Source organism: Tinamus guttatus, unplaced genomic scaffold (genome assembly GCF_059628265.1).
Source record: "Tinamus guttatus ecotype Peru unplaced genomic scaffold, ASM5962826v1 Tinamus_guttatus_pri_ptg000668l, whole genome shotgun sequence".
In the NCBI taxonomy this organism is placed as follows: domain Eukaryota; kingdom Metazoa; phylum Chordata; class Aves; order Tinamiformes; family Tinamidae; genus Tinamus; species Tinamus guttatus.
This window is the reverse complement of record NW_028289202.1, coordinates 37,219-181,397: the sequence shown is the minus strand read 5'-3', so window position 1 is coordinate 181,397 and position 144,179 is coordinate 37,219.

Here is a 144,179-nt window from a genome sequence, read left to right as displayed (position 1 = left end):
TTTTTGAAATTTGGAATTTGGAATGATTCAATAGATTAAATTATTCTTCTTTTTAAATAGTTTATTTTAAAGTCCAAATCCGAGTCTGCATGATTTAAGTCTTTGTTACAGGTACTAGAGTTTTTTGATTCTATATGCACTTTATTTTCCAAACATATAATAAATTCACTGTAATAATTTCCTGACATTTTTCAGTTTTCTTTTACGAAAAAAATGGGAATTCATTCCCTTGCTGGCAAGCTGCTTCCTGACTCTTCTTAGAACCAAGTACAGAAAAAAATATAAAGAAGAATGTGGGCATCTACAGAGTGAGATATAAAAATGAATTTGTGTAGTCACAATAAGAAAAGTATACTGGTGGAACTGAAAATATAAGGTGGTTCCTCATCATGTATTTAATTAAGATATTCAGCCACTCGAGAATATCATGTGATGGGCTCTCGCAGGACTAGGGAAGTGGCCAAAGTCTCCCTTCAAAACAGGATTAATACCAGAAAAAGGAGTCATTTGAAAAAAACATGCAAAACTTTTTCATTTTCCATTCTTATCTACTACAGATATTCATAGCTTTTTTATTATCACTGCCATGCTTAGGCACTTTGCATGAGTCAAGGGAATGGTTGTTCTGTGTCTTTCTCCCCGGAAGCATGCATGATTTGATTTTAAAAATATATGGAAACCTTCAAAGCATTAAAATGCCTGTTAGATTAATTGTCATTGTTGTGGAAGACAATTCACTATCCATGAGTAATTACCTGAGAAAGTTAATCTTTCTTATCAATTGGTCCTTTGGTTGTTTCTGGAGATCATGGTTACATACAAAAATATAAAACATGAAAGGTGTCTACATTAACTTAATGATAAAGAGAAAAATGGGCTTTCTTTTTTTTTCTTAATAAACAAAAGATACATCAGAGATCCTCACCAGTATTCTCATTACAGAAAGCAGCTTATAGTAACACTGTATATATTTCCCAAAGGCAAATTTTGTGCAGTATCAGATATTTTCTCATTAACTCAGAACTTGATTACATTTCTGAGATCTGTGTCTGAGAAAACACTCAGATTTCTCTCTCTGTGTAAGAGCAAATTTTATTTTATTTTATTTTATTTTACTTTTATTACAGGAAACAATCTCCAAACATCTAAGAATTTATAGAAAGAACTGGTAGAACTGAAACAGCTAGTCTCAAAGATATTGCTTTGAAATCATTCGGAAGATAGGACAAAGCCATGGTGCAGATCTGCAACCTCTTCATTAATAATGAACTACTCTCAGGAGATCCATAATGTTTTTGGATGGGAGAAAGATCTTCCTAGCCTTCCTAGTTTAAAAAAAATGCAGAAAGACTGACCTTACTTCTCAAGAAAAAAGTATTGCAAAAAAAAATTACTCGGAATATCACAGAAGAATGTTTCACCTTTATTTTCTTTATCTAAAAAGAAAGAGTCTTTGACTAAAGCTATTAAAATTTTCTTTTTCCTTCTTTGTACAAACATTCAGATATATCTTACTATCATTTATTTTCTTCTTTTTGGAAATCTGCTTATATGATGAAGCAATTATTTTTGTCAGTAACAGATGAGGAGGAGTATGCAGTGCAATAAATCATTATCAGATAACTTGGTGTACATATATATATATGGAGGGGGCAGATGAAAAGGAGGGAAATGTCATTAAAGACATATCTTGTCCTCAACTTTTTCCAATTCCCTTCAAAATATTAGCTTGGTTTTCTGACAGTTATTGAGACTAGAACTGTTTCTGCAGCAGCAAGAATTGTCATGAACTGATGAATTCTCATATTAGCAAGAGTTCATTTAATCATTTAAACATTAGGGATTTGGAATATGTCAAGGACAGCAAATATAGAATGTCTGTTCTTTTTTTCTTTCTTGTTTCTTTTTCTTTTTTTTTCCCCCTATGTCTTGCTACTGTAAAGGTCAATCAATCTCCTTCATCTTCCAATCTATGTTGGGACTTTGGCACAGTTTTATGAGCATTAGAAGTGATCTGAATTTGTTGTTCATCTTTGTGCTAGGAGCCCCTGAATTCATCAATCAGAGAGGAACATTTGTGCCTTTATTTATGAAGAGAGTATTCAAAATGATTTTCAATAGTTTCTGCTATTCTATATTCCTTTTGTTGTTCCAAAGGCAGTGTCTCCTGACATTTAAGCAACTTTCCAGAGCCAAGTCAAAAGTGCAGTCCTGGTGAAAGGTCTTTACAATGACAGCAGGAGATGCAGGACAGATTGATCCATACAGCAGAAGGCTTCTGTGGTCTGAATTTATTATTATTATTATATTTTTATTTATTTATTTATTTTGCATGACTTGTCTACAGAGTTTGGATGAGTAAGCAATCTCCTCCTTTAGAAATTTAGAAGTTCAGGTCAACTATGAAGAAAAAAAATAGGTTAACCAAAAAAAAGAAAAAAAAAAGAAAAAAAAGCACATTGTAGTCATTAAAATAATCCTTTAACAGTCCATGTGACTGTAATCTAACCATTTTCAGGGTCACAAGTTACAGCTGTGTTAGTATAACCACTCAACCCTCTTCAAAGATAATAATATACTCTAGGTCCTACTAATTATATGACGAAAGTATTGGTATTTCCTTCTGACCTCAGATTTCCTCCTTATTATGTAACTTCTGTACTATTCTATATCATACATTAATGTGGTTACCTGTTTCCACCTTTACTTCTTTAATAATTTTCAAATGCTTTGGCAGTATTTTTAGTATCATCAGCATTGGATTCAATACTTCCAATTCACAGATCATTTTGAAGGGGCAAGGTAACATTCTGATATCTGCTTTGGAGATCAGAGTGTGAGAAATACATTCTGAAATGAACACAATAAAACCCAGGAGATCTCACTGCACTTCTCTATTTTACGATTATCTCTGGACATAGCATTAACTTCTTGGTCACCTCATCTCTAAAAGAGATCTCCTCTTTGATATTTGCTGAACTTCTCCTCAAGCCATTATCTTAAGTAAACCTTCTGTTGCTAGCTTCATCTACAGTATCTGATAACTTTTTTTCCAAAAAGTTTCTTCCAAATTCAAAAAATCCCCTATCGTTTCTTGTCCTCCTCCTCTTCCTTTCTGTGTCCTAACACTGGTGTCCCAGTCACACATTTCCATGACTGTCTTCTGCAATGTTGGTTTCTGCTGTTTTTCTCTAAAGCAAACATCATTAGCAAAGCCCATAAGTGGAATTTTTCTATTCTATAAAGATACATATATAGAGTCATTTTTTTTAGTTCTTTTTGGGTCATGCCCTCCTGCTTTAACTTTTAAGGTAAGTGTAACTTTTGGAAATTCGTGTGCCTTTTCAAGGTCACAAATCCTGAAATTCAGTAACTCAGTAACCTGATAAATATAAAAGATTAAAATAAACATATTTTTAATAAACTTTGTGATTTTTCAATATATTATCAATATATATAATTATCTGAAGGGAAGGTGTAAAGAGGATGGAGCCAGGCCCTAGTCAGTGGGGCCCAGTGACAGGACAAGAAGCCACAGGGACAAACTGCAACACAAGAAGTTCCATCTGAACATGGGGAAAAACTGTGAGGCAACAGAGCACTGGAACATGTTGCCCAGAGAGGAGGTGGTGGAGTCTCCTCCATGGAGATGTTCAAAAGCTGTCTGGACAGAATCCTGTGAAATACACTATAGCTGACCCTTATTGAGAAGAGATCTCAAAGAGGCCCCTTCCAATTTCACCTATAAAGAAAAAAATCCAAAAGCAAAGCCTAGAAGGAAAGATGTAATGAATTGGGCTTTTTTAGACTAAAGAAGAAAATACTGAGAAAGAAACAAGCTAATTCTTAAAATTTTCCGTTACAAGCAGATGGATCCGGGCTGTTGTGGAGGAAACAGGAACAGAAGCTGCAGCACTAAGTAAAGCAGCTTCTAGGTAGGGCCTTTCATATGCACCATTTTTCAGTTAAATCTCAAATCTCTACACACAAAGTATGTCAAATGTGCAAGTGAAATAACAGAACAAAAAAAGAGATTAATTCATGTTATGCCACCCAGTGGGCTCCTGCACTTCACAGCTGTAGCCAAGGCCTCTCCAATATTCCATGAGTGCTTGCGACAGATGACTGACAGCTCATGCCAACCAACTTCATTTGCCCAGTGGGGTCATTAGTGGGGCAGAGAAGTTTTGGAGAGGCATGAGGAGTCTAATGTGGGTTTTATGGCCACTACATGAGACTTGACTTTGCTGGCTAATTACCTGTAAAAATCACCACCTTAACATTCTAATGTGAGTTAACTGTCTGTATTTTATTTCAGAAACAAATAACAGCATGTTAAATTACTCTGCACTGGTGATGCTGATGATGCAATTGATAATACACAACTATCAAGTCTAACTGCATCATCTTTATGTAATTAATGAGGATAAAAGGGAGCTTACAGAATTTATTTCTTTCCTTATTTATTTCAGCAGAAGTAGGACTGTTTAGTTCACCCCTGTATATCCTTTGTGTACCAAAAAATATTAGGAGCTTTAACACTGCCGAGTTTAATGAATGAACAGTTTGTAATAACATCATATGTTATGTTTACAACACCTCACATTTCACTCTCTTATACACCAAATCTTTTGACATTGTGAAAGAAGTTCTTTTTTTTTTTTTTTTTTTTTTTTAACGCACAGATAACACACATGTTAATATGTCCCATTTAACAAACAAGTTGAAATTAGCTGTGATGACAAATCAACCCGGCAACAGGAAATTATTCACAATATTATGCTGCTGCTTTCCCCTTTCAGAAGCTCTAAAAAGATACTACTGTATCATGAGTAGTACTGAGGCATGAGTTCACCAATCTGTGTGTATATATGTATAGATATTTCGCTTGTTTTATTTATTTATTTTTTCTTCTTTTTTTGCATTAGGTAGTGTCATCACTACTGCTCTTTATGGGAATCCAGTAGCCAGATATACACCGTAAAAGTCATCACATACTGATTTTAGTAAAGCTATATTCAGTGATCTACAGAAGGAAAAGAGTATGGATGGGTATTTTAATGTTTGATGGGAATTTTCTTAAAGTGTTAGCTTGTTGTTTTAGAAGTCAAGGCCTTCTTCCCTTTAAGGAAAATGGAAGTCATTAACAAAAAGTAAAAGGTGCAAGCATATACGTGTACAATATACATATACATTCTTATACACATTAATAGGACTGTAAAAAACAGAAATCAAAAATTAAGTGATACACTCAAAATTCAAGTGATACACTTAAGATCAATATAGTTTTACCCTAGAATTGAGTTCAGGATATTAGGTTAGATCTGTCCTTGCTTGGTATCTCCTTTATAAACATTTGTTAAATTCTACAGCAATAAGCCATAGCCATAAATACCAACACAGATAAGTTTTTCAAGAGCTATATCACTGGTGTTTCTTTCACCATCCAAAGCTCAATGATATCGTGTTCCAGGATCTCCCTTTGGATATAAAGGAAAGGAAAATTATCCTCACTAGTAATGATGCTCATGATACATCTTTTTAGCTCTAGCTCTTTGATAGTGTGGCTTCAGAAGAACTTCCATTAAATGTTATGATAGGAAGTATCTTTAAAAGAAAAATGGAGGCATCTTAACTCCCGATTTTTTTGTTTGTCAGTTTGTTTTGGAGGTGGGGTAGAGTTTATTTTTCCTCTTTTTTTTTTTTTTTTTTCGTAGGTTGGAAGGAATAATATATGCCTCACACTCTTTCATCTATTAGGACAGCTCCCCATAGAGTGGTGAACTGCATGGTAGCTAATCTGGTCTAAGTCACACATTTTCATTTTGTTAGATATTAGAATTCTGACTTAGAGCTTGTTCTCTGTAATCTTTGTGTTTCTGGCTTTGGTGTGTTTCAACAGCTACCAGTCTTTGTGTATATTTGTAGATTGTTGCTAAGCTGTCTATGCTTAGCCAACAAAATATCCAATAAGACTATAATATCATACATGAAATATAGGAGATATTTATAACTCAGAATAGTCAGTGACGGTGCTTGATAATGACAAGAAACAAAGCCCAAGATGAACAGAAATAGTAGAAGGGACAAAACTCTAGAGCGGAATATTCCCTGGAGCTTTGTCAAATTAAAATTTTAGGTGAATATACACTGCAGAAGTTATCATCCCCTTAAAAATCTCCAAGAGTAATAAACTCACTTTTCTGAAAGACTTGTGAAGAACTGTGCTTGTCTAAGAGAAGGCCTTCAGGGAATCACCTTGACAGTGGGTTCAAGGGCATCACTTTCTGAAGAGCTCTACTAATATTAGAGTAAAAAATGATCTCCATACACTATACTAAAAACAGACCTGTAGGGCATCCATCTAGTTCAAGTCCAAGGACGTGCCATTGTACAGCTCCCCAGGGTGCCAGATGAAAGAGTATCTCTGCACTTCATTGCAGATTCCTCATAATTACTGTAGGGATATTACCAGGAGAACTGCTGCAGGGAACAAAAAGCCTTCAGGTCACATAGCCTATATTATTCACCTGATTACATCAGTGCTATGCACTGCTGTACTGACCATCTTGGTGAAGGTTGTCCGCAGAAAAAAAAATGAAGTGCTATGAAAATGAACATTTGATTTTCAAATGTACTGCAATACAGATCTGAGGGTACAGTTTAGATGATAGCCTCAAAAGTCTCAGAAACCAAGATTCCCATTACTCTCTATCCACAGGGATTTGCAGGGCACACTTTAGGACATCTTGTTGAAAACCAAATATCCATACATGCAAGTATAATACAAAAAATACATATTTGAGCAACAAAAGGGAGCTTGCGGCTGGTCAGACTTCCAGTAGCGATGCTGCAATGTTCCTGATTATTCACAGGGAAATTACTGCCCTCTGTGACCCACCAGTAACTCCTATCAATGAAGAAGGCTTTTGTGTATAAAGACCTTCAAAAACATTCTTTAGAGCAACTCCTCTATAAAAGCTGATAAAATGGTCATATCTATATTAGAAAACTTCATACAGCAGAGTGTTCTGATGCCTGATTTTCATCTACTTGTGCTTATCTATGGTTTACACACAAAAAAAGTTTTGACTGAGCTTTCCAAAGATGCAAGTGAATTAAATTTCAATAGTGTTGAACATACCTTGTTTAATTTAAATTCTGAAAATCAGGACTTATGTACATATGATAGAAGATGCATTTGGATGTAAATCTGAAGATCCTAACTTGTTTTCTTTTTTTTTTTCTTTTTCTGCTTTTTTTGAGGAGACAGGAGGAATCGTGGAGGAGCAGCGTCCCTGTGTACCAATCATCCTGGAAGTGGCAAGTGTGTATCACCCCAAGCAAGGTTCTGTAATGCCAAAACTTCTGTTAAGTCCTAGTTTCTAAGTTATCTCTTTTCAAGCAATTCTTCCACACCTTACCAAATTACATATCATAAAGAAAGTGCATTTTTAAAAAGTGTCAAATAAATAAAATGAAAAAAATCAGTACCAAATGGTTAATGGTTGTCATCCTGGCTCCTATCTTACTGTTTTGTTTTGTTTTGATTTTATTTTCTGAAAAGCATTATTGCATCAGCAATGAAATTTAAAGGAGAATAAAAACAAATGTAATTACGTATACTATAATTAATGCTATACCTTGTAACAAGTTCATTTTTGATTGCAACAAAAATACATTTACATAAAAATATCAGGGAATATTGACAGGCTCTTTTAAAATAACAGATAAAAACAAGTAAGTGAACATCTGAATGCCCAGTGAAATGGAACAATGCTTTTACATTAAAAAAATACAAGATAAATGTTAGCCAAACTTCTTAGAGGAGAATTCATTAGACAATTATAAAACAAACTGGCTTAGGTCTTTTCTCCTTGCGTGTTGATTGTTGTGCATCAGAGGTCTGATACCAGAACAACACACTTTGATTAAACCACAGGAGTATTATTGACTATTTTTACTCTTTACTGTGAGGTTGTATTAAGACAATATGTCAGCATGACACTGAGAATCAGCAAGAGTCTCCATTCGGAGCAGGATTTGGCCAGGAGACTTCACTACAACAAGTATCCACCTGCCCCCTAGATAATGGATGTCTTCAGAGTTAGGAACTAATTGTAAAATAAAAGTCCGAGGTAAAAATGTGTTGTGACTTCTCTTTTTAGCTGTCAATTCTTCCAGACAGACAGAGTGTTATTTTGTCTTGCACCACTATAAACATTTCAAATATTCAATTTGTATAGTAAAGATGAGGCCCTTTCCTAATGTGGGAAAGAGCTATTTCTCTCTTTTCGCAAGTGTTCTGAATAGCAGTAAATTCATTGGAAAGACTTTAAAAGATTACAGAATAAAGTGTCTTCATTGAATTGCAGACAGATAATCGGTAATTTGAATCTTGAAGTTTTAAAACCAAGAGAAAGGAAAACAACCTGTTTCAATGATGATAGGAGCTCAACTAAAAACTTTAAACAAGCAAGCAAACAAACAGCAACCTGTGAAATATAATGAAAGCTGATGAATCTCAGGCCTTTGCTTCTTCAAAGTGAAAGGAGTTATATCTGAAAATAGCATTTCAGTTTCCAGATGATGTCAAAGAATTTGTATACTTAGTTCCTCTGGTGAAATTCGTATACTTAGTTCCTCTGGTGAAGTTTTCTATATTGGATCAGTACATCTTAGGTTTAAGGAAAACTCTTCTTGGTTTGTTTGGCATTTGGTTTTGTTATCATTAGATAAATGCAGACAATCAAGTTCTTCGTAGGTTGTGAACTATGCTAAAGTGATATGACAGGAGAAGTATCACGTGCAAAACAGAATATTGTGAGCAAAGAAGTCACTTCTATCTGTGAGAACCTATTGATTGTGTGATGAAAAGTATTAACAGTATAACCAAAATGCAGCGGTTATTATCACTACTTCAGTTACAATAATTCTAATACTCACAATCTAAATTGTCTAGTTAACACGAACAGATCTCATTTCCATATTATATTTAAAGTTTTTTTCTAAAATAAAAAAAAAAAGAAAAGAAAAAAGCCCTTTAAGTATCTACTCCTTTTCTCTGCTGCTATGTTCACTTTTTGGTGCTATGTTCATCCTTCCAGTGCCACCCTGATCTGAAAGTCACTGTCACTAGCCTTCTCCAAGATGAGGGATGCAGCAAGTCATCAGTGTCCAGCGTCTTTCATTGGGAAGTGTATGATGTTGTTGACAAATATTTCTTCCTCTTCTAAGGTCCCTTTGAGACCATTTTATAGATAGAGAGTGAGAGAAAGGGAGAGAAAGAAAGAGAGAGATTATACGCACACACACACACATATATATTATACATAGATATTTATACATTTATTATACATTTTCTAACATGCTTCACCCCTTCCTGTTTCTTCACTGGCCTTCAACTCCATATTGCATTCAACCTCACTGTATTTTATATACTTGTGTTAGATTCTTGATTTTGTCATTCTTGTTACACTTAAAACCATTTTTGCCCATGCTTCCTCAGTCGGCATTACTGTCAGTAACAAATCACTGCTGAGTTGCTGAAATGGTGCCTTTGGTATCATCTTATGCCCAAACTTTCAAGGCCCCTACTGCTATGCTAGGCCTACTTCATCGCTATTCTAGGTTCAAAGAAAGCCAATTTTGCACAACTGAACTGCTTGATCTTACTATCTCTACCTAAATAATCAAAAATAAAAAAGAAAAAAAAAGGCATTGCATCACTCAATTACACAATGCTATATAAAACTAAACCAAAACAGATAGTAGGCATTTTACCATTTGATATTTCCTGTCTCAATTCCAAAAGTCAAAACAAAGCTACAAACATTTCCATGTCAGGCTGTTTCTTTTCTACAACAAAGTCATTATTTTTTACGACCTAATTTCTCTAGATGATTTTTTTTTTCTTCAAATATAGCTTCAATAATTTTAGCCTTTTCAGAAGACTTAACATCACGTTTAAAGTCTAGATGTAGTCTTATTGTTCAAACAATCTCTGCTCAGCTATGGTGTTTATAAAGATTATGTAACACATGCATAACTATCAGCACTTCACTCAAAGCTTAAACTACAGAGATATGTAAATATGTTAAATGTAATTATCTCAATTTTGGGACATGGTTAACATATCTGACGCAGCTAAGCCAGCATTAGGAATGAAACATAACCTGAGCAAGGTACTACTCCAAAACATCTACTTCCACACACATTCTGCATAATCTCCTTAACTATTGTCCTCTGAGCAGCTATAGGGAGGGTAAAAAATGTTCAGTGAATGACAGTAATGTAAAAGCATATCTCAGCCATGGCACATTGTAGGAAAACACCGAGTCACATACTGAGGTTCTTCTTGCCCTGAAGGGAGGTTATATGTAGTTGTGCCAATACCAAATATTGGGAAATACTGTGGTGATAACTATTTCCTTGGTAGAAGTGACGTAAGAAGAAGGAATTTGTTCTCATTCTTTTCCTGATTCCCACAACTGGTGTGACAAATAATCTCTTTTTCTATGAGAAGATAGGAACTCATTGTTCCTTAGCCCATAGAGGGCTCAGGCTGGAGTCCTTATTCTGTCTACACGGAGGAGGCCAGAATAACTTAGTATACTAGGACTCATTATTTTCCTCTGAGATTCAGACTCTTAAAAACATAAATCACTCATAAATTGTAATGCTAAGTTATGTTCTGGGTCTCTAAAATAAGAAAGGTAAGCTACACAAAAAAAAAAAAAAAAAAAAAAAAGTATTTTGAAAAATCAGTTTTAACCACATAAATAAACCCCAGGAAGCAGCACAATGATGTTTTGTGATTCAGAAGCAATTAAATATCAGTGCTTACAGCACTGACTTAGATATTAGCTTTATAATATAACCACAAAGGATTGTCTGGAAGTATTTCCTGTCTGGGAGAATTTCCTGGGAACAAAAAGCTCTCTAGTCATGCTTTACATCATTATCATATATATTACATTCTGTAATGATATGTTGACATAAAAAAGCTAGTTAGGGAGCTTTATCAGTCCAATTATGAATACTGTCTGAGGGAAAAAAAAAAAAAAAAAAGAAAGATCCCACACTCTTCAAGAGTAAGATTAGAAGATTTTGTAGCATATTGAAGGATAAAATATCAAATACATCAGTTTCCTGAGTTTTTTGGATATTTTTTGTTTGATTTGTTTTTTTTTTTTTTTTTGGTTTGATTGTTTTTTCTTAAGAAGATAAATTGAACTAGTGAGAATGTGTGTGCTCCGAAAAGGAACTGCAAGCACAGCAACCAAATATTTGATTTGCTCAAGGATTCAGACTGACAAAAGATGGAAAGATACTTAATTCACTCCTGACATAGTGCCTCCTCATTAAAGGGTATGCAACTATTGTAGTTTTACATTATCCTCTTCAGGGCCAAAATATGGTAGATATGAGACTAGAAACCTTTAAATTGCAATTCTTTTCACAGGCTGTTCCTAAGTATAGGCCTGCTCTTAGTCTGAATTTACTCTCCAAGCAAAGCTTCAGTGTAATCCAGAAATTATTCTGGATAATGTTGTATTCTAGGTTTTAGCTATGTTTTTACTACACTACTCATATTTAACTCAAAACAAATGTTTAAATAGAGTCAAAACTTTCCCTAAAAAAAATTTCTCTGTGCTCATTAGGAACATGAACTAGTATGTTCATTCTTACAAAGAAAAGGAAAATGAACTCAGGTTATCTAGATCGCCAGGGATTCACTGTTCTTGTGCTAAGTTTGCTTCAAATAATGTGTCTTCATAAATTCAAAGTGTATGGAGGTGTGCATCTCTCCTGTGAGATCATCTTTCTCCTCCCTGGAAACCAAAGCCGTGGAAACCATACATGGAGCAGAGGAACACTTGGCTGTGACCCAGAGCTGAGGCATAAGCAGCTTCCACAGAGCAAAGAGAGCTCAGGAACTCTCCTGAACCTGTTACCACATATAGAATTCTGCGTAGGCTTCCACCAGCCACTTCTGATGAATGTGTTTCACGTAACTTAGGAATCTCCAGGGAGCCTGCTGTTCCTCCTCTGCCCCCTGCTGTGAATGCAAAAGAAAAAACTGATGAGAAAGAAGTGATAGTCTCACTAGTTGGACAGTATTTTAGAGCTGCCTATGCAATGTTTAAAATAGTTTCATTTGTTTGCCATCTTCTGACAGAGATGAGACATGGGTTCGTATTGGCGACTTTCCTTGCAAAGCAGGGACACTCACACACACACTAGAAAGGATGGCTAGAATACCTTATTTTCTGGGTGCTCTAGTGAATGTACAGACTGCCACTTCTGGATGCAGCACACCAATTTCCATTAAAAAAAGAGAGAAACTTTTCTCCTAACTTAAACTTTTAAGTTGTGACCAAAGCTAACTCAGATGAGACGGTGACCTAAATATGTTGGTATTTTATTTTTCTCATCTATGTCATGAAATTAATATATTTATTTATAACATACTTTTTTGCATTGAAAAAGTGAAAAAAATACTTCTAGTTATCCATGAATTAACTGCATTCCAATATAGCTACTAAAAAAGATACATAATATTCTGAAATTATGACTTTACATGCATACACCAAGTTTGCTCCTTACATACAAAAAGAGGATGGAGGCTAAGAGATAGCTAGCATTAATCATGAGCATTATTTTAGTTTCCCAGGCAGCAGAATGCTGTAAGAATACTGAGTATTTATTTTATTTATCCTCATGGATATTTTTTGCCCTCAGTCATTTTATGTATGCACCAGACTTTAAATATATTTAGGTACAAAATGTTTTTAGTATTAGCAAAAATGTTTGTCATTGTTTTTGTGAATAATCATCTCACCATTCATTACATATGTAAGCATCATTTTAAATTGCATGCTCGCTTTCAATAGGACTTGAAAATGGAATGTCTTTGTAAATTAATTTTTCATTTAGTGTTACATGTTTTTGTTCTTTTGTTCAGAACGTTCAGATGAAAAAGGGAGTAGAGCATCTCTGGATTTTTTGTTTGCTTGTCTATTGTCTATATAGATTTAGAGCCAATTTATTAGGGGAAGTCTGAAACTCCTTAGTGAATCTCAAGGTAATCTCATCTCTAATGGTTTTATACAGTAGCTATTTAATCTTCTCCATGGAGAGGACAAAATGACCTTATTCTTTATTTTTCCTAATAAAACTTCCTATGGTTAAGAATTTCAATGAGGTGAAAGTTGAAGTTCACCGTACTGAAAAATAAACAAAAAAAAAAAGTGGTAATGTCTTGGAAGTTTCAAAGTAGTGCAAGATAATGAATTAGTGTGTAAAATATATTTCTTATTAATAAATTATGACTATTAATGTGAAGTAATGGATCTTCCAGAACATCAGTTCTTTATTAATTGTGTGCATATTTTAATTCTTCATCCTGCTCTACTAAATACACTATAGTTTTTATGATTATTAATGTCTTCCAAAAAATCAGATTTTTGAAATCTCTTTCTCTTCTCCCTCATCCAATCTCAAGGTTTTTTATTAAGTGCTTTCTCATTCTTTCCAACATTTCCCCTGTACTTAGAATATACAAGAAATTCAGATATGGAGGATTAGGACAGAATCACAGGGGCAAATTTCTGAAAGCTTAAAAATATACAAATTAACCTAAGAAGTCAAGGATATATAGTCAGGTCTATAGCTAGTCTAACCCAGACTAACTGACTGGATTGTAATATAAAATATTAAACATGATAAGCAGAGAGGAGGACAAAGGGGATAACAGTTCAACTCACCTGTTGTGGACAACTCTCTTAATTTGGGTTAAGTAATTACCTATCTGAAGTCTTTCCTCTTTTATTATATCTGCTTAAGATTTATGATTAAGTTTTAGAAAGCTAATATTAAAATGAATAAACCTGACCCAAATTTCATATTTCTAAGAATAAATGAAAACAAAAACCATAGACAAGTGAAGAAAGACAAACTGATTGAATCAGATGATCTGATGAAAAAGATAATGGTGAAAATGTGTTTTTGCTATTTGCACGCACCTAAAAAATAACAGAATGATTAATCTCAACTTTTGGATTACCTTATCCTTGTACTGATAATCACAAACCAAGTTTCAAGTATTATTTCTAGTAAAACCATTTTAATAAGACATTTTTAGAGAATGAGTTTTTCTATTTGAAGAACTCTGAGACAGAAATATACTTTCTCTCCTCTCCTGGAATATACCCCAGCCTAAAGTAACGTTATAAAAATCTTCTGCTTTATTTTTTCACATAGCTCTTTTCTACTCCCAGTTCTTAAAAATAAAACATTAGATGTCTAACTATTAAATTTTTCAGCTGTTTACTGCCACTCTTACCAAAAGCTCTACGTGTGGCTAAACAAAGACAGATATAATAAACTAGTTAGGTGAAATATACTTTTATTAACTATATACTTCTTTAAAAGCAACAGCAATGTTGTCCTTGCTACAACAGACCTTGTCTGTATCCTACTGAAACTTGATAAAAAAGTAGGTAAAACCTTCCACTGTCAAAACATCTCTTTTAGTGATTTGTAGATGGAGCTTTAGCTGAAAAGTTTGTGTTAGTGTTATAGAGTCTGCTGTCGTAATATAATAAAACAGCAGAGGTAAATTTCAGGTGTACCCTAGCAAGTAAGACCTTTTATAGACACCCAAACATAGAAATTTCTAATGGAAATGAGTAGATTTTATTGTTCACAAGTTAATTTCAGTTTGGAGAGAAATAAGTGCTTAACAAGGACCTCATATTCATACCATTTATTCTTGTAGACACTAACAATTTATTTTCTGTCATGTAGCTACCAAATTGTATTCTTATCTCAAGTTCCTTATCTTGTCATTAGCATTGGAGAAGACTAATGTGTTGGTCTAACAGCATCCTTTTGCTTATTTCCACTATATTTTGATTGGATCGTAATCTAAACAAGTCTGTGCCTGTTCTGAAAAATGAAAAATGCATCAAACTCCTCTAAGTATATAATCCATGTGCAGTAGTATGCTAGTAGTGTCCACTAGGACACTAGTCCGCTAGTGTCTAAAGAGCACAGTGTACTTGCATTTGCCATGTCTTTAAAGCTGCAGTAAGTTCATGGTTTACCCTAAAGTATAGGCAAGATTTTTTTTCTTAAATAATTGTTATATTTAGTTACATATGTAAGTGGTCCAAATGAGATTGCTCTGATCAAGAAGATCACCTTACATAAAAACTGTTATTGTGCCTTCCCAATTAACCATCTTTCAAGATACCCCTTTTCTTCTCATGACATTTTTTTCCCAACTCATTTGAAGCAATCTTCAGATTTCTTTCATGATATCTTAAGTCTTCCTATTTCAAAGGCCATCCTTGGGCTCTGCATAGCTGTAATAATTCATAACTTTATATATTATGATATTAATATTCACTATTTACTTTCTTTTCAATTTAAATGCTTTGCATACATTGTAATATTATTCTCACTGATTGAACTATTGAAATTTGAATAGAAGTATTTCAAGAAAATATATGCTTGATCTTGAGCAATAATACAAATATGAGATCAAATTAACCTGCTCTACAATAAATTCTGTTGGGAAACAAAGATCAGCCTTTTTCTGTCCTGTATTATGGTAGACATCCATTTGGTAATTATTCTGTTATTTTGAATTCATGAGAAAAAGCTAATTATAGATAGTTTGTTTCATGGAGAAATAATAAAGCAAAAAGTTTATACTTAAACAGATTTTGTACTGGTAAAAGCATGTCAAATAAACAGCATTCTTCATGTGGAAAGTGTGAGCTCAGTTTTCTTAGTGCTTGTCAGATTTCTGCCAGCATCAAGATCAGCAACAGTGTCATCATTTTGCATGCTGGATAGGAGTTCTTTATTCTTACTATTCTCAGTGTGCAAATACTTCACAGTGCTGAGATCTGGGGACTTTTCTCAGCAAGCACTCCAAGTCTAGAAAACATTGTTTCTTTAGGCTGATGGTATATTCATCACCTTTCCAGTGAGATAAGTTTTCCTCTACCTGGTTATGCTGAATGCTTTAATATATACTGTGCTCCTGGTGAACAATGAAGAAAACACTAATGCTCCTTTAGTGGGACACAGAGAGAGAGAATATGAAATTTTAAAGGAGATGATAATCTTTTTTGTGTGTGTGTGAAGTCATGGAGGAACACATTTCAATGACAGTGATAGCAGACAGTTGAACAGAGGAAAATAAGAGAGATTTTATTGTTCCCCTTTAAAAAGCAAGCTGAAAACGCCTAACTCAGATATTTCATATTCATCTTCTACAAATCCTGATTCAGGCTTTTTCATTAATACTGTCAACAGGGATAAACAGTGACAAAGCTGTGGGACTGTGGAGAAGATAGAACTCAAGTCAAGAATTTCTAGTTCACTTGAATCCTAGGTATCTTTGTGTACAAGGAATACAGAGCCACTAATGCAAACTCCCTCCTTCTACATCAGTACAGAGAAGGATATATTAAAGAATAGCAGTACGATGTCTGTAAATCTAGCTTTTTTTTTTTTTTTTTTTCTGTAGAAAGCCTATGGATCTATATTATGGTGCTTTAAACCCTGAAGCATAGGTCTGCTTTATGTGCAGTAAATTGTTTTGTACATGAGAATGAGCAAAACTCAGACATAAGGCAACTGGGATTTGAGAACAAATTCCAAGCATGAAATGCAAATTTCTTTGAGAGATTGCAGCAGAAGAACCACTAACATGCTCTTCTGAGTTTTGTTCATTATCTCCCATCTTCTCTGCTCTTATCACTCCAGGTACAGAATTATGGACTTCTAAGACCAAAAAACTGCTCCTTTCCCTATTTGGACTTACTGGGTAAGTGTCTGTGTGCATGAGAGTACTTATTTGCACTCATTTTATGGAGATGTTGGCATGATATTTGGTTACCTGACTTGAATTTTTCTCTCAATTACATTAAAAAACAACAACATCAAGAAAATCTTTTCTGCCTTACCTGCGATGGAATGGATTTTGATATTCTCATTATTATTGCATGGTAGTGTAATCATGTACATCACTTAAAGAAATTCCAGGGTTTATTTTAAACCAAAATGGACTAAAATAGCACATGGCACATATGCCAGTAAGAACTGGATATTTTTTTTTTCTGTTTCTTAAGTGATTTCTCATTTCAACTCATTCTCATTCAATTTGAATTTAAGGCGTCGATCTGCTTTAAGTTATCCTTAAAACACTCATGCTGCTACAAAACATAAGATTCAAGATTCTATTTTAATGTGGGATCTTTCTAACCCATAGTCACTGCTACTACACGGCTTCCCACTCCTTTCAAACACATTAATTATTTTGGAATATATACTGCTTTTGTAATGTAATACTTAGTCCTTGAGATTAGAACTGACTTCTGACATATGAGTCATCTACTACCAGAGCTGGCACCTCATATCTCAGAAAAAGCATGTGGTGCCCGCAACTCCTATACTTTCATTTAGGAATTGCACTGGACACCACCAAATTTCATATAGACCATTTCTCTGTGAACCTGGCAAGTTATATATCATCTAGACAATTTCAATCTTTCCAGTCAATATCTTGTTAATTATAATCCTTTCATACATGGAAATCTATGATTCGGAGATTTTTCATAGGACTGAATCTGTGCTCTGGTATTCTACAGAATGTCCATTGAAAGGCCAAATTTATGTCAGCATATAACCCACATTTTAACTGTGTGTGTGTGCTTTAATCAGATAAATTAATATTGCATATTAATAGAAGCACATGTATAAAATACATTACATAAAGTTATTATGCATTACAATAAAGTTATAATGAAAATGATATATACAGTTATTATTCATATTTTATTATCTCTTATAGATTAATGTCTCCTTAAAAACAAACAATCAAAACAAACAAATAAAAAACAATGAATCTGTATGGACTGGATCATAAATAGTTTTTATGTATCCATGAATAACAGTTCTACAAAAGAAACAATATGTTTTATACAAAATAGATTGGATAAAGGGGATAAAGAAAGATAGAAAATGGGTAGAGAAAGCCACTGAGAAATACCTTGCTCAAAACTATTAAATATTTATTTTCAGAAAATTTTGAATTATTTTAGTTTAACATAATTGATATTCTGCAAGGTGTCATGAAGGAAATGGATACATATTCTTCACTATTAACCTGCATACAAGCTTCAGCCTGAACTACAATCTCCTCTATTCCTGCTACTCCTTAGCCTACAGTATAGGCACAAATGTGTCTTTGGATCTTTCTACCCAGTATTCCTGAGGTGTGGATCAATTTTTGCCTAATATTATCTCCTCATCTTACTTTTAATGGTCATATGACAGATCTTTCCTTAGGATTCAAAGGATGTGGAAATCCTCTGCACGCCTTTGCTTCAGTCTGCATATGGTTAACAAAGCCTTGGCTTGTGGCTGACTTGGTGCAGTGGTCCCTGCAGGTTCACTACTAAAAGATTTAAACTTCTGCTCTTAGGTGCAGGCATCATCTCAGATTTCACTGCAATGGGCTCCATTTGTCTCTTTGTCAGGCACTTCGAGTCTTGGCCTTTAAGTCATTGCTTCAGTCTTGCCCATAATTGCTCCATAACGCTCTCTGCAGTATCTTTCTTCTGCTTCTCGCAGAGATGGGATGTACCATGCTACCTGTATCTGTCACACAGCAGACATTTACTGCAGGGCAGATCGCAGTTTCTTTGGCTTTAAGGACATGAAATATTTTTAGTTCCACAGCCAGCTGTAGCTACATTTATTCTAGCTACTCTCCCTAATGGGTTTGGTAGCATGTCAGCAGCTGGCATAAAAAAAGCTTGCTAGCATATATCATTGACTGTAAACTCTAATTTGTTTTTATGTGCTCAATTGTCTCATTCTTTTTATGTGCTCTCAGTTAATTGTAGTCACAGTCCTCACACCCAACAAAGAAATACACAGGACCATTATGCCTGCAAGTTGCTACACTGAAATCAGTGGTGCCCAGTGTAGTGAAGAAATAACTTGTGTATCGACAAGAGCAGCATTTTAGCCTTCAGTTTCAGAAACTCTCAATCACATTTAATATTACTTCCTATCTTTGCATTCAATTTATTTCTGAAACATCTAGAGACACCAAATTTTCTGTGGTTTGCATATGACTTACCAAATTTGAGAAAAATGTCTTCAAGCTACAGAAAAGACTTTCCATATTGTGAATGCAAGTATATATTTGGCTCTGAGAATTGCTAAGTAATCTTCATTAATGTTGAAATTGGAAGGGCTGAGCACTTCAGGAAATGCTTTTCTGAGCTCTACCATCCTCATCTCTCTCAGGACATTTAAGTTTTATCTGCAAGGCTCACTGAAAAAAAACAAGTTTACTTGCAGTGAAATGGATCGTGGAGCAGTAGTACATTTATTGCACCTTTATATGTATGTACAATTAGTGCTAAATGACACATATGTAGTTATTCTCATTTTTTGATTTACTCTCAGTTATGGTTTTACCTGCAATATCAACAGTACTACACTGCTTCTGTACCTTATGTACACTGTACCTAAGTTTTCCACGTATGGCTGAGATGGAAGGTAAAAGCTTTTAAAGTTCTCCAATTCTTACCTGTGCCTTCCCCCATCCCACATGATCTCAGCCATATTTCATAATCAGGATAATAATAATAATGCATTAATTTTTTTGTCATTGGCTACTTTGTTTCTCTCTCTCTCTCTTTTTTTTTTTTTTTCCCACCAGCTTCTTCTTATCAGAAGTAAGAATAAAATGCCCATCTCAAATACAAAATCCTGCTTTCAGGTGACCTAAGATCAATCTCTGGCAGTGTAAAGATTACCATCTCTTACAAAATTATCAACCCTAAACAATATATCTCCCTAGACCCCACAAAATCTGGTTTATATTTAACCTAGATTTATTTGGAAAGTTTGCAAAGTCCCTTTAGACGTTGTTATGTCCATCGATTATATATGTTATTTTAGACTGTAACCACAAATTTTTGAAGTACTTTTATTATAGCTTATGTTGTTTTGCATGCTTGTTTCTTGCCATTGTTATAATTCTTCAGTTTGAAAATGTATTGTTGACTTGTGCCTGGGTAAATGACTCCGCAGGGATTTCATTTCTACTGTACTTATATCCTTCAAGTTTATTCATGGTTTGCAAAGGAAGCACTTAAAGACTTCTCTGTTTTCAATGCATGATGATCACTTTGCTTAGGTTTTGCCCTTGTCTCTCTTTTCTACCTAAAAGGTTTTACAATGTAAGAGCAGCATGATCCTGCTCTGGGAGTGAATTTTACTCATCTGCATAATGAGGTCTAGCAGCTGTGGTGTTATATAGCAAATCCAAAACATAGGAAACTTTGAAATTATTCAAAAAATGATTTTTCTTCTCTCATCTGTACCTTATTGTCACAGATACTTTGGTTCTGTGTCTAGATATTTAGAAAGAAGTGCTTCTACATTTGTTGCAAGTATTTACTACTTTCAAAGATTGATATTAATTGCATCTATTAAAACACAGTTTATCATATTTTTGTTATTTATCAGAGTATATTGTTTAATTAGTATTAATCTTAAGGAATTCAACATAAAAGCTATGTATTGAACCAATGTTATTCAATTACAAAAAAAAATATTCAACATTCTATAGAAACATAGCTTAGTTAGGACAGTATAATTAACGAATGAAATTTGTTTATCTTTTGATTGTTTCTGAAAGAAGATTTTAGGTATTATTTATTAACTTTTTTCTTTTAGAATACTCTTCAGAAGAGTTTTCATGTATCCATGTTGTTGATTTTTTTCCCTACATAGTAGCACCTGCTGTTTGAAGTGATAGCTGCTGCTTCTAACTCTACCTCTAACTCTAACTTCTAAGCTGCTACTTTTATCTCAATTTGAAGAAAAAAATATTCAACTGAAAATGGATCCACAAAATGCTCTATAAGACATTTTTGCACTTTCATGAATATAAGAGAACACTTTTTTTTTTTTTTTTTTATGGCAAAACATCGTAAGATAATCTTGGGGAGACAATGAAAGAATTTTTATACTCCTATTAACCGGAAGTCTGGGAAAGCAGTTTGTGAATTTCAGGAAAAATCCAGAAATTTTGTTCCCAGATATATGAGGATTTATGTTATGTGTTACAATAAATTAGTAACATTTTGTTGTAGTCTATCCTCTCTCTTATGTTATCTTCCAACAAGGAAATTGAATTGATCTGACTATTTCTGTTCTGATTATTTCTAATAGTGAATATAGTGAATATACCAGGAATGTTGGTAGGCTAACAAGTGTTTTGTTTTGAGAGTGTGTGGCATAGCTTTTTCTTCTCTTTTCTCTCTATCTTTAAAAACATTGAAATTGTTGTGTTTTTTTTCAATTCAAAAAAAAAAAAAGATTCTTAAAATAATCTGAGTGCTTGTTTTTCTCTATTCTTAAAATGTGATCTTACCACAAATCCTGTAAATATAAGGATGATGAGAATACATACATTTTTTATCTCTCTCTCTTTTTTTTTTTAATTGCCTTGGCCCAATACCAATTAGAAAATCATTCTTTGCAAATGAGAAAAGAAAAAAAAAAGAAAATCAAATTATGAATGTTAATATGAGGAACATTATGATTATTTCACTATGGGAGCCAGTGAAAAAGTTATCACTATAACAGAAGCTACATTTACAAAAACTGATGAAGACAGTAAGGATTCTGAAATGAAGACTGAAAGCTCTTACATCACAAAATGTGTATATTAAGATATTTTTAAACAACATATTTTCTTGCAATGAAACTCTATGCAAACAAATAAATCCACAACAGTAAACACATAACCAGAAAGTTGAGGCATGTTAGAGAAATGACAAATTAACACTTTGCATATTTATGAGTCATAAATCAACAGTGCTTTGAAGTAATGCAAAACAGTTTAACAGAAATAAGTGTTCCAGAGACATCAAAGAAATGCTCTATTAAATCAATATTAATCCAAAATCATCTGTTATTTAAAAAAAAAAAAATATGGTAATGCAGTGTTAATCTAAGCACTCAGAAGTCACAACATTAAAAATGTTAACTTTTCTTTGCTATAAACACACGAAGGAAGATTTATTGCAACATATATAGGATAGTTATGTTTTGGTGTATTATTTTAGTGAAAGTGTTTACATAAAAGTATAATACAGTTACAATACAGTAAACTGTGTTGTAGCATTAGGCAAAAGAAAGCCAAAATAAAATACTTACTAGCAAATATTTTGAATATTTTTAATAAGTTGGAGAAACTTTTGGAAATTACATAGGCCTGAGACCTCAGGACTGAGACCTCAGTCTAACTGAGGTTTTTAACTGTTATAACTAACTGAGATGTCAGTTAAAAACAAGACTTCAAATATACTGCTTAAAGTCTTTTCCCATTTCTTAAATATTATGCAAGAAACAAATAAAAATCTTCAGAATTATTTATCTTTTAGAAATGAGCCTGAAAATATATTATATGCAAACTCTAACTCCCCAAATGATGATGCAGTTGGCATTTTTTTACTGTTTAAGTGGTTAAAAAACCATTTATCTACTCAGCCAAATGCATATCTAACATGTGCAATTTAATCCATGTAGCTGAATACGAATTCACTAGAATTTCTAATCTTCTAAGACAGAAATAAAAATTGCTAAATTTTGTTCAAGACTAACTGAAAGAAATTATTTTGTGTTTTCACCATTTCCCTTTTGCAACAATTTTTTTTTTCTTTCTGAATATTGTCTGTCACTAAGGAGTAGCATAACAACAGTAAAGTCGTCTGCTAGAATTTAAGAATCTCTAGAAAGTATAGAAACTGAGAAGACTGAAAATGAGAAATAAAAATAAAGCAAATACTGACAGTGCTATAATACTCAAATGACAAATTCAAATGAAAGTGAAAGATGAGAAATATTTGAACTAAAACAAAGTAAAAAAAAAAAAAAGAACATTGAGCTTAATAATATTTTGATACCAAAATTAATATTTTATACCAAAATTTCCCCCCACTTTTTAGCAATATAAACTGTGTATAAAACCACCATGGTGAGCTGCAGCTTCTGCGAATATGGATGGGAAAAAAAAAAAAAAATTAGACCTTTTCATGGACATGAAAATGAGGTGGCATTATGGCATAAAAAACTTACTGTCATCGCTATACCATCAACTTACTATCTGAACAGCTTATATGAATGCATACTGTTGTTTCTTTTTCTGGGAAAGCATCAGCAGTTATTCGCCAAAAAAAAAAAAATCTGAGTAACCTCAATGAACACTGCAACCTTCAGAAATGAGGAAGTATGAAGTTCTTCACTGTTCATTCTGTTGACAACAAAAATGGAAAAGCTATGTCAGTGCTTTATCAGATGGTACTGTTACTATGCAAGGATTTTTTTTTTCTTTAAAGTATTCTTTTTTTTCCCCTATCATAAAATCATAAAATCATAAAATCAACTCTCCATGGACAGTTATCCTAGGACAACTGCAGTCCTAGGACAGGACGATACTTTTGTCAAGACAGATAAAGTCCAGAAAAGAAATAAGGTGTAGTGAAGGAAAAAATAAAAACTGTAAGTGAGGATTTAATATTTAGAATTTTTAAATAATTCCTTCAGATCTGTTCACCTTGATGTTTCTTCAGTAAAGAGAATTAAGCTTTACTGATTTCCTGGAATAATATTCTTAAGAAATTATTGGAAAATGAAGTAGGCTGAGGTTTAGTAGACAAGGTTAAGAAGAGATTACTGAGAATAAAACAGACTGGAGATGAAAGTGGATGAAAGGCATAAAGGCAGAAGTTGGTTATGCATTCCGCGTAGAGTAAAGGAAATGAATGAAGACTCTGAAGAAAATGGACAAGGTATCAACCCCCCAAAAAATCCTTTGTCTATTGAACTACAAAGCTGTGAGCACTGGAGACATACTGTCATAAACAAAACATAAAGCCATGAGCTACTTGGAGAAACCGCTATTTTTCATGATCCCTTAGTGAAGGAAATACATTAGGATCTTTTTGCTGAGCTAGCAGTCTTTGAGAGCATATTAGACAGACTGGTGAGTTTGCTTTGCAAGCAGGTTTTCCAAAGTTCATCCATTTCTAAGATTATTATAGCCCTTTTTTGTAGCCTTTACAATACATTAAGAAGTTGTACTTACATTCAGGTATTACCTCCTTAGTTTGGTATTCAAATATTAAAATAATCAGTTATGTTAAAGACTTTAACTTCAGTCCCAGCTCTGATGCATATTCATGGTTTACTGATCTGTAGAGGATATTTCTATAGCAAAAATAACAATTTACAATTCAGCAGTTTATTGGCTGAAATCTTATTCTGCATGAAAATAAATAAATAAAAAAAAGGTTTTGTATTATGACTGATCACATTTAAAACCAGAATGACATTCTATTCTCATTGTATTTATTTTTCTTCCTTTTTAGAGAAAATTTAACCTGTAATAAGATATTTCAGTAATAACCGATGCAATCAACAATAACTTCTCAGTAGATGTTGTATTTCAGCAAAGTCCTGCACCGAGGGAAGAAAAATGCCCATGTACCAACACAGACTGGGGGCTGACCAGCTGAAGAACCCCTTGGCAGAGGAGGTCCTAGTGTTTCTGGTGCACAAGAAGTTGAACGTGGCCCTCGGAGCCAAAAGAGGCTTCCTGGACTCTATAGGCAAGGATGTAGCCAGCAGGCTGAAGAAAGTGTTTCTTCCCCTCTTCAGCATATTCAGGACTCTCTTCATATATACTCCAGACTGCATCTGGAGCATTGTATCCCATTCTGTGTTTCCCAGCATAAGAAGGGCATTAAAATACTACAGTGAATCTAGTGGAGGGGCAGCAAGATCAGGGGGCTGGAGTACATGCTTTATGAGAAGAAGCCTAGAGAACTAGGTTTGCTCTGCCTTAGGAAGAGAAGTTTTAGGCGGGGGGGGGGGGGGGGGGGGCGGCTTGTTGTTGCATAGAGAATGTGTTTTCACAACGAGGGGGATCAGATCAAACATTGGAACATTGCCAGAAGAGGTTCTACAACTTCCCATAGTACCTCATCTCTGTGCGTAACTACTGTTTCCTTATTTTTTTATTTTTCTATGAATATAGTTGGAATTTCTCTTGAGGCAACTTGTGACTCATATATCTTGTTATCCTGTTCTGAGAAAACTCTGGCTCCACTGTTGGGGCCTTAGTAAGAACATATAGGAAAGTGGAGTTTGTGGGGAACTGGACCGACGCCTAGCAACCGAACACCTGGAGGAGAACCAATCAGCTGGGAGCCTGTAGCCAATGAGTGCTGCTCCTCAGCGCATGCCCACCTGCATGGGTATAAAGCCCTGCTACAGACAACAGCAGAGCGAAGTTGACCTTACTTTGTGTGGAGGTGTTGTTTGCTCTGGCTTGTGGGGAGGGCCCTGGCACTTGGCGCGAGAGTGACCCTCGACACTCCACCATCTCCAAACTACTTTCACTGGTGATTTAGACGTATATGGCAGTTTCCTCTGTATTCTCCTCTCGTCTCCCCCACATAGAATCATAGAATCATGGAATCATAGCACGTTCAGGTTGGAAAGGACCTCTAGAGATCATCTAGTCCAACCCTCCTGCACATTGCAGGGTCACCTAGAGCACGTGGCACAGAATTGCATCCAAGTGGGTTTGAAAGATCTCCAGAGAAGGAGATTCCACAACCTTTCTTGGTAACAGCTCTTGGCAACATCTACATCTACAAACAATTTGGTAACCCTCCAATAGATTTTCTTCAGTCTGATATCTTTCTTGCGCTTAGGGACCCAAAACTTAGCACAATGCTTTAGGTGTATCCCTGAAGAGAGGGGAATATCCCTCCACCTGATCTGCTGGGTATGCCCTTGCTAATGCAGACCAGGATGTTGTTACCTACACCAGTACCCTGTAGTGGTGCACTGCTCATTCACGCTCAACTTGATCTCCAGGACCGCCCAAATCCTTTACTGCTTTCCTTGTTTTTCGGACACTACCCTGCCTTAACTGGTGTATTTTGCCCCAGTTGCAGATTTATGCACTTTGTCCTTGAATTCAGCAAGGTTTCTGTTGGCTCATTGTTGCGATCTACTGTCGGGGGGAAATGTCGATACGATCCCAAGAGTGAGATTAAGACACAAATGGGGTCAAATGTCATACAACCTTATAAGCTCTATTGTCATAATTGCGATAGGACAGACAGAAGACACAGGGTTAAAAATGATAAGCAAGCAAGCAGGAGAGATGCAGCAAGATTAGTTATCACCATCACCAGTCCAGCTAGGTTTCTTTGGCTCCACCTTGGTGCAGATGACGATCTCTTGAAGGAGAGTTCAGGAAAAGAAGTCACCGCAAGGGAGGAATATGCAGTCCTTTTATTGTCCCAGTTCTTGAAGAGTCTGCCCACTTTCTTGAAGTTTTTTGGTGTTGTCCATGTCGTATGTGCCATGTGCTCTGGTGCTCTTCTTCACTTGAGTACAAGCGCGGCTTGGTGGGCACTGCTGAGAATGTCATTTTTTCAGGTCTGGAGCTGATACCACAGTCCCCTCAGGGACAGGATGCCAAGGTCAAGATATGTAAATGGTGAGGCAACAATGTTGAGATAAGCATAATCTACCAAGAATGTAATTGTTCGGGTCTCAAACTGGTATCATGATCTTCCCAGGGACAGGATGCTGTGGCATCATGGTGTGGCAACAATGTTGAGACAAACACAGTCCAAAACAGTCTCTTACACCCATTCCTTCCACTTACTGGGTTCCCTCTTGACTGGTGTCTTTATGTATCAGTTTGGAGTCACTTGCAAAATTGCTTGGAGCGCCGTTCATCCAATTGTTCAGGTTCTGATGGACACTTAGGCGCTATCATCCCTGGTTGTTCCACTTGAAAAATGCTTGTTATGAATACTCTGCATTTAGACACTGAACCATTTCATGATATCTCTTAAATCCGACAGTCCAGCAAATTTCTACCTACTTTTTAGTGCAAATATACAGATATTGGAGACATTCAATGAAGAAAGAAAAGGCTATTTTTTTTCTACTAAAAAAAACTTTTTTCTTGTTGCCTTATTAATTAATTAATTAATTAGTTTTTATTGCTTAACAGGTAAAGAGAATGATCATTATTTAAGGACATGGAAAGGTTCCTCCTGCCATAGACCCATTACTTTCTCCCATTATATTCTCTCATGGCTTTGTTTCTGCAGATACTAGTGCTTTTTTGACTTTCTGGAGATCTGCATCAGAACTGATCCACCCTCAAGATTTTTCTACAATGGCAAATTTTCATCCAGATGAATTTCTATACTGACTGTTAAACCACAGGTCAGATTCCAGGCTCACTTTCCCAGTGGCAACCTCCAGTATATAAGTGGTGGTGAATCTGTATAACTGTGAACAGTACTAGGCCTTAAACAGATGGAAACTGTCTAAAAAACAGCAGTTATGATCTCCAACTCTATGATTCTGGTTGAGAATATGAAGATATATTGAGTGTGAGGCTGATGTATTAGTGCCTCAAACTACAGTTGAAATAATCGTGTAGTTTTTCACTATATTAAATTCATTTGTTTTGATCTTTTGGGACGGAATTTTGAAAAATCTTTGGGTATCTTTCCCAGCCACCAGTTTCTGCTCCAGGAGAGTATATCATACCTGACAGACTTATGCTGAAGTCTTGGATTCCCTCTGAGGTTTTAAAAGGCACAAGATAATGTTTAAATGCCTAAATCCGACCACAAATCACAGAATCACAGCATGGTTGAGATAAAAAGGGCCCTCTAGAAATCATGTAGTTCAAGCCTCCTAGCTCAAGCAAGGTCATCTAGAGCACATTGCACACAGGTCATCTAGAAAAATCTAGATGACTTTTGAATATGTCCAAAGAAGGAGGTACAAGGCAACTTGTTCCAGAGCCCTGTCACCCTCACAGTAAGGATTTTTTTCTTCAAGGTCACAAGAAATTTCCCAGTTTCAGGACAAGAAGGGTCTGGCCCTAGCCTTTTTCTGTTTTCACTTAAGATATCTATACTCACTCTTAAGATCTCCTCTCAGTCTTCTCCAGGCTGAACAAACCCAACTCTCTCAGTCCTTCCTCACAGGAGAGATCCTCCAGTCCCTTCATCATCTTAGTTGTCCTTTTCCATATTTGCTCCTGTAGCTTCATGTCTCTTTTGTACTGGGTAGCCCAGAACTGGACACAGCACTACAGATGTGGACTCAACAGGGTTTAGCAGAGAGAGAGGATCCCTTGGTCTGTTGTCAACACACCTGCTAATGCACCTCAGGATCCCTTTGGCCTTCTTGTCCATGAGGACATACTTGCTGGCTCATGGTTAACTTGTTATCCACCAGGACTCCCAGGTCCTTCTCCACAGTGTGGCTCTCCTGCAGGTTAGCCTCTGACCTGTGCTAGTGCATAGGGTTATTCCTCCCTAGATGCCCTGCCCTTGCATTTGCTGAACTTCATGAGGTTCCTCTCTGCCCAACTCTGCAGTCTATTCAGGTTCCTCTGGATGGCAGAACAGCCCTCTGGTGCATCAGTCACTCCTCCCAGTTTTGTATCATCTGCAAACATACTGAAGGTGCACTCTGTCCCTTCATCCAGGTCACTGATGAAGTTGACCAAGCGTATACCAAGTATGGATCCCTGGGCAATACTACCCGCAAGAGGCCTCCAACTTGTCTTTGCACCATTGATCACAATACAAATCTTAAATAAAAAAATACAGACATCCATCTTTAGATATAAAATACAAATTAATTATTTACCAAATCTTTAATTGCTTATGACAGAATCTGCACCTGAGTTGTATTGCACGATAGTTTAGATAAATCACTTGGTAATTAATTATAGAAAGCTTCAGCTCTGTGATATGTCAAGTATGTGAAGACTAATAAAAACAATATATTAGATCTTTCATGTAGTTCAAAGTACAGTAGCTATCACATTTAAGCCAAAATCCTTTAAAAAAATTGTTTACGTATTTGTTGAAGCTTCAGAAAATGGGACGATTAATGAGATAAGAGATTTTGTTTGTTTTGTTCGTTTATTTTGGAATGCACACTGTTTTCCACACTGTTTATTAGTTAGCAAATAATAGAAAAAAAGAACACTCCCTAGTGTTGATTTACATATTACTAAGATTTTGCAGAATCCTATAAACAATATAAAAGCAAATCCAAATTATTATCTTTTAGTGTATTTATTTTGTTATATTGTACTTATGTACTTATTGTACAGTTCCTCCTATGAAGTGTTTTCAAATAAAAGAGTTCCAAATCAATGTAAAAAGTCTTACATCGTTCAAACTTCTATGCTTTTTTTCACGGGGGAGGGGGATTTGAAGAGGCAGAGGGTGAGGATAATTTCCTTTTCTCATTTATAACAAAAGGAATAGGTCTTACTGGTGCTTTTTTTCAGTCTCATATTTTTGTCATTTTGTCAATAGTTAATACTGAGTTGTCCATGTATACACTCTGCTTTAATTTATTCAAAATTTATTGCCAAAAAAACCCTCAAATTACTTGTGATAGGCTTTTTTTTGTACATACTTATTTGCAACTCAAGGTGTTATTGAAATAATCATTCACAATGCTTTTACACTGTAGTTTTGTCATTTTAATAGTCAATTTTGAATATTTTCAATGCTAACAATTCATTTTTCCAGTTTGAATTATTCTGCTAATATCTTGTGATACTTAATATGCTTGGACCTTGACGCCAGTAAACTAATTCACTGGAACATTAGCAGAGAACAAGTATAACTTGCACAGCTACTAAAGCAAATAGAAGTTAAAATTAGATCGAATGGGTATTTTTAGCAGTATTTGTCATTTATATTTTTGAACTTCCTTTTGAACTTGCCTACTTAAGGAATATAAATGCACCGCTACCTCAAGTGAGAAGTTGTAAATTAATCCCATATAATTTCTTCCCTATGACTTCATTTCTTATCTCCAAGATAAGAGATCAATCAAACAACACTGAAATCAGTACCAGCTGGCCCCTTTCCCCAATTACCTGGCAAGTCCATTTTAGTCTGCTATTTCTTTTACTCTAAATGATGGCATTCCAGAATAATTTTATCTTTTATTCTTCAGTATCCTATGTACGATGTTCTGTTTTGCAAAGAGACTTCCAGAAGATTTTGCTGACATTTTTTTTATTCAACATGTGAAGGGTGTGGGACTGAATGAATATTCGATGATAGTTTTTCTTAACACTCTCCTAAAATTATGATAAGAATGGATGATTTAATAAAATCAGATATGAGGTTTTTAAGTTGAAGAGATAGTGGTTTAAATTTAGTTGCCTAACTATAGGGATCTAATACCAATTCAGGAGCTGTGGATAAGCTCTGTGGCCTAACAGTCCTAAGATACAGACTTCTTACAGATTTTAAGATCTGTCAGCCCTGAAAGGATCCCTTATACGCAGCTGGATGTCTCAAATGGCAGCAATTTCCCTCTGTTAAATCAAATATAATGTATTTGAATATATATTTTCTTTTGTTTCTGTCACCAAGAATTTAATATTTGAATAGTGGAACAGCAGTCCAGTCCTGGAACAAACCTTTTATGCAGGCAACTTTCATAACCAAGCATTCTTTGCATACAGATAGGACTTCTTCAGCTTTTGTCCTTCATTTTTTGTCCTATAGCTAGATCTCAAGACTTCTTCAGTCTTGAAACAAAGACTGACATAATGTGTGTCTTTATGGTCTTTAGGCTACTGCAGGAAATGCCATCATTCAGCAATTACCTGTTCTTAGCAACGTCTACCATAAACCATCGTTACCAAAGCTTTTTACCAAAGATTGATTTATTGGGGTGAACTTTACAATTTTAGTGTACAAGAACTGTACTTTAGTGTACAGTTAGTTGTGATTTTGTTGAAGATTAGCAACCATCAAAAAAAAAAAAAAGCCCCAATTAAAAGTGTCAGTGGGATCAAACAAAGAGTAAGTCCTTTTTTTTTTTTTTTAAATCATACTGCCAGTTTCTTTTTTTTAATAATTGATTTGCTTTTGAAATATTTGGAGACCATTAAGGATGAGCCAACTGTCTTGCTGGCAAGAAGTTCCAACTACATTTTTTGCTAGCATCAGCCTCTAAGGCTATCAAGCTTTCTTCTGTGCATGGGATGTAAAAAAAAAAAAAAAATGACAGGAATTTCCTAGAGGAACATTTTTGGTGAATAGTTCCAACTCACCTGCAAGCATGCCACTTCCTTTTGGGGCATCATCTTTTGGGACAGACACACCTGACTTCTAAAGTAGGCTAAACCAAAAGATTTATTTGACTAAAAGCAGTCACCTGCATCTAAGTCTGAGCTAATAGTCAGGGGAAAGAAAGAGACCAATTGAGGGAGTGATTTATGTCATTTTAAATTAGATTCCTAAAATACATCAGATACATGGCACATTATAATTACACTAAAGGGTGTACTTTTTACTCTTTCCATTGCTTATTGTTATTTCTCTTCCCTGACTGTAAAAGAAGCTAAAGCCCAGTCTTATCAGACCATTGGTCATTTAAGCATCAACACAAATAAGTTTTCTTTTGTGTCAGTGTTTTTGACAGTCTTGTTTTATTGTGCCAGATATTTTGAAATTATATGGAACATTCCATGATGACTTATCTGAAAAAAAAATCAGTCTTCTGTGAATTCAGCATACAAGTGGATCTTTAGACTAATTAGATTTTAAACCATGATCACTTTGGCCTTTTGGCAAACATAGACAAAAGAACACTTCCTTTCTTTTCTTTTTTTTTTCTTATAACTGTTTCATATAGTTTCTATTAATGAAAATGAGTCAAAACTAGAGAGTCTGAAGGTCTGCACTGAGCAAGTTAGAAATCCCATGCAGAACTCTGTCTATTTCTGCATGGTTTATGTGATTGAAGACTCGTGTCTAAATAGAAGACGTTGCAGGATAAAGGAGCATGTTCTGATGCTTCATAGAAAAACAGGCACGTTAAAAGTGTGTAAATGTGTTGAAGTGCAACTTCTGAGTTCATTTGGATGTCTGTATATGGTACAGACATTTACACCTGATTTAATAATCCGTTTAAAAAAAGATATTGACGAAATAGACATTTTTGGAGGGATGATTCACAGTATCATAACATTGACATACATAAAAAATAGTTAGAGCTTAAAAATTCGGCTTTCTCTTCATTAAACATAAAATGAGCTAAAGACAAGATGTTGATATCTGTCAAAACCTTCTACCTCCTCGTATCTATCTCAAAAGATGATAGAACTTCTATACCTTAACTCAGTTTTGATAATTACGCCAGCACTTAGTTCATTTCTTAGCTTACCTACAAAATAAGAATATGTCTTGCAAGTCAGTAGATATTTTGGAAATGGGTTTAATGTAGACATACAGATTCCCCTGCATAAAATGCAAGCTCAAGCTATGGAAAGATTTTATTTGCCTTGTATAATAGCATACTAACTACAAAACTTTCAAAACACAGATCCAGTTTCCTCTGTTCCTCACTCTTTTCAATGAATCTTACTTCTTTTTTTTTTTTTTAATTCTCTTTTGCACACTGAAGTAGCATAAACTCAGGGTAGAGATCCAAGAGGTATTAGAAGTTATGATTAAGACAATTGAATCCTGGCTTGCCTAATGCTTTAAAAATATGGCTCAGGCTCTCACCATACTTCTTGTTACTACTTGTCCTGAGAGAGTGTTTTCAGTCTTCTCATTCTATTAGCTAAAGAATAGTTCAAGCAATGAGAAAGAAAGATTAATATATATATATGTATATGTATAAAAGATGCTTGATTTTGATAAAGAAGGTGAACATATCCACAAAATGTCGTTAGGATTTCTTTTTTTATATTACATTGACTTTATAACATCCACAATGGTCTGACTATGACTTTTTCCCAAAGCTTTTTCCTGAAAGGAAATGTCACAGATATCAGCAAAACATTCAGGTTGTCATATCTTTTGTAATTATGAACTCATCAGCCTAAACAAAAGCCATTGGTAGACTATCTGTTAGCTTAACCCATGATGATCAATATTTCATATATTGCTATCAAATTTTCTGATAGCAACTTATGTTGGTTTGTTGATATTACACCAATAGTGCTTCTGGATTCCTACCTAGAGGCTCATCATAGGCTTGGAAAGAGACACATTCTTTTTTCAAGCTATTACAGAAAGCTAGTTAAAAGCAGACCTATTTTTAATCCAAAGGAGAAGAAATTTAAACTGCCAAATAAACTCAAGTTCACAGAAATAAACTCTCTTATGAAAAACAAATTATTTGCTATTAATCCTTCTTTAGTTAAGAGGTATTTTAACTAGGTTTTCCAGAAGGATAAAATGAGTCATTAGTTATATAACTTGTTTATTGCTTCAGTGGAAATGTTAGAGAATTCATGAATTCTTTCCAGTTCTATAATGGAATTATTAATAAAATTGCTATACTTTCTCCAAAATTGTGAACTTGTAGTGAAATATTTTTCACCCAATGAAGTGAATTATAAATTAAAGTTCTGCACATGAAACATAATATCTGTCCTTTTTTCTAAACAGTAATTAACTAGATAATTAGGATTACTTTTATACAATTTGAGTTCTACAATTACCAGTGTACAATAGGAACCAACATAAGGAGAGACGTAAGTCTTCAATAAAGATGGCTATCTATAAAGATAGCTATACCTTAAACCTCTAAAATAATTATTCAATATCAGAAGTTCAGGATCTCCCTCTAGTGGCTTTCAAAGGTACACAGACTTTTAGGGCCCAGATCTTTTGTCTCCACATAGAGACCACATAGAATTTGTGGGAAACCTGTGATTTTTTGGAGAAATACTCAAAGTGAGATACTGTTGAGAAGCTAAAGTGAAACTGTACAGCTAATATACACAATCCCAATATGTAAAAATGAATTTTAAAAATCTGCAGAAGTGCTCTGGAAAATCACGGGAGATACTACAATGTATATTTTAGCAATAAATAAGATTTTTTTTTTAATCTAGGTACATATCTTTAAACTATAAAGAGAACAATTATTCAATGTCAGACAACACTGCAATATTATGGAAAATTCATCCTCTTTTACTGTCTCTAAAATCAAAATATTTATCATTATAAAAAAGAAAAATCTAGAATCTGAATTGTGAACTGTCTTGTGAATTGGAATAATTGTGATGTAAAACTCTTTTTGGTAACTTATGCATAGGTTTAAGCCTAGCAGGGGAGAATCAAAGTTAGTATTTTCTACCCAAATGGATACAGATTTAGTCATTAACAAGTTTAAACATTCAGTTTATTCCCTGTTGTGGAAGAAAGCAGGAACTGAGAGGAAAACTAGGGCCTAACAGAAGTTTGGGCATTACAGAAGCTTGCTTGGGGCGACACACAGTTGCCGCTTCCAGGATGGCTGGTAGGCATGGATTCAGCTCCTCCATGGTTCCCTGGGCAGCACAATCTGCCCTCACTGCAGCTGCAAAGAGGAGTAACGGAAGGTGGAGTAGAGTGACGACACTGCGGCCAAACTCTGTTGTACTCCCTGTGCTGTACTCCACAGTAGCTGCCCAGTAAGCTGCCCAGTAGGAGACAGACAATAAGATGCCCAGTGCTGAGCCAACAGGGGTGGCAAATCACTCCATTTGGATGAACTTTGCTTGAACTTTGCTCATTATAATGCCAAAACACTCCTTCATCCCAAAAGTTACTTGCCTCTGAGGTACAACCACCCCTCACTGAGCATGTGCTCTAGATTTTCGATTGACTGTACCTTTAAATGAAAGCGAGAAACTTTTTCACCAATCAATAACAATATTAAGTATGATTACAGTCACTCAAGCTCCACCTGAATGAAAAGAAAAGTATAAAAGGTGAACTAAGGATGAAAAGGAGGAGGGAAGAATCCATCACAACTCTTGGGTCAGTCGATGGGCTGATTCCCCTTTCCCCACTTCGGACTGGAATGCCACCTGAGCAGAATAAGAAGTGATAGGGAATATTCCATCGTAAATTCTGGATCAGTCGATGCGTTGATCCCTCTTTCCTCCCCTTGGGTTGGCACGCCGCCTGAGGAGACTCGAGGCTGGGAGCCCTCTCCAATCTTCTGGGGTGAGTGATGATTGCACATTTGTACATCAGAGCTAGCTAAAAACCCCACACTCTAGTAGAGAATTTCCTGTACTGACATCCAAAACCTGCTTTGTAAATGTTGCATTTGAATAAATCATACTGTTTGTGAACTCGACTACTTGTATGGGGAGAGGCAATCAGACCTACAGCTGATGGACTGTTCGTGAATCCGATACTGCCAGAGTCGAGCTTATGGTTGATCACACTACTTGGGAACTCAATTCGCTCCTAGGAAGGCAATCGGACCTACAGTCCACAGACTGTTTGTGAATCCGATACTGACTTGATAACTCTTTCCCCCCTCACCACCACCACTACGGCTTTCAAACTGCAACATTTCACACATGTAAACATAAAGAAAAAAGTTGATAAAACAATCGATGGAAAATACTTTTTCACCTAACCATTGAAAATGCTTTTTTCCCTTTGGGATATATCATCCTAAATAAAATATAAAGAGGTCTTAATAGGAAAGCTTTGTTTTTCAGAGGACCATAAAGAAGAGACTGTTAGCCACTGCCAGGATTAATTAGAAGATTTGAGCCTGACTCATAGCAGACCTTCTAAAAAGGTCACTTCTTGTCTAGTGATTAATTTGAGGTAGTCTGTTCTCAAGGTTCCTTGAAATGTCCAACACCTTTTGCATAATGGTTGTATCTTAAAATAACCTGGGTTGACTTTAAAGTCCCTGAAACTTTTATATAGACATACATACACACAGAGAGTTCCTGAAAGCACTTTATACAAAAATTTAAATTAGATCTAAAGCATATCCTGAAGCAAATGAATCAAAACAAGGAATCATCTTATTAAATAATATTTTGGTTTAACTAAATCAAAAGTTAAATGAAGTTATTACTAATGTCAGTTCCTGTTCTGCTGGCTTTCATATTTATATCTCAAAATATAGAATAAAATATGAATACACTTAGGGAATAGAATATTATTAAGAAATTAGTCTGTACCACATTATATCATAATGAAACTAGAAATAACTTTTACTTTGCTTTTTTATGAGACTACATGAGGTGACCAAACTCCAACTGACCAAACTCAAAACCCAGTCTAGACTCAAAATGGGTTTTGGTGTTGTTTTGCTTTTGATTATTCCTCTTTTTAACTCTTATCAAAAGAGTGTTATAGAAGTTTTCTGATATTTAAAAATACTCTCCTAACTGATATCTAAATTCAGTAGTAGCTATGGCTTGTTTTGTGTTTGTTTTTTCCTTGCAGAAAAGTTGTCCCTCGCATAGCTATTTCTTCCATTTTCATGGAATTTTCCGTATTGATGTAGTTGCACAAAGTAGCTGCCACTTTGTCCAGCCACTTGTGTCATGTTACTTGAGGATTCATATAATTTGACTTCAAAGATTCCAGACTAGAAAATATTTCAGACAGCCTGGTGTTAGTGATTAGCAATGTGACCAGAAATATATCTGAGCTACTTAGTGGTGTGAAGTTTGAATAATATCTGAAAGATCAATGACATTCTCGCATTCTTATCTTTATATTCTGCATTGGAGAGAAAATGGAAAACAAACAAAAACTAGAAAAAGGTCTCCACTCTTTTGGGAGGTATAATCTAATAATTATACTGCTTCACCAAATTCTTGTTTGCTAGATTTTCTTTCCCCCATCAGGAAACAAATTCTTAAGGAATTTTTCCTCATGAATAATTAAATGAACAAATGATAAAATCATACATCCATTTCACCTACACCCTGATCAGTTTGATGTAGCCGGTTCTCCTCACTGAGTCCAAGCGTCTACTACATCCTGCATCTCAACTAGCTCATGTGACATGGAAGGTTCTTAAATTTCTTTATCCAGAATATAGGAAACTTTAATGCTTATAATAGGTAATTATACCACTGAACTACTTATCTTCAGGTGTGTAGTGTGTTCCACAGCATTAAAGTCCATTTTGGATTTGCTTTACATTAAATTCCTCCTAAAGTCTATCACCTTGTTTTTATTTTCAGCGTACCATATAACGATTCAAAGAAAAGAATAATTACACTAGACACTTTTTCAACTTGCTTGTGTCATCATTTCATATTCATTCACATGCCCCTATTATCATTGGGAGGTAAGCTTTGCATACTTATTTATTTATGACACAACATTCTGAGATCATATTCAAAGAATAATTACTCATTCAGACATTTACCCAATGTCACTGTGATGACTGAATTAAAATCCCTGAAGCATTAAAAGTTGGTATTGCAAATCTCTGATAATTGGGTGCAACATAAGCAGAAAATCATCTGTCATCTGTTGAGCACTAACAAAATGCAGCACAACCTTAATGTTCTTAAGCTGGTCTGGAAACAAGGGAGAAAAAAAGCAGCTTTGCCAGCTTTGCCTGTTCTAAATGTGTTTGTTCTAAAGCAAAGGGGCTACATTAATTTGTATCTCCTGTGAGTAAGGGATATGTCTATGTGAAGACACTATGGTAAAAGTAAGCAAATCTACAAATTCCATTCTGTAGCAAGGGCATTTAAAACATTTTGGTACAAATAGTATATGAAGGAGTAGTTACGATTAGGTCTAGTGAGAATGAGAAGGATATGGTTAAAGTCATTCTTTGTTACAGATTTCTTGTGTGATTTGGGAAGAGCCCATAATCTTTGTACGCTTCTGTGTCTCCTGGCCTGTGGTTGTCCTTCCTACACAGCTATATGTTCCTGTAGAAACATAGAAACATTTTTATCTCTTTTTCTTAGTGGTGTCAAAGAAGTGATGTTAGTCTTTTGGTGTCAAAATCCATGTCAACATCCATATTTACATCCTCAGTTGCCTGTATTATGTATTTTTACAAACATGCCTAATATTTTATAATCAAAAAAAGGCATTTGTTTTTGAATTTCTAGAATATGAATACATATTAGCAAATTATTATAAGAAACTCTCAAAAAAGTCACGGTTTGCTAGCTACTATGACATTGTATAAGAAATATTAATGTATTTTTACAAACAGTGGTATGATTTTTAGATCCAAATTCTACATTCGGTATTTTTTTTCCTCGAAAATTCCACTGACATTGTACTGTAAGAGTGGGAGACTTTGGCCCTTTAAGATAATTTTAAATATTAATCACCACCTAACTCTGAAAGTAAACATTGTAGGATGACTGACTGTAGGAATCTTGTGTCTTTGCATAAAGGACATTACCTTCTCAGCTATATTAAGAAACATTCCCCTAGCTTAGTGTATTTAATATTTTGAGTTAGATTTAATATTTATTTTGAGGTTGGAAAATGTAACATATTTTGTTAGCATGAGATATGATTTGGTATTGCAACACCCTGTCACATTTTTAGCTTAATTTTTGTTTTCCCATGAATCTCTTTGCTAAAGAGTGGTTTCCTCTTCCTTTCTAAACCTCTTATGCTACTTCACAGACAATAACTCAATATGAACACAGTAATTCTGTTTTTTCTGTTCTTTGTCTTCTTATTGACAGCAACTGTGCAAGTCATTTGTATCTGTATTATCTTTCTATATATTTAAATTATCTGTTCATTGGTTTTATTTTGCAGAATTTCCATGAAGTTTATACACATGTGCAAAGACAAATATGTAATATAGGTAATTTTCCTTTCTGTCCTAAGGTCATTTGATTATCTGTTTATTGTTTGTTTGTTTCTTTGTTTTTTATTTCATGGCAAATGTTATCACCAGGATCTTTTAAAAGTTATTGGTATTCACACTTTAATGACTGCATATATAACAGACTTGCTAGCTTCTGTGTGATAAAAATGGAGGCAATCAATAAAGTATTTTTATCTTCTTAATCACCTAAGACTACATTAAAATAAAACTATTTAATAGTAAAAAGATATAAAACTAAATAAAATATTGCTATGAATAGAGCTTTCAAAATTCAGTAATCCAGTCTCGTCATAGGGTAAAGATAAACAACCAATATATTCAGGTGCTCCAGTAGCAGACAAATGATATTTTTTGACTAGCAATGTCTTTTCATCTCAGTAGGATACCTGATCCTTCTAAGGTAATTTTGGAAAAGATGGATTAAAAATCTCTCTCTGGTTGGCATCTCTATTTGGAAGTATCATCTTCAAGGAAGTACTAAGAAGACAGAAGGTCCAAGGCTAAGAATGTAGAAGTAGATTTGGTATTTCATTTTCAATATTTTCAAAATTTTCTATGAAAGACATAAAGAAAAGTAAATTATATATATACGTATTTTCTTTTTAGCAAAGAAGTTTAATGAATGAGATGAGAACAGGGAGCCTTCAAAGAGCCAAAATACTTCAGTACTCAGAAATCATAGCAGATATTCATAAGCATGACTTTGGTTGAATAAGTCTTCATCCAAAGTTATAAAGTGGAGTTTAGTAGGCAGTTTTAAAGGCCAGTCATAAAAGCAGAACATGTTTGCTGTCTTGAAACACCGATTAGGTATAACCGTTATCTCCAGAGAAAAGTAATTCAGTCTACTCAACGTACTTAATGTTACTTTTTTTTTTTTTTCCCAAAATCTGAAGGAAAGTACAGGATGAATTGTTTAAACATTTAAGGGCATAATAGAGCAATTGTGTCCATTGATACACATGCTCCTCCACAGAAGAGATATACACTCTCTATGCGCTGGTTAAAGGAAATTTTGCAGCAATTATGTATACGCTATCAGAAAGTCCTAATATTAATCAAAAATCTCGTCTGAGTGTTTTCATCTCATGTAAATTGCTTAGGAAATATCTGAGGAGTTACTAAATGCATGTATTCTTCCTGATTAAATATTCCCCCCCTAATCTCAGATGAATTCTCAAGAGAACTTGTTTAGAATATTGAGGAATCTTGAAATTATGAATAGAAATAATTGGAGGTGGAATAATCTTACGTTCATAATTATTAAGGGAAACAGTTTAGCATTGCAATGCTCAATAGTTGATTATAATTGCAAGGTAAATGTTCAGGTGTCAAGGTTAACTTATTTTTCATGTGTGTTAAAAAAGGAAAATGTACAATGTGGCCACAGTCTTTTTTTCAGCTAATTATTTATTACTTGGCCTCATATGTACATAAAGCTATGACTTAAACAACATTGTCTAACTGAATTATTAACTCCTCAGAAAGGAAGAACTACATTAAGGAATTTCTATGGATTTCTAAGCAATACATTTTACTAGAAGATCCACTGGTAAATTACTTGCTCTTCATCAGAGAAAAAAAAAGTATTAAGGAAGAATGCAGAAATGCAGGCTGTGAGATGTGGTAGCTTGGTAGCTTTAGAACTGTGACAAATGGTTTAGCCCTGTCAAGGATGTCCTAGTATGTGTGAGACCTTTGTATTTGAATTTAACATAATACTTTGAAGTATCTTCCAAACAGTGACTAACAGTATTCGATTTTGCACTAGAATGGGTTAGGAATGCTCACCAGGTCAATACTGTCTGTCAGCTGAGAAATTGCAATTAACATGTGACAGTTCTTGTTCTCTGTGTCCGATCTTGTGAACTCTTGGTGTTGAGATTGATGAGAAATGTCTATCAGTGAAACAGAGATTTAGAGACAATTTCAGGAGCAAATATAGCTGCAATCTAAGTGGAAAATGAAGAGGAACAAATGATACCGATGTCTGCCCTGTGAGCTGAACTGAGAGAAAAAAAGTCTTCTATGGGTTGTCTCTGCCTTCTTTTGTTCCTGATTTGCATGTAGTATCAAGCAATAATTTAGAAGATTAGGAGTCTCACCAAGTCTTTAGTATAGGACCCAGGCAAACATTGATATACCTGCAGATAATACTCACATATAACCCAGATAATATCCAAATTAGGTAAAAACAATCAATATCTACACATTCTGTCTAAAATTTTAAATGCTTGCTAATATTCTATATTTTAAATGTAGAATTAATATTATGTATTTAAACCATCTATAATTTAGTTATATCAATCTGTCTCTAAATTACAGAACATCTCTTCTGCATGTCTTAGGTCATTACTTTACTCTTGGAAGAATTGTCATTCTATGAATCTAGCAGTCATTTGGCCTGTCTCTTTCCATTAACTATACTGAGTGCCTAGATGAGCCACTTGTATCACATACTTAACTTTTGGGTGGCTAGAATTAAATTAGACAAGTCAACTCACAGAAAAACTGACATTTCTCTTGCATTTGAAATATATTGAAACTTGTCATCCTGGCATAGTATTCATATTTGTTATGCAATTTAGTGAAATTATTTTCTAATACTTTTTTTTCTGTAAAATTTATCTTTTTTAATTTAATTTTCATGATGGAAGCTGAATTATAGGTTTACAAGATCACACTCAGCATTACGGCTCGAAATTTTAGAGGGAAAAAGAGAAGTAGCGTTGTTTTGAACACTTTCTCTCATTTAACAATTAAATGGCAACAAAATTGAGCAAGAAGTGTAATCTACTAGTGATCGAACCAGTAAACCAGTTTTATGAGATTTAAGTTGAAAATATTTTTAAAGTTCAAATGATATGGTCCACCCAGGGATCAATTTTCCGCAACTTTAGGAATCCTGCTAACATATGTATTCCAGTAGCTACCTTCAGATTTATATATAGTTCATAGAGAGAAACTGGCACATCCCAGAAGTTCAAATTCAAATTTTAGGTGGACTGTCTCCTCTCCTGAAGGAGTCTGTCTCTTTCCATTATTTGTAGGAAAAGAATTCATGTACCAGGACATGTACCATGTTCCTTTTTCTAAATTTTCCTTTATAATTGTGATGATGCAAAACTTGCTTATGGAGAAGGAAGTTAAAAGAAAGCAAGGTATTCCAAAAATTATGGTTATCTGCTCTATGGTTAAAATAAATCAGAATAAGCACAGAAAATTGCGAGGGATGTCAGGCAACTAGTCCATATGTTAGGATACCCATAAAGCTACGATGTAGTGATCTTTCCTCACAAAGAGTTACTGCTTGCCTCTAAAAGTACTATCAAGTTTTGGAGGGCATTCTATGGGTTAAAGACAAATATAATGCACATATATCTTCAAATTAGGTCATGTGAGTCAGGGTCTCTTAATTCAGCACAAAATATTTGAAAAACATCCATGTGCCTCAGGAAGACCATTGAAGAGAAATGCATTTATATATATATATGGGACAACAGTGGGACGACTGTTCATAAATGATGGTACTGATTAAGAAAAAAAAAAAAAAAAGAGGAAAACTATTTTGAAACAAACTTAATTTAGGCTATACTTGATTCTTTCAAAAGAGCTTTTTACTTTTAAAAACAGAGGTAATGCTTGACTCTTGTTTGAGTGTTGTAAAGACTTCAAGAAAGAAGCAGCTCATGGGGTCCAGAGAAAAGCTAAGTGAATGTTATGTCAGATGTATGTTGTCAGTGAGCTGAAAATGGGAGATTAACCTTCAGATAAAAGGGAAGGAAAAAAATCTGATAAAAAAAGAAATGAATGGACTTTTAATAATTATTAAAAAGGCATAAATTGTTGCTGTGTTTATCAGCAATACAAATTTAGAAATATTAACAGAGAGCTAATACATAAATATAAGACAATCTCTTTAAAACTGAAAAATCCCTTTTGACAATATAAGCAATTTAGTTTCAGACAAGCAACATGTAGTTTCAGACAAATAACAATTACTTTAGATCCTGGAGCTAAAAACTAACTGATAACAGCATTTGTCTTAAGCAGTGTTCTTGACAAAATACAATGCTGTATACTTACATCACACAAGAGTCGGACTGAATAAAGGTTCTTCAATGATCCTTCAATCCCATAACAAGAGGACAAGACATATATAACTGCTGCTGTAATTAAGCATTTCTGATCTTATTACTTCCAACATAGCAGCAGTTTTGTTACCACTGATTGTGATTTCCCTCGTGCTTCCTTTTTCCTTCATTATATTTTGGTTGCTCTGTCCCTTATTTAAATAAGAATATGCTAAACAGCTCACCCGCTGACATTATCTAATATTCAAAATGCTGAATCGTCAGTATATGCTAAGATGAGAGATGCAACTACTTTTTTTTTTACATTTTTTGCATGCATTGCTAGTGATTCAGTTTATTATTTATATAAGTTCTCAAATCCCTCTTTATTGCAGCTCCTAGAATGAGAAGGCAATAACAACACTGTTAATAAATATGTGGCATTACATACTTCTACAGTAATTTATGATTTAGCCCATTTGTGACCCCATCACCTCAAAGAATGGTATATAAAGAAAGGAAGTGTTAAACTCCTGAGGCTTTCTTCATTCACAAGAAAAATAAAATCCTGTGCCTGACATTTCCAAGGAGGGCCCTATTAAAGCATAATATATTTCTTTCTCTGTGTGTGCACTTTTCTTCTAGAGACAAGTAAGGAAGCCTAGTACTTGCCTAATTCTCATGCTAGCATACAGATAGTATGGACTCGTACACCTTGACCTGGAAGTGAGGAGCAGGAGTTTGCTTATTTATTTTTTTCTCTCCTAAAATGAGCTGAGTCGCATAATAACCTAAAATAAATTATAAATGTAAAATTAGAGCACTTCTATTATCATTTCTGTATGCTAAAGTATGATAAGGCAAAGTATTACTGTTATAAATGTCACAGACATCTCTGTTAATATTAATTGAAGTGCCATAATTTTGTTAAACAGGAGTGTACACATTTATATTCGTAAAAGCAATTTATGTTTGTAGAAACATAAAACAACCCTCCACCAAAAATCGAACGCACTCATACACACACAGTGGCAAAAAATATTAATATTACTGTATTATGTTATTACAGTAGAACAGTTTAATCTGCTTTTGGATATCTAAGATTCAGACTTTGTTCTGAGTTAGTCAGAGAGAACTCTATCTATGATCAGTACTACAAATATGTTTCTTCCTTGTCTAAATTAAGTTCAAATGGTTAACTTTCTAGTGACACTTTGCTATACTGTACAATAAAGGAAAGTACAGGATACTGGCTTACACTCTTCTGAATGCCAAAGGCAAGGAAGAGAACTCCATCTTACATTTCCTGTTTAGAAATAATATTAAATCAAATATACATTTGAAGGGTTATATTCTTGAATTTAATTATTAAGCCATTTCATTTTCTTTCTTTTTCTAATTTCTTTAGAAAAACAAATGATTGACTGATTTTGAGCCCTTAAGCTGTCCCATGCACATAATTTCAATCCTTCATTACTATTTTCCTGCATTTCCTGCACATTTTTCAGCATTTTCTCTTCTTCTGTGTTGGTTACTTACTAGAGATTCTTGAAAGAGAACTTAATCGTAGTACAAACAAAGGCAATTCCATCTGGAGTTGATAAATAACAGTAGCAATATCTTCTTGCAATTTATCATCTCTAAATTCTGCTTGGAAAACAATTGCCAGGGCTCATCAGAAGCTGCAGCATTTTCTGATCTGATCTGTGATAGCCAAGTTTGTTCCATCAAAGACTGATTACCCCACAATAAAATTTGAATAATCTCTTAGAACGTTTTCAGGGAGCAGAGGGGAAGGCTTGACATCCAACTATTATAATTTCTTTGAGAAGACTGTCAAGTCCAAGTTAATAAATTGGGTGTAGGAAGGGAGAGTCAATACAGCGTTCATGGTATCTTTCAGATGGTTCAATACGATGATTTATAACATCCCGAGGAAAATAAGATAATCATCACAAGACAGAGTCACAGCTTCTTCCTTGCTCCAAAGGAATATTCTTAAATATCTATATGAAGGTGTAGACTGGGTCTACGAAAATTTTTAGGAGTTAACACTAACCTAATATGTTAATGTGAAAAGATACAGCATCATCAAGACTTACCAGGTCAGCTGTAAAAAGAATGTGACCAGCACCACGCAGTTTGGTATGTAAGCTGGCCTTTCCAGCTTCAAAACACATAAACTCAACAACTTCAACACTGTGGAAAGCTGCTGTGGCTCATGTAGGTGTAACATGGGTACATCTGTTCGTTGTTTCCAGTTTGGGGAGAATTTATCTGAAGAGAAAATCAGGAGCTTAAAATGATCCTCTGGTGACATTTTAAATACCCCGTAGAATTTGAAGCATCTAGTACATATGATGCAGCACCTACAAGATACCTGTGCCTTCTGTCAGTATACCATAGGCAATACAGGATTCTGCAGGGCATTTCAAATGGTGCTTAACACCCACTCTTGGAGGGTGGCATCCATCACTGCCTACATGCAATCAGGCTATCTAAGCTCCCATTAGAGTCAGTGGAGATCTGTCAACACCATACACATCTTTCCAGAACAAGGCCTGGAAATGAGTTAATAAGTAGATCTGGATGGTCGAGCTGCAGTGCTCAAGCTCACTTGCTGGCATCTCTTATTTAGCAGTGCAGATGTAGCCTGAAGACCCACTAACTCCAGGCAGTAAAAACATTCAGCGCAGAGACATGGTTGACCTTATTATGTACTTGAACTGCAATTCAATTAAGTCTACTCATCTAGAATGCAGAATCTGAGGTAGCCTCTGGGACAAAGCAGCCTGCAAGTGTGCTTTGAAAGAACAAAATAGGAATCACATGTGAAAAACAGATGATACATCTGTGCTTCTTAAGCAGTATGAACCTGAACTACTTGGCTGGTGAACTGTGGATCTGTCCCCGAGGTCATGGAGGGATTGACTGCTATTGGGAGATATAGGTATTGATTTACTGACTCATTTATTATGGACCTTAGCCTCCCCTGTAGTCACTGAAAAGATTTTTCTCTACTTAGAATGAAAACCCTGATTCCAAAGTGAGAAAAATGCTATGTTGGCACTGTCTGAATTGCTACATCTACAAGATATGTGCTGAGCTAATCAGTGTGCTCTACCATCAGCCTCCCCCCTCTATCCATTTGTTAATCGAGCTTATGAACATTTATTCATTTTTTTTTTTTTTTTTGGAAGTGCCTCTATATCAGGAAAAGCTAAACCAGAAGGAAAATTAGACTTCTCTTGACATATATTAGACTGCATAATAATGGCATATTGCATTTTTAACATCATAATATCTATTTTTATTCTCATGTTTGCGAATTCATAGAGAATAAAGCAACTAAAATGAAGATTTACTCTAAACAAAACAGGGAATATTAATGAATATATTCGGTATTATAATAGATTTTAACATAAATAGAATCAAATTCATCATATTTGTGTGTGAAACATTTCTAAGCTTTACAAAAAAATTCTATTTTTAAGGCACAAAGACACCTATAAACTTTCATTTCAGAAAATAAAATGTTGGTGACTAAAGCAGAAGCCAGCTCTTGAATCTGCGGCTTGACTCCTTTCTGTTTACCTTTCAAACTTACAGAATTCTGACTTCAGTGTAAAATCAAATAAAAATAACAACAGCAAAATGCAGGTTTTAATTAAAAAAAAAACATGACTTTCAGCTTTCTTTAAAATAAGGCATTTTTACAGTTCTGAAACTGATTTTAATGTTATTGTTGTTATTTTACTTTTGATTTCTCAAAAGCAAGGCCAGCTTCAGCTACATTCCCCTGCTATGACTTCTCTACAGTTTTGTAGGCTGGCTGTCTTTTTTTCTCTACGTAGTCTGTAGGTAGAATAATCCGTCTATCTAAATTTTAAAGTTATATCTTCCTTAAGTCACTCTATCCTCCTGGAAGAGCCTCCCAAGGTAATTCTCAGAATAGAATTAATTTGCCATTGATCAAGTTAATTATCTGCTATTTATTTTTCTATGTACTAACTGCAAAAATAACTTGTGATAGCAGACTAAATTTCAGATATCCAAATTTAAATAGACACTGTGTCTATTCCCTGTTTCCACTCATGTGTCTTAAGTCATGACAATACTTTAAAACATGATCTGCATATCTGCAGTGAATTACAAAAGTATATGATGGAATCCATTGTTTAAAGAGCAGAATGACCAGGGAAGAATAAAGGTCCAAGATCTCTGCAGATCTCTGGTGAGATCTCTGCAGGCCAGAGGCTCATTGTTTTCATGTAAAAAAAAATCTTGTCTGAGTGAAAAAAAAAGTCTTTCTTCATTCATCCACCTTTTCTATTTTTACTCATAAATATTGATTTTCAAAAACAGTTTCCTGAATTTATTCAGTAAAAATACTGTTCTCTGTGTAAAAATTATCGCTTTTTCACCACTATATGATCTGTAAATCTGTGGGGATGTACCAAAAAAAAAAAAAAAAAAAAAAAAGATTTTATACGATTTTGTTTAAGTGTTGAGGGGTGTTGGTAGAAAATGGCTTCAGCTTGAAAGGATGGATGTTTAATGCTGACTGGAAATGTAACATATTTACATTTATGTCCTGAGTTGGGCAGCTGGAATCAGCATCACAATTATTCCAAATTGTTCCAAACTATTTAAAAAAAATCTGAAACAACAAGGAATTTTACATGATTTTTATGCAAATGAAGTCTGAGCCTGCTTAAAAAATAATACCTTAAGTTTCTGCACTCTATAGTGATCACTGACAATGCTAGTTATGCTGGCCTGCTCAACAGGAGAGTTTATTTATTTTCACTGTGTTCACAGAATTGCTTACCGGGCTGTTTGCTTCCACTTTGTTCTTTAACTTTGAAAGCTCAGGGCACACGCAGTCAGTACACATGGAACTAAAAATAATGGAGCAAAATCACTCACAACAGAGGGACAGGGAGAAGTCTGAAATGAAATGAAGATTGATAAATAAGTGATGTGTGTCACTGGAGGTGGTAGAGGGCACAGATGTGCTCTGTGCAGAGCAGGGTCTCCATATGCTTGCCCTAGTGGGGCAAGGCTCAGGGTACCAAAGGGTGATAGTGTGGGGAGCAGTGCCTGACACTGACAGATTTTTTTTTACCTGCACAGGATTTGTTCCAGGCACCTCTAGGATTTACCCAACAGCCTATAAAAGCATCCTTGAACGGATCACTCGGTGAAAGAAACTCTTGTATAGATGTTGTTTTCAACACAGTGGCTACTGCTGCATGGTGACTGTTGCTGACCCTGCAAAAATTTCAGCCTCTGCGAGTATTTCATTTGTATTCTCTTTCTCAAGACAATTATTTTTCTGTTATCTGTGAAAATTATCTGTTTCACTTTTTACTCCTAAATGCCTTTGAAAAATGACTCAGTCAGATGGTTACAAGGCATCATTAAAAAAAAGATCAGTACTATTAGCAAACTGTTGTGCCCGTTACTATCTTAAAATCAAAGTATAGAAGACAACAAAGTATTATTTGAAATTGTGAATATCATTAAGCATGTACAGAATCTTACTACCAAAATATCTTTTCTATGAATATTGTTATCAAAAATAGCATCTAAAAATAATAAAATCTGATATAAATAATTATTAAAAAAATTACAAAAAAGTTCATAAACAGAACTGTAGAATGAGAACAGAGAAGAATAAATAAAAGTAATTGAAGAAGAACTGGATATATCGTTTACTTCTATAGCACTCAGACACCTTTTGAAGAGGCAATCAGGGAGAGGATTACAAATAGGGAGGAAAAATAATTTGCAAATCCTGTTATCTATACCTTCACAATTAAATGAGATTAGTGGAAAATCTTATTTGTCATCCTGGAAAAAAAAAAAAAAAAAGCCTGCAGGTAGCATTATTTTATATATTCTTGCACAATGTACCAAAAAGAACCCTTTGGAAATCTAGCTACTAGTCATATTAACTTTGAGAGCTTTTGGACATTATTTTTAATGATAGACAAAAATGGAAAGTACTAAATTTATCTTTTTTAAGGCTAGGCACAATTTGAATGAAATTTGGCTACACAGTGGCTTTTACTTCTCTGCATAATTTCGTCAGAATTGGCTGAATTGACACTTTAGATCAGAAGGAAAATCAGATATCACAGAATGGCCATTTCTTTGTTTAAGAGGATAGAAAATAAGATTAGAGAAACTGCAGTTCTTTTCAATAAATACCAATCAGATTGACCAGCTGGAGCACAAGATTAAGGAATGGTTATTTTCACAGTACTTAGAGGATACTGTTATTTCATATGTCAAAGTAAAAATAAGAATAGGAACAGGAAGGGTAGAATGCAGAAGAGAAAGATGCAGTCATAAACATTTCCCGCTAAACAGAATATGAGTTCTTTAACTGTACTTTTGTTTGGATAAGGTGGATGTTTTATATGCTTCAGCATGTACTTGCTAGTGGAGAATTTGACTGTCTTTAGTAAAATTTCAGGATATTTTATCAATATTTTCAGCTAGAGGACAGTGTGAACCCTTAATAAGCTGAATAGTAGGACAAAGTAGGACACTTTAGACTTAACTGAATATTATTGTCCTTGTATTGCATTTCTGTCTCTATTACAAATTGAGTTGTTATATCTTTCTTCATGTGATCTCATTCTGGAAATATTATTGTTAATTTGTAGAAAAGAAACAAATGGAAAACATAGAAAAATAATAATCATATGTCAGTTCTAATGGTGGTGTATTCAAATGTGTATATTTCTGTAGCACAGGTTTTCATTGAATAAAGAATAGTTTTAATAATAATCCTTCACTGGCAAGCTCAACCAATACTTTTTCAAACCTTTTGCATTTATTCAGATGTCATTAATTTTATAGGAGCACTCACTGTGCATTAGGGTTTGGAATTACGTTTCTTTAATAGTTTCAGACAAAGAAATCATTTGGAGACATTCCACAAACATTGTGTGGACAAAAGAAATTGTAATGGAGAAAAATGTTTTATTCTGTCATGGACGCTGTTCTGCTGATAGGCAGAGTTTTTATGTATTACTTATGCAGTAAGACAGCAAGATTGTTTCCCACTGTAATGTTTTATTGCTAATTGGAGACATGGTGTGAAACCACTGTGACAAACCAGAGTTGTCCTACTCATTTAGACACTGGATCAAACCCTTTTTGTCTAGTTAAGCTGCAGTGAGCAAAATCAGATTGTTTGATTAACTCAAAGTAGGAGGTGTAGTAGTTGTGCGTTGTAAAAACATCATAATTTGTAAGATCACAAAAATATTTTTGTTATAATAATATAGAGTATTTTAGACTTCCCTTTGTGCAAGTTTTCAGCTTTGATTAAAGTTTTTTTTTTTCTTTATCCTGAAGTGTATTTCTAGCCTGATTTTAGACTCAGTCATACTCATTACCTGTTAGGTTACTGGGGATCTTATTGGGGATTATTGGGACAGTGGCAGCAACATGCTTAGTTTCATAGAAAAGTTTCTTTTGTTATTTTTAGGCATATTTTCTTGGCAAATTTGTCCCAGCATATTCACTCTGATTTAGCATACGGACACCAGGAAACAGCTATCAACAGATTGGTCAGTTATCTCAATTTAATGCTCAGTTCTGTGGCTGCTTCTGGTGTGAAGAGTAACTTCAAAATACACATACAGTGTTCGAGTTTGGACTATGATTTTGGGAGCAAATAAACCTGCTTCACGAGTTAGGCATTTTGGCATTGTTTTGGTAGCTGACAAAACAAACTGCTTTCAGACTATGAAAACAAATTACACATATCAAAACAAAACAAAATAAAAAATTAAAATGCATATTATTATAATTCAAATATAACATTATATACTTAAAATATATCATAACTGACATCAGCTATGATATGAATCTCCTCCAGTGGTGTATATTCTTGACTGTGGAGGACAATAAGAAGCCCTAACTTAGTTTAATTAATTTAGCCTAGTTAAATCTCTAGAATAGATAATTGAATCTGCATTGAAGTACCCTGTAAGAGAACTGTATGGGAAAGGAAAGATGGAAGAAAATTTTACTTCCTTTTCATATGAAATGGTATTTTGAATGTGCTTTGAATAGATGTGTATGAATATCAGAACAGGTTGCATACTGGGATTTTTTTTCTTTCATGTTGGTCTTACTTACTTACCAGAATCAATTCTTACATTCAAGGTGGATATAAAGACGATAAAATATTCTAGCACTGGAAGGCAGTAATATTTTAATGACACAATCACTGTTGGAGTTGTAATCTTAGGCTTATATATAAATACTTTAAAATGATATTGTTAAAAAGGATGCCATGCTGGATTCTATTTCCCTGAAATGTATGTTCTTTTCTTATATTAAAAGCCAGGAGAGAATTGAAGAGGTACCAAACAGAACAGAAAGAGATTCACCCATGTTGTTACTGGATCAGGCAACACGTTAAAAAAGACTACTGAAAGGGCAAAAAACTGAAAGGTATTAATTAGATTGAAAATATAAAGAAACATGTATTTATATATTTTAAAACATTTCTGTACTACCCTTGCCAGAACGCAAATGCATTGACTTTATATTTAAATTAAGAAATCAAAAATTCTGAATGCAGCATGCCCTTTGGATTGAATAGTCGGCAAGTATGTGACTCCTAATTTAAAGAGGCATTCTGCCAGGGGCTCCCTGTGGCTGAGGCTGGTGTTGGCCCAGACTTACAATAATCGTTTATAAATGCATGCATCAGAAACATTAGAAAAAAAAAAAAAACTGTGAGATTCATGCATTAATCTGGATTAATAAAAGTGGATGGAATTTTTGAAGCTGGATATCCTAAGTCACACTGAATCGTATACCACAGACATATGATTCAGTGATCTATGTTATGCCCTTGGTGATTTTCTGAAATCTAGTTTTAGTGCCTATAAGATAATAATAATTATTTATGCAGTGTGACACCATCACTTCAACTATTTAAAAAAGAATTGCATAGAGTATTTGAAGCATTAGCTTGAGATGAATGAACTCTACTAGTTCATGAAGGAAAAAAAAAAAAAAAAAAAAAAAAAACTACATAAACCTGTCAGGAAGATTTCAAGCATTAATTCATAGGGGAGAACTGTCCGAAAAATGAAAGAAATAATGACCAAATGAGTTCCATATTTTGGCAATGTGCAGCTCAGATAATTTACAAATGTTCATATACTTCAGAGCAGTTTTTTTGAAACCGAATCATAAATATGGCTTAGAGGCTCTGGAATTCTTTTGAGGCCAGATTCTGATTTCATTTTTCAAACTAAATAATACTTTACCCCTTTCTTTAGTCCCATGAAAGCCCTGGGACAACTCACATACAATTCAGTGGTGGTAAAGCTGATGAAGCCTCTGAGAGTTGGAAGGACAATTGATATTTAAAGCTTTCCTTGTTAAGAGCACAAGTTTCCATCTATAAATACCTTTTAATTGCCCTGTCACATTGTTATTTTTAATATGGGTAGTGAAGTACATTATTTGTATATATTGCTAAATGGAGACAACTAGAAAGAATATGTACTATATATAATCTAAGTAGTATCTGAAACTTAGTTATTGATATCACTTTTCTTGCATTCCATTTAGCTAATGTGAAACTTCATTCCACATTCCAGGATTCCTGAGGATACCTGAAATATACTTTATGATACAGAATCTACTTAGATGTACTTAGCGGTAAAGCCTCGAACATTTATGTAGTAATATATTTTTTTCTCTGAATTCCCTGATGGAATGAGAGTGGGCCCTTTCTTAGAGATGAAAACACAGATGAAAATCCTCCCAAGTAATTGGGAATCTTTCCATTAACCCATCTTGATAAGCTTTGGATAGTCCTATACTTCATTCTGCCGTGGTTTTTCAGAATCACAGGGATAATATTCATTGCCAACACTATGCCTTAAACTGTTACCATTTCATAAAAAGAAACTCGTGCAACTGTATTTTGCTTCCTAATTCCTTGCCATAAGTTTCCTCCTTCTCAGCTGGAATAGAATTTCTTTTTCTTTATTTTCGTTATTACTCTCACTGTGACATATCTTTTCCATATACCCTTCCTCTCCTGCCAAAGCCTGACATTCTGTCAACATTACACAAGATAATTTTCTGCTGTCCAATTTCAGTAATGGCTCTGTAATATATAGTACATCTGTGAACACTGATCTGGAATGACAGATAGCTACACTGAAAATGTCTGCAGTTTCCTACTTGCTGGACTCATTTCTGCTGTATTTATGAGTGCAGTACTTTTAGTACTTGCATAAATTTACCCAAAATAGGTAATTGTTCTTTTAGTTACTTTATTATCCTTTGAGACATCTATCATTTACTTATATCTGCTTGTCAGAATATTGCATGTTGTTTTCTTTGTTTCTAGAAATTAGCAGAAGGAACCTAAAAACATTACATATAGGCAAAAGTATTTTGCATATAACTCCCCTGTTAATCATATACAATAGCTGATAATTTCTTAATGAAAGTTCTGTTTTCCAGATATAGAATTGGTCACAGTCACTGTACATACAGATATAATTTAACAAAATATGAAAGATTCTTTCCAACTCACTGAAATTGTGTTTAATTAAAACTTCAAGTATTATTTTTATTTTCTAATACATCTTTACTAGAGCTAAACAGACAATTTTGACATTAAAACAGTAAGAACCTATTGGAAAGAATCCTAAATGTTGCTAGCTATAATAAACACAGAAACCTTCCTCTGAAGGACACCATCACTAAACTTGAAAAACAAAGACTGTTTAGGAAATTACAAGATCATAGTTTGCCTGTCCTTCTGCATTATCTTTCCCTACTTAGCTCAATTTCATTCTCTGATTTTTGTATCTTCCCAAAGTCTTAATCTTGATTTTTCTTCTGAAATATGCTTATCTTTCAGATATGATCAGAAATGGAAATGCCTTTGTCTGCTTGCTCTCCTTAGGCAGAGCAGTTCCTCACTCCCTGATTTACAATTCCATTCTATATGCTCTTCCTTTCTAGAGCCAAAAATTATCTTTAGTTAATTAGTCTCTGTGAATGTATGTACCTTTGCATACTGACACTTCTTTGGCTGGGGTGATGGAAGAGACATCCTCCCTAGCAATTAGGAATTGTCTGCAATTGTTAAACTAAATCCTTTTACTCTGTGGAGGGATCTGACCCTTGGCTGAATAAATTAACTGCTTCACAGTTAGAAAAAGTCACAAAGCTACAACATTCAAAACAAAAATGAGCTCCTCACCAACTGTTTTTTAAAGAAAAGATAAGCTAGACAGTCATACCTTGTCATCTAGATTCTTTCTTCAGATTTCTTTCTTCAAAGTGTAGTAAAGACGATAAAAGGACCTCTGGAGAAATTTATTTGGCAAAAGATGAACTTGTTTTAAAATATAGTAAAGATGATAAAAGGATCTCTAAAGAAATTTATTTGGCAAAAGATGAACTTGGAATAAGTTAGAGAAAAATTGCCACATGCATTCATAAGTCAGAGTAATATAATCAGAAAAGTGTGAAATAACAGGAAATGGCTTTTTTAAATGCTAAGTCTTACTTATCTGCCAATAAAACATTTATATTTCTTCCCATCATAATTTGTTTTGCATCTACAACTTAAATTGCAGGAGGCAATTTAAGAAAGTTTCGGCAAGTTCCTAAATAGCTACTATTTTTTCTAAGCACATTTCCCCAAAATGTATGCAAGCCATACAGTGTTTCAGATGTGTTTTTCTCTGGCAGTATTCACATCATGAAACTAAGAATTATGCAAAAATTTGCTCTCTTTCAAACTCAGAGAGGTAGCATATTCAATACATTTTCTGCCCCTATGTAGCTTAGTCATGCCTGCTTACCTGAACGTGACCTGCAAGTTATCTTCATTAATAATATCTAAAAAGAAATTATTCTCCTCTGATGTTATAGACCACACAGAGGTGTGTCTTTGAATCAAACATGTAAAAATATGTAAAAATGTCTGCATACTGATTTATTCTCCACCTAATCATAATTTTCTTCTAAAATTTCATGAAATTCATTAATATAAGGATTTTCTGTCTCAATAATATCTTACTGTGACAGATGAACACTTTTTCCTATTCTTTTTTTCCAAAGATTTTTCTTCAAGCAAATATGTAATCTAGGTTGAAGACCTCAGAGAAGGTTTAGAGAGTTGGAGCTCAATCAATTGCAATAACAGAACTAAAACAAACAGTTAAGCCTTATTGGGTTTGATAAGGAGTTTTTGTACATGATTTCATTTCAAAATATAGAAAACATATGTCCTTTTCATTTTCTTTCAAGAGAAGTCTTTTTATTTTCTTTTGACAGTTATGAATATGTAAAATGGATTTGTTTATCTGTAGCCTTTCTCTGTGAGTGCTGAATTCCACTGACCAAAACAAGTCTCTGGGGCATTTTGCCTTCATCTGTGTTTGAAACATTAAAAATATAGTAGAAGTTCATTCATTTTAAAAAAACAAATTTAAAGGACAGAAGTGTCTACTTCAAGATAATGTTGCAGGTGGTTACAGAAGTCCTATAGAATTTTGGCATAAAATTCAGTGTGATATTTTCAGATGCAGAAACAAAGCTGAGTATAAATGGGCACCTAAAAGTGCCACTTCATAAATAATCACTATGGAAAAAGAGGAATAAAAACAAATGCAGTTTCAGGTCATGAATAGACCAGATAGGTCATTGCATCCGCTTCCCTGGAAACGGTAAAACATAATAAATGCTCTTTCAGATACAAGTCAATCTCTACTGTGAAGGTTGTTAAAGCAGTTTTCATTCTAGCTGCCTGCTATGGTGAACTAGATAGACTTGGACGTTATTTTGGTATCTCAAGATACCAAAGAGGTATATCAAGAGAGTGACGGACAGTTTTAATCCTCTGTTACCTAAAGTTTCCATATTTTATATCTTTCTGACATCTAACAGTTGTATCAGTACCATAAAATCTGAATAAATCTCTCTTCCCAAGCACCCCCCTATCCCCACCCCCACCAAAGTTTTGTTTGCTTGTTTGTTTTGTGTTTTAATTGTTTGTCTGTTTGTTTGCTTTCCCTTCTAGTTCTATTGGAAAACACATACAAAACTAGATTGCTTCAATATTAGGAATATTCCTCTAATTCCCATTGTATATATCTGCATAATTTTTATACCAAATTGATGTTGTAATAGCAAAGGATTTTTTTTAGTTTAAATAAGCTTTCTCCAATGCATTTATGAACAGCAGTCTTTCTCTCAGAATTTGAATGTTATGTTAAACAACCCAAGCTCTCCTAGTCTTTAATAGAACCAGTTTTCCCTGCCTCTGACTGTATAAATAGCTGCTCTTTATACCAGCTTCTCTTTCAATCTTGAGCATGGACAACAACAATGCATGTCACATTCCAAATGACTCTGTACACCATGTCTTTCAGAAATACTCTATTTCTTAATTTGTTTGTTGATTTTTTTAAGGCTGAATCATATGGAAATTTCAAAGTAATCTTCAAATTGGAGAGTATATCTGAAGCAGAACCTTTTTTTTTTTTTTTTTTTTTTTAATTAATGGTATGGACTCTGAACTTTAAACTGTTTGATTTCTACCTACCTCAGTTATTTCAGCTTTCAAGGTCATTTATATTTTCCATTTTCATCCCAAGCCTCATATTTATTGATAGAATTTTTCTATGACTCTATGTCATCAGCATATTTATCAGCACATCCCAGGTTTCTGTCCACTGTAAATATTAAGCAAGATTTTCCTCAAGATATATCCTTAAAGAGTAGAATCCATCTCCTACAAATATCCTGTAAGATAATCTTTTAAAAAGGGACTGACTATATTTATATACACCAAAAGGCCCAGAAGAGGCATAAAAAAATCATATAAATATTTTCAAGGCAATATATAAATTGAGATTGGAAGCGATTCATTATATCTGTATAATGAAGAAAGAAGCAATGATTTGAAGCTGAGAACAAAAACATTTAGTCTTCATCAAGGATGTCAAAAAAGTAGCTAAGCAGCAGCATATATTTTAGATAAAAGTGCTATAGCTTCACCAACTGATAATGGTGTGCAACTATTAAATATTTGCAACAAAATGTGAATTCTGCAAAAAAAAAAAACTTAGCTATCCAAAATGCTTAGAGTTCGTTATAACACTAACAAATGCTGAGCACAAAGTGTTTATAAAGCCTTCATTATGACTTCGTCTTCTACTGACTGCTAAGGATATTTTTTCTGAATCACATAAATACACATAAGGGAAAAATCATGGACATCTTGGACAAAAACTATGCAGTTTTATAATCCTCTGAAAGAACAAATTATAGCTATACAGCTATTTCTTGACAGTGAAAGCTCAATAGATTTTTAAAAACAGAACTTTCATCTATCTGTCTTTTGTGGCAAGAATTTGTCAGAGTTGGTTTCACCTTAGCTGGATTCTTTTTATAAGGTATAAAAAAAATGTCTTCCTGCAAATGTGAGTGATAGAAAGTATGTGAAAGAATATTTTTATGATGAAAATTCATTTGAAGGCATCCCCTTTGTATATATTGAAGTGTCTAAAACGTAAATTATAAAGGATAAGACATTCTTTGGTATTAGCCTATTACTTACTAAAAAAATATATAGCTAATAATTTATGAAATTTTCTAATGACAGGAGTACCACAGCTTATTACCTATTCAAAAGATTTTTTTCAGAAGTATTTCTATGTGAGTGAAAACAGTCATGTATATAGGAGAAAGGTTCTCTTTAGGTATATTGATAATTACAAGAAGAACTGGAAGGTAGCTTGGATTTTCTAAACTTGGTGATTTAAGCTAATTTGCTTAATTATGTAATAATTCATCCAATATTACAACTGCTCTATTGAAATTAGTTTGGATGAAACATTTCTTTGCACTGAAAAAATATTTTCAGTTTGGCTGAATTTTCTTATAATTCCATCATGAAAAAAAATGAAATAAAATTGTTTTGGTTATTTAGTCATTACTTATTTCCTCTGATATCTCCTTATAAAAAGTGTCTGTTACTTTTAAAAACAGAATATCCTCAAACTTATTTAATGAAATTTTATCTTGAGGTACCTACTTCCTGTAAGAAAACATAGATGACAATCATGCTGTGTTGTGTAGGGGACAACTACGTTTACTCCTTTTCTGAGGAAAACTTAAGTATATTATCTACTTGGAATCAAACTCATTTTTGATTTTCTCATTAAGTCTGTTAACAGAAAATAAATGGTCTTACTTTATTCACAGATATACAGAAGATCATTGATTAATGTAGATTTTATAATGGTTTTTGCTGTGTATTAGAATGAATTATTAGAATGAATAATAGTTTAACACATCAATTCAGTTTATATATCTGGAGTATAGGGAAATGAGGTATATGTTAATAGAACATAACATTCAAGATTACTTTTGTTTCATAAATTGACTTCTGTGACTTTGAGAAAAACTCTTAATCTGACCACATTTTTTATAAGCACTTAATAAAGTGTAGAAAATAATAGTTTGTGGTTTATCTGACAACAATATGTTCTGGGATTATTTACACCCCTAATGCAGAACCAGTATTTAGATTGGTGAATATTTATTTTCAACATTAATTTCATCATCTTCAGTGGGACTGGTCACTTAAGTGAGTAAGCATCCTCCAGTATGAAGAGATATTTCATATTTCCCCTTCCTACTCCCCAGTGTGAACAGATATTTTACCTTAGGCTCCACCCTGCAGTTATTGAAGTCTATGAATAATCTTCTGATTTAGTAAGTGGAATAATATTAACATTAAAGTTCTCTGTAGATTAGTTGTCAAGTTACTATTGTTAAAAATCTTCCTATAAAGGAAAAACTAATTTTGACTCTGATACTTTAATATGTCATGCAAACTTAACCTAGCCTGGAAAATAGAGATACTTAAGATATAGGATTCTTTATTTTGAGTGAAAATGAATGAAAGCAACTTTGAATAGTATTATTTTTATATTTAACCTTTTCTCAGACTCATGAGAAGTCTCATTTAGTGATTTAAAAGTGAATTACTCAAATAAAGCTTGCCACAAGTACGTCTAGTAGGATATAACATCAAATACTTAGTTTAAGACTACTTTCTCTTACTAATGAAATTTTCATTACTAAAAAAGTACATTTCAGAGCCTTGTCACTTTGATTAATGTGTCGCAATGTTAAAAGCTCAATTTAGAATTCCACTTGAGAGGAAACAAGTGGTGAGACAAGCAACCAAGCAAAAGCAAGCTATGCCTATCTTGCTACATAAGAGCATAAGAAAGTGAGCCTGAGCATCCCAGAGTATTTTCATAGTTTAACTCAGCTCTTCAGCTCTGTTTTGTATTATTTCAATTTTGCGTTGTTTTCAGGATGATATCTGATTACAAGACAGTTCACTGAGTGAAGAATTCCTGGAAACAGTATAGATAAGATCCAGGTCTCGTTCCATCCACCTTAGGTGTTTTCTATCTACCACAGCAGGATTGATGTTCTCATAAACCCTCCTACCTCAGCTCAGGACATGTAGGGTTTACCGTGAGTTAAATAATAATAATAATAAATAAATAAACAGATGATTGCTACCTGCCCTTGCATTAGTTCAGACATTTTGAACAGAGAAAACAAATAAATAATTATTTCTTGGGGCTATGGTGAGTCTTTATGGGTTCCAGAAAAGATTCATATGGAAATGCAATGTAGAGTAAACATTAATTTTCTCAGAATGAGATTAACTATTATGAATATGAGTCAATGATGCTTTTCTCTCTATTACTTAGCAGTAAAGGCTTCCCTCTGTAGTGTGTTCATACAAGTCTATCCATAGGGTAAGGACCAATACACAGAATATTTAAGGCAGTGTCTTTCTATGAATTGTCTTCTACAGAAACCAGTCTTTCTCCACTGAATGCAGAGTTTACTGAAAGAAAATTTCTCATCAAACTAAAGTTAGAGCTTGATAGCTCTCCACATTTTCTACATTTGAAATCTAATATTGCCTGGAAATCAAATTAGCATTAGTATCACATAGAAAGTAATCTCTGCTTCTGACTCCTTTCATGCTTCTTGAACACCACAATACCAGTTTTTGACAGAAGTAAAAAATAATATATACTATATCTACAACAGAATTTATCTTTGTGAGCCTATGTTGTATGTTTGTATGCTGGAATTATAATCCTATTACAGCATGTCTATTTCTGTGTAAAAATCTAAGATAATATATGATACCTGAGCCATTTATTTATGTAGAAGCCATAGCCATTTCTATACTATTGTTGTTCTTTCCTTGTTAGCTTGCTTATTTTATTTGAGATTTCTGGGATTAGTGAGACTTTTCAAAGACTGCTGACTGAATATTAAAAGCAAACAGCATCGTACAACAGTGACTTCACAGCATTGTCAGGATTCCCTATGAACACTAACCAGGAATATTTCATTTTTATGCATTATCCACAACCTAAAGGATCCTCTAGTCAGTGCTTATCCCTAACATACTGTGAAGGGTGTTCTCCTTCCCTAGCTCAACCTCACACAAGTAGCCCTATTCAGGTGTTAACCACCACATCTGATCCTGATGGGTGCTTCCCTGATTTATTCCCCCACTCAGACATTAACAATCAGTAACAGTCCTGATGGCTGCATCCTGATGGAAAGGTAAGACTAATTGTCTTACCAGGCAAAAGCCCTCTGAAATGAAAGAATGCCTGTAAGTCAATCATCTTATCTCATAAAAACAGGGACAGTCCATTAAGCTCTCCATGCATCACAGCATGCTGCAAGCCAGGATCTCCCTTTGAGCAGGGATGCCTCTCAAGGATACTCCTCGGGGTTAAGAGATCCTTGACAGATCCTAACAGATTCATGGTAAGTGACTATAACATTCTCTCTTTTTGACCTGGTATACTTTACTGACATAACTGTGCACAAAATCTCTTAGTCATAAATCATTGACCAGATCTGGGACTAGGATTGGATCCAGCCGTACCCAGATTCCTCTCAACAGGAGTTTGGAAAGCAAAGGGGTCCAATCTGAACCCTGTGACTCAGTGGGAGGGTGTCCTTGATAATTCTGTGTGCATCTTAAATGCCATGCAGTAAGTAATAGTTGACCTCACCATAGAATCTCATGAAACCATAGTCCATATCAATAAAATCTTTTACTATTTCTTTCACACAAGTGAAGTGCATGGTGTCACTGACCCCCACCACCACTCATTGCATGGCGCACACACGCATCAAAAAAAAAAAAAAAAAAAAAAAAAAAAAACTCTTATTAAATTTTAGCAGAATGGAAACACAGTGCACTAAAAACTTGGTAGCAAAAGTTCCAGTGGCATGAGCTCAGAGCAAAAAAGAAAATTTAGTTGCTACTGTTTGAAACCTACATCCAAGAAGCAATCAGGCAGGATTAATGGCATTTTTAAAAGATTATCATATGCTGCTGTTGCTATTTGAGAATGTTAGATTGCAAAAATAAGGATTATTTTTTTTATTTCCTATAAACATAAAAAATATTACCAGGATGTTTGTTACATAATGCAGAATGAAGTACCTTAAGCTGTTCTTATGTAGGGGATTTCCTGAATAAAATTAAAATACAGCTTCAATCTAAGATAATTAATTACATTTACTGAGTCATAGATACCAGGACTGAATTAAAACATAATGGGAACACCCATTCTCCTCTTCCCCTCCCTCCCTCCCCCTCTCTCTCTCTGTTTCCTTTTTAAAGCATAGCTACAACTATAAGCTGCAATTAAATTTTCTTACCTGCAGAAATTACAGAAATGGATGTTAAAGTGGCCCCATTCATGAACTAATTCACCATAAGGTCTCTCTATTAGCTTAATTAATTAATTAATAATCAGCATTGAGCAAGAAACTGGGAACACCCACTGATCTGAAAGTCCCAGTTTGCAAAAGATTGGAAAGCTAATGGCTAAATTGATGCCCAACACTAGTAGGAGTTTTCTTTTCCCATTTATAGGAGATGATTTTAAAACACAAAAAGAAAGGGGTGGGGGAACAAAGGGAAGATGTCTCGTGCACACCTTCAGTTTTCTTTAACAATTCCTGATATGACTACATTTAATATGGATAATGCTCTATTTCCACAGACCTGCACCTGGGCTTTGGAACCTGTGAGGCATTATGGTAGATTTTACTACTAAAAAGTGAGATAAACAAGGCACTGACTACGTCTTGTCATTCAGAGGTTTCCTTTTTCATACAGGTAAGTCTTTTACTATGCTTGCCTAAATTTTTATACTTTGGGATGAGCCATTGTGGTGCTCCAAGGAGGTCATCCTTGAAGATCAAGCAAAATATATATACATTTTTTTTTCTCTGTTCAATTGTGTCATTTTGCCTAATACATTTAAGGTTACTTGAATTTCATACTTTTCTTTTCTCTTTCTTCACTTACTCCTTAATTCCTTACGTCCTTCCACATCCAGTTATATTGAAATAAATGATCTCAGAGATCCTTTCCAAGAAAAAAAATGCATACAGTATGACTTGGCTTTTTCTCTTCCTATCACTTTCCTCTTCATACGATTGAATATTCATGCCCTGTGTACTTTCCTTCTTATTATTTTCATATTTTCTTTAGATTTTTTCTGGGACAATAGCAAAAACTATTTTTAAACTACTTTAATATTCAATGGACAGTTTCTATGCAATTCCTCCCTTTTAATTTTTTTCCACTACACCCTTTTAATTCCAGCTCCAATTTGATCCTCAAAATTTGTCAGAAAGAACTTTTTTTTTGATTTATCGAGAATAAGATGAAACTGTAGCCATAACAACATAGTTCTCTCATCCTTAAATCTATAAAGAATGCTTTGTTAACATCTTCTGCTTCTCAGTTACAGCATCAAATCTTTCATTAACATTCTTTCATTTCATTTGATCAAATTCCAGAACGATTATGGTACCTTTATCTTACTTGAAATATGCACTTTATATAGTTGAATAGATATTTCTAGAAACCTCATTCCCCTTTTATTTTCATCACTCATAATTCAATTACTGTTACTTCATCATCCTGATTCTCCTTCAATGCTCTGTTTTCTTCTGCAAGAACGTCATGATTTCTCCTTTCTTTCCTAAGTATTCTCTGTGATATGTCTTTTTTTCTTATTTTATCTTTAAACTTTATCCTTCCTCACTCATCTCTAATTAATTTCATAGAATCATAGAATGCTTAAGGTTGGAAGGGACCTCTAGAGGTCATCTAGTCCAACCCCACCCCGCACACGCAGGGTCACCTAGAGCATGTGGCAACGGACTGTGTCTAAGCGGGTTTTGAAGATCTCCAGAGAAGGAGACTCCATAACCTCTCTGGCCAGCCTGTTCCAGTGCTCTGTCACCCTCACTGTCAATAAATTTTTCCTTAAGTTCCTGTGGAATTTTTGGTGTTTCTGTTTCTGGCCATTACCTCTAGTTCTGTTGGTGGCCACCAGTGAAAAGAGGCCAGCACCATCCTCCTCACTGCCTCCCTTGAGGTACTTCTAGACACTGATTAGATCCCTTCTCAGCCTTCTCTTCTCCAAGCTGAACAGGCCTAGCTCCCTGAGTCTTTCCTCATAGGGCAGATGTTCCAGGCCCCTGATCATCCTTGTAGCCCTGTGCTGGACTCTCTCCAGCAGCTCCACATCCCTCTTGTACTGTGGGGCCCAGAACTGGACACAATACTCCAGATGTGGCCTTACCAGGACTGAGTACAGGGGCAGGATCACCTCCCTCAACCTGCTGGAGACTCTCTTCTTAATGCATCCCAGGATCCCATTGATCTTCTTGGCCACGAGGGCACACTGCTGCCTCATGGTCAACTTGTCGTCCACCATGACACCCAAGTCCCTCTCGGCAGAGCTGCTCTCCAGAAAGTCAGTCCCCAGCCTGTACTGGTGTCTGGGGTTATTCCTCCCCAGGTGCAGGACCTTGCACTTGTCTTTGTTGAATTTCTCATTGTCCAGTTATCCAGTCTGTCAGGTCTCTTTGGATGGCAGCCCAGCCATTGGATACTATTGGATACTCCTCCCAGTTTGGTATCATCAGCAAATTTGCTGAGGCAGCACTCCATCTCTTCATCCAGGTCATTGATGAATAAATTGAACAGGACTGGACCAAGGACTGACCCCTGGGGGACAACGCCAGCTACAAGCTTCCAACTAGACTCTGCACCACTAATCACCACCCTCTGAGCTCTGCCATCCAGACAGTTGTTAATCCACCTCACTGTCCACTCATCTATCCCACACTTCCGGAGCTTGCCGAGGAGGATGTTGTGAGGGACGGTGTCAGAAGCCTTGGTGAAGTCGAGATAGACGACACCGGCTTCTCTCCCCTCATCTATCCAGCTGGTCATTCCATCATAGAAGGCTATCAGGTTAGTCAAGTATGATTTCCCCTTGGTGAATCTATGCTGACTACTCTTGAGCACCTTCTTGTCCTCCATGTGCCTGGAGACAATGGCCAGTGTGAGCCGTTCCATCACTTTTCCGGGGATTCAGGTGAGGCTGACTGGCCTGTAGTTGCCTGGGCCCTCCTTCTTGCCTTTTTTGAAGACTGGAGTGACATTGGCTTTCTACCTAAGACTTCGGTAAAAATTTAGAGATCTAGGATTCAGCCCTGTAATGTTAACATATGTCTCTAACACCATTTGAGATACTTCAGGATATCCTGTCTGGTCTCCAGCTGCTGCTCCATATCTGAATCCTCTCCTGAGGATCCTGTATCATATCTGCCAGTCTTATATGGATGTTTTTCACTGTGATAGGGTGTCTCAAGTGGCAGTTAAATAGTATCTCTAAAATAATGAGAACAGACTAAATAGGATGAGTAAATAGAAAATGCCAGTCATAATGAAACATACCTTACAGCTCTGTGCAAGAGAAGATAAAATGGCAGTGCAGTTCACACACTTTGTATAATAGCTATTCTTATAAATTTTTGTAAGACATTTCATTTGTAAACTTATAGATAGCAAATGTAAATGCATACATAAAATAAAGGATTCCATCTCTAAGAAGAGGTGTTCCTATTAGAAATAGCTTATTATTCAAACTCATTTGCTGCAGAACAGAAATGGATTTAGTTATCAACTTTTTCAGCTGGTAAACAGGTATGAAAGAGCAATTTATATACACCATGTATTGTCAATGACAATTGGTCAGTTCGAGATAAACTATATTTTTCAGCTTTTGCTTGTAGAAAAAAACACATTTGTAATTTTTCTTCCTTAGAATAAAGACTAAGTTTTGCTTTTTAATGCATAATGGCATACCCAGGTAGCTTGCAATACTCTGAGGCTACAGAACTAGGTTTTTAAAGGTCCCTATGGATATAGTATTGTCTCAGTTCCGACAAGAGAGTCATTAGTCTATATAATTTCCATTAATCAAAAAAAAGGGGATGATTTACTGGCTTAAAATATCTAGCAATATTCAACTTACAAATGAATAGTCTAATAACAAAACAATAAAAGATTATTATTTTTGGGTGTCCTGCGCTATCTTTGCTACTAGGTCTGTTGAGGTAAAAGGGAGTTTTCTTTTGCTTCCATTAAGCTTTGAAGAGATGTTCAAACAATTAAATCAACAAAAGTAAGAACAAATAAAGATAAATTAGTTGTATTTCTTCAAAATTCATATGTCTTAATAAGAATTTAATAACAGATACTGCACTACAATATCATAGAAGAGCTATTTTGGTATGTGGGTCCATTTAGTCTCCACACTGCCATTTGGTCTCAAACTGTGATACCATAGTTTCCATGGAAAGGGCTTTTGCTGTCAGACAACATATAGTCTTTTCCTACGGTCCCGTGACCAAGACTAGCTTAAAGTGGAACAGTTCCAGCTGGAAAACTAAGTGAAACCTGAACCTATACTCTATCACTGTATTGATGCACCTCTTAATCTACAAGAAAATTAATCTACAGTTAACTTTATTCCCCCAGACTAGTTCCACTTTGGTCCAGTGAACCTTTGCTTATTGGTACAAAGAAAAAAACGAGGCAAGACAAAATCTAAATCTTATTTTCATCTATTCTAGAGAAATCGTGCAACCAAAAAACATTTTTTTCTAATTAAATTACATACATTCTACCAGAAATAGGTGTTAGGTATAATTATTGAGATATGCTACATGTCAGCTTTGAAATATTCTATATTTTGGTATTTTGAAGTCATAATGCCTTAGAGAATTGGAAACCAGCACCTCGTTCATCTACAGGAGCATATGTATCTCATGGTAAGTTATTTGATCCTATCATGAAAGGATAATCACATCCTTTATTGCAGCTAAGTCATTAAAAGCTAGGTAAGATTGGAGAGAGAAGTGACATAAAGAGTGTACAAGTAACTAGTTTGGCTTGGTTTCATGGGACGGGTCAGTACCACTACTGTCACATGCTTTCTGAAAGTTTAGTTTGCTTATAGGCATTCATGGTAAGTAAATACTACATTTTACAATACTGCATTTTAACATCTGGTCAAAACAATTGAACAAAATGTATTTTGGTGCAATTGCTGATTTTAGAACTGTTTTAAACACAGGATAAACTGTGATGTTATCGGAAACATTTCCACTAACATGGCTTTTTTTTTAAAAAAAAAAAGAATCATTATATTACTTCCTAAAAAATAAAAAATAAAAATCTAATTACTTTTACTCATATTGCATCCCCCTTTACTTCATGCGTAGACTCTCTGTATTGTACTATGGCCAGAATGATGCAGGCATGCAAAACATTAACATAACAGGTTAGCAGCAAAAGAATGTGTCATACACAAGGCTAATTTGATTATAGGAAATATCAGGTTAAGTATTTCTAGCAGAATTGAAAAGTTCATTCCATCAGAAGGGATGGACAAGGCATGAATGAGGATGGAAAGGATGGAAAAATAGATTATATTGTAAGTAATTGAATAAAGAAATGAAGTTTTACTTCTCTTGCCTTTTTTTTAAGTAACAAATTACACCTTACTGACATAAGCAACCCCATTCATACCTCATTCAGATCAATGAAACTACTTGCTGAAGTCATGTCCAAAAATGTACTTAAGCTGCTGAATCTCATTTAGCTTAAATCCCTGTAGATTTCAGGCAGACTTTTGACATCTGAATAAAAATTAGGAATATAAATATCTGTCTAAATCTGTATTTAGTGAACTATCTAATTTAGATCAGGCTAGGAAACTGAGTCTTCAGAATACACAAGAGTGTATATGCCGATGTGTATAAACATCAGGAAGGCTGAACCACATAATAACTAAATTAACAAAAGAATATCTGTAGATAACATAAAAATATCCCATGGTCCCATTATTTCTTTGAGAAGTAGAATTTACCAATTATTTGTCCATGAAAATAGAATTCACCAAATATTTGTCTATGAGTTGGTCTGTCATATGAAATTGTCAATTTTATCAAACCTTATGGAGGCTTGTTTTCCTGGAGTTCCCTTTCACAAGAAAGGGTTCACAAGCTCAGCATTAACTTTTGAGTCAAAACCTACCTTTATCCCAGCAGTTAGATCAGTCACACAATTTCTTTGAATGAGATAAAAGGTTCCCATCAAAATTCCTATTCAGCAAGCTATACCATCAATCTTGTTTTATACAGACCTGAACACTCAAATGTGTTCACCTGCAAGATTCCATAGACTTCTTTGTTCAGAGCATTCACCAAGAACTTGGAGATCTGACCCTTCGGTTTAGTCAAAATTGACGCTGAATTTTTGATATCCATACAGCGGCCATACCTGCTAGAGTTTAAAATCACTTTCTCCTTTTGAACCTGGTTATCTCAATAACTTATTATTCTGGGGGAAGAGAATAATTCTCTGTGATTTACTTCATGAATCAGACCTGATGCAGCACAAAAGAGTTTCACAATATGTGCTAGCTGTTCAGACGTTGCTTTTCTGTTCTCTTACACATCTCTATCAGTTTAAAATAAATGACATTTCAGTTTGTGGTAACTCTTTTTTTAATGGAAAATACAACTCATTGGTCAGAAAAATGTTTAAATTTTCATGATTTTTTTTCTGTATTTCAACAAAAGAGTTGAAGAAAATTTTTACTCCCTCAGCATTTCAATGTAGCTGTCTCCTGAGGACCTAGACTTGCTCTATGAAATATGCAGGTTGTAAAACAAAAACTAGATATGTGTGGAAACTGTAACCAGGAAAGAAACATACTGAAGTTTGTGGATGGAAAACTAGTATGACAGCAGCTGGGCATATTATATACATATTTACATATACTTTTGTATTAGTATTATCATGATTTCCAGTGTAATTATTTTTTTCTTTTAAAACAGCTACAAATAAAGATATGATGTTCCTGTAGAACTCTGTAGGAAGTCATATTTCTTATTCTCTTAGAAGGGTTCTATAAGAACTAGAAGAGACTTCAGAACTCACTAATTTAACTAAGTATATCATCATGGCTAGGCTTTGTGAACGATGATATGGGAAGGGCTTTACCCACGTTTGCTGCAAGCATGCTGATAGCTAAAAAGACTGATGTGGGAAAGGCAAGTCCAGTTGCAAAAGGCACAGCAGAAGGTCTCCTTAGGCAGTATTGGAGAGGCACGGTTCTTTCTGCGCTGTCTTTTCTCTTCGAGACTGATTCTCAAAGGAAGCAGCAGCGTTATGGATGGTGCAGATGTCTCCCATGTCTCGTGATCTGAGGCCAGAGTGGACCATTCATAGTAGTCAATATGGCCAAAGCTGAGGTATTGTTTCAGGGAGTCCTTGTAACTCCTCTTTGGGGCTCCTCTCTTGCGGCAGCCAGTGGTGAGTTCACCCTAAAGCACAATCTTAGGGAGGTGGTGATCTTCCATCCTGGAGACGTGCCCCGCCCTGCGCCTCAATACTAGTGACCCCTGCCTGTTCAAGGACAGCCACATTAGTCATGTAATCAGTCCAGTGGATGTTTAGGACTGTACGGAGGCAGCGCTGATAGAAGCGTTCGAGGAGTCGCAGGTGGTGGCGGTAGATGACCCATGATTCAGACTGATATAAAAGAGTAGACAGTACAATGGCTCTGTAGACAGAAATCTTTGTACTTCTCTTCAGGTGTTTACTGCACCAGACTCTTTTATGAAGTTTTCCGAAAGCTCTGTGTGCCTTTGCTAACCCGTTGTCTATCTCATTGTCAATCTTACCGCCCGAGTAAATGATGCTTCCTAGAAAGTTGAACTTTTGGACTGACCTAAGGTGTAATTTGCCTATAGTGATGTGGGGATGATGGAAGACTTCCTGAGGTGCAGGTTGGTAGAGAACTTCTGTCTTCTTCAAGCTGACTTCCAGCCCAAAAAGCTCAGCAGCCTCTGCCAAGCAGGATGTTAAGCACTGCAGTGATGCTTCTGTATGAGCAAGGAGGGCATCATCAGCAAAAAGCAGCTCGCGGACAAGGTGGTTTAGGATCTTAGTGTGGGCCTTCAGATGTCCTAAGTTGAATAGGCTTCCATTGGTATGATATCAGATGTAAATGCCATTTTCTTCATCGAGGTCTGTTGTGGCCCTTTGGAACATCATGCTGAAGAAGATTGTGAATAGAATTGGTGTGAGAACACAACATTGTTTCACATCATTGGTTATTGGGAAGGGCTCAGAGAGTGCATTGTCATAATTGTCTTGGCCACGCTGATCCTCATGTAACAGGATAATCATTTTGAGGAATTTGGGGGGCATCCTAATCATTCCAAGATCTGCCACAAGCCTGACACTGCTCACAGTGTCAAAAGCTTTGGTAAGGTCAATGAAAGTTACATAGAGTCCGTTGTTCTGTTCCCTGCACTTCTCTTGCAGTTGTCTGAGTTGTCTGTGGTACTCCTTTTGTCTCTGAAACCACATTGGCTTTCAGATAAGAGTTCTTCTGAGATAGTGGATATTAATCTGTTCAAAAGTATTCTTGCTAGGATTTTTCCAGCAGTGGAGAGCAGAGTTATACCTCAGTAGTTTGAGCAGTCTGACTTTTCTTCTTTCTTCTTGTACAGGGTGATGATGACTGGATCACGGAGATCTGGTGGTAGTTTGCCTTTTTCCCAGCAGTGCACAATGAGCTCATGAAATTTAGCATGGAGTGCTTGGCCTCCATGCTTCCAGACTTCAGGTAGGGTTCCATCAACCCCAGCTGCCTTGCCAGTTTTCACCTGCTCTATGGCCTTAAGAGTCTCTCCCATAGTAGAAGCTATATCCAATTCATTTTTCACTGGTTATTGTGTAGTGTGCTAAATTGCTGAACCTTGAACTACACGGTTGGGACTGAAGAGAGTCTGGAAATGTCCAGATCATTGATTCAGTTGGAGATTTTATCTGTCAGAAGCATTTGGCCATCTGCGCTGAGTAGGGAGTTTTGAAGGTGGTATGTGGGTCCATACACTGCTTTCAGAGCCTCATAGAATCCTCTGTGGTCACTCGAATCTGTGCAGAGTTGAGTCTTTTCTGCTAGTTGATCCACCACTCTTTCTGAATGTCTTGAAGTTTCCATTGGAGCTTACTGCATGCAAGACGAAAGGCTGCTTTTCTTATATGGCAATATGGCTGAGCAAGGTGTGCTGGGGAAGAGTTCTCTTCTTTGTCAACAATTCCTGGATCTCTTGATGTAACTAAATTGTAACTAAATATATATGTTATAACTAAACAGATCATTATACTTAAATAGTAACAATAAAGAGGACCATTGCAGAAATATGTTAATGAAGTCCATTTTCAGGGAATAGAATATATACCTATCATAACCTGAAAAGGAATAAGGATTATTTTCAAAATTGAATTCATTTTCTTTAGGATTTTAAAGTACCAAATACCTGCATTTCAGTATTACCATCATTTCATTATTGTATCAAGGTACTAAAAGATACTAAAATTCTCTCTTCTGCCCATCAAGAATAAGGAGTCACTTTCTGTCAAGAAGCCTAAGTCTTTGTTCTGGATAGAAACAAGAGCATGGTAATAGATACACAGCTTCAGCATCACTCAGCATCATTCAGTTGAGATTCTGGTTACATAAATACATGAAAATTATGAATATATGATTCAAATGTACTGAAACAGCAATAAAACTACAGCATAACTCCACAGCAATATAAACATGTAGGAGTGTATCCACACAGTCTTTTGCAACCAGATGCAAGAGAACCTTGCCTGCACTGAAGCTGACTAAGCTTTAGTATGAGCCCCAGAGTATTAAATCTTTCTGACTCATGGCTTGGTCTTAGCACTGCACTAATGCAGATACATGGATTCCAGTTAATTTGGAGTATGAGTAGATTCTGCTTTCAGAAGGTGATGCAGACCTACACTGAAAGTACATCGAAATGTGTGAAAACATCAGAATAGTCACAAAATACGGTACCATAAAACCACAAAAGAGGAATGAAGTTAATATATATGAAGAGTACATGTAAAGCATACATAAAACACACACACACACGTATATGCATGCATGTCTTTTTAAATGATGGCTTTTCAAGGAAGGAGGAAATGCGCAGATGTATATGGCTGATCAGAATATTATTTACAGTGACATCTTGCAGCCTTCAAATTTTATTCATTTGAAACATACCATTTTTCCACTATGCTTCCATAACAAAGCTCTTCTGTTATTGATTTTTCCTTTCATTCCTTTTTTTTTTTTAATTTTTCCTTATAAAACTTTCAGTGTCAACCTTGGATTAAGAAAAAGCAGGTCTGGTCGTGCAGATAATGGCATTTTACTGTGTTACAAAAGGTTATAGTCTACTAAAGATGACAATTATAATTGTTTTTAAGCCCTTTCTTTGTCCTATACGTAAGGTAAGCCTGCATCAAAGTAAAATGAATCACTTTTGAGTACACTGATAACCCTACACATTTATTGCATAGAATGTAGGAGGAAAAAGAGAATGCCCGATTAAGAAGCATTGGGCAATGTAAAATCTAAGTACCTGTAGGCTTCATTTATCAAAACAGAAATCCTGTTGCAAAGATAAACAAAGGAGACTGTGGAGAAAATGTAGTCATCCATCCAATATTGCTAAGTAACTCTGGCCTCAGCTTCGTAGACACCAGCAAAGCAGGATTCTTTATTTTTTATTTGAAACAATCAGCAGAACATAGCCAACTTTGCTAAAACACAGCAGTTAAAAACCCACTGGTCCTAAAAGCTGCAAGGATTTTTTTTTAACTGAGCAATATTGTATTGTCATTGTATTTATTATACTTAGTTTTATGCAGCAGATAGGGCTGAACTATTTTTGTTTGTTTGTTTGTTTTTCAACTCTCTGTCCTTTCACATTACCTGAATGGAAAAAAAAAAAAAAGTGATCTTAAACAAAAAGAAAAAAAAATCTAGAAAGTAATATTAAATTGCATGAATTTTCACCAGTCTTTTAAGCCCATGGTGACACAACCTAGTCCTGGTTTGTGAAAAGAGATTTCTTATTCTTCTGAGGTTAGTTATGTCAGCGCACAATTAATAATTAACTCTTCCTTCCTTGGCAGTATCACTTCATTAGCAGTATTTGAAAACCAAGCCAGTACTAAAAAGACACCTGCCTACCATTTTAAGGTTTTTTTAGATTAACACAGAAAATTATCGTCAGCCAGTCGAATCAAACAATTTAATACATCCTATTCCCTCTCTGCCTGTCCCCAGAGCAGTAAAGCTTTTTTTCTGTCATATTATTTTTCTGTATAGCAGCAACATAAAAAAAGGCTGAAGTTATGGCTCAGTTTTGGAAGTGACTTGGACTAATGACCAACTCTGTGCTAAGTATTTTCAAAGTAAAAAGATGAGGAGGACTGTGGTAGAGACAAGGAAATACATGCTTCAGAAGCAAAATTTCAAGGGCTACCTGGGAAATGTAGGAGACACAAAGTCTATAGCATTTTTCTTCTTGATGAATGAAACAAGGGTCATTTCAATGAAGTTTCTACCATACATAATTTTCAACATGCAATACCTAATAATTTCCTTTTAAAAGAAAAGAAGTTCAGAGCATTATTAAGCTGTTCTAATCAGCTATATATTATAAAAACAAACAAACAAAACAAAACCCAAATCATCACCATCAACAAAACTACTGAATGGAAATTAGCAGGGTCTACAATCTGGTGCATTATCTAGAGCTTCGTTAGATAGCAATGAGGATAGTTGTTTTTATCAATGAATGAAGTGAAGTCTGAATATATCTATTACTGTCTATATTAATGTATAATATCTGTTATCTTGTTCTGAACGTAGCATATATTAATATGTTAATATAAACACAAAATAATATAAATACAAAATCGCTAAAACATCTTTCTGTATATGCCCTTAAATATAAACCTATTAGATTCACAACTATATTAGTATGACACATGCTTGCCCAGATTAAATAGAAATCGTAATTTCAGGGTTTTTCCTTTTAATTTCAGTGCTGTTAGAAGTGTTTGAAAAGCAGACAACTGAAAGTCTAGAAGAAGTTCCTGTTCAGAGGAAGACCAAGGTTTTCAGGTGTGTTAAGTCGTCTAAATAAAAGATGAGATCTTACTGAGCTCAGCTGCAGCAGGAAGTTCCTTAAAGGAAACACAATAACAGAGAGCAAATGATTTTTAAGATTATTTTCATAAGGCATTTCAGATGTGGTTATACAGAGAAAATATATAGTACTGATGTGGTAAAAACAAACATATTCAATATATTCCATCCCTTTCATAAGCATTGATATAGTCTCTACAGGCCCTTAAAAGCAGTTTTAACCTCTGCTAAGAGGTTAATACCATCAAAATCATTCTAGTTATGTAGGCACAGAAATTACACCGAAAAAAAAAAAAAGCTATTAGACATATACTCTTTTTGGTGAATACATTCCATTCTGAGAAGAATTCTTCTGTATTGCTTTGTTGAATTTTTAAAGGGTAATGATCTAATCCAGTTATCCATGCAAGTTTCCTATCACAAACATGTGACATGGATAATAGTTTAAGAAACCTAAACCTTTAAGACAATAGAAAAAACTTAAGATCTATTAAGACAATAGCCTGCTTGAGCTGAATGCTTGAATTTATACCTGTGTCCAGCACATAAAGTGGACATTCCGGATTCCATATGTCAGGAAAATAATAAGAAAGATTCAATAATTTTACTGACAATTCATATTCACATTCCAAACCCTTCTCCAAGTAACGGTTGCTTCAATAAATAAGTCTTAAAAAGGCACCTTAGCATACGGTAAACTACATTTCATCTAAAAAACTGAGATCATTCCCAGTCAGTGAGAACAGACAACACAATACAGCCCCCCTTTTTTTTTTTCACAGATATAGGGTGGCCTCCTCTACAGTGTTTTTTGGAATAGTTCCTGGCATACAGCATCAGCGGAATCATGTTTGATTCATATTTCAACACTGTGTTAACAAGAACAAAGTGACATCAGCCAAAATATACTAGGAATCATGCTAACAGGCATGTAGCAGGTCTCCTTCTTTTGTCTTGTCCTTATTTATATTACTACATTGCACCTTATTGAGTACTTTGTTAATAGCGGAACATCTGGCTTCAAGTTTCTGTTCTACATCAAAAAAAGAAAAAAAAACAGTGACTCAATTTTGTTTTCTTGCATTCAGCTATGTGTTTTGCTTATTGAACAACAATAAGGTATTGTGAGGTCATTTGAGGAGGATGAAAAGCCTAAACAAGAGATAAAGCAACATCAAGACTGACAATTTCACTACTGCTGTCTGATGATTTGTAGTATAAATTTAGGGAGCAACGGATTTTTTTTTTCCAAACTAAAAAAGTATTCTGAAGTTACAAAGTTAAGCAGTGATTTTGGGAAGCTACATTTTAAACTTAAGCCTCAAGTATTTGTCTCACATCTTTCTCTGTGAATCCAGGCTTTGTCACAGAAATAGTTGGCTGAATCTGAGCCTTAATTCTTTTTGAAATCTGCAAGAATTTATATGTCAAACACAGTTCAGGATTTTACATCTTTATGATGCTAATACACCCTAATGCCCTGTGCTTACCCTCAGAGCTGTACTGATGTGGAACCACTTTTTCAATCATTCAAATACCACTTTGCAAGTAAAACCAATGTTTGAAAAATCTGCACCTGCAGTTTGTACTCTGTTATGCAGTGCATCATCTCCTTTAATTCTGTTGATTTCAATGGACTTCCACCAGATTCATATTCATATTTAGTTCACATACGACATAAATACCCCCTTATAGCCACAGATATGCATCACTTTTTTTTCTATTTCCAGTAAGATAGATTATACTATGTTTATAAATGTGACTTCAAATGTTTGTTAAGAAAAATTGAGCAGGCCAGCCAAACCCTGGCATTATTATTGCTAATTTTTTATTTTCTTCACTCAATTACTAGTTTGTATAGAGGTCTCTCCACTAGGGGTCGCAATGAGACTGCTTAAATACTGATTGGTAAAATGGAATAAACAACGAGCATGAAAATTCATCAGAAATAATGTTTTGGTCCATGACGGACAAAAATTATATAAACTATTATGGGAGACTGCATGACTTTTTTATTGTGAATTTAAGTAACATATTCTCCATTTATAGCTTGCTTCAGTTGTGTAACATTGACCCAGTTTTGAAAATATAAAGCCTTGTACTTAGTATAAAATACACCATTAACAAAATATATTTTGATATGTATATTATACTAATATGCAAGTTATACTAATATGGAGCACATTTTTTTTTCCCCTCCCTCCTGAAATCAGGAGGAAATCCTTTTTCCTCATTCGGTCATGAGAAAATGCTAGTGTCTAGGTTTAGGTTTTGAGATGACCCAAACCAGAGCTTCCTTTTCAGTACTCCTAGCCATGCCATGGCAGTGATGAGACCATCTTTATTACTTGGTGAATATCCACTGAATATCTCCACAGAATATAAATAAATGAGAACAGTGAGAAAACACTGACACTTTTAAAAGGAGGCCCACACTATTATCACTTCCCTGTGTAGCTCTGAGGCTACCATAATGACCCTGCTTACCAGCAAAATCTGTAAGAAAAACTTCAGGAAATTCCTTAACACTATGCCTCCTGCTATTGCTCTTATCGCACCACCCTAAACTTGCCCAGGGCTGGTTGTGGCTGTTTGGAGATGGTTGGAGGCAGTTGTGGCTGGTCAAGCCTTTCAGAGTCGGTGATTGTGGTGGTCCTGGTGATGGTCATGGTCCTGGTAGCGCTGGTGGTCCTGGTAGTGCTGGTCCTGCTGTTGGTGGCGGTGTTCAGTTTTCTTGCATATTACTTCTAGGAATACTAAAGGAAAGATTATGAGTGTAAATCTGAAATTAGTTTTAAAAAATCTTTTTTTTTTTTTTTTAGTGATCTCATAATAACTGGTGTATTTTGGTTAGATTATTAAAGTTTAAATTAGGCCAACAGTAACTGCGGGAGGCTGAAAAGGGTTCTCTCAGGCCCTGGCCCAGACTATGTGTGTGCTTGCTCAGGGACCGGGAAGTTTCAACCAACCTTGCTGCTCCTGAAACTCCTTCTGGGTCCTGATGGGCATGGGTGCAGTGGCAAGTGCCTTGGGAAATCCATCGGAGCCATCCGATGGAGCCATGTAATTTTCCATCGAGGTGACTACTCTATGGTGAATCCTAGGGATCAGCAAGCAGAATGAAAGTTAACTAAATTGTGGTGCTTTGGCTTTTTGAAGTGATGGACCTTCAGACAACGTCCTCACATTTATTCTCATCTAAACTTAGGCATTGAAGAAAATGAGGGATGCCTCAGAAACTCATAATCCTTTTTCCCCTAAAAAGATGGCTTTTGAACTCCTAAAGTGGAATATTAGAAGTTTAGAAATATTATTATTAGGTGTGCTCTTACTGCTTTTACTGTAAAATCAAGTGCTGCTGTCGACAACTGACATTAGCACATAAAGTAAATTCAAGTATGGGCATTTGGTCATTCATATAAAACAGCAGAATCCTTTCTATTGTCAGATAAGTAAGGCATATTCAAAGCCACTCTCTAGGTATTTCTTTTTATTCTCTCCCATAAATTCCATACATTTGCTTACAACCTATCAACTGGTTACCTAGAGACTTGGTATAAGAAATAGAGTTAGGGTCACATCTTCAGCAATGTGCTATAAATGCGTATTATGTATGTGTACACATATGTAATTATGTAAAAGGGATAACTGTTAATTTCTGAAGGGTTTATGAGGTACAAAATTCACCCTGGAATTCAGAGATTTTAAATGAACTTGATAAGCTGTTTCATTAAAATAAAGACATTTTTTAATTCAAAAATTGCAGTTTAAAATTTCAAAGGTGTTCAAAGTTAGAATTTTTAAATTCATGTTGAAGATAGTGATAATTATAAAGACAAAGAATCTTACTTAAATAATAATAAAAATCTGGAAGTCTTTAACTTATTCAAGGTGGTCTAATCAATGTGCACTAATAAACTATGGTAGTTTAATTTCTGACTTTGAAAATAATTAGTCTTGTTATGATGTCACTATAAAAAAACACTGTTTTTAGTTAGTGCTTAGTGACACTAATTAGTTAGTGGTTAGTGGTGTCACAAAATTTTGCAAGTGACATTACAATTATGAGCAGAATTATCTGTGCAATAGTCATGCTTTTATTCGTCATTATATTACTATTAATTTAATATAAACCTAAAATAGGTTTAAAATATATTTTTAATGATATGTTTGTTTTTTCTATAAAACCCATGAGCTTTATAAAACAACGAGCAAAACAACATAAACACATACATGATATATACTATAAATTATTTGAAGAGATTAAACTCGTATGCATGTTTAGTAAATTAGTATGTGTATAAATATTAATTTTGTGTATTTGCTTACATCAACTTCCAAAATAAAATATGTGCATTATGCCAATAACATTTATATATATATACACACACACAAAATATCTATACACAAATTGTATTTTGTGTTGTGTATATATATGTTTGTGTACATATATGTAGATAAGAATGTTTAGTTAGATATAACTGCATTCCCTGCATTCATGGTAGATTCTAGAGCATTTCTTATAAAAGTAAGTAGTAGATAGACTTGGCAAATGCTTGCCATTTTTTGTGTAAGAATTGTGAGAATTGCTTTGTAATTTTTAAGAAATGCTTTTTTCATCGGGGTTGTATGCTTCACTGCTAGAAGATATTACTCTCAAATTATTGTTGCTATTTTAGCAGCACTTTCTATTAACATAGACACAAGTGGTTTCCCATAATGTGCTACTATTACACTTTTGATGATGTGATTGACAGCAACAACCATAACAGTGTGGTATTATTGTCTGAGGTGGTTACAGGTAAGTTTAAAGAACAATTTATACTTGATGAGCATCATAGCAGAAATGTGCACATAAGACAGAAAAATGTATCTTCCCTCATTTGTTCCATTTTAGGAATACTTGCTTCACTAAAAAAGGAGACTGGTTGCCAGACTACAATCCCTTAGCATTTAAGGGACTTTCTTCCAGCTAAATTACTATGTTTATTAATATTTCATAAAAAATGGCCGACCATTTAACACAATACATGCATCTGTCCGATAAAGAGATAGTGTCTTTTCATTGGGTCTTGGAATGCTTAATAATTTAAAGCACAAATGGATAGGATTTTTCAGTGTGCTAATAATGTGTCACTAATAACTGAAGAGTCCTAAAGACATATGTTCCTTTTTGTCTTGCTTTTGCAGTTTGTGATTAGCTCTGTAAGAAAGAAAATTAGGTACTTGGGAGCTAAAAAATATCGATGTGAAGAAGTAGTAAAAAAAAAAAAAACTATGGTTCTATACTTCCTCAAGCTAATGACACACTAGATTCAAAAAAATTAATAACCAGCTCTGCTATATGATATGTGTACAGAGAACTAAACAGCACTTCATGCACTGTGTCTAGAATATTAATTGTGATGCACTTCACAGATGGTCCAGAAGAGGGAAGTGTTTACTCTCACATACGGCATTTTTACATTCTGGACTTCATCGAATTATTGAGGAGAATAAAGCTAAAGGTGTCCTTTTTCCTCTTTAAGATAAAATTAGGGTTATTAAGACAGTTATTTTTGTTCTAAAATACAGTGCTGCAGATTAGCAGCTGTTTTTCAGTTGGCTCCTTATCCAGAAATGCCAGTCTTTTGGGATCTGTGGAAAGTCTCCGGTAAATTTATCTCTCAAAAAATACGTTTTTATTCTCACTAAATCTTCCATTTTTCAAGAAATGCGACACCTGTTAAATTTGTAACATCAATAATTAAATGGGGGCACAAGTCGTCTGTTATTTCTGTCTATATTTGGAGAGAAGCTTCTGAAAATGTACTTATATTTGTTGTGGTGACAGCATATGCTCCATCCTAACATTAGCCAGAAGTATATAATATATCAGGTACTAAAATTAGGCTTTTTAAAAAAATTATCAGATCTGAATAAGTTTCAGTGAAAGTTTTTAAAGACTTAGCCAAGGACCAAGTCAAAGTTATATGAAAACAAGTGAGATAACCTGGCTAATTGAAGACCAGTTACCAGGTACTGATCACAAGCATGATAATGCAACCGATGTTATGGAACTTAATTTATGAAGTCTCGATAAATGCCAATTAGCACAGGTTTATATAAAGCTCTTTTTGAACTGATATATCTTTTAGAAGAGAACAAAACTCTGATAGTGGTTTTAGTGCCAAAGGCTAACATCTGTATGTTTCTGTGATACCGCCTGTTTGCTACATGATGTGTCTTTAGAATGCTATATTATAAACAAGATATACATTGAATATTTTACAGATTAACCAGTATGTAGGTCTGAAAATGTAATCTTAAATACATGGGTCATGAAATAGGGATACTATCTGCCCAGATCTTTATACAATGCATGAAGAGAAATGGGCTTTCATAGAAATTAAGTTAAATGGACATTGAGAAGGTCACTTAGACCTAGGCTACCTAGAGCATGACTTTGGCTGCAGGGACCAGGTGTAGATAGTACCTCTGCCCTTTCTCCTTATGAAATGTATGAAAATTTCCTTTTCAAATACTGTCAGAATGTTGAGCTGAGGTATCATCCAGCATGGGAGATCAAAGCCCAGCGCTTAACTGGTTTACCCTTCCTCCATGAAAAGTGATCTGTCTGTTCATTCTTTCACAATTTTCACTGAAAATATCTAGCAATTCCTTTATAGCAGGTACACTGTGTAGAAAGATCTTGAGATTTTCCAGATAAAAATTCCCTGAATAGTATCTGTATTCTGTAAAAGTCAGCATGGTGAAATTAATCTTATCTAAGATTAGATGCCCTGAATATTAATGGCAATGTCTGAAAAAGTCACCCTAGATGTCTTCTGAAGTATATGGATAAAAATGCAAAGGTTAGGGAATTACTTTTCTGATGTATCTTGAGGACATGCATCAGAATGAGATTGTTTCACAAAAGTGGCTCTATAGATGGCTTATTCAGATACAGATGCTTGCATATAGTCAGTTGAATCCTCCCTGAGATAAACTGAAGGTTTAAAGCCAGAACCTTGGGAGGAAAAAAAAAAAAAAAAAAAAAAAGTATCCCTTATCTGCTCATTTCCTAACATGATAGACCTTGAATTATTTCCCGAACAAAATGATAACCTTTATCCACCACCACACTAGAACACACACATAACAAAAGTGCACAGAAGACTCATCAGAGATGAGTCAACAGAAAATTGAAAAGGGATTTTTTTTTTTTTGTCTATATCCTTGGTTGTTTCTTTAAACATGAAATTATTCCATAAAATAGAGGTTGACAGTGCAATCGTTTACTTTAAAAGAAAAGCTCAAATAACCGTAAATTTAATGTGGAACCTGATTCTGTGAGCAAGTGTAAAGCTTGGCTGGAGAATACCTTGTCACTTGAGCCTGCTTTAGACCTCCCTCCTCACAGAAGCTGGCACCCTTATTGTGATTACCCTATAGATAATGACCTGTGTGAAAGGAGAGATTTATTGCCTCATTTCTGGATTTCAATCAAATTTATTAGTAAGAGAATCCAGACTTTGTTTTTCTGAGCCAGTGACAGAGGCTTCCACCAGTCTTTGCCTGCTGTTCTGCATGTGCTCCCAGCACATGAAATGATAGGATCTGCATCATGCAGGCCTCCTCCATTCTTGTTTCCAGCACTGTGCTGCTCTACTAATTCTGAAGTAGTACTGTGCAAGTACAATGTCATAGCTAGACACTAGAAAAGAAAATTAATTTATTACAGAATTCCAGAATCACCAGGATTTGGTATTGATAATTGACACTGCCACCTGGGAGCAGTAGCCCTAAAAGAAATGTGCTGAGGTTTGTGTGCTGATGTTGGGAGGAGGGGTATTTTCTAACACTATGAAAATTCTTGCGAAATACTTTAGTCAAGTTCTTTGGACTGCATTAGCTAAAGATATCTGGTATTAATCATGGTGATCCCTCCCTAGATTTAGAATCTGTTAATATGTTTTAGCAATCATGTTTAAAAATATGTCTAACACTTTTTAGAAAAAATACTGATTTTTTGTCAAATGTGAATTATCCCAGAAATATCTACTATTTTTGGTGATGTTCATTACTGCTGTTAGTTACTGCATATGGCATGCTCCTATTATCAGATTTTTTTTCCCTTTCTAATTTTCAGGAAATGTCTTAAACATATTAAGTTATATTAAAAAAATATTGAGAAATGAAATTCATCAAAGTTCAGAGGAAAAAACAAACAGCACACATCTTAAATTCTTCTCTATTGTTCTATTTAAGAGTTAACATTTTTCTTAACTGATCTGTCAGTTTTATTCTGTCACCTTTAGATTTACATATATGAAGAGAAACTGAACTTTATACCAAGCATTAACATTTATGATTGAAATTATATTAGTACATATCTCTTGGCTTTGTATTATTAAATATAATGAAAGGTTCATTTTTATTTATTATGCTGTAGTATATTATTGTAGGATTACAAAATGTGCAGACAGAATAGTTGTTTTCATACTACATACAAGGAGATTTGTGCTCTTTCAAAATAAGATACACTTTCAGGAATACAACTGTGATAAAATGTTCCTCTCAGAGACTACCCACTGACTTCTCTGCTTGGGGCTATATAAATGGGATTTTCTTCCCAGATATGTGGTTGTGTGTGTGATGGGAGAATATGTCACACTAAATGCATAAATCAGGTTGGTATCCATCACGCCAGGATGACGATTAGTCAGCTTAGTACATTCAGTATTCAGCTGTGATATTTTGTGAAATCTAGGGTGGTTTGTGTTGAAATAACTGAAAATATACTGAAATACTGAAATACAGCTTACACAAAATCAACTTCACTTTCCTTTTGGAAAAAAAAAATCACATACATTTTGTTGAAACAAAACTTTCAGTCACTATTAAGTCATTGTTTAACATCTGGTGAGGCCTTGCAGGACACATACTTCAAAGATTCAAATTCCCACTCCTTGCTTTCCAAGTCTAATGGTTTAAATGTTTATCAAAGAAATTGGCTTGGACTCCCTCTGGCTGAGAACATTTGTAGATTAGGAGAGTCATTTGACTAGAGCATATTATGGAAGATGTAGTCCTAATTTCAGATCTAAATCATAGGAAGGCATGAAAAAAAAATCAAGCTGAAAGTCCTATCTAAGAGTATAGAACTTCAGAGACTGATTTTGGTATCAGATTTGCTCAAAACTTAATAAGTATGCCATGGATATTGAAGAAACTTGTGTTGGAACATGTTAGCACATTTAATCAACATTTCCAAGTCTTTCAATAACACCTCTTCTGTCCTCTTCAGTTAGTATGAAATAAGCAAAAAATTCTGAGTGGCCACTTAGTGCAGGAGTAGCTATCCCTTGTGTCCCACTGTTCCTCTTGCAGTTGTGTATTTTGGTTTTGTTGTGTCCTAAAGCAAGAATTGAGAAGCTGTGAATTATGAGAATCATAGACCTATTGGCATGAGATGTGTACGCTTAGAGATGTGATACAAGTTAATGCAGTGAGATAATAGTATTATAACACATTTTCTTATTACATGGTCAGTGGGAAATAGAACTGGTCTTTATCTTCCTTGTATTCCCTGGAGACTCTGCAGGAGTAAAGTTGCTATATAGGCTTTTTATCTAATAATCTCGTCTGCCCTAAGATTTCTCCTGTACATAAGTACAGGATTCTTTTTTTTTTTTTTTTTACTAAGTGTTCTTACGTTCTTTCTCACTTTTTTCCCCACTCATTTATTACAATGAAACAATATTAAACTTAGGTTGTTAGTAAACAGAAAAAGACTTTATCACGTTTTCTTATTTAGTGTGGATTTTTTAAAATGAATTATTATTCTTAGGCTTTCAAAAAATAAGATTCTGTTTACAGATGATCACATAATTTATCTCACTAGTGTTTTCCTAGGTCTGTGGTATGCAGAAAGGAATATTTTAAAAGTGATAGCTAACTCTTGCTTTTTTTGATTCAGTTTGTGTCCTGCTATTTTCTGTGCCAGATCCTTTCATCTCATACATTCTCTCAGTATGTACTTATGTTCTCCAATAACAGCTGTGCTGCAGGACCACTACAAGCTTCCTCACAGCAGTATCTTGTCAGCTCTAGCAGAGCCCTCAATAGCAGAAGCTGGGAGAACAAGGCTACACTGATAAGCTCCGTCTTTGCTGCAGCATCACTCAACACACAGTTTTGAAGGCTGCCTTAGCAAGTTTGACTCCTGAAGAGATCTCAACAACACCACACAAATAAGCTTTCAGAAATAAAAACAGGGCTGGTACACTCTTAACAGATCATGATTTCCCTATATATAGCTCTTTAGATGGAAGCTTACTTATCTGCTACATTCAGCAGAAATCATTGTGAAAGGAATCACTAACCCAATTACTTGTTAATCTGAAACCTTTTCAAATATTGAATATTCTGTTTTTTTTTGTTGTTGTTGTTTTTGTTTTCCTGGTGCATTGCTGCATTTTACTTTTACTATGTTGATTGCATCTTAAAGCAACTTGTCTGTGTAGCATTGTGAAACCTGAACTTATTTGAAGTTTCGTAACCTCTAAGCTGACCTGATTTCTGCTACTGTGTATGAGTAGACTATCTATCTACAGTAAAAAGAAAACAGCAAATAGCCAATTTACACTGACACATTTTTGCACTTTTAATAGCTAGGACATCTGCTGAGTTGTTTCCTATAGTTTGCTTTTCCTGACCATGTGCACATATATATGACTCACTAGAAAATTATTCAGATGTTCATTAACATCCCAAAGTCCCACGGCAAGCTGTTCACTAACCTGCTTAAAAAAGAGCTATATTTGTTATTTACTCAAATTGATTGATACAGGTGGGAATGCTATAGTATTAATCATAGAATCATAGAATCATAGAATGCTTAGGGTTGGAAGGGACCTCTAGAGATCATCTAGTCCAACCCCCCTGCATACGCAGGGACACCTAGAGCACATGGCACAGGACTGCATCCAAGCGGGTTTTGAAGATCTCCAGAGAAGGAGACTCTACAACCTCTCTGGGCAGCCTGTTCCAGTGCTCTGTCACCCTCACTGTTAAGAAATTTTTCCTTAAGTTCCTATGGAATTTTTGATGTTTCAGTTTCCGGCCATTTCCTCTAGTCCTATCAGTGGCCACCACTGAAAAGAGACCATGACCGTCCTCTGCACTCCCTCCCTTGAGGTATTTATATACACTGATTAGATCCCTTCTCAGCCTTCTCTTCTCCAGGCTGAACAGGCCCAGCTCCCTCAGCCTCTCCTCATAGGGCAGATGTTCCAGGCCCCTGATCATCCTTGTAGCCCTGCGCTGGACTCTCTCCAGCAGCTCCACATCCCTCTTGTACTGTGGAGCCCAGAACTGGACACAATACTCCAGATGCGGCCTCACCAGGGCTGAGTAGAGGGGCAGGATCACCTCCCTCGACCTGCTAGAGATGCTCTTCTTAATGCAGCCCAGGATTCCATTGGCCTTCTTGGCCATGAGGGCACACTGCTGCCTCATGGTCAACTTATCCACCATGACACCCAGGTCTTTCTCTGAAGAGCTGCTCTCCACAAGGTCGGTCCCCAGCCTGTACTGGTGTCTGGGGTTATTCCTCCCCAGGTGCAGGACCTTGCACTTGGCCTTTTTGAATTGCATGAGGTTTTTCACCGCCCAGTTGTCCAGTCTATCCAGGTCCCTCTGGATGGCAGCGCAGCCCTCTGGGGTATCGGCTACTCCTCCCAGTTTCGTGTCATCAGCAAACTTGCTGAGGGAGCACTCTGTGCCTTCATCCAGGTCATTGATGAATAAATTGAACAGGACTGGACCAAGGACTGACCCCTGGGGGACCCCACTAGCCACAGGCCTCCAAGTAGACTCTGCACCACTGATCACCACTCTCTGGGCCCTGCCATCCAGCCAGTTCCTAATCCATCTCACTGTCCACTCATCTATCCCACACTTCCGGAGCTTGCCCAGGAGGATGTTGTGGGGGACGGTGTCAAAAGCCTTGGTGAAGTCGAGATAGACGACATCCACCGCTCTCCCCTCGTCTATCCAGCTGGTCATTTCATCATAGAAGGCTATCAGGTTAGTCAGGCAAGATTTCCCCTTGGTGAATCCATGCTGACTACTCTTGAGCACCTTCTTGTCCTCCATGTGCCTGGAGACAACGGCCAGTATGAGCCGTTCCATCACTTTTCCGGGGACGGAGGTGAGGCTGATTGGCCTGTAGTTGCCTGGGTCCTCCTTCTTGCCTTTTTTGAAGACTGGCGTGACATTGGCCTTCTTCCAGTCTTCCGGCACCTCCCCCGTTCTCCAGGATCTTTCAAAGATGATGGAGAGCGGCTTAGCTATGGCATCTGCCAGCTCCCGCAGCACTCTGGGGTGCATCCCATCAGGGCCCATGGATTTGTGGGTATCGAGGTTCCTTAGGTGCTCTCTGACCCAATCTTCCTCTACCCAGGGCAAGTCTTCCTCTCCACCAGCTTCTTCTGTTGTCTCTAGGGCCTGGGGCTCTAAAGGGCTGCCCTTGGTAAACACCGAAGCAAAGAAGGCATTGAGCAACTCTGCTTTTTCTGTGTTATTTGTAACCAAGGTGCCCATCCCGTCCTCCAGCGGACCCACGTTTTCCCTGATCTTCCTTTTGCTGTTAATGTATTTGAAGAATTTTTTTTTGTTATTTTTAACGTCCCTTGCCAGCTTGCCTTCCAGACGTGCCTTAGCTTTCCTTGTCGCATCTCTGCACTCCCTGACTACGTTCCTGTATTTCTCCCAGGGGGCCTGTCCTTTTTTCCACATTCTGTATACCGCTGCCTTCTGCTTGAGCATTGCCACAAGCTCCCGGCTCATCCACGCAGGTCGCCTGCCCCCTCTGCCTCCCTTCCTACACACAGGGATGCACTGTTGCTGGGCATGGAGGAAGTGCCGCTTGAAAACTAACCAGCTCTCTTGGGCCCCCCTTCCTTCTAGAGCACTAGCCCATGGGATTCTACCGAGGAGGTCTCTGAAGAGGCTAAAGTTGGCCCTCCTGAAGTCCATGGTTGCAAGGCTACTTACAGCCCTGCCTCCTCCTCGTTGGATCCTGAACTCCACCAACTCATGGTAACTGGCATTTCATTCTCACTGTATCTGTTATGATACTGTGTTGGATGCAAAGTAGAAAGAGAGCAGTGATGGAATTCTAACTTGTACTAACTCATGATAGTCCCAGGAGACTGCATACAGACATTCAAAGAAAAATACTTATGGAGCCAAAACTGTGTGATCTTGTCAAAATTCTCAGCCATGGGGAGCTGCGAACACTAGTTTCCTTTGGGACCTGTTAGAAACTAATAAGCATTATCAGGTTTTATCCTTTTTTTTCAATCTCATTTTTAGCACTTCTTGCTAGAGCATTTTACATCTTAAAAAATGTCAAAAGAAACAATTCAGGTTGTAGCAGTGCTGTTGTTACATTTCTGGCTGCTCTCATGAGGAGGTATAATCACACAGAATTACACAGAATCGCAAGATGGTTGAGGTTGGAAGGGACCTCTAGAGATCATGTAGTCCAACTCCCCTGCTCCAGCAGGCACACCTAGAGCACGTGGCACAGGGTGGCGTCCAGGATAATAGCCTGGCCATCAGCGTAAATTGAAGAAAACTTGAAGTGTTGCTCAAATCGTTTTACTACCAGTTTGTAATTATACTAACACAAAATGAAAAGTGTGAAATTGGACAATAAATAGTTATTTTGTGGAAATCATGCAAATATAAATGTAAAATATTTTTACAAAGAGCAATACGGAACCATTAGTTGCATCAGTTCAGTTAAATCTCAGTCACTGAAATCAGTTAAGATCCAGACAACAAAGTAATCCCTATCCTGTTCCTTGTTACTGAGGAATTATTATTCAAAAGTGGTTTTGTGGCAATAACTTTAACAGAAGAAGAGAGTAATTACAAAACAAAGTTCCAGTTTTTGAGTATGGAGATGGCAGTTTGAAGAAGTCGAGGTAGTATTTTGTTCTTCATTTGCAAATGGTGGCACCAGGAAGTAGAAAATAAGTTAAGGTACTGTGAAAAGCAAAAGGAAACCTAACATTATTAAAGATATGTGTATGATGTATGAGATTATGTGACTGTGAGAGACACTCACTAGAGGATTAAAAGTGTATTAGAACTGTAGTCCCACTAAGTAGGTGAATTAATTGCTGACAGAATTAAGGACAATTTGAAGACATTCTTGAGTAACAAGAGAATCTCTATTAAAGGTCTTATAATTCAGGTACTTCCAAATTTGGGGAACAAAAAGATAACCTTTGTGCTCAAAGAAATATACAGCAAGGACAACAATTATATTAATTAGTAACTAAATGAACGAAAACATAAACATGCAAACAAATCTCTTCATTTATTTATAGGCCCTGAAGTACTAACAAAGTGGCATTTCTGATCATATGCAAAGGGAGATTGTTTTCAAAATATAGTATGCATATATTCAAAATATAGTTTGCATATATTTTTCTACAGTTAATAAATCAGAAGGAACAAACTTCCATACCTCCCTGAGAAATCCCTAGTAAAATTATTTTAATCTGATTAGAATATGTGAGAAAAAAAAAAAAAACTCTTGTTACTTAAGACTAAAAAAAAGAGAAGAAAAAATGAAATAATAATTTTATTTAATAGAAATTATTTTTTTCCTAAGTGTATTAATGCAAGAATAAGAACTGTTAGAACATCAGTGTCTCCTGCTGCCTTTCAAAAATAATTAGCAGAAGTGGATGTCTGGGAAACTTTACCTAGAGAGGAGTTCTGGCTAGTGCCAGTAAACATCCACTGTGGGTTTTGGACTGTGAGAAGTGCGCATCTAATTAACAAATAATGAATTAATTCTTCAGGATTATTTGTAAAGCCAGTCTGTAGGACTGAGGCAATCTCATCCAAAAGAGTATGTTTGGCTATATAACTATGTCTTGAGGGTATCAACCTATATATTACAGCGGCTGCATTCTGGTGACAGAACTGTGATTCAGACAGGATATCATAGAATCATAGAATCATAGAATCATAGAATGCTTAGGGTTGGAAGGGACCTCTAGAGATCATCTAGTCCAACCCCCCTGCATACGCAGGGACACCTAGAGCACGTGGCACAGGACTGCATCCAAGCGGGTTTTGAAGATCTCCAGAGAAGGAGACTCTACAACCTCTCTGGGCAGCCTGTTCCAGTGCTCTGTCACCCTCACTGTTAAGAAATTTTTCCTTAAGTTCCTATGGAATTTTTGATGTTTCAGTTTCCGGCCATTTCCTCTAGTCCTATCAGTGGCCACCACTGAAAAGAGACCATGACCGTCCTCTGCACTCCCTCCCTTGAGGTATTTATATACACTGATTAGATCCCCTCTCAGCCTTCTCTTCTCCAGGCTGAACAGGTCCAGCTCCCTCAGCCTCTCCTCATAGGGCAGATGTTCCAGGCCCCTGATCATCCTTGTAGCCCTGCGCTGGACTCTCTCCAGCAGCTCCACATCCCTCTTGTACTGTGGAGCCCAGAACTGGACACAGTACTCCAGATGCGGCCTCACCAGGGCTGAGTAGAGGGGCAGGATCACCTCCCTCGACCTGCTGGAGACGCTCTTCTTAATGCAGCCCAGGATCCCATTGGCCTTCTTGGCCACGAGGGCACACTGCTGCCTCATGGTCAACTTGTCGTCCACCATGACACCCAGGTCTTTCTCCGCAGAGCTGCTCTCCACAAGCTCGGTCCCCAGCCTGTACTGGTGTCTGGGGTTATTCCTCCCCAGGTGCAGGACCTTGCACTTGGCCTTGTTGAATTGCATGAGGTTTTTCACCGCCCAGTTGTCCAGTCTGTCCAGGTCCCTCTGGATGGCAGCGCAGCCCTCACTTCTTTTAGAAAATATTCTGGGAGATATTAAGATTTTTAAGAAACAAACCAAATTAGACTTCTAACTGGAGCCTAGAATATAGGTATTTAGTGGGTATGTTATTCTGAAATATGGACATAACTCTCCTCAGAGGAAAAAGGCCTCAGTCAAAATCTTGCCTAACTGTTGTCAATGATGTCTATACTTCCTCTAGGATCATACCTAACACATGATTTCCCAAATGAATGCTACATGATAAGTCCTAATGATACTCCTACATTGTGAGTATTGACATATTGTTTTTTTAAGACACTGATACATGTTAACTGAAATATTCTTTGTCAACAAACTATCTTGGCTTGCGGGCATTGCTAGACACGTTTGACAGACAATCACAGTTTATGATGTTCTACTTTATTTCCAGCTGTTCTCTTCCAGGCCGAGATTGGTACATTTAACCCTGTGATGATAACTGCCAATAATCTAATCATCTTCATCTGCTACTGGCAAAAGCAAAATTTATCCAGGAACACTTCATTGTGCTCTGTCTTTGGTTTAGGATGTAGTGAAATGAATAGATACGATTCAGCTCTGAACTTAGAACAATTTTTTATATAGCTATCTTTTGATTTCACAAGTATGATGTAATCTTCCATAATAATATTTTTGGAACCAAGAGAAAATTCTAATGCAGCAAGAAACATATAAAAGTGCAAGTATACTTTACTTCTTTCAAAATATGTCAGTTTTTGTCTTCTTTTAAAGAAGTTGATTCTATAGAGTTTCCACCACTTAAACCACTGACATTGATAGTATTTCATCACGTCAGTAAACAAGTGGCACACCAATATTTACCTTTGCATTTCTGGCAATGCCGTCCATACAATAAAATGCTAATTGTTTTCAGGGTGGTTTATCCTACTATCTGTGATCATGATTGCTCTCATAACAGAACCTTTTTCATGTAAATTAAACTGTCTTTTTATAAGAGTCTCATTAAAAATTACTATTTCCTCAGTGGGCTGAGACAACATAGAGGTGACATATGTGTTCTCTAGGGGAAAGGATGGAATATTTGAATGCATGACAGAACTTTGCTTCGGAAAATAAATTCATCTTGGTAACTAAAGGGAAATTAAGTGAATTTTATTTTTACCTCGTTTTGAAGAGGAATCTTGGAGTGCATTTATGAACATAATGGAGAGACACAGTTTTAATCCTAACAATGATGGCAGCTTGGTTTCTGACTCATCTTTGCACTATGAGTACTCCTCTCTATAATGGTAGGGTTACAAGATTTTTGCCCATAAAAATGATAAGGTAAAAAACATGAAAAGACCTCTTCTTCTTTTCATGAATGTCTATAACTGTCATCAGTAGCAATGAGAACTGAGAGAGAAGTTTGGAAATTAAGCAAATACTCCAAAATAGTCCTAAATATTTTGTTAAAATTTTCAAGACAAAGCGTTTATTGCATATGAGCCAAATACTTATGTCTTTATATAAAACCTAGCAATTAAGGAGCAATGTGTCTTTTCCCTTATTTGTGTTAGAATGAAAAAAAGCAAGATAATTTATTTCTTAATCTGTTGTAAAGATCTACCAAGCAGAAACAATGCTTGGCAATAATGTAACAATATTTGCAAATTAGGGTACCTAGTTAGCCTACTGCAGCAATGAGAAAGTTTCTACCTTTTATATATTTGTTTATGTATTGTGTATGTGTATGTATACACACACATATAATACACACCTATATATATATATATATATACACACTTCTTTCAAGCAGTGAAAAATCATACATTCACTCAAAAGTAATTCCTCATAATGCTTACATAATTCCTCTGTAATGATAAAGGTTTGATTTCAAGGCTGTCTTAATAGGGCATCCAGATTTATTTCTAATGGAGACATTTCTGAAATGTCCATTCTGTATTTTCATAGCTGTACTTGTTCTTCAAAAAGCCTGCCAGTCACAGGGAAGTGCCACTGTTAATTCTCTCAGTCCTTGCTATCTTTGAGAAAAGAAATTTAATTCCTTAGTTTCTTTGTTTGTATCTAGCTCTACTGAGTTGCCATTGACTATAGAGGAAAAAAAAAAAAAAAAAAAAAGAGAGAGAGGGAGAGAGAAGAAGGAAGGCAAAGCTAAAATCCCACAAAAGCTCCAAAATAAACAAAAATCTATGAACTTATGAACTCATTGGGCAAATGAAGAATGAGGATTTGGGGGATTTTTATTTTCTTTTTCCTTTTTTTTTTTTTTTTTTTTTCCCTACAAGAGTCAATGCATTTAGCTGGAATCCTAAGAGGAATGTGGCTAAAGCAGAATAAAGTAGAATGACACCATTGACTTCAGATGTGTATGAGGTCTTGCCTTTAACTTTGTTATATTTATAGGTAACGCATAGGTATCTGCACCTTCAGTCTGTTTTCCCCCCAAAAGAGGAAATGCAAAGAAACAGAAAGGATCATGATGCTATTCTGTAACAGCATCTAACAGGATCTAAGACAGAGTGTGAGTCTTGAGACAAGAATATATTGCCTATAATAGAGAGAAGAGCGTTGGAACTGCTAGGGAGATATGCTTTTGTAAGATGATGATGCTATAATTTTGATATTGAGTTTTCAAATATTTTATTTATTTATTTATTTATTTATTTTAAAGTAAATTCTGTATTTAACAACCTGCAGGCCTTTTGGAGCCCATACCCATACTCCTGTTGGGTACTCAAAGTTCTGAAAGTTTTCTACCAATAAAGTTAAGAATAAAACCCCTGAAGTGTTAAGCTATCACTGTGTCACCATGCAGATGAGGCCTGTCCCATGTAGTAGCACAGTGATATGACTGCCTGGCTTATACCACATAGTTTCCATTCAGTCACTAATAGATAACATCAGCAACTGCCTGTGCTGCAAATGTGGTACCCAGACCTTTCTGTTCCAAGTCGTGGCTATATGTTCCAGATATACTATGATTTCTTTTGTTGCAGATATGCAACAGACCTTCAGTTACCTTCAGTTCTTCAGGAAGGAGAACAATGTACACGTACCAGAAAGGAAGCTTGCTGTCTTGCATTTACATCCCGCATATAGACAACAGAGACAAGGGCTGTGAGATTTGAAATGGACATCACTCTTGTCTCTCAATCGGTCTGGTCATAATGAGTGAAATCCTTTATCACTTTTATTAATTCAAATGTTAACCAGAGTTCATTGAACAATATAGGAGTCCTGTGGGGAGAAGAAACATATTTCTCCAGACTTTCATCCTTAATGCTTGATTCTGAATTAATGGTTGGTTTCAGTGCTCTTAACCAGAGCATTGAAATTCATTGAAAATGAATTTCAATTTCAGTCTCCTAGTGGTAGTTTTCCTAGCATCTTAGCTGTGTGCTACCTCACAAGTCTTTTTTGTTTGTTTGTTTTCCTCCTGAATCAGAGTATGTAAGCATTGACAGGACACAGAGATGGTTTAAAAATGTGTTAAGTTAAAGTGATGAATAGCATCTTGGGAAACAGCTACCCAACAGGAGATTATATTTGCCAGCCCTCTTTTTATACTAGCTTTCATCAAGACATTGTTTCAAATGCCTCCGGGTACTATAGCCAAAAGGAACTACTCCAAATCCATGGATTTATTTGTTTTCCACATACTCTATAGATTTCTAATACATTCTTCATAATATAAATACTCCCAAGGTCAAGTTACAGCATAAACCACATGTGAATAGAATGTCACAATGTTAATAGTACTATCTGACTGAAAGTTCTCACAAAACAATAAAAATATCTTATTGCTAAGTGAACTCCTTCACTGATGCTCATCTCCATTGAGAAATGTAGAGGTTATGTCTATACAGTCATAATGCAAAGTCCTTAGGTTTTTTTTACATTTTAAAACATTTTAACTTTTCATCTATAACACACATCCCATTAGATGTTAAGCCTATTTTATTAGCAGATGATTTTCTAGTGCTAACAGTCATTTTGTTCCTATCTGATACTCTCAGTGCTCTAGTAAACTTGTCCAATGGCAAATTCAATTGTCAGAAGGTAGGGAAAAACATTTGCATTCGTATCACAGTCCATCAGGTTCTTTAATCACTTCAGGTAAATAATTCTGAAGACTTTAACTAAATTTAGAAAAATCTCTTCTGTCCCCCTTTATATTCAACAGCTTTTTTTTAAAAAAAAATGTGTTTTCAAATATGAAGGATGGTGATAAATTAATAAATAGCAGTATATTATTGTCCCAGAAGAACTTTACACCAAGAACATTTGTGAGAAAAGCAAGCCTTCAGTTTCCTCACTGATATTCAGTGGATTTTCATGATGATGTAGCAGGAATGAAAAACATACTACTTGTAATCAGAGACTTTAAGGATCAATACACAGATAGAGGACTTTGGATGAGGATAACCCTGCATTTTTAGATTCTATTGTGAACAGGCAGGCAATGAAAAAGCGTTGAAAAACAGGGATAGGCAGCTTAAGGGGAATTAAGAAGGCTATGAAAAACCTCTGGTAATATTAAGAGTCATTTCTAAGGTTGAGCTAGGAAGCCTGACAGAGGGGCTTAATGCAAAAAGTTTATTAGTTGAACTTTCAGGTCCAAATGTAATGTGCATTCAGCATAAATAGGAGATACTGCCTTTCAGCACAGCAGCCCTCACTTCTTTTTGTGTTAATCCAGTGTGATCTGAAAAGGTTCTGGTCTTGAGCAAGAATGTAGTATTCCCAGAGATACAAAGATTAAGCTCTTAAACCAAAGTCTAAAAGACCTAGATTTTTTTTTTTTTTTTTTTTTATACAAGGAAATCCAAACATGTTAAGGATTTGGTGGGGGGTGGATTTTAATACAGGTAAGACATCCACTGCTCCTTACCATGTATTCTATGATTAGAACTCAAAAACTGCCATTTCCCCTATTTGAGAGAGGCACAAGTTAAAGAGGAAAATGTAAATAAGTTGGAATAATAAGGACTGAATCTTTTATACCTTGCCATATTTTTTTCTCTCTCTCTCTCTCTTTTTTTTCCTGGGTGGATAGCCTGTTTTGAATTGTACTCTAGAGATTTGCTTCACTATGCTTATATTTCTATTGTTCTGTTAATACAATAGGGAAAATGATGAGCCTTCCTAGTTTCATATCCTAGTGGACTCAGATGTCTTTTTGGGCCACACATCATGTGCTGGAGAATTCAAAGAATGGTTAGTGTGCTGAATCAGCATTGATAAATAAGTAGTTCAGCATACTTTATATTCAAAATTACAGAAAATGTTCATTACTTTTGACATAAATTCATGCACTTCTGTGAGCTGAGTGAAAATACATGAATTCTGAGCATAACAAATCATATACTAATTTGACCATTTTATTAGAGTCAAGCTCAGAAGACAGAATAATACTGTGCTGTCTGAAATTCATTACTAAGGCATTTGTTTATCTGTATAATAAAATGCACCTCCGGTTACATCTAAATTGACATTTAGAATTTGTAAGACTACAGTCTATTGCAGAGTTATTAATTATTATCAGAATATAAAAATAATTATAGTTTTTTTTGCAGTTATTTGGTGATAAATGCTATTTCTCTCCAGAATTGTTTGGCATTTATTTGCAAAATGTCATTTACTCCAAGAGAAAAATGTTCATATACTTTGTTCACTTTCCTCCCCATTTTTTTTCACCTGTTTGAAGGCTCTTCCTGTATTACTCTGTATCAAGCATCCTTGTATCACTGAACATTACAGCTTCCACTTCTTTTAACTTAAAAGAGTCCATTTGTAGGATGTATAAGCTTACTCTTTAAGAGAATGACTCTCTTAGAACTTCCCTATATTTTTTTTCAAAAAATGGAAATAAACACATGCCCTTCCTTCCTTTCTTTCCTCCCTCTCTTCCTTCCTTCCCTCTCTCCTTCCTTCCTTCCCTCTCTCCTTCCTTCCTTCCCTCTCTCCTTCCTTCCTTCCTTCTTTTTTTTTCTTTTTCTTTTCCTTGTATACTCTGAAAGACCTGAAAAATAACTGCAGAGCTACAAGAAGGAGGGAGTATTGGTGGACGAAATTTTGATTTTCTAAAAACTCAGATTTCCTACTTTTTCTTGATTTATTTTCACTCTATACATTTAAATCTTGCTTTGCTTCGCAAACTTTAAACAATATATAGCAAGTCCTTTTCACTTCTTCTTTATAAGTCTTCAAGGTGTCTTTAGTTCAAGCACTGAGAAATCTGAATTGATGAACAATTTTTCTATAGTCAAGTGCATGCTGCTTTAACTGAGCTACAGCTACTGCTGACATAAAAGCTGAATTTAGTAATGTAGCTACCTTCTCTATTACAGAAAGATGTGTCTTCCTATCAGACTGAAAAGAATTAAACACACTCACAACAAGAATAGTTCTTTACAGGCACAGCAGATAATAACAGTTAACAGTAAAAAGCTAACAAAGGGCAAATCTTCTTAAATAAAAGCTTCTGCTTCATTGTATTTTTAACAATATAATACTGTCTTTGTCTATTGCTGAAACACAAAGACTACATAAACAAAATAATTCTCTGGGAAAAAAATAAGAATTATAGCTCAGTCTATAACATGGACCCTAGCATATTGGAGTGTGTTTGACATGCCTAAACAAAATAATAGATAGCTTTTTTGGTTGTTCCTTGGTCTTCCCTTTCTCGTCAAAGCATAAAAATGTGGTACCTCATAAGAGAGAATCCTTACCATGAGCTATCACTGTTAACTAGAACAAAGGGAGTTCGTAATAACCATATCACCGTGGTTATATCTGTAAATAAAATAGCATTCTCCCACTGTTAACACTATCTCCATGTAGAGTAGCTTGACTGGAATTCATACTACATAGAGTTTAGTTCTGGATTTCCTATGGACTCCATGCAGTATGAGTATGATCTTAGGACATAATTACATTTGTGGGAGCTTTTTTGTTTGTTTGTTTTTGTGTGTGTATGCATGTTTTCCCCAAATCAATATGATTAAAATACACACAAACTAAACTATAAGCCATGATTGTTTTCCTCCTTGTGTAAAACTAAGGCTACAAGTTGCATATGTTGGGCTGTGACATGAAGACATGTAGGAATACCTGAGGTTACAATGCCATATATGTTAAAGAGGGCTATCTTCTAGAGACAGAGGATGAATGGATCCAGTCATTGAACACTTTTGTGCATGTTGTTTATGTGAGTAATCTATGGCCCTAACTACCCCCTAAACTCTCCAGGAGATTGTCTATTTAGAAGTTGTCCAGAAGAGGTGCAGTGGGTGACCTGACACATCAGCTGGTTCCCTGAACTGCTTTTATTTAGCATTGTAGTGTAGACATCACTACATTGATAAGCAACAGTTAGTTACCAAAATTATATTGCCTGCATTTTACGTAACAGATGTCTCAAGTGTTCTGCACTCACTCACTGGTGTCTGCAGTAGTTATGATACATAGTAAGATTCTGCAGTGACACTAGTGTATAAAGTCAGTGCTGAATTACAGTATTTTGCTATACAATATAAAAAAGAATTCAGTTACATATGTAAAAACATATGTGTTTATAATTATAAAACAAAATGTGTATAAAACAGCAGTGAAGGGAAGACAGTTCTATTGAATATAACATTTGCATTCAAATTTTAAAAGGATGTTTGAAAATGTTCCTGTAAGCTCTGCAGTGATCTTTTTCAGATCACCTATGAAGTTTTTAGTAGCTTATATTTTGAGATATTTCTCCTGACTTGTTTTCCTAACATCATGAATCCTCTCACTCTATTTAGGGAAGAAAGACTGCCAGTGTAAACCCCAATTATCTCACAAAGAGACTATAGGCAACATTGTTTTGCATTTCAATTACCTTCTTCTTGAGATGATCCCCCTCCCAGAGTTTCACAAAGTTGCACAGTGTTTTGTTGAGAAACATCATCTACATGACTCACTCCCACTGAAAATATCTTGGAATTGTGCAGATTTTTTTAATGTCTTTATTTTTTATCTTATATGAAATAAAACATCAGGTATTTCTAATTAAAAGTATAATAAGAGAAATAACATGTGAAATAAAACAGCAGTCTCAGCTGAGAATACAAAGTACGTATGTGCAACTGAGCCTGGCAAATCAACTTTAAAATAACACTGGGGGACACTGAGTGGGACACTACTGCATAATGCCTTTTTACTCCTTTTCTGTTTCTGGCTGCAGAAGCTGTCCTGTGGAAGCTGTAAGGCATAGGGTGTCTCAGAAAGGGAGATATAATAGCAAGCTTTTGCTGATTTGGTCTCCTAAGTGTAATACTGCCAATTCCACATGAATAGTGCTTAATATCTTGTAGAATACTTGACCTAATCTATTAGCAATCTATTTTCACTTACCTTTCACACTAAAATGTCTTTCTTCTGCAAACTGGGGCTTTTGTAATTTTGGAAAGGTTATACCTTTCTGCATTGTTATGAGAAAGCCCAGAAGAGAATGCACCCAAGGACATGTTTTCGCTGTTGTTTCTGGAAAATACAGACAAAACAGCCGATGTTCCTGGGACATCAGGAGAGAATATGGACAAAACAGCAAAGACCGGTTGAAGACAAAGATAAGGACCACCATATCTTCAAAGAACTGTCTGGAACTGGGCAGTAGAACCAAAACAGGGCCTCTGAGCCAGAATGGGGCCATATATGGAAGTGAGTTCTGGGTCATCATGGAGTGGACACAGCGAGACGACCACCGGGGGTCTCAAAAGACCGCCAGAGAACACCAAAGGGACAGAAGGTGCGTGGGGGTGGGGTATATTAAAATTAGTTCTAGGAAATAGAATGAATATGTATGATCATTCCAAGAATTTAATGCATATGTAGATAATTTAGAAACAAAAGCTTTAGCAAACAAACCTTAGGGTGTGCACGATAGGTGGAGGTATCCCCCGTGCACCCAGCACTGCAATAACGTGAATGCCTGCTTCTTAATACTACATTGATGTTAAGAGGCTTATTCCCAGTTTTCGGTGACAGTTTCTGGTGACCCAGATGGGACACTGCTTCTGAATCTTGATGGATCTGTGGGATCGCAGGGCCTCCAGCCAGCACCAAGGGATTCTCGGGGAGAACCTCCGATCCCTGGACCGAAGAAGAGCTCTGAGCAGGACCCCTGGGAAGGTAAAGGCATTCCTTTCTTTATAAAAGGATCCTTAAAAAGGTTGCCTGCCCATAAGACAAGGTGAAAGCTTTGCAGGGTTGGGCAAAGATACATAGCTAAGGGAAGGGACAGGTTCAGTCAAAGGGGTCGGCCAAAAAGCTCACCCATGAGATGAAGCGAAAGCTTCGCAGGGAGGGCTTCAGGGTAGCTGCAGCATAAAAGGTAAAGGTTGAAATCAGGATCCAATGATGTGTTAAATTTCCATCAAAGGGTTAAAATCAGGCCTGTATTGCTGGATAACTGTGGTGTTGAAACTTAGAATGGTATCAGGTTTCCTCGTCTGGATCTCGTATTGACTGATTGGTTAATTGTGACATTTTAGAACTCAGAGTGGCATCAGTATTCTCACTGTCGGTTGCTCATGTCTGAACTTTGCATTTGGGGACTGTTACAAGAAAAAGATGGGGGCAGACCCATAACGCGTCAACATAATGGGTAATATTTGTTCCCCAAAGGGAAGGGAGAAAGGGATTTTGAAAAGATCTCCTCTGGGATACATTTTAAAACATTGAAAAATATTAGGCGGAGATCCCCTTACTTGCAAACAACTTGTGGAGTATTGTAATCATTGGTGACTGCTATGTACTCTGGAAGATCAAGAAAGAGGCCAAAGAATGGAAATTTAAGATGTAACACAATTTTGTAACATGCTATTTTGCAGGAAGAGGAAAAGTGGATAAGTGGGATGAAATCCCATATGTAGATTTTTTGTATTTTTTCTCTGAGAAATGATCATGAAACAAGAAAAAAATGTAAGTTGCTGATATCTGATTTGAAGCTGATTTGAATGTGTTAATGACGATGGAGGACAAAAAAGAAGGGGTGTCAGATTTGTTTGGCTTGCAGTACTGAGAAAAATGTTTGAAAGACTTTGTAAGTGGATGATAGTCTGAGGATGTGCAATTGTTGGTCTGAGGATGTGTAATTGTTTGTCTCTCGGGAAAGGGGGATTGATGATAAAGGAAGTAAGGGATGGAATCCAATTGCAGGCAAAGCAGGTTTGATGATGAAGGAAGTGAAGGTTGGAGTTTGCAGGCAGGACCCGAGCATGGCAGAACACTGTGATAGGCAGTGAGAACAGAGGGAATACCTGTATCAGATTTAAGGAATTGGAAGGAGTAAATACTTCAGAAAGTGGATGGTATGCTAGGAATGTCAATATCTCAGTTAATAGGGACTGCATGTAAGGTATACAATAACAGAGAAGAAGTAGAGAACAAGCATAACGCTGCAATCTTGACAGCTGCATTCACTCAAGCACAAATGCCCTCTTGGGAAGAAGTTTTCTGAGAGGAAGAGGTGTGGGGGGGCGGTTAACACAAGCAATCCAGGAATGGGAAAAGGACACGAAAAGCAGCCTCTCCTTTTAAAGGGCCCTGCCTTGCAGGGAATCAGTGCGCAATCTGCAAGAAAAAGGAACTCTGGAAAAATGAATGTCCACAAGCAGAAAAATTGGACCCTGCTCTAAAGGCAGTCAAATTGATGACATTGGATGAAGATTACTGACAGGGACTGGAGGATTCAACCCCAGCTGAACCTCTGGTTACATTAAGACTGGGGAATGAAGAAATAAATTTTTGGTTGATACAGGAGCTACCTATTCTGTACTTAATACTTACAAAGGAAGTTTTAGCTCTGATACTGTAAGCATTGCTGGTGCCACAGGCAACAAGGAAATACAGACTTTTTTCGAACCTCTGAAATTCAAGTTAGGGAAACAATGGATGACTCACCAATTTCTATATATGCCCAACTGTCCTAAGCCATTGATTGGTAAGGACTTATTAAGCAAATTAGAGGTGAAAATAATCTTTAAAGATGGGGATGTGCAGTTATTGATACCTGAATCAAAAGCCGTGGAGGCAAGTGCTTTTGTGTTACAGGACAAGCAGGAAGAAAAGATCCCGATTGAAGCAGGTGATACAGTGACCCCCCTGGTATGGGCAGAAGAAATTCCCAGTCGGTCCAAGCTGGCAAACCCGGTCAAGGTTATCCTAAAACCAGGGACTAAACTGGTAAGATTAAGACAATATCCCCTCAAATTGGAAGCAAGGATGGACCTAGAAAATACAGTAAGTTTCTGAAGCTTGTTGTTAAGGTTGTTAATAGAACGTGAATCAGAATATAATATACCGATATTACCAGTGAAAAAACCTATTGGGCAGTATAGATTAGTTAAAGATTTAAAGGCAATACATCAAATTGTACAAGATATCCATCCAGTAGTGGCTAATCCGTATACCTTACTAGCACATTTAAAGGAGAACCATGGATGGTTCACTGTGCTCGATCTAAAGGATGCCGCCTTCTGCATACCCCTTGATAGAAACAGTCAGGCAATATTTGCCTTTGAGTAGGAGAGCCCCAGTACTGGACATAAAATGCAACTCACTTGGACAGTGCTGCCTCAAGGGTTTAAGAACAGCCCAACAATTTTTGGCAATCAATTGGCAAAGGAGCTGGAGTTGTGGAAAAAGGAAAACCCAGAAGGAACAATATTGCAGCATGTAGATGACATTTTGTTAGAAGCTGAAACTCAGGAAGAACATCTACAAATGACCATAAGCCTGTTAAATTTATTGGGACAAGGAAGATATCGTGCATCAAGAAGTAAAGCTAAGATAGGAAAGGAGACTGTGATTTTTTTAGGTCTCAAGATTTCACGAGGACAACGGAGACTGGGAAATGACACAAAAGAGGCAATCCACCAAACTCCAGAACCAAGAACTGCACGAGAGCTGAGAACGTTCCTGGGTATGGTTGGCTGGTATAAACTGTGGACTGTTAACTATGGATTAGGCTCCTTTACAAAATCTTAAAGGAGTCGAAAGAGAACCACCTGTTGTGGATCCCTGAATGCCAAGCAGCCTTTAAAAACTTGAAAAGGGCCCTGATATCCACACCAGCACTTGGATTGCCTGATTTATTAAAGCCCTTTGAGATGTTTGTACACAAACGGCAACACCTGGCCATGGGAGTGCTAACTCAGAAATTGGGAGTGTGGAGGAGGGCTGGGGGATAGTTCTCCAAACAGTTGGACAATGTGAGTTAGGGACAGCCAGGATGTTTGTGGTCAGTAGCTGGAACCGTCCTTTTTACTCAGGAAGCTAGAAAGCTGGCAATTGGACAGAAGATCACAATCTATGATGTGCCACATATGGTAATATCTGTTCTGGAACAAAAAGGAGGACATTGGTTGTCTCCCAGCCATATGCTGAAATATCAGGTTGTCCTATTAGAATAGGATGATGTGGAGCTTAAAACTACCACAGCAATTAACCCAGCAATGTTTCTGAATTCCAAATTAGGGGACTCTGAACCTCTACATCATGATTGCCTGCAGACTGTTGAACATGTGTATTCGAGCAGACAGGATCTAAGGGATAAGCCATTAACTAATCCTGATATGGAGTTGTTCACAGATGGCAGCAGTCTTGTATGAGGTAAAAGACAGATTGCTGGATACGCAGTAGTTACCACTACCCAAGTGTTAAATGCGGAGTCCCTTCCTGCCAATACATCAGCACAAAAGGCAGAGTTGGTGGCATTGAGCCAGGCTCTCAGAATAGTCGAAGACCAAAAGGTAAATATATGGACTGATTCCAAATATGCGTTTGGAGTGGTCCACGCTCACGGAGCCATCTGGAAAGAGAGAGGGCTGTTCTCTTCTCAAGGATCACCCATCAAGCATAAGAAAAAAATCCTTTAGCTTCTACAGGACATAAAACAACCAAGGGAGGTGGCCATAATGCATTGTAAAGCACATCAATTTCGCCAGCCAGCAGTACATGTGAGAAACAGGTTGGCTGATAAAGCCGCAAAGGAGGCTGCTGAACAAGGCATCCTGGCTTTAGTACTGGTAAAAAGGACTGAGCTCCCAGAGGTAACGCCTAAATATAGTGAGGCAGATAAGAAATTAGCAGCTACACTAAATGCAACATTGACTAATGAAGGATGGTTAGTGATCCCAACGAAACAAATTATTGTCCCTCAGCCAATAATGACTGAGATCGTGGAAAGGAAACACAAAGTCATTGGGGAAGTGAGGCTATGATTTCTAGCTTAGTAAATTCAGTTGTCAGTGTGGAAATGACAGGAATCGTAAAGTCTGTTACTGCAAAGTGCCTCCTATGCCTTAGAAATAACCCAATGAATAGGAAGAGGCTTCCCCGAGGAATTATTAAACAGGGTAATTCCCCTGGGAATTACTGGCAGATTGATTTCTCAGAGCTGCCAAGACAAAGTGGTTACAGGTATCTCTTGGCACCTTTTCAGGATGGCCATAAGCCTTTCCTTGTCACACCAACAAGGTACGAGAGGTAATCAAGGTGTTATTGAAAGAAATCATATACAGATTTGGTGTTCTAATAGGGGTATCCTCTGACGGAGGTCCTCATTTTGTGGCTAATACAGTACAACAACTTGGGAAGGTTCTCTGGATTAAATGAGATCTACATGCTCCTTGGAGACCTCAGTCAAGTGGGAAGCTGGAGAGGATGAATCAGACTCTTAAACTACAAATCAGTAAAATATGCCAGGAAACTTCATTGAAGTGGCCACAGACTTTACCATTATCCCTCTTGAGAATCAGGATCCAACCTAATGCAAGAAATAAAATTTCCATATGAATTACTATATGGAAAGCCTTAACCCTCACCAGAACTCCCTGGAGAAATGCATATAAAGGATATTACAGACTTCCAGTTTTACTTAATCTCTTTAGGAAAGACTTTGGCAATCTTCGGTGGCACATCATCCTGATGGGACCCCTCGCTTTTGATACTCCGGTGCACCCTTATCAACCAGGAGATTTCATCTATGTGAAAGCCTGGAGCTCAGAACCACTGAAGGAGAAATGGAAAGTACCTTTCCACGTACTCTTGACAGCCCACACTGCAGTAAAGGTAGAGGGTGTTGAATGGTGGGTTCATTACACAAGGATAAAAGAGGCCCCAGGGTACCAGTGCGAACGTACTGAGGACCCCTTGCGTATGATATTGCGAAAGGTTAAAAACTGAAAATCTAGGGAAGCTATGAAATCTCCAGAAAAGCGGACTGCAATATTATTGCAAGGGCAATATTATGGGGGATGGATGGAGGACAGAATTGGATCGAAGGGATTGTTAAATTTAAATCCAATCACACAACAACAGTGTGGGAAAAACTGAGCAGTGGGAATCATGCTACTATAAGCATAATAAGTAAAGACTTTAAGGGAGCACAAAGTGGGTTTGAGATATGGTGGTCAAAGGAATCAGAGCTGGACTACTGCTGCTGTAATGGATGGAGAAATCTTTAATTTAGATGGAGGAATAGACAATAAGTACCATTATCATTTAGAAATTCACATTAGAGGGACAAGAGGATTATGGTGTATGGCCCAGCATCAATCTCCAAAGGAGTATTGCATCTCTGTTAAGATGAGGCATCCAAGAATTGAAGCTACTTGCACTAAATACATATATTAGATTCAGAATAATACAGGAGATCCCCTGCATTATGCTCACTACACATATCGCTGGGACCATCTTCAAAGGGCTTCCTCTCCTTTATCTAGATGAAAGAGAGGAGTAGAAACAGCAGAAACAATAAATTGGGAGAATAATATGGTAATGAGCATAGTGAAAGGATTTGGAAGAATGAACAGGCTTTCAAGTGTTACAGCCTGCCTCCCTATACCTCATTCAGCAGTAGATCCCCTGCCTTGGGGCAATATAAGTATGATAGATCTCCTAGAATTGGCTAACATAACAGAAGCCATAAGAAGAGCAAACCCAACCTATTATCTGGATAAAGAAATCAAATGTAGGCAGAGAGGAAGTGATGTATTGCAGGATCCAACACTATGGAGGAAAGGAGATGACAGAACTGTTTTTGGACATCAGCAGAGCTCTTCCTGCCTAAGAGGCTCAAACCCACTAGAAGCTCCTTTCCTTGAGTGGGTGGCTGAACATGCAGGAGAACAGGAAGTAGCGGAGCTTCTAACCTAGTGTGTCACGCATAACCATACTGTTCCTGGTGTGTCACAATTACCAGAACGCAATTTTTTGAGGAAAGGCCCCATAACTTGGGCAAAGAGATTACAAGGAAATCGGAGATATATCTCCCCAGTTAATTGGTGTTTTAGATGGAGAGATACACATAGATATAATTATACCAAGTCATGATGGAATTGCACTATAGAGGTTACATGTAATATCACTCAATCTCAATGTGAAAATGAGAACCTGCCTTTTACTATTAGATGGGCTTTTAAAGTGCAACATATTTGTAAGAATGAAATTCAAAGATGCGATAAATTCAGCATTCCAGCACCTGGGTACAGTGTGTGGGTCCTTGGAGATGGGCTATGGACCACGCAACTGTCATATACTAATGTAAGTATCCCGGTAATTTTGGGATTGTTTACATTATGCCCAACTTGGAAAAGAACACCCATTAAGCCCCAGTATTGGAGGAAAATTAAAAGAGCCCTTGAGAATGCAGAAGATGATTGGCAGGGACCCAGTACTTCTGTTAAAATTGTCTGGGAACTACAAAGTCTTTCAATGCCTGGGGTCATGGCTTTGGAAAAAAAGACTTCTGCTTGGAAATCTTACATGGCAGGTAGAAACGTTAGCAAAACCAACAGGGAAAGGGTTTTCACACCTTAACAAGCAGATCCAGGTGAATACAAGGATGACAATTCAGAACTGCCTCACCATAGACCTTTTATTAGCTAAAGAACATGGAGTCTGTGTGTATCTGAAGTTAAATTCAGATCACAGTTGCATTCATATTCCTAATGTCACGGAGGACCTTAATAAGCATATAAATCTGATTCAAAAGGTGGCCCGACAGGCCCAAGACCTTAGAAAGGATATGGAAACAACATAGTTAAATAAACTTTCAGGGGAAATAGGAGAGATTTCTCTCAATGAATGGTTGTCATCTTTACTACAGACTATTTTGATTTTAATAGTTCTTATAACTTGTGTAAATAGTTCAGTGTTGTCCATCAGTTATGCTGTGCTATTCTCACCAGTGTTGCAGGAGGAACTGAAGGTATTACCAGAACTATGCAGTCTAAGCGCAGTATAAGAGACCTTACTTTGAAAGTCTCAAAGGGGTGTACTGTTATGAGAAAGCCCAGAAGAGAATGCACCCAAGGACATATTTTCGCTGTTGTTGCTGGAAAATACAGACAAAGCAGCAGATGTTCCTGGGACATCAGGAGAGAATATGGACAAAACAGCAAAGACCGGTTGAAGACAAAGATAAGGACCACCATATCTTCAAAGAACTGTCTGGAACTGGGCAGTAGAACCAAAACAGGGCCTCTGAGCCAGAATGGGGCCATATATGGAAGTGAGTTCTGGGTCGTCATGGAGTGGACACAGCGAGACGACCACCGAGGGTCTCAAAAGACCGCCAGAGAACACCAAAGGGACAGAAGGTGCGTGGGGGTGGGGTATATTAAAATTAGTTCTGGGAAATAGAATGAATATGTATGATCATTCCAAGAATTTAATGCATATGTAGATAATTTAGAAACAAAAACTTTAGCAAACAAACCTTAGGGTGTGCACGATAGGTGGAGGTATCCCCCGTGCACCCAGCACTGCAATAACGTGAATGCCTGCTTCTTAATACTACATTGATGTTAAGAGGTTTATTCCCGGTTTTTGCTGACAGCATGAGCCTGCATGGTAAAAGTTTTGATAGGTTTATTGTTCACCAGACAGTGTTTTCACACTGTCATGGTTTAAAACTGTTTAAAGTACATGGTTTAAAGTACATGGCTTCAGGATGGGCAAAGGCATTGCCCTAACAGGTTCATTTTGTCAAAACGCAGTGTTTGATACTGTTTCCTCTTTGGGACTGGATCGTTGTTTTTATTTCTGTGCAGCATTCTTTCTTTTTACATGAGCATATGTGTAACAGATGTTGTCTTACTTGTGACCTAGGGACTTCAAATGCTTAAATCATCATCCTCTACAATTTCAGTGAAAGGACTAGTCCGTAGCTGGAGGCTAGAAGAGACTCATATCCTCTACAAAATGGGCACAAGTGGGAGATAGATAATACATGCTTACCACTGGGCTAAGTACACACTGTAGGTGGCAAACTCCCCAAATTGCAGTTTTCCTCAGAAGCACTAGGGTATTAAACTCTTTATAATTTCCTCAGATGAACTAGCAACTGATATAATCCTTCCAAGCCTATTTCATATAATAAAACAATAGCAGTCTGGTGTGTTCTTCCCTTCCCATCTGTCTCATGATGTCATTTGTGAACTTTCCTCCATTCTTAATATGCTTGAGGAAAGATTTTCCAAAATAACCTTTACAAATTAAGATAATTTTGCTAAATTAATTACGTTCCTTTTTTTTTTTTTTGAGCATCAGTAAAAGACCTTTAAAATAGATCGTATTGTCTGAATAATTTTCTATTGTGTGTAATGAGATTGCATTAAGGAAAACAGAGAAAAAAGATTTTGTTCATTTAATTTAAATTTGAAAGACTGTACATAGTATATCTGCCACTCAGCTAAGCTAAAATAAGAAGACTGTCCTTAGAATCATAAAGCTGGAAAAACAAAAATCCCTCACAAAACCAGGAGGAGTTCTAATTACTTTTCTTCAATTAAAATAATTTTAAAGTATCATTATTCTTTTTTATGTAAGTAGGTAAGAGAAGATTGTCAAACTAAGCACGTGTTAGGTTGAGAAGAAAATCAGCTGGGTGACTCTAGGGATTTCCCTGGAAGCCAACACAGAGGTTGGGGCATTTATTGGTAAGCTTTGCAAGAAACAGCCAAGACTGGGAAAAAGAAGAAGTTATGAGGGTAGCGGATCCTGGAAGAAGTGGTATATAAGCCTGAGGGAAAAGACATACAAAGAGCCTACTAAGGCTTAGTAAGTTACTGCTTGTCATGAGAACACAGGCAATTGTTAGTGACCAAAGGAAGATGATGAAGGAAATAGCGTCATTCAATAAATGCTGTGATAGAATGCACACTTCGTGCCACTGCTGCAAATTCAAAGCATACTCTCTCCAAAAATCTCTTTCCATAAAATAGGAATACTGTCTTAGGTGCAGAAGTGCAGCTGGAATGCAAAAGTTAAAAGATACTGCATGATAAATATGAGACACCTGAAAAATAGCTACAGTCAATTAAGGGATGGATTTATTAAACTAGCTATAAAAGTAGAAGAGTCAGATCATATTTAAAACTTAACATCTTTAACAAATAAAAATAGAGGAAGCCATCACTAGATATGAGATGATATGGTTTAACGTAAGCCACTATGACTGAAGTAAGTTACTATATAAAGTATTTGAACTCCAGCTACAGTTAAGCAAGCATTGTTACTGTTCTTCAGTTTACTAAAGGTATGTGGAGCATAAGTCTGAAAACAACAAAGAAAGGTTATGGTTTAAGAGCTGATTCCAAAGAAGTTAGTTCTTTAAAGAGGGAGAGGAGAAGTTGTCTTTCTTTCATTTTGTCTATTCTTTAAGAAATTCTTTAAGAAAAGAGATTTTGTGCATTCATTGTAAAAGAATATTCTTTGCAAATAAAGCTAGTTCTATGGATGTAAAATAAAAATCATTCTGCAAAGCCAAAATCTCATGCATCTGCTTGATTATAAAGGAGAGACTAGGATTTCACTTGAAATCGCTATTGTTCTAGACATTATGATACAATATGATAATCTTTTCCCTAAAGAGTTTATGATGTAAAGTATTGTCTATGCAGGAACTACAGTGGTGTTCTTTCAGTATAGCTCTTCTTCTAATCAGTATGAAGTCACAGACTGCATAGTTCTTTATTTTTTTTAAATATATATATAATACAACTGAAGGATGCTTAATTTAGGACATCCTGCATGCATTTTATATAGCCAAAGCTAAGGCAGAGCTCATTGTTAACACCCTTTTGAGATTAAGAAAAACCTCAAAAATCTGTCTGATTAAATACACTAGTAAAAAATTATTGAAAGGATGCCCATATAGAAAATAGGGGTTATGAGTGGGGTAGTATCCTCTCCCCAGCCTATGTCTTCTGAGTCCCAGTAGAATGCTAAGAAGTTGTCAGCTTTGCTTATAGATTGCTTTTAGGGCTGGCACTGTGATTTTCAGTTTGCAGAAGAGTACATGACATTAAAATCTGGTGTGTTTGGGCTCAATATCATAATGGAAGGAAAGTATGCCTGTTAGAATTGTTTTCAGTGTGATCTGTTTAAACACTTCGGATCAAAGATCGATTCTTCTCTAATCTAAATATATATTAATGACAATGCCGTTGGTGCTGGTGAAATTAGACCGATGTTCACCCAGTTCAAAGAGGATGAAGCAGTGTCTATATTTATCTATAGGACTGATGGCCTTCCTCATAACTCTGAAAGAATACCAAGGTATACAAGCATGTGAGATGAATTCCATTTCTATGCTTTGTGCAAGTGTCAGATTGAACAGAATATGCTCTAGGGTAGAATATGGCTCAAATTAAAATACCGAAAGGTAGCAGATCTAAAGTTTCAAATAATTTTCATAGCCCTTTGGGCTTTTCCATATCCATATAATTCTTTTTTTTCAATATGATATATTGTGAAGATGTGACAATTACAAAACAAATATTTTGGAACACAAGTTTGTGTCTTTACAAATAAGGGAGTTACCCCACATTCTTTGGTTGAGGAGCGGGACAAAGGAATATATGCAGGGGGGAGGAGCGGGACAAAAGAGCATATGCCAAGAATTGGGTGCCTTTACAAAAGAGAGAATTGCTTCCCATTCTCTGGCAAGGAGGACAAAGGAGTCAACTGATCTCAGGTGAGAATAGGTGGAAGGAGGCAGGGAGTTTGGTATAGGTAGGCTGGGAAGTCTGTAACTTCTAAATACCTTGGCCAGTTGAGAAAAGGAGAGGGCATATCTCTGTCGGGAAATTAGGATAAGAGGGGACTGTGTCCTCCAGCAAATTGAGAGACCTTGCAGGGGTATGCCTGGTGGACTCTTCCTTTATTTGAATAAAGTTTTAGGTTTAAGGCTCTGTTTTTTTTTTTTTTTGGACATTTGATTCTTGACAATGAGATTTTTCTGCACAATTCCATCCAAAAAGTAGCCTGTACTGTAGATGTCTATGTGGGTTTAGACAAACTCTACTAACATACCTACACTGCCTATGCTGTACAGAAAATAAAGTTCTTAAGTATGTCTGCTCTAGAAAGAAAAATAGGATTTCCATTTTGCATGCAGCAATTGACCAGAGTCACCAGGAACGTTTACCTTCTTCTCTCTTTCAATTTTGAGGATTCCATTCTGACTGATACCTTTGGCGTTATTGTAATAGAAAGGTTAAATAATAATAGACACCCATTTCATATGAATGTATTTCAGCATGCTTCTTTAATTCTGATGTTTGAAAAGATCTGAAATCCCTTTAACTTCTAAATGACAATTTGTCCCATTTCTTTCAATATTGATGTGATGAGGTCAGCTGCATGGGTCATTTTTCTAGTAATGACAAGAAATCTGACAAGACTACATTTAGAGAGTTTCTGTTCATATTGTATAATTGAATTTCTCAGTTAAAATTAGGTTCTACCAAATAAAAAGAAAGAAGAGGAGAGGAGAGGAGAGGAGAGGAGAGGAGAGGAGAGGAGAGGAGAGGAGAGGAGAGGAGAGGAGAGGAGAGGAGAAGAGAGAAGAGAAGAGAAGAGAAGAGAAGAGAAGAGAAGAGAAGAGAAGAGAAGAGAAGAGAAGAGAAGAGAAGAGAAGAGAAGAGAAGAGAAGAAGAAAAGGGAAGAGAAAAGGAAAAGAAAAAAGAAAAAGAAAAAGAAAAAGAAAAAAAAAGAAAAAGAAAAAGAAAAAGAAAAGAGAAAAGGAAAAGAGAAAAGCAAAAGAAAAGAGAAAGAAAAGAGAAAAGAGAAGAAAAGAGAAGAAAAGAGAAGAAAAGAGAAGAAAAGAAAAGAAAAGAAAAGAAAAGAAAAGAAAAGAAAAGAAAAGAAAAGAAAAGAAAAGAAAAGAAAAGAAAAGAAAAGAAAAGAAAAAAGAAAAGAAAAGAAAAGAAAAGAAAAGGAAAAGAAAAGGAAAAGACAAGACAAGACAAGACAAGAAAAGGAAAAGACAAGACAAGACAAGAAAAGGAAAAGAAAAGGAGAAAAGGAAAGGAAGGGAAGGAAAAGAATAGTGTTGTATGAATGTTCTGAGTGTTCAGACTAGTACTTTTAATGGAGTTGTAGTGAGATACAAGACATGATGGTTTGCCAATTTTAGCTTGATTTTCAGCCCTTACATGCACACACACACACACACACACACACACGCATTTGATTTGATGAAATAGGTGATTTCAGAATGGTCACCAGTTGAAATCTATTGTTTCTCATAAAGGGAAGATATGTTCAGAATTTCAGCTCTGGAGCAGGTTAGAAATGGAAGATTTTGCCTCCAGGAAAACACTGATGATTTGTGTGGTACCTTTCAGGTGTGACAGACAATGGCTTTGGACTCTCAGTTTGGAAGTCAACAGGCAGGAGACCAGGATAAGTGAGTAACTGCTATTTTTCACAGAGGAAAGGTATCATTGATGCACTGAGTTAGGAAAGCTTTATTCTCTCTGAACTATTCACTTATTAAGTTTCTCTTTGGTTTGCAAAGAACTTGTTTTTTCCTCTTAAGAGCAATGTTGGTATTGCACTGAAGAAATGTTCATTTTAATAAACTACAGCCACCTTTTAAACCTTTTTCTTTTTTTTTTGTTTTATTAATTCATTTGCACAAATTTAGATTTCATGTTGTCTTTCCTTTAAAAAAGTAAGTCAACATTTGATTCTGGATGAGTTAGGTCTCTCAGTTTTATATCAGATAATGCATATGAAGTACCTTTAGTAATTAATAAAACTCTGTGGAACTGCAGAACACAACTTTACCAATGCATATATTATTTAAGAAACGAGAGAGTTCACATGATTGATTCAAGAATCAATGGTGAAAACAGCCATTTTCAAGTATTTGCTGTCTGTTAGTGTTATGTTTTTGTGGGGAGGATGTTATCTTTTCCACACTGTGTATTTCCATTTCTGGAATAAGTAGAATGGGACCAGCACTGGAAAAACCTCAAATAACAAAGCATGTTTAGACTTGGAGTAGTGCAGTCTCACCTGTCATTATCCATTTCAGTGAAAGCAGTAACTGTACGAGAATAGAAAAAATATGATTTTGGTAACACCTGTTAAGAAACTCTGTTAGTGTATATGTTAATAACTCTGAAAAAAAAAATCTTCTGAGCATTAATATATAGAGATTACTATTTACCAAACTCATGTTTATTATCAATTATGGTATTAACTTGGCAAAATAATACTCTATTCAGGGAAAGCACAAGCATTCTCATCTCCATCATCCATTACATATTTGCATATATCTAATTATTAATATTCATAGCAGATCACATGAAAACATTTTCACAATCCTTAATAATGAGTGACCAGGCTCCCTGGTGTTTCTTCTGATGCAGCTGAAGATAGAAGGTATCATGCTACAGATACATTTAGGGTGAAATTCATAAGTACAAGCTTCCCAAAATATAAGACAACAGTGCTTTTAAGGATAATTTAGTATCTTTACTAAGCTTAACAGGCAGAAAAATATCTCCTGGTATTACCTATTATCCTATCTTTAATCACTACATTTTGTACTGTTTCAGATCTATTCTTATATCTATATAAGAGGCTAGAAATTCCAGGCTCATATAAGCTGGCACTAATAGACATACTGTTTTCAATGAACCACTTTGCTGGATCAAGTTCTGATAGGTAATAGAGAATATAGCTTCTTGTGGGGAAAAAAAAAAAAAAAAAAGCAGTGAAGGTCAAATTGTGCAAAAGCCTATTTTGAGGAAGAGGGCAGCAGACACTGCCTCACTGCTGGCTTGCATGTCTGCCTTTTAGTTTTAGTTTTGGATGTTACTACTATTATAGTTATTAATAATGCTCTGTGTTTAGTAGAGTTGCTATACAGGAAGTTATAGGTCCATTGTAGAGATTTTCTTTATGAGGGCTTTGCAGACTTTTAAAGTGTGTTCAGCTGATGATTTTGATCAAATCTTTTTTTTGTATTCAGTCTTTCAAGGAGTTCTGCAAATATACAGAACTAAAAGAAACTTCTTAGAAATTAAGACTTAAATGCAAGGCAGAAAATATTATTTAAACTAGCTACAGTCCCTTGGCAGAGGAACTGCCATCCAGAATGGAACCTGCATGTGAATGCTGCTTGAATTTATTTTTTATTTTTTGCTAGCAATAGAATTATTTTAGAAGTAAATTCATCCCTGGCTCCCATCCTCTCTTGGTTTAAATTTATAATAATGAACCATTTTCATTTTCTCAAACCCTATCCTATTTTCCAAAAGACCAAAAGTTTTTTTTTATGTTTGTTTTTTCTTTCCGGGGTACACATATGTTTTTCCAGTGAAACCCTTGTTTTATGCTTCATTTTCTGTTTTGCCTTCCTTATTTGCATTTTCTTCTGTTGTTGTATTGTGCTTGTTGTCAGTAACACTTCATAGATGTTTTCCTGTTCTTTATTATGTCTCCTCAGTGAAGCGCACACTGTGAGTATTTTTTTCCTCTGCCTGTTCATCTTTACTGCCTTTGTTCCTGACACTGTATGAGCTGCAAAATGCTGCAGTTGTCACTTCTTTTTCCGGGATTGAGCAGACAATAGATGGATTTTTGCAACTCATGCACTTGACATGGAAAGTAACAAGGACAGATTTTTGCAGACAGAAAATGCAGGTTGTATTGTGTGTTATCTTTCAGTACCCTTCCCATCAGTGTGTAGAAACTGCCAGTGTCTTATACTTTAAGAAATCAAAAGCATAAAAGGATGTACTATTCAGTCACAATATAGGACAAATTGACAGTAATTTTGTACTATTTAAATAAAACTTTTGACATAAATTTGGTTAAGTTACAATTTAAAGTAATTTTAACTGTAATGATATTGCAAATTTGAGTACACTGACCTAAAAAACATGGTATTGAATCTACTCTTTTGGGACCAGTCATTGCTGTTATTTCTGTACTTAGCATGAGAAAGAACTGTTTTCGCTAGAGTTCTCTTTCAAAAACAAGCAAACAAAAAAAGTCAATGTTACTTCTTTTCCTATTTTATATTCATTAGTTACAAATTTTCTAAGAAGTCATAGCCCTAAGGATCTGCATATTGGTGTTAATAATTTTCATTATTATCATCTAGCTTATCTTGTGCTTAATATCTGAACCAACTGCATTCTGCCATTCTCTAGACAGTAAACATTCCCAGATCTATGTTCTGTTTCAATAAGAAAATATGATAGTTTATCTGAACTAAATTTGCTTTAGAAGATATAAGGCTTTTCTATGCCATTTCACTTAGAAAGATCTTATGGAAAATTTCTAGGAATTATTGGCGTAATAGCAAGTAGATGCAGAACCAGTACTTCTTAAAAAAAAAGAAAAAGAAAATTAATTGTTGTCTCATGGAGCTTGCTGTCGGAGAGGTAGTCTCTAAACTGTCACTAATACAAGCCCAGTATAGTTAAAGAAGCTATAATATATTGTAAAAAGTACTATTTGGTAACATTTAACCAGCACTCATTAATGTATGTTTATTTTAAAGGCTGTATTTGCTGCTGAAGCTAGGAGGATAGGAAGCTCTGTAGACAGTTGTAGGCCAGAGAAAGGAGTTGGGAGATGTAACGTTTTTCACAAATCAACACTGTGGGGTTGTCGTGCTGTAATACTGAAGTGTTTAAGCTGAACTCTATGCTGCAGTCAGAAAAGTAACAGAATCCAAATTTATGACAGTCATGCATAATACATATTACACAAGAAAAAGTCTCAGTATATTATTTAAACTGATGTTTTATTTAGTATAAAGAGTGAGAATAGGATTCATCCAAAGGGTATGAGAACATAGGAAAACAGGGTGGCATTCAGTTTCAGACTGACATACCTACATTTAAATATCTAAGTTTGGGCATCTAAATGTAAATAAGTGTTCAAGCTCTGAAAATAGAGAGCAGAAATATTTTAGATGCCCTCAGTATTCAGGTCATATGCAGAGAGCTGTCAAATATGTTGCAAGATACACAGGTGACCCACATTTGTACTGAGTGATAGCTGGATGCTAAGTAGATATGCTTGGGCATCTCGTACGTTGATAAAACCTAATGTTTGGGCAACTGAATCATACCAATAGTTTTGAGAACTAAGACTTCTGAGGAATCAGTGCAGTTCACTCTGAAGTAGTCCAACACTCAACTCAGATATTCAGCTGTCTGTGATCCAAGGCCTGGTTTAGCACAGCATAACTGTGTGACCTTGAAGTCACACAGCTTTTTTGGGAAAATTTTTGCTAGCCTATGAAACAGTAGGTGGCTTCAAAAGTAAAAGGACAGACAAAAGTTCAATTTGTGAGCTGGAGGAAATTATCTTAAGGATTCAAAAGATGGTGAAATGAAAATCTACAAAACCCCACAACCAAGCCTCCACAAACTAGGAAATCAGTCAGAAGACAGCACTTAGCAAGAGAAGATGACCCTTCCCTACGCCACTGACAATTGCTGCTTTGAAAAGATTTGCCTGGTATATCATCAGACATGGTGAACATATTTATGTTTATCTTTGTAGCTTGTTAATCATAGCATGTTGTGTGCATTAATGTTGTATGCATTATCCAGCAAATAACTGTTTTTTACTCTTGGACTGTATATAACCTGTTTCTGTAGGCTCTTTGTATAAGGTAAAAGTTGCTCAGAAAACCTACTTGGGAAGCTTACAGTAGAAACCTGGGAAAAGTTAGGAGCTGTACTCCCAGTTATTTTGATATGTTGTCTGAAATAAAAAATCAGAGATAGTTTTATTTCCTCTGCAGGACTAAAAAAGGTAGATATTATTCTGACAAAAGGCACAGTTCAAATTGTGCCCTACCAAGCAACCTTCACAGCTACCTGCCACATTCTGTGTAGAAAGAACAACCAGTGAATGCCTAAAAGGTGAAATACAAAAGATTGCAGTTAACTCTTTCAAGAGAGATTAGTCCTGAAAGTAATAGCACATTTTAGTGTGATAGGTTAATTGTGTCTATGTAGTTGGGTCTTTCAGTCCTCAAACAAACACTTCTCTCATTAGTTTTGTAGACAGGGTCTCTTCTGTTCAGCCAGAACCAGAACAGGTTAGATATAGTACACATTTAGCACAGCATGCAAAATTAATTGTATAGCAAAAGTACTTTCAGTGTTCCAGCTAGATAAAATTGCAGTCAAACTGTAGTAATCTGTTCAGATTTAAAGTGGTTATGTTTCTATCCAGTGGTTATGTTTCTATGTTTTTGAAAATGGCCAAATCCCTAATAACCAAAAAGATATTGCAATAGACACAGGAAAAAAAAAAAGCAGGGGGTGGGACAAGGGGCAAAGTACCTATTCGTGTAATTAAAGTGGAGGTGCAAAGATAATATCCAATTTTAGTAACTGGTAAGTAAGTAGAATAGATGAAGATGAAGTAGTCAAGAAAGCTACATTTAACAGTAGTGTGTTGACTTTTTCTTACGACTTTCAACAGATGGAATTTTTCAAATTCAATGATGGCCAACACATGAAGAAAATATAATGGCACAAATAAACAATTCCTTGATTTATTTCAAAAGTAGCCCTTCAATCTAAGATGAGTCTTGGATTCTTAGTATGGACAACATTTCTGGGAAACTTCAGAAAGATCAGAATTACTGGAGAATATTGGAAGCAGTGAACAACAATCAAAAGTTAATTTTGAAAGGATAAATAATTATCATATTACCCAATACAGCAAATATTGCCTCTTAACTTGTATTATCTCTGTCCTAGCAAGAAGTTACAGAATAATTACCTTCATTAAGCATTGTTACTAAGAGAAGGTAATACAACTGAAGAGGATAGGTGCAAAAGTAAACTCTTATCTGGATGTCTTAGAACACTGCCATATGCACCTCTTTTTTCACTGCCATGGGTGGAGACAAATGAGACTTCCTTTGTGCAGCTTCAGTTACTAATGAAACAGAAATATGGTGCAAGACTACACACCAAATAGTTGCACGAAAGTCGTGGCTGATTTATAAGGCAGCGGTGATGCTGAAAATGGGCCTGACTAAAACAGCAAAAAATAGATATGGATGGAAAGTGAGGGGAAGGATTATTCAAAATAAAGTTGCTTGGACAGCATAACGATGTCCAAGTAAACATGGTAGGGAAAGAAATTTCCTCTCTGACTTTGCCTGTGCTGTTCAAGTAAGAAGGGTGAAAATGACCCCTGCTCTTGAGATCAAGTGGCACAATTGGTCTCTTAGGGCTAGCTTGCTCAAACAGACATGTTTTGGAAAAGCTTCAAGAAGACAAAAGCTACAATATTTAATGATCTGTACAAGGAAAGGAGGCAGAAATAGAAGAGGAGACAGAGGCAAATCCTTGCCTTCAAAGTATCCTCTTACTGCCTGGTAGCTGTGTTCTCACACAGAAGAATCGTAACTTCTTCATGTGCAAAAATACTAATACTAGCTTAATTTGTTTTTTTAATCAAAAACTAGGAAAAGTATGACTGTCTCTTTTACTTCTGTTTTACATATGTAAAGCATATTTGCCCTACCTTTTTTCCAACGGCCTATTTTGACTAATTTTAAAATATAGCTGCTCTATTTTACTTATCTGAAAAAAAGTATTCTATCTCATTCTCTGTCTACTTACTTATGTAATATATGAACCCTAAGTTGCTGAGTAATTAATTGTTTTATTTTATTTTATTTTATTTTATTTTATTTTATTTTATTTTATTTTAATAATAAATATTGTATGAACCTAAAGGAACTGGTGCTATTTTGTCAGGATTTCTGAAGTGGCAATGATCACTCAGTGTGATTCAGATGCAGCTTTTTAAACATAACCTGAATACCTTAGAGTAACTTTTTTTTTGGTTACCACTGCCCCCTAAATTACAAAAAAACAACAACAACAAAAAAAAACTCACTCAGAATGACTCATTTAAAGTGTCTCTGAAATTACAGTATTTCCTGCTGATACTTTCTTTTCCTTGCTGTAAAATTTAGGTGACTTACTTACAAAATGTGTGTCTTCTTGACACACATTTCAAAGACTTTTTAATAAAGTCTTTTAAATTTCAATAGTCTCGCAAAACATCTATAAAAGTTTTCTCTTATTTGAACTCCTTATCAGTACCATGTTAATACTTGCCATGTCATGAAGTATGTTTTTTTTCCTTTTGCACACTGTTTGGATTTGAAGAGAGAGAACTTTCTACATTTTAGTATTATCATTGACAATAAGATATAATTTCAGGATTATATCTAGTATGTTATATCCAAAATTAATTGAAATCTTCTAAACTCTCTCAACTGCACTGTTGTCTAATTCCTCTGATAATTAATTTATTCTCTTCATTTCTTTCATTTATACAAATACTGATTTTTTTAAATATTTTTTTTCTGTAAGGACTCATAGTACTCATGGGTAGCAATTAAAAAAAAAGTTCTTATTTTTTAAAAAAGCTAAATTCTTCTGTAAAAAAATGTCAGTGTTAATTGAAAAAATAAAATTTCATTTTCATTATGATCACTTTCATCTCCAGGCCTATGTGAATCTGTAAAAGGCATTGTTTTTTAAAAAATTATTACCAATTTAAGGAGTGATTGGATCATATAGAACTTTTTGACAGGTGCATTGGCAGGGACTCTTTTTTTGGTACATTGATCCTTCTGTCAGAAAACTATTGGTTGTTCTAGGGAGCCAATACTGCAAAATGTCAGGTAAGATAATTATAGAAGATACTCAGGAATTCAAAGCTTAGGCAAAGACTAAGATACTGGCTAGAGGATCATGGTGTGATGTAGCAGCAGAAAGGAAAAAACAAACTCTTGAGGATCAAAGGAGGTTGTGCAGACATTGCAGAATTGCCTATCTATCTGGAATGAGATGGTGAAGGAGTGTGTATAAAATCAGTACTATTTGTCTTACTAATTATGAGCTTTGAAGTCGAAAGGATAGCTGTCCTGCTTATTGCTTGATTAATATACATGTATACATATAAATACATATATACATGCCTTTTGATCTTTGGGAAACTCCCTACACTATCCAGATAGACCCAGCATGAAGCCCTGGCCACCTTTATCTGATTTAACTGAAACCAGAGAATGTAAGATGTCTATGTTTAATCAGACCAGAGACCATGTAGTTCAGTCTTATCACTGACAATAGTCAAAAGCAGATGTCCAGTGAAGAACATAAGAGCAGAACAAGCAGGCAGTGACACTTTCTCAGCGTATGATCTCAGTCTACTAGGGTTGTTTCTGGGTTAGAAATGTTTTTTTTTTTTTTTTTTTTAAACAGATCTTCAAGAATTTCTCTTCTGTGTAACTGTCTAATCTTCCATTAAGTCTCTGTGTCCTTAAATAGGGCAAGAGGTTCCTCAGTTTAACTACAGGTTTTATAAAGACCTGCCTTGTTTTGTTTGCTTTGACTGCCACCTCTGCTTGATGTTATGTATTATTTTTGCTTAGAAATACCATAACTGGCAGTCATGACCTCATAGATTTCTTTCATATCTCATATCAGTGATTTTAGCACAAACTACTCAGTTACTCATCATTAGTATTCAGCCACAGTAGGGGTTTATATGATGTTATAGTGATACTGTCTTGTTCATTCTGTGGCTTTGCAATGTCTATAATACTTTACATTTTTTCTACAGTAATCCCTAGTAAATCCTACTAGTCTTTTTTTTTTTTTTTTTTTGGCCTAGTCAGTCAGTCTTGTGTAATTCTTCTGCAGTACTTCACGCTTGACCCTCTTCTACACTCTCTTGAATTATTAACAGAAAACTTTCGCAGTTCTGGGTATATGTTCACATACCCAGCCTTTGTTTTCCATGTTATTTATGAGTCTGTTGAATGTCATGAGTTCAAGCATGGATTCTGTTAATGATTCTAGCAGTGATATCCCTCACTGTAGAAAGCTATAATTACTCTGACCTTCAATTTCTTAACTTTTACTCAATTACTTAGCTATGCAAGTACTTCTCCTATTCTTCCAGGCTACTTGGCTTCACTAAACATCTTTAGCGAATGAATGCTAATATTTTTTAGAAATTTGAGAAAACTATCAGCTCACATATCTGTCTTACACAGACAGCCTTTGCCACTTCCAAAAAATTGCAAAAGTTTTTTTGAATTTCTGAGGACCATTACTTATGGTCCATTAACCATAACTTTCACTGGTGTTTACTTTCCCTAAAAATCAGTTTTATCCATGATTCAATTAATCGTCTGTTTTTTTAAAAAAATATTTTTAGAGTCTATGTGGTTTTGTGCAGTATGGCCTTCAGAGATACTCTCCAAAATACTTCCTTACCACCTTGGAATCCTTAATCCTTAACATTATTGAGGATTGGGTATCAGTCAAGAATGAGATGTTCCATTTTCTGTAACCAAATATTCTATGAGAGCTTGCTACCATAAGTCTGTTAATTCTTTTATGTCTATAGATAGTGCTAGAGAGAGCAAAACCATTCTGCAAACATGCAGGATATTAATAATCTAGAATCTTTCACTGCAAAACTTTTAAAGGATGTTAGTCACATTTCTAACTAACTAGTTTGATAAAATACTTTTGAAATATTTTCTAGATCAGTTAACCACCAGTTTTGTCAGTGAATAAAGAGTTCACTATAGATAAAAGAAAAATAAATCTTTTAGAGCTGTGTTGATTAACAGTTTTTGAGTCAACCGAAGTCACTGGTGTTTCTTCATATGTGATAAAGTCTAACCATATTTTTTTTTTCAGTGTAAGTTAGAAAGACAGACCAAATCATAAAATTTTATATCAGACTGAAAAACTGACTATGGAAATCAGTTTACATCAGTAATCATTGCCATTCCCAAAGCATTTGCTTCTAAACATGAACATAAAACTGTTTAGCAATGTTTTAAAGCTCTTAGGCAGCAATTGATGCATTCTGAAGCATGAAATGTTTGACTTTTGGGAATATGCTTTGTTTGACTTTGATTCTCTGTTTTCTTGCCTTCAATAACAAATAGTACCCTTTAGTTCAATATTAGTTAGTGTTATTTGTTGGAAAGGGATTATTTCTTGGTATTTGAGCATGATAATTTTATTTAATCTCTGTGGCTACATATTTTTTACAAAAGTATTACATTCATTCTTTATAGGCTATTAAAACCCCCTACAGATCTTTTTTAATAAAAAATAATCTGGTGATAGATGAACTCTGAAAAAGAAACAGTCTACTATTTGTATGGTTAAGAAATAAACTTTGTTGCTGTTTTACTTTGGGAAGGTATAATAAGCCTCCTCATAATAAGTAAAAAACAGTGTTATAATTCATGTTGTGTACAAAATCTGTTAATGCAAAGATAAAGAAAGAAAAGCTTCAAAGAATGCCACCTATTCCACCGATGTTTGAAATGTAACAGTAATGACATAAAAAAGCATTCAAAGTTTTTTTTTTTTTTTGTGCAGAAGAAAAATGCAGTGACATTTCTGATTCTGCAGTGAGATTTCTGAACATCTAAAGATGTTATATAAAGTACACTTGAGTAATCCAAACTTCTAAAGAGTGCTAGCTACAGCCAACAGAGCTTTCCACAGAATATTTGAAAATATTAGGTTAAATAATTTTCTCTTTTCCTTTGGATACACAGGAAAGAAGAGTAATTCAGTGTCCTTAGCTAGTAAATAAGAGTAACTTCGAAATAGTCAACAACTACCCAATAATTAATAAACTGTACATATCAGACCTGATTCAGAGTAAGGTAGCAGATTCCTTTTGCTGACACAGGGCTCACAGTGCTGGGTCTGGTTGATGACAGGCACTCAGCAAAAGAAACTTTATTTTCCATAAATTTCTATTGATTAATGCATTCATACTAGATGAGGGATTTGTGAGTTTTAGCTCTACCTCAGCCTGAGGGAGGATTGACTTTCCAATACAGAATTTTAAGTAGAAAGCCATAGGACTGCTTGTGAGATCTTTTTGCGTTTTTTTACTAGTTACTCTGCCTCATTGTGCAGCAAAAAACACTTTAAGGTTTCTGTGACACAAAATAGAAGAAACGGAATGAGTAAGAAGGAATGTGAATAGGGAGGTCCTTATAACAAAGACATCCATGGAAGTATAGGCTGTGTACAGACTGGTGAATGAAACAGTGTTCAGGAACACTTTCCTGCATTTCAACACAATCTTATATATAAAGAAAGTGTTAGAAAATTCCCTAGCATGATTTTGGCATGCACCAACTGGCATCTCCCAGACAGGTCCAATTGCTGTGCAAACTTCATAGTGCTTCATGCACTATCCCAAAGGAATTCCACATGAAGATACCCATCTCTGGAGTCAAGCTTCTGTGCCTTGATGCAAAATATTCTTCCCACTGTTCATGTGTTTTATCATAATGATTAAAACAATAATATTAAAAAAAGAAGAGTAGAAGTAGCACCTAGAAAGACCAGTAGATTCCCTACATATTCTTCTACGGTTATTTCCTTCTCCCTAGGCCATATAATTAAATTCTTTTGTTTCTTCTCTTTCTCTGGCCTTATGAATCTTGAAAAAAAAAGAGACATAAAATCAGGTACAGTGAAAATTACTGTAACACATTCTGGTAGTCTGATATATTTTTAAGAATAAAAAAAAAAGAGAGAGAGAAAAAGAAGTGGTTGATGTCATTAATCAGTTGCTTTCTAAAATACTTTAGTGTCTTATTACACTCAAAGTTTTGCTCAAAATGGCAGACTCCTGACGTGTTTCTTATGCTGACCTAGTTCCTGAAACATATCTGGCTGGAAAAAATAAATAACTTGTCTGTGCCTTTCTTGTCTGAAAATAACAAGATGCAGTTCAGTTCTCGACTATGTGTATCTTATATCACTATAAAACAAAATAACTTCAGTAGAATTACATAAAGAATTTAATCTATGATATATAGTGGAGATTCCCCAAGTGTTTAGAGGGCTTTAAATCCAAAACATTCACAGTTTAATTAACGGAAGACATTGGTACTACTGCAAATATACATAAATTACTTAAACTTGTCTTTAAATCATTATTTCATTTTCATATGTTGTTCCAATCTCATTACATCCTCATAATTTTCTTTTGCTTCATCAGGGAGTTAATTAGGCTGACCATGAAAAATTCACGGTTGGCCCCTCTCTTTCTAGCCTACTTCTGCTCTTGCAGTCCCCCAATTTACTTTTCTCTTTTTCCTTCCTCTCAAAATGCAATCCAACCTTTCTCTCCTGTGAGAATCCCAATACCTAACCAAAAGTTAGGTATTGTTCAAAAGGTAAAGTTCAAAATATAATTGTGAAAAACAGCTTGACTCCAAGGAATATTTTCCATTTTTCTATCCAGCTGAGCAAGAAAACCAGACTTTTGAATCCTGTGGCAATAAAGCTTTTCCTCTGGAGCTCAGTATTCTCTGCCTATCTAAATAACTTTTCTTTTTTTTTTTAGTGGTGGTGCGCATGATAAAAAGCTTCATTCTCTGACACAGCAAGTCACTACTTCCATTCCCTGTCTTTAATCATTAGACTAAATCACATTCTCTGTTTATTATTTAACTAAGAATACTTAGCTTAAACTCTAAACTCTTCTCAAGAAAACATGCTTGCATTACAACCTCTATGGGATCCCAGTCAAAGTAAGGAATTCCTTCGGTGGTCCAATTAACTAGCTGATATCCTCCTAGTTGGATGAATATGTCCTGCATGATTTAAAAGCCAGGTGCTTTTAAATAAACTTCTGTTTTTTTTTTTTTTCTGAATTTCCAAAGTCTTTTATATTTTTCTAAGTACAAACTGGCTAATTACTTAGTTTTGGTTGGGAACTCAATCAAAAAAAAAAAGAAGCGGTTGATGTCATTAATTCATTGCTTTCTAAAAGCAATTCTGTCGTACAGAAAGATGTAACATGTATCGAAGCATTGGATTTTTTATCCTAGGTTGAATTAATGGTCTTTTTAGTCCTCAACTTTATCTATGACTATGGTCAATGTTGGTTGCTACACCAAGGTCACAAAAGTTCATAATCTACCTCACTATGTAATAGGGCACCATGAGGGAGATTGCTTGTGCATCTCAGCTGGTGATCAGCTTATGCCCTAGGCATGAGGATTGATAGCCCTTGTAATTTTATCTGAGCTAGTGTAACCACAGATGTTGTTTGCTGTTATTTGTTACCACAGTTATTTATGGGCCGTACTTCCTGCAGCAAGGCTACACTACGGGAGCAAGAATCTTAAATACTGCATCCTATCCCCTCCACTTACAGCTGTTTTCAAATCTGGTTTGCTTCTTTTTTTTTAAGCATCACTTCTTGATTTTCACATGGTAAATCAAATTAAAAAGGATCACTGTTGCAATAGAATTTTTCCATGTGTATCTTATTTGAATGAGGTGTTTGGCATTTTTTCTGGACCTGTCAATGGCTTTCAGCTATACATCACAGAGCATGAAAAATCTTTTCTTTTTTTCTTTTTTTCTTTTTATTTTTTATTTTGTATGCTTCATCTTTCCAACTGTTCCTTAAGATCTCTGTTGCTTAAGGCTTGAAGTGCAATATTTATGTCACAGGGCCATCTGAAGAACAAAGAGTAGCAACTCACTCAGAATGAGGATTAAACAAATGGTAACTGCTCTCAGTTTATTATTGATAATGTGAGATACGCTTAAATGTTAAATAGCAGCTAGATATGGTAGCCTCCTTAGAAGTAAACAATTTTAACCATTTCAGAATCTTCTGTGAAAAATCTGTGTCTCACAGAAAAAAATTTGCAGGTACAAAGTATCCAAACAAAAGTAAGTTCAAGAAATTTAGTGAAATATATAGAGTTGTGTATATAGGTATATAATAATCTAGGTATCATAACCAGATTAAATCTAGAGATATTTCCAGATACCTTACTTTCAATAAAATACAGTCAGTGAACTGAATCAATAGTTTATCATCTAAATAAACAACACCACAGAACAATGAAAGGTAAAAATGAAATTCAGAGGTTTGAGATGATTTGTCCAAGGTTGCTCAGGGAGCAGCTGATGCAAGATGCAGTGTCCTATTCTTCTATCAGAAAGCAGTGGGGAATACTAAACATTTATTAACACATCCATTAAAACATTTTCTAATTATTTCAATAATCCTTTCACTTTTCTGTTTTTTACATTTTCCTTTTTTTTTTTTTTGATATTTTGAATATTCAGTCTAAGACCATCTCTTTACTTTAGAGAATTCCTAACAAAAACCTTTTAGAAAACAACCCTGTTTAATAGTTTGCTACAATAGCTCTCTTATTACATGTCCTGGATTATTATTGCTTGTTTCATTTAAATTCATGAAATAAAGTCAAGGGAAAGGATGGTGAAAAATCAGGGTTTTTTTTATCAGTACTGCAGCGCAGTAACTTATAAGTCCATATCACTGTGGAAATGAGACAGTAGGGTTTTAGCATTTTGATCCAGTATTTTTCAGTTAATGTCCAAAATTATTTATGTTTTTGTTGATTATCTAAAAAAAGGACAAAAAGGATATTACAAGACAGACTACTGTTGGCAGATTTCCATATGCATAATTTACACACTAGTAGAGAGAATTCCATGTTAATTTAAAAGCTCAGTGGATAAAGTAAGTATAAATATCCAGAAGTATCATCAATATCAGGGTTTTTTAACATATTTTTGGAAATATGTTTGTATCATCCTACGTAAAGAAAGACATCTGAGATAAGAAAGAGAACCAATGTAGAGAAATACATATGTATAGAAGCATTCCATATTTTTATACATGCCTATAGCCAGGTGATAAAATTATAGAAAACAACAATTGTCTATTACATTAACATCTTTCATCATTTGAGACAAAGAGAATTTTTTAAATTTTTCTCATTTCTTCTGGGGGCAGGGGAGGGAGTGGGGGGAAGAGATGGTTTATAATCTTTAAATGAGGCATATCTATACTTCTTTCAGAGAAGTGTTTTTAGATACTCTTTCCTCTTTCCACTTCCTGGTGCAACCCCTGACAAAACTCACACCTTCAGCTGCCCTCTTCACTGACCAGGATCTGTATTTAGAATAAACGAGGACCTGAATATTATCTGTGGTGCTTTAACTGTGCCTTGGAAGAGTCTTTGGCATAATTCATGGCAAAAGGAGGGGATGTTTATTGCTTACTCAGAATCTTGAGTCCTATGGAGAATGTCTAAGATTATGAAGATATAGATTTGAGCACATTAGATGACAGCAAGTTTGGAAGTTGCAGAATTTGTTTCTGAGTATGTGCCAGAGGCACAAATTCTAGCTCCAATGTAATTGTTGCTGTCATGTGCAGAAATGAAAATAAAAAAAGGATTTAATGGTGTTTTTTCTCAATTAGAAAAATCACTGCACAATGCAGAGAACATTTAATGACTTCAGTAGAACAATTGCAAACACAGCTTTATCAAACATAAATGGAAGAGCTATAATAGACTGAGATGCAAATGTATATGACACAGCTGGGGATTGTTCAATTTGTAACCTGCATTTCTCAACATTTCTTTAAACCACTAGAGCCAAATGAAACCTTCCCCGGGAATAACATCTGGGCAATATTCCTAAATGGCATGCTGTCACATATGTCAAGCTCTCCTGTGGCTTAAATCTGCCATAGGCTCAATAGTAACTATCACTACTGCCATTGACATAATAATCGCTTGGCAAAACACTGAATTATTTCTTTATTGCAACCCTATTTGCAGTGATTACTTTATTGTGATCTTACAGAGACTCTCTGCTTAATCATACCCAAAATGTTTTGCCTGTGAAACATTTATTTTACTGATATCTTCACTAGAAACAGCAAAATGAACTCCTTCTAGAAAAGGTTTATAATAAAATGTCTTCTTCAGGTTCTTAGTTAGTGGACTGTTTTATTATCAACTTAGTTTTAAACATTATTTTGAACATTACTTCTCTTGCTGCTAAGATATATACTGTATGATCATGTCTCATTTTCAAAATGGTGCATATCCATAGGATAACATCATCTCTGATGCCATAAGTTGTATTACTGAATGAGAAAATACTGAAATTTGTTACTGAAGTCTCAGTTGCTAACTCTTACTTGCTCGATCTTTTTGTTTATCACCCATATTTCAAGTTGCTAAGAATATGTGTTCTCTAATGGAGTCTTTTCTATAAATATTTGGCTAGAATAGAACACTATTCTAAAATGATTTTACTCAAGAGGTTCAACTTTGACATGCATGGACTATAAGAAAAAGGAAATAAAATATCTGTATAGCATACATAAGAGGGAAAGTAAGTAACATTGCAAACAAGACTAAATTCCTCCCTTTTTTTTTTTTCTTTCCCAAGAAGAATAGAACCAAACCTCACCATCTCCTTTAGCAGTAGTTTAGTAGTTATTCTAATTGCAACCCTTTTCTTCTGTCTATTTCTATGGTCTTGAATGTATAATTTGCCTGAAATTAGCATATAGTATTGATGGTCTGTATATTGTTTTTTTTTGTTAATATCTACTAGAAAGATGGACAGGTAGTAGCATTCATTCATTCTGGTTCTTTATCAAAAGCATTAAACTTTTTAAAAATCTGTGAGAAATCATAACAGAGAATGTGCAATTTGTGAGTAAGAAAGAGAAAAAGGAAAAAACATCAGTGATATGTGACAAGGTGTGTTTTCACATACACTGGAAAGACGAAATCAATCATGCTCCTGCAGCTGGCAGCTATAAATGATCACATATAAAAAGGGAAAGTGAATAACCTCAGGTGAATAATCAAGTGGCTCTTTTAGAAAATATGACATAACTGCTGAAAAAACAATGCAAGTAGCACATTTAATACACATAGTTCCCCTGAAACGTAAAGAGGGATGATCTGAACTGACTTAATGTCATGGAAGGAGGTGGCAAGATGAGGGGCAGGGGGGAACTGATGCAATACACTTCATGCTTGTGAAAGGCATAGTAATAGTCTTGATAGGGATTATTGATTGATATTGATATGGATTGATATGGACAGTGGTTTTAACAACACTCTATAGCAAGGTCACTGTTATTTGCTGCATAGAGGACAAGTTTATGCAAAATTACCAGGGAGACCCTCCCACTGAGTCACAGGGCTCAGACTGGACCCCCTTACTTTCCCAACTCCTCCTCAGAGGAGCCTGGGTGAAGCTGAATCCAGTGTTAATCCCAAAATGGGTCAGTGGTTTATGTCTAAGGAATCATGTGCACAGTCAATGCTGAATATAATTTAGTAAAACAAAGTGTTAGAAAGTTTAGCATGCTGTGTTCACTTGCCACAGATCTGTCGCTGGTAAGGGATTTCTCAGCCTTGAGGAGTAGATTTGATAGGTGTCCCTGCTCCAGGTAAGATCATGGGGTGAAGCCCCCTGTCTTGCAAGGAGAACTCACCAGTCTTTGGGGCTCTCCCCCAAATGGGAGAAGATGTTAGTTGGTTTATAGTCATTTTTGCATGTTGGTCAAATTTTTTGTTGACACCAGCTTAGTTAGTCCTTGGCTACTATGCTGTTGTTATCTCTCTTCCCAAAGTCTGTCAGAACATCCCCCAGCAGGATGCAGCCATATGGCTAATGTTCAGTTGGTAGAGGAGGGAGAGATTTAGGGAGGCATAACCCATGATCAGATAACAACACTGATGATTAACACCTCAACGGGGTTCTGCATGGGAGGTCAGGCTGGAAAGGGAGCACACCTGTCACACTTAATAAAATTAAATTCTTGTATGTTAAATACATGCAAATTAAAATATTTTTTAAAAGCTCATATAAAAGCACATAGAAAATATTTTACAGAAGTAAATCTACCAAAAAGAGGAAGAAAAAAAAAAGGTGATGGTAAAGGCATCAAGTAGCTACAACTGTGACTTAAGTACTGGGTACATTTTAAAAGGCTTAAAGATTGTGGACAGTTGAGTTTCTGACTATTTTGGCAATAACACACAATCAACCTTCTTATCTAGGTTCCTAGTGCATAGCAGAAAATACATTTTACTAGCAAAGATGCTGAAGAGTGTTGCAAATTGATTGACTGTAATATATGTATATACAGTATGTGTGTATATCTCTCAATATATAAATGCATTCTGTATTATCTTTGAATTGTTTTACTGTTCAGTAGGCAACTCTGAATACATTTGAATTTTGTTCTCCAAATGTCTGCCTTCTACTTATATGTAGCAGATTTTCTTCTAGGTTGTATTTGTCTTAAAATATATGACTTCTCTAAATATAAAACTGCCTAACTGGTTTATTTGTTAAATGTGCAAATTATATTAACAGAGTAATATATTACACAGTACAAAACTTATATGGATTTTAACTGCTGAATTTTATTGTATATTTTCATTTCAAATCAAATGGTAATTACCTGTTTTATTCTGTTTTGTTAAATATTCTGAAATTCTGGAAAAAATCCTAGTTCTGTGCACTACACATAAATAAACTCAATTGTCAGGGAGTGAATTATGGGAATTTTCACTTCATATATATATGCATAACATGCTTCATCTTAATTAATATTCTATAAAGTAATCTGAATTGATGAAAAATCCTTGTTAGTGCTCATGAATGTCATATATTGAGAGAGAGGAAATTGCCATGCTCTTCTATGCAGAGACTAATTCAGAGGGAATATAGGCAGTGGCATAGTGGTTGAAACTATATAGGAAAAAAAGAAGCTAATTTCCAGGCTTTAACATTAAGTATTTTACTTTACAAAGCTATTGGTTGCAAAAAATGAACAAACGAATGAATAACATCAACGTGCACAAGGGAAAATACAGACCATCCTCTTCCATTTAGCCATAGACCATTAAATCTTTCTTTTATCTTCTCTCTTATTCTCATTTGGCCTCTGATCTCTGTTCCAGCCCATGCTCCAGCCTCCAAGAAGGCACAGAGTTTCCTTTTTGTGCTACATAGAAAAAGATATTTGTTATTTGTGCTTTTCTTATTTAATTTGTGCAACAGATGCTGGGGAAAATCAAATTAAATAAAGAAAGTACATTTGTAGTTTTGTGAAGCATGCTTGTTTGAGCAGAGCTTCAGGAAAAAACAAACAAAAAAAAAACAAGCAAGCAAATTCTTCTACTATGCCTAAGATTTCTGGCAACCTCATGTGATTCGAAATTAATGAACTGTATAAGTCTAGTGTGAAAAGAAGAAGCTAAATTCTGACAAATATTGCTAGAGAGAATACTTAGGAAGTTAGAGCTGCCAATTTGCTGTTGTACCCTTCTGCCACAGAATACCATCCCCACATCAGAGTTTACTGAAAGGAATTGAGTGCTGTGAATTGTTTCGTGGCACAAATTAAACCTAAGTCCAGTGGCAATTTTAAGGTAAGAAAATGGACTTTGCAGAGAATTTTTAGCTGTGGGAGCATGTTCTTTTCTGCAGTCTACCACGGGGAGGGCAACTTACATTGGCAAAACACGTGAGAAAGTATGGGGCTGCAGGAAGTATGCCAGGTCTGTAAACTCTGTAGCCAGGAAGTGTTATAATTAGCTGCCAAACCTTTGGCTATACTAACACTACTAGATGTTGGGATTAGAGCTAAGTGATAAATGATTATTGAAATATTTGATTTTTTTTTCTCTGTGAATCAGGAGGAATAAAAACTTGAATGTTTCTCTTCATCCTCAAGACCCTCTACCCTCAAAATAATAAACTGATTATTTTGAAGATCATTGATCTTGAATGCAGTTTCAGCAGGTTGGATTCCTAAAACAACCTGGATGTGAAAGATCTAGGCTCAGCAGTAAACATTGCCTAACTGTATGCACCTGTTTTTTTTTATGAAATTTCTTTTACTCACCTTTACGGAATGAGAGAAAATCTGCTCTCAATCCAGAGACCTAAAATTAAGTTCTTAAGAAACTATGGGTGTGATCTGTTGTCTAAAATTCTCCTCTAGTACTATTTGAAAATACTTAGGTTATCTGTGAAACACACATTGGAGATCTATGCCTGCAAGAAGGAGCAGCTGGTGACATAGTCTAGGACATCTCAAATGACACTTGCTGCATCTCATTAAGTATTTGAATCAAATTCCGAAGTTTAATGCCTGTATGGCACCTTAGACACACATCATTTACCTGTAGCTGCTTACACACGAAAACCTAAAATCAATTGTCTAAATCTAGAGCAACATCCCATTTTAGTGGCAAGGTTCTGTGCACAAAACAGTAGTATTGCTCAGTGCCATCTCAGGCTTGGTAGGGTATGCTATCTGGTATCTGATTGGTGGTACAGAAGGGAATGGGTGTCCTGTAGATACCCAACTCGTATGCCCTCTCCTACATACTGAATTGTCCTTGGAGGTTATTATAAAGTGAGACCAGAGTGACTAATTAAGATTTATATGCCTTTTAGATACTAAAGTAGGGCAGATGAGTACCAAACATATGTGCCTAAATTAGAAGACTAGTCTGCTTTGATTCTCACACAAGCAATGTAGAAAGATAGATTACTCCAAAGAGCTACTCAGAGCAGGCATCTAATTTAAGTATTCTGTATATAGAAAAACGTCTTATCTCCTGTGCTAATTAGAGAGAAAACCTCAGGACTTTTACCCTCTCTGTCCTATTTTCTTTCATTTTTGGAGGAAAAAAAAAAAAAAAACAGACTTTACACCTCAAGAATTGCTAGAACTTTTGCTGAAGCTTGTGAAATGTTATAAAAAACTTCATTTTTGAGAAATCAGCATTTTTAGTCAAATAATGACTTTGTCAGAAATTTCTTGACTATCCATCAGTCAGAAATTCCACTCTCTGTCCATTTCTGTGAAGAGAACTTCACTCTGCCCTTATTGAAAAAAATGTCTTGAGCATGGTATGAATATATAAGGTCGTAAAGATACGTAAGATAAGGTCAAAAAATCTAGAAATTAAATGATTAAGACAGTAATAGACTCCAAGAGATAATACTAATGTGAAAAGGTATGAAACCCTAAGGGAAAAAAGTAGAGGGTGAAGTCCTAGCTACTTATAGCATATATTGGACAATAAATAATTGCATGCTATAACCTGTATATATCCTGCTCTCAAAAATGTCGGCATTTAATCTAAAAGATGTCCAAAACAAACAAACAAAAAGGCCCATAATGGGAGGATGCAATCTCTAATTTTATAATAACTTTTTTTTAAAGGATTGATGAAGAATTCTCCTTCAAATAATACAATTTATAATTTTTAACTTATTGTAGTTAAATATGCTTTAATAGAGACACACAGAGGGCACTATTATTTCCTTCAATCTGACTGTAATTTATATTCTGAAACAGAAATTTCACTATCACACTCGGGCCTCTTCTGGTTTCCCTCAGAATTCAGAATCACTACGGATGTTAGCACTGATATAATGGGATTGAAGATCAGCTTCTCCTCCTAAATCTATAAGTGTCCAGTTGGCCAGCTTCATTTGGATGCATGGCACTAGAGGAAAGGAAATGAGAGAGTTAAAAGAGTTGAGATAATCCAATAATCAATATTCCATATAACATTAATGAACATACAAAGACATAAACAGACTGAAAATAAGAGGTGTGTTACTACACAAAGAGGTGTGGTACTACACAGAAGTGTCTGTGGAACAGACAAGTTAAGAGCTAAATCAGGGAATGAACTAATCACAAGCAAGTGATATAGACAGTCAAGGATCCAGTGATCACACTTTCTCCATAATCCTCCTTTATTACTAGATAAAGGCAAGCATTCGCAGATGTATGAAGATTCTTACCACTTCCTAAGGAGATCTATGCTAAACACAGGCTGTTCAGTTATTCTCTGAAGGCATTAAAAAGAGCAATCCCCATAGCATAACTGGCCGCATGATGGCTTGGCCATCAAACAGCCAGGTGTCTGATGGAGAACCCTGTGATGCATGAGAGAGTTAGGAAACCTTTATCAAATAGAGCTTTGCATAGAGTTTAAAACTTTGTCTCTCATAATTCAGATGACTGTTAAGATTTGGAGGCAGTTTGTTAAGTGAGGTCTAATTCTTGATTATAATGTAGTGCCATATATGGGAAAAAATTTCTGTGTCCTCAGAGCTGGAATTTCTGAACATGCTTGTAAAACTTTTAGACTAAATAAAAATTTATCCAGTTAATTTGAATACCTTGAAGGTTAGGCAGCCTATAATCAGGCAATAGGCTAGAAGTATAAACAGACAATTTCTACCTGGTACACAAATGGGAGGATGGGATTTAGGCATACTCTATTCTATTTTACAATCATCTAAATAAACATGTTTTGTTAAATTGCTATATAGTGAGTCAAACACACGTACTATACTTGTGGCAACACAATATAGGTAATATTCAAACTTATAACAAAAGGTAAGATACTATTATTTTTATAATAGTTTATACTTTTTGTATATAGATCTAAAACAGACTTCTACACTTTTTAACTGCAAAAAGCAGAACACTACTAATTCATATGTCTAATAAAACTGCTTCTAATAAGCATGTCAGAACTTAACTGGATGGTATTTTGTAGAGTACTACAATACATTAAACAACTCCTTACACTGCTGTGGCACCTTGCTAGTTACAAATGAGCTTTCTATACAATGCAGAGTTTTCATACTTAAAAAATAATATTTAAAGATAAAGCATTACAATTTGACAGAAAATCTGTCAGACGTCACAGAGGTTACACAGAAATTCCAAGAAATATCTGGAGACCTTTTATCTGTTGATTGCATGACTGACTGTAATTTTAAAATCAAAAAGAAAGTCTAAATTTGTCTATTTTTTATGACAGCAAAAGAATGCACAAGTAAATATATGCTTAAATTATACCAATTAAAAATAATTATATATTCTAAATGTCTGGGTTTTTTGGTCCCATTAGATGCTTTTACAGCAATTTTCACTGTTCATAACATTAGAACTATTTAACCTCGTGGAACAAGAAAGAAACACAGTTCTGAAAACAGTATGTAAGGAAGCTAATAAACTGGGTGCTTGCTGAAGAGAGCATGCAAAGTATGCAGAGAAACCTAAGGGGAGCAGACTTCTGTAGGAAATTATTTATGTATTGATTTCTATTGCAATGATGATTATCAGAATTTTACAATGGACCAAATTTTAACACTTAAGCACAATTAATACTATGAATACAATGAATAAACTAAACTTTATATATAGCTATAAACCTTACATATATATATAAGGTTTATAGTTTGACTTCTAAGTTTTGACAGTATGTTTAATTTTCTCCTTTTGTCCATGGAAATTAGTGCACGATATTACAATCTGTAGAGTCCAAAGAACAAAATATACCATGTAAACACCTGTCTACAATTTTCATTGCACTTTCTTAACTCTAAACTCATATTAAACTTTTTTTTTGTTAAAGCAAAAGGTAGAAAACCAATATAATATTAGTCCTAGTACAGTAAACATTATATTGGTGTCAAAGTTGAAAAATTGATGAAACAGATTGATCCTCTAAAATTTTGGATACATTTCTGCAATATGTCTGCTTGTAGTTTAAGGTAAACAGAACTCTTATTGGTGTAACTGGTCAAATCCCACTCCATCTTTACTGACAGCATGTGTTAGCCACAGAGCCACTAGCTCATGCTCATGGTTGTAGTCACCATGTTCACTCAGTGGCTTCTAGCCTGCAGAGAGTGCAAGCAGACTAATCTCCATCTGCTGAAAGCATAGGCAAAGTCAATTCATGTCTGCTGAAAAATCCTGTACTATTTTCTTAGATATTATTTCAGGAAAAGCATTAAAAACAATCAATCTGATATAACATTTCAAGGCTTGTCTAGAGAACTGGACCAGTTTTCAATCACTGCAGCTTTGAAAGACACTATTTTTACTTTCTGAGATAATTTCTGTATTAGATATAACACCTTAACAGCCACTGTATTTTAAAAAGATTCAGAATGTATTTTAAAAAGATTCAGTGCATGAAATAAACATTTTACAATAAAATTAAGTCTATCCAATGAGATTCCCTAAATCTGGATAAAAATTCAAATTCTTTGAAGCTTGTTTTCATTGCAAAAACTGTCAAATATAAGTAGAAATGATTCATAAAATCCAACTCTGAAAGACAATACTATGAAAGCAGAGTACTGTTTTGTTGACCTCTTGACTTCTGCAATCAGCCTGTATTTCCAGGCAAATCCTAAAATGTTATGATAGTTCAAAACAAGAGAAAACAAAAAGGCAGTGTTGCAAAAAAATATTGGCTACTTACAGCCTAGGAAAAGTTTGGAAATCCTGGATGCAGGATTCCCAGGATACAGGAATGTATGAATCACATGTTCCTTTCCATTTCCTCTATCAGGAAAAAAAAAAAAAAAAAAAAAAGAAGAAGCTTGTATCTGTGTTCCAAGAGAAAGTAAAAAAGATAATTCAAGGCTTTAAAAAACAAAGTTATATGACTCAGATTCCAGATCAAGAAATCTTATATTCCAAAATAAACTTATAATCCAGAGAGATCTCTAAATAAAAGATATCACAACAAATACAGTACCACACAAGGTCACCTCCTCAAATTTATGTTCCTGCATTCTTACTATTATCATGTTAGATGCATGCCAGATTTTTTTCATTAATTCAAATTTAGACATCTAAAGAGAGGATGAATATACCCTAAAGAGAGTCTTTCAGGTGAAGATACCTTTGGTATTACTTGCACTGTAAGTCAGCCAGCTGTTCCCACCCAGTCAAGACCATTTGGTATCTGGAGTCTTATTACAGATGCTAATATTTTTTGTTAAATATCATGCAAGACATTTAAAATATGTTGTGAAAGACATCAGTTATACCTACTTTCTATTAAGATCATCATCTCATTCAACTTAAAAGCCTTCTGGAGGAACTGTATTTGGCATATTTTTAAGTCAAATGAAGAAAATGGGGCTGTTATTGAAAAAAAACTGTCCCCTACCCAATTTTTATTACTTTTTTATGTCAAAAAGAACATCGTTGCTGTTTGTAAAGCATAGTTAAACCGGTGACTGCAACTGCTATTTTTTTATCATAAAAATAAAAAAATGTATTCAGAAATTTCTAGATTCAGAGAAGGAACAGATAAATCCATTCCCAGAGTAAGGCATTTGTATTCAACATTCAGGTGCCACTGGCATTCATCAGCTTGTAGTTGCTGGTCTTCATTTTGGTAGTATATTTTTCACCTCCATTCCTACAGATCAAGCTATGTAGTTGTCTGAATTTACTCACAAAACTACTAATCACATAAAAACTATAGAACTATCTCCATATTGCAGTCATAAACTATACAATTTTGCATTTACATTTAGGGTTTTATCTGATACACATGTCCAGAGACTAACGCTATATAAAATACAAAGTAAATGGTCTGCCCTTCTTACTGAAAAGGTCATAAATTAGAGACGTCGATAAATTTGCTTCTTTATCTCAAGCGGCAATTTGTATTGTGAATGCCCTAACACTTGAATGACAGGGAAGGGAGAAAAAGACAAGAAGGTCCCAATCTTTTTTGATTGAAAGTATTTAATTGTTAAAAGTGAATTTGTCCAAAGACAGAAAGAAGAATGAAGGGGAATAATTATTATGGCACGGATTGCACATATTCCGGTTCCTGAACCAATTAATAATTTAGTTTTACATTGAGACCTGGCTGAATCAGTTGTGGCAAGAAATCTAGCTGAAGGCATGTAGCTACAGATGACTCCCAAGGGTCAGTACTTGGTCCATTCTTGTTCAACATCTTCATCAATGACTTGGCACAGAGTGCACACAAAACTGTGAGGAGTGGCTGATACACCAGAGGGCTGTGCTGCCATTCTGAAGGACCTGGGCAGGTGGAGAGGAACCTCATGAGGTTCAACAAAGGCAAGTGTAGTGTCCTGCACCTAGAGAAGAATAATCACTACAGGCTTGGGGCAGGCCTGCTGGAGTGCAGAGAGAGATTTGGGTGTCCTGGTGGACAATTTGACCATGAGGCAGGCATATGTCCTTGTGGCCAAGGATGATGGTATCTTGGGCGGTGTGAGGCAAAGCATTGCCAGAAGGTCGCGGGATCCTCCCTCTATACTCAGACCTGGTGAGGCCACATCTGGAGTGCTGCATCCAGTTTTCATCGCCCCAGTACAAGACGTGGGGATACCAGACAGAGTCCAGCAAATAGCTACCAAGATGATTAAGGGACTAGAGCATGTTTCATATGAGGAGAGGCTGAGAGAGCTGGGCTTCTTCCATCTGAAGAAGAGAAGATTGAGGGGGAAGAGGGGAAGAGAAGATTGAGGGGGATTGAGGGAGAGGGTGTACAGGTATCTGAAGGATGGGTATAGAGAAGATGGGGACAGATTCATTTCAGCAGTACCCAGTGATAGGGCATGAGGCAGTGGCTACAAACTGAAACATGAGAAAATCCATGTGAACATGAGGAAGAACTTGATTGCGAGGGTGACAGAGCACTGGAAGAGAATCACAGAATCACAGAATGCTTAAGGTTGGAAGGGAGCTCTAGAGATCATCTAGCCCAACCCCCCTGCTCCAGCAGGGACACCTAGAGCACATAGCACAGGGTGGCATCCAGGCAGGTTTTGAAGATACAGGATTTTGATGATTTTGAAGAACAGGTTGGCGAGAGGCACTGTGGAGTCTCAACCCTTGCAGATATTCAAAACCTACCTGGACATGATCCTGTGCAATGTATTTTAGGTGACCCTGCTTGTGTAGGGGGAATGGACTTGATACCCTGAGGTCCCTTCCAACTGCAACTGTTCTGTGATTCTGTGAAACGCTATGTGTGAGTATATATACATATGTATATATACATATACATAGAAAAACTATATCTTTTTCTAAAAAAATATAGTTTGTTCAGATTTAATATTTAAGGGTTTTTTGTTCTATTTTAATTCAAATATTTAAATAAGTAAAATCTAACTCTAGTGAATTCAGTTATAATAGTAATAAAAAGAAATGTTTACATAGTGTATTACTCTAATTCGTTTCCCCTAAGTTTGCCAATACTTTAGCACTCACTGGAGGAGCATAATGGTTATTCAAACTGAAAGCTTAAAACTGAAAGGCACTTACATTGAGAAATTAATAACATTTTATATAATCAAATGAGATGCAAACAGTTTTACTTCTTTTTTTTCTTATTCCATTTGTATTGCTTACAATAATTTTGATCACTTTTGAAAAATCCTAAATAAAGAAATCAGTCCAATCTAATATTGTGTTAGAATGAGCCTATTTAGGAGGTAAACAATAAACTGATTTCTTAATTTTTGAGTATTTGACTTAGCCAGCCAAATAATAGCTTACCTACCTACTTATGGCCATATATACACATATAGTCATACATTTATGTTGGGGCCTTAGTAAGAATATATAGGAAAGTGGAGTTTGTGGGGAACTGGACCGACGCCTAGCAACCGAACACCTGGAGGAGAACCAATCAGCTGGGAGCCTGTAGCCAATGAGTGCTGCTCCTCAGCGCATGCCCACCTGCCCCGGTATAAAGCCCTGCTACAGACAACAGCAGGGGGGAGTTGACCTCACTTTGTGTGGAGGTGTTGTTTGCTCTGGCTTGTGGAGAGGGCCCTGGCACTTGGCACGAGAGTGACCCTCGACATCTGGTGACCCCGACGTGATCGTGCGAGAACGCAAGAGATCTTGCTGGAGAAAAGCGGATTGTGACCACGACCTGGTGAGTCAGAATGGGAATTGGCGCATCTAGAGTGGAAGTTGCTGCAACAGCAATGGAACATGATACTGTTGAATGCTTTGTAAGGCTTGCTCAAAAAACTAAGATTGAGGTCTCGAAAACCGAGTTAAGCAATTTGTTGCTATTTTGTAAGAAGAGAAAAATCATAGAAGAAGCCTCCCAGGCATGTAAATTTGAATCATGGGAGCGAGTAGGAAGAGAACTATGGGACGGTGTACAATTAGGCTCGGAGGAAGCATGGTGCCTCACAAAGACATATCATCTCATATGGCCTATGTTTGAGCGGTTAGTTGCTACTGCGTTCTGGGAAGCGCTCCATGGAGAAGAGGAAAACGGGTCTGAAAGTTCTGAATGTACTAACAATACTGAGCCAATTCAGTGTAAGAAAATAGATAATAAGAGAAAGGTAACCTCACCTAAACAGGCATGTCCGGTAACTTTGGCCGAACGAGAAGTATGGGGGGGAGTGGATGAGTATCTCCCCCTGTGGGAGGGGGAGGAGCGACCACCTCCCACAGCACCCGAATGGGAGAAGCGACCACCTCCCACAGCGCCCGAATGGGAGGGGGAAAAGCGACCAACCCCCACAGCGCCCGAAATGGAAGTGGACCCAGTTAAAGTACCGATCCCAGATGGATCGGATGATGATAATGCCGTGGTTCAAAAAATGCGACAAGAACTTCGGGGACAGGCAGAGAGAATGACAGAATTATTAGAACAAATGCGGCGATTAGACGGTGGGTCCAAGGCCAGAGATGTGAAGGCAGCCTATAAGGCTGCCCATAGGGCTATAGTCGAAGGGTTGGAAAATGTAGAGAAACAATTGGAGCAGTGGGAGGCACGAAAAGATGCCCCTAAGATTCAAAAGAAAGCAGCTGGAGGAAGTGGCCCAGCTGAAGAAGGATTGTTGCCGGAGCTCCCAGCCACTTCCACTGCAGGTGGAAGTAATGATGAGGAAATGCCACCTGTTAATCCAACATTTAATGCAGGAGCACGGTATAAAGGGCTCATAGAGAATGCTCAGTTACAAGGAGAATTTGTATTTACACCACTAGCAGCTCCTGTAGTAACGGGAGCCCAGGGCCCCAGGTGGGAACCTCTCGATTGGAAATTTGTTCAAGGCATACAAAAAACAGTAATGCAGTATGGGCATGACAACAAGTTGGTGAGAAATCAGGTCTCTGCCCTGTTTAAATATTCCCATATGGTACCTGCGGATAGCAGAGCGATAATGGAGCTCCTGCTTTCCTCTACCGCTTACATGCTTTGGTTAGCAAAATGGCAGGAAAGATTAGAGGAAAAACAGTTGGAGAATCTAAATCGCAGTATGGACGATCCATTAAGGGTTGCCACCCTTGATCAACTGATGGGCAATGGGCGTTACCGGGCAACCGAGGCCCAGGCAGCGCTCCACCCCAGGATACTACAGCAATCGAAAAATGCAGCGCTAGCCACTTTCCTTGCCCTACCACAAATAGGAACGCCACAGTTACCATACACGAAAATAACACAAAAACCGAATGAGTCTTTTTTCAACTTTGTTGATCGACTGAAGGAAGCCTTGGATATGGCACCTAATGTGCCTGCGGAAATGAAAGCAATATTGGCAAAGGATCTAGCAGTTCAGAACGCAAACCAAACTTGCAAGCAACTGTTAGCTACTTTGCCACCAGGAGCTTCAATTGTCCAAATGATAGAGACCTGTGCCCGAGCGCCATTGATGGAGGAAGAACAAAAAGCAAAAATACATGGTGCGGCTTTGGCTGCAGCAATTAAAGGAGAAAGAATGTCTAGAAAGGAACACAAGAGATTTCATGGGACATGTTTCCTATGTGGTCGATTAGGACACATGAGGAGGAACTGTCCTAATAGATTCAGGATGGAAGGTACGGCCCCGAGAGGATTTAATGGGACCTGTACGAGATGTCAAAGGTTCGGGCATAAGGCAGCGGAGTGCCGATCACGGTTCCGCAAGAATGGCACGCCGATACAGGGAAACGGGAGTCGCCGCGTTGTGAGGGACGCGGCGAACAAGTATCCCCAGACAATGGCTGCCTCCACGAACTCTCCGCCGCAACCCGAGGAAGTGCAGGAGTCAACCTCTATGTGGCAAAATCCACAATGATTAGAGATTCTGACGTGCATATTTTAGAATCAACATGCACTGGTCCCCTGGGGAGGAGCTGAGAGCCAGCGACCGCCCCGCCCCCCCCCGCCCCCAACCGCCACCCTCTTCTCCTTCTCCTGCCCCCCCAAGCTGCAGTGTCGCTGGGAGCAGGCCAGGGCGGGCGGACGAACCGGACAGAGTAATGAGCAGCGGACGGAAGAGCAGATTTGTGGTACTCTCACAGGTGGCAGTGAAGTGCAACTCTAGCACGGGAAAATGAGTGAGCTTGACCAGTTATGCCAGGAGGCTGAGCAACTGAAAAACCAAATCAGGGATGCTAGGAAAGCATGTGCTAACGCCACCTTGGCTCACATCACAGCCAACATTAACCCCGTGGGGAGAATTCAAATGCATACTAGAAGAACACTCTGGGGACATTTGGCTAAAATTTACGCAATGCACTGGGGGACTGATTCCAGGCTTCTAGTCAGTGCCTCCCAGGATGGCAAGCTTATAATCTGGGACAGCTATGTCTCTTCCTAGCTGGTTATGATGACTTCAACTGCAATGTCTGGGATCATGATAACCGTGTCAGTTGCTTAGGTGTGACTGATGATGGAATGGCAGTGGCAACAGGATCGTGGGACAGCTTCCTCAAGGTCTGGAACTGAAAAGAGCGGCAGACTCTGTGACTGGAAGAACTTTCCAGCAGTTGAAAACTAAAACTGATAGCATATCCAGTCTGACCATACTAACTTGGACCCCCATCCTCCCCAGCTCCAAAGGGCAAGATTTTTTTCCTTCTCCTGTTGCTGAAATGAAGAGCACAATTACCTTTCCAAGAAGAATTTCTGTGGTTGTAAGCAAAATGAAATTGTGTATTCCTTTGGGACCGTTTTCTTTTGTCTTGGGAATTTAAAAATGAAACACTATCATAAGCGTGACCAGAATGATTATATTTGTGCTTGCAACTAAGTTACTTTGTTTTTGTTCATAATATTTTGATGCATGGTATTGCCAATTTTTGTTTTTTGTAAAAAGAGGGGAAATGCTGAGGTTTACAGCTATGTTAATTTGTTTTTTGTAAATGTTGCAATGTTTATTGCTAATTTTTGTTTTTTGGAAAAAAGAGGGGGAGATGTTGGGGCCTTAGTAAGAATATATAGGAAAGTGGAGTTTGTGGGGAACTGGACCGACGCCTAGCAACCGAACACCTGGAGGAGAACCAATCAGCTGGGAGCCTGTAGCCAATGAGTGCTGCTCCTCAGCGCATGCCCACCTGCCCCGGTATAAAGCCCTGCTACAGACAACAGCAGGGGGGAGTTGACCTCACTTTGTGTGGAGGTGTTGTTTGCTCTGGCTTGTGGAGAGGGCCCTGGCACTTGGCACGAGAGTGACCCTCGACACATTTATATACTAATACCTGTGTATGTGTGCGTGCTCATCTACATGTGTACATTTCCACTAAATATACTGGAATTTCTTGTGTAGCTGACTGAAGTCTCCTAGATTCAAGCTGAATGCTCCTACTGGTTAAAGTAACATGGGCATTTGTCTGTTATTGGAAGTTAGTGAGAGAAAAAGAATTGATTCCCCTACATCACCACAAAAATCCAGCATAAAGTATTTACACTGTTGTCCAGCAGTCTCCTAAACAAATAGTTCTTCTGAGATCAATATGTACCTCATTTAGTGAGGAATGATTATCCATAAAAGAAATGAGAGCTGCAGAAGTAACTCTGAGCAATAAAATTATGTTTACTTCTTTTACATCTCATACAGCCACACATTCAGTAATAGAGTAATCCCACAATACAAAAGTGAAATAATTATGTATCAATAATTATGTATTATGAGAACCTCAGCTATCAAAATCAGTTCATGCTGGATGGCCATTTCTTTTTATAATATTCTTTCCAAAGAAATAAACTTTTACTGTAGCATATGGGAATATATAGGAGAAAAAATATTCTTATTGCTAAATGAATCATTTCACAAATCCAAATTTAAAGCTCTCTATTCTCAAAAGTGTAGCTGAGAAGAGAGTTGTCTTGTTATTTCACTTCTGGTAAAGTGAAGTGGTTTGAAATTCATTATATTCAGCTCAGAACAAGTCCTTCCTGAAAACAATACCAAAAAATTGTATTAAATTCTTAGTAAATTTATTCAGACATTATTAGTACCATCCTCTTCTCTCCAGTGAATTCTGAAATAAAGAAATCGGACAGACTAAGATAAGCATCAACCTTTATATGAAATGTAATCTCCTCTAATAAATAGAAAAGACACATCCATAATAATATTTGTCTAGGATTTGCCCAGTATGACATGATCATGAAGTCCATTAAGAGATTCTCTAAGCCCTTTCAAAACACCGAAGATATAAAGAGCCTGGATATAAAGTAATTTAAGTTGCACACTGAACAAATATCTTTAGGAATACTCAGCATGAATGATTATTATGGTAATTCTGGGGAATTTTAAATAAGCAGTGCCAGCAATGACGGTAATGACAGCATGAGGGCATCACAAGATCATGGATATACAGTCAGCTGTCGTTAAAGCAGATTGCAAACTTATGTCATTACATTCATATAAAAATAGCTTTTAGGGCACATCTCTTTATTTCATAAGAGCTACCATACAGACCATTAGGAACACAATTTTTGAAAAAATATTACTGATACATTTTTTCATAATTTACACTTTATTTGCAATCTGATGTATCAACACAAACAGTAGAGAGTATGCAATTTTATTTACTGGTACCTTTGAAGTATTGTCACATCTGTAGTGTAATTTTCCTCTTCAATTGTTTCAGAAAAATCATTTCAATTCAAAAGTCTTTTAATTCCTTAAGTAAAGTCACTTATTTCCTATAAAAACTTAAGGTTTTATCCTTATCAGTGATAAGTAACTTATGGCAGCAGAAGCTTGACCATACTGAAAATAAAAAGTAATCAAAGGCATTTTAAAGGAATTTAAATATAATTTATTTCTTTTGCTTTGAAATAAATTATTTTCAGTTCATTTGTGGAAAACCAAAAAAAAAAAAAAAAAAAAGTGAATAAGCATATTGTCTCACTGGCTCACCGCAAGGTCTCTATCTCAGTATCCTATCTTCATCATCTAATAATAGATGTCTGGAAAAGAAATATGACTTTAGAAACACGAATACAATCCACAAATAATCTCCTAACTTCCAACTGTGGAATAAGGTCTTTCTAAGCTAAAAAAAACATATTTGATGACCTGGGTAGATTTTCTTTCCGTTACTTAGGTAATGCACTTAGGTGCATGTTGAAATCATGTGACATTTCAGCACCCGTCATGAGGTGTGGTGATTTGTTCCAAAGTTTAATAATGTTCTAGGAAAAGTCACCTACTCTGAACTGCACTCCTACCCCACCACAAGTAATTTACAAACTGACAACACTACAGGGCCATGGCCTGATCTACCACTTTTAATACTAATATTTTGAAACCTCTAGTGAATAAATTTTTGTTGTCGTTGTTGATGCTCTTTAATAATAGTAGGAGAATGTGCTCCACTTGAAAATATATTGCCAGAATTAGTCTTTTTCCTCAGAAAATTACATGTCCTGCATTTTTTTCTGTGAACATTTCATGTTTAAAATAAATATTTTACATCAAAAACATATAAAATGTGCCAGGTCTTCGTTTCCACAGTTTTGAGATGACTATGCTTTACCTTTTTATTTTTTTATTTTTTTATTTTTTTTTATTTTATAGAGATACACTATTCTGTGACACTCC